The 126,680-nt window shown below is 44.4% G+C and overlaps 1 protein-coding gene across 1 annotated transcript; it reads right to left on the reverse strand.

Moving 5' to 3' along the window:
* Window positions 1–16,726: 16,726 nt before the first annotated feature.
* On the reverse strand, window positions 16,727–103,618 carry ERCC4 (ERCC excision repair 4, endonuclease catalytic subunit). Its single transcript, XM_089679050.1, has 12 exons — window positions 101,638–103,618; window positions 92,937–93,119; window positions 89,932–90,112; window positions 64,496–64,691; window positions 55,784–55,991; window positions 54,573–54,753; window positions 47,117–47,236; window positions 41,439–41,549; window positions 28,742–29,330; window positions 26,807–26,899; window positions 24,212–24,324; window positions 16,727–21,611 (listed from the first exon to the last, which is right to left on the reverse strand). The coding sequence occupies exons 2-12, from the start codon at window positions 93,108–93,110 to the stop codon at window positions 20,881–20,883; spliced, it is 2,697 nt and encodes an 898-aa protein (XP_089535176.1). The 5' UTR covers window positions 93,111–93,119; window positions 101,638–103,618; the 3' UTR covers window positions 16,727–20,880.
* Between the last annotated feature and the right edge of the window lie 23,062 nt (window positions 103,619–126,680).

Consider the following 126,680-nt stretch of genomic DNA (forward strand, 5'->3'; position numbering starts at 1 on the left):
GAGGGCAGGGATGAATGTGAAAGTAATATATGTGTAAATTCACAGTGCTATATACGTACCTATAATAATATACTGTGAACAATCCACAAATATACAGTATATGCACAATGAAATAATAACACGCCAATCCAGGTGAGTGCACAAGGTGTGCTTACTCGCTTAAATTACACACAGTGAAGTGCAGCCCGATCACCAGTGTCACTCCAACCTGCTCACCTTTACAATATGACCTCTACAAGGAAATGACACGTTTGTATCCCCACAGGGATGACATATGGACATAGGTCTTTCAGAGCAAACATTCCTCTGCATAATTATTATTATACAGGATTTAGTTTCTACAATACTTTTCAACATGAGGGCAGACAGTAGAGTTATAATACAATTCAATACAGGAGGAATCAGAGGGCCCTGCTCTTGGCAAAAACACATCAAAAACCCACGTGATAAAGCACACTGCAAAAAGCACTGCAGAAATGGATCAAATGCAAACTGCATAGGTGTGAACCTAGCCTTAAAGTAGACAGAGTAAGAGACAGTCTGACAGACTGGGGTAGGGAATTCCATAGATAAGAACTAAAAAAAAAAAACATGCTAGGGCTCTATTGGATGATAGAGAACATACCAGCTAGCACAATACCATAATACATAGTATAATAAACATCACAAAACAATAGTGCAGCTCTAATCATAAACCAGTAGTGCATAGGAAATTCCATAGAATGAGAGAGATTTGGGAACAGTCCTGGAGACAAGCATGGGAGGAAGTGCTAAGTGAGCTAGAGAGCAGGAAGTCTTGGGAGGACCTAAGAGAGAGAATTGGTTGGTACTATGAGGCTAAGTTAGTGATGTAGCTGGGTGCAGACTTGTGGATGGGTTTGTATGTTGTTAGTATTTTGAATTTAATTAGTTAGGTGAACTGAAGCCAGTGGAGGGATTGGCAGAGAGGGGTGACAGACACTGAACAGTTGGTAAGGTGGATGAGTCTGGCAGCAGCATTCATGATGGACTGGAGGGGGGATAGCCTGCGATGAGGTAGGCCAGTGTGGAGAGAGTTACAGTAGTTGAGGCGAGAGATGACCAGAGAATTCATTTGAAGCTTTGTGGCATCATTGGTTAAGAAGGGGCATATTTTGAAGATGTTGCATAGATTGAGATAGCACGCTTGGGTAGTGAAAAGATGTGGGGCCAAAAGGATAGTTCAGAGTCCAGGATTAAACCTAGCACCTTGGCATGCAGGGGCATGTTGATAGTTGTGTCATTGATCTTGACAGAAAAGTCAGGGGAAAGGGCATGCGGGAGCAGAAACATTAGGAGGAAATAGATTTGGGTGTCACCACATACTATGCATGTATATGAAAGAGGAAAAAACTCTAATAGTGGTCTCTGAATGCTTTATTCAACAAGAATGATTAAAAACACTCACAAGCACTCTGCTACCTCCACTCTTAACCAGACAAACGCATTGACTCCTGCTGTTCTTCTCTGGACAAACGCATTGACTCCTGCTGTTCTTCTCTGGGTAACTGCATTTATCTGCTACCTCCACTCTTAACCAGACAAACGCATTGACTCCTGCTGTTCTTCTCTGGACAAACGCATTGACTCCTGTTAAATTCTCAACAAATGTTGTAATTATATCTGTGTATCTGTTGACTTGTCCTCACCTCTAGGTGCACTCAGGTTTATGACTGTGGCCTGGTTCCTAAGAAACATCCCCCCCATTCATGTGAGCCTTATCAGCTTCTAATTGGGGCGGAGTTGAATGCTCATTTGAGCATCTCCCTATAAATTTAGTTCAGCTCATGGGGGAGATCTCTGATGGGGGGCACAGTCTCTGATGGGGGTGCTGCTTATGATGGAGTGCGGCTTTGAATGAGTGCAGAGCAGTTAAACACAGCAGTTGAACTTAAGCAGGAGAACTTAAGCAGCAGGAAGACACAACAACAGCAAGAAACTCTACTGCATGCTGGACAGACTGCAAGGAAACACACTGGGAAATATCTTTTACATACCTGAGTCCCACTCCGATTACCTTTTTATATAATACACCCCTCTTCTCCTCTTCATATTACTATCCTCTGTTCCCAAATCTCATTTCTTTACCCCTCTGCTCCACCCCAAAACTTGTACATCTACCCCTCATTGCTATCATCTCCCTACTATTGCTTTCATCAACTCCCCAAAATGCCTCTTCCACTCCTCCTTCTCATTTTCCTCTCATCTGTTCCCAAAATCCATTCACTATATCCCTCTGCTCCTCCCAAACATTTATATATTGTGCCCTCACTGCTTCCCTCACCCCTCTATGGCACCTACCACCTCCCTCCTATTACTCCACTCTCCCACTGACCCGAACACCTCCACTAGTAGTTTCTCACGCTCCTGCACATCCCGCTCCCATGCTACCTTTCTCACCCTTCTCCTCCTCATAACCACGGGAGACATCTCCCCGAATCCTGGCCCTCCACTACCTCCCTCACCCGCCCAAAACCCTCCCGCCTCCACATCCTGCCGCAACCCCCGCAACTTAGTATCTGTCCCCCTGCTCCCTAAAATCTCCCCCCCGTTTTCATGTGCACTCCTGAACGCCCGATCGGTGTGCAACAAGCTTACCGCCATCCACGACCTCTTTGTTTCCCGCTCCCTCAACCTCCTGGCGATTACGGAAACCTGGATCCAGCCCACTGACTCTACCTCCCCTGCTGCACTCTCCTACGGCGGTCTCACCTGGACCCACTCACCCAGGCCCAACGGTCGTAAAGGTGGTGGGGTTGGCCTGCTCCTGTCACCGCTGAGCACCTTCCGAGTCCTCCCAAACCCCCCCTCCCTATCCTTCTCCTCCTTCGAGGCCCACTGCGTCCGACTATTCTCCCCAACCCCCCTGAAGATTGCTGTGATATACCGGCCTCCTGGATCCATACCCCGCTTCCTGGAAGACTTCTCCTCCTGGCTACCCTTCTTCCTCTCCTCTGAGCTACCCACTATCATCCTTGGGGATTTCAACATCCCTGTCAACCTCGACAACCCGGACACAGCCCGTCTCCTCCACTTAACCTCCTCCTTTGCACTTGCACAGTGCATACAATCCACCACCCACTCCGACGGTAATATCCTTGATCTTGTCTTCTCCAACCGCTGCGCTCCCCACAACCTCACTAACACCCCCTTCCCTCTCTCTGACCACAACCTGATTACCTTCTCTATCTCCTCATCCTCCAACGCCTACCCCTCCAAATGTCACACTACTACCAGCCGTAACCTCCGCAACCTTAAACCTGCCTCTCTCCACTCCGCAGTTGATCAACTCCATGACCGCATCCTCCCCCTGTCCTGCCCCGACTTGGCTATGACCGCCTACAACAATGCGCTGTCAACAGCCCTTGACTCACTAGCGCCTTTAACCACACGCAACATCAGACCCCGACCACTCCAGCCCTGGCAGACTGATCACACCAAAACCCTCAAACGACACAGTCGTGCCCTGGAGCGACTATGGCGCAAAACCAAATCCCAACAAGCCTTCACCCGATACAAATCTGCCTTCCACACCTACACCTCCTCCCTCCATACTGCCAAACAAGCCTACTTCCTGACCCTCATCAAGGCCCTCTCCTCCAATCCTCGCCGACTCTTCTCCACCTTCAACTCTCTACTCTCGCCACCCCCACCTCCACCCAGCACCTCACTCACTGCCCTTGAGATTGCCAATCACTTCAAAAACAAGATTGACACAATTCGCAAGGACATTGCCGCAACTCGCACGCCTTCTCAACCCGTCCCCTCTCACACAGCTACCCCCTCATCCCCCCTCCCCCTCGACATAACCCACAGGGACTTCGTCGCTGCTCAAACTCCCTCCAACCCCCTTCCCCCTTACTCAGCTACCCCCTCTACACCCCTCTCCCACGGCCCCACCACTGCTCTGACCTCCTCTCCCACCCCACCCTACATTCCTCATACTGAAGCTCCCCCAACACTCCGCACCTTTGACCTTACTACCATCGAAGAAGTCTCCAAGATCCTCTCTGATGCCCGCCTCACCACCTGCCCCCTTGACCCTATCCCCTCACAACTCCTACAACCTCCCTCCCCCTCCATCCTACGCTCCCTCACCCACATCTTCAATCTCTCCCTCTCCTCCGGCACTTTCCCTTCCCCTCTGAAACATGCACACATCACCCCCATACTTAAAAAGCCCTCCCTGGACCCCAATGACCCGAACAACCTCAGACCCATCTCCCTGCTCCCATTTACATCTAAACTCCTCGAGCGCCTAATCTACGCCCGCCTATGCTCTCACCTCAACGACAACAACCTCCTCGATCCCCTACAGTCCGGCTTCCGTCCCCTACACTCCACCGAAACTGCCTTACTCAAACTCTCCAACGACCTGCTAACCACCAAAGCTAATGGCCACTATTCAGTGCTCCTACTCCTTGACCTCTCTGCGGCCTTTGACACAGTCGACCACCCCCTCCTCCTCAAAAAACTACACTCCCTCGGCCTCAGAGATTCTGCTCTCTCCTGGCTCTCATCCTACCTGTCACAACGCTCTTTCAGCGTTACCTATAATGCCACCACCTCCCTCTCACTCCCCCTCTCTGTTGGGGTCCCTCAAGGCTCTGTCCTCGGGCCCCTTCTCTTCTCCATCTACACCTCCTCCCTTGGCCAACTCATACACTCTCACGGCTTCAACTACCACCTCTATGCCGACGACACACAAATCTATCTCTCAACCCCCCACCTCACCCCCTCGGTCTCCGCCCGAATCACACACCTGTTGAGCGACATATCAGACTGGATGTCGCTCCACTTCCTTAAACTGAACCTCTCCAAAACCGAGTTTCTTGTCTTCCCTCCAGCCCGGACACCACCCCCCATTGACTTCTCCATCATGTCCAACAACACCACCATCAAACCCGCCCCGCAGGCCAGAGTACTTGGTGTCATTTTGGACTCCAACCTATCCTTCCAGCCCCAAGTCCACTCTTTAACAAACTCGTGCAGACTCCACCTCCGCAACATCGCCAAAATCCGCACGTTCCTAACTCCAGAAACCACTAAACAGCTCATCCACTCCCTCATCATATCACGACTCGACTACTGCAACTCCCTCATCACTGGCCTGCCTCGCCGCTGGCTATCCCCGCTTCAGTCCATCCTGAATACGGCTGCCAGACTCATTCACCTTTCCAACCGCTCCGTTTCCGCCACCCCCCTCTGCCAATCCCTCCACTGGCTTCCGATTGCGCAACGGATCAAATTCAAAATCCTAACGCTGACGTACAAAGCTGTCCACCATACTGCCCCGAACTACATCACTGACCTAATATCCAAGTACCGCCCAGCACGCACACTCCGCTCCTCACAAGACCTCCTTCTCTCTAGTTCCCTGGTCTCCTCCTCCCATGCCCGCCTCCAGGACTTCTCCAGGGTGTCACCCATCCTCTGGAACTCCCTGCCCCAACCCATCAGATTATCACCTACTCTCCTCTCCTTTAGGCGCACCCTGAAAACCCATCTCTTCAGGGAAGCCTACCCCGCCCCCTGCTAACTTGCCGACCTCCTCCACTCTTCCTACCACTCCATCCCCCACAGCTATCTCCTCCTGTGCCACCATACCCTCCCTCCTAGATTGTAAGCTTGAAAGAGCAGGGCCCTCGATCCCCTCATGTTTTGCATTGTATTGGTATTGTTCTGTCACATGTTCTGTCCCCCTTTATAATGTACAGCGCTGAGCGAACTATTGGCGCTTTATAAATACTGTATAATAATAATAATAATAATAATAACAAGCAGGATAGTAAAAGCACGTTACACCGATCCATTATATAGTGAAATGGATGGCACCAATTACACAGCTCACAAGGACAGGGAGTAGGGGAAAAATGGGATCACAGACAAAAATAAAAACAGAGAATCTAACTCTTCCCCACGCTATCAAAAATTTAAATAATTGGCTAGTGCACAATAATTTGCACCTTTTTGAAAGGTGTTAGGATTTAAAGACAATGTTTAGTTCCCTTGTGCTGCAGTTAAAGCTGGACTTCATGCAAACAGCTAAACACACAGAAACAGTTGTACATGGAAGCTCTTTTACCTGGTAACATGATTTGTATAAAATACTATAATCACTATGTTGCTGCTTGACCATACAGAGATAAGTGAAGGTCAGTCAGTAAACAGTTAAATTTTTTGTGGAAGACGGTTTCTGCTTCCCTGAAAAGACAAGTCTTGAGTTCATGTAGTGCACATATAAAAGCAAGCAAAAGAAGGCACCACCATCTACGCATAAGCTGTTTATTAAAATGAGAAGGAAATAAAATGATGCACTCACTGCATTAAGCCCCAGAGTTGGTTTGACAAAGGGGTGTGCCTTGGGCGCATAGCCATGCCCCCCCCCCATGTAGTGACATCATCCTCAGGCAATCTCAGAGTGGAGCTGATCCTATCCTGGCTGGCAAATACTACTCAGAAGCCACTGAGCCAATATAGAGCTTGCATTCCACTCTGTAGCCTTGACAGCAGGACTTCTCATGTCACCAGCAGGACTTCTCATCTCACCAGCTGCCGATCTTGCCGATTGGTCACAGCAATCACATGGTACCAGAGCCATCCCAGTACAATGATCTGGACACAAAGGGAGACAAATCACGCTGCTATGCAGCCCCTAGGGCACGTACCTGGTTTTGTCTTTTTCTTAAGCACGTAATTTAGCTGAAAAAAAAAAAATCTCTATAGTTTTAATGAGCTAACTTTCCTGTAATGAAGTATGGCCATACATTGCGCAGGCAACTGGATCCTGGAAAAATATTCTGTGCAGGGTTCTCTGTTCATGTCCTGTTATTAAACTTCCAGCTGTAGGGGTTAATAGATTCAGGTCTTCTGTGAAGCTGCTGTGAAAAATTTCCCAACATAGACCCATCCCCTCCATTAAAGCGGAGTTCCAGTCACACTGCGAAAAATAAAAGTCAGCTGGTACAAAAACTTTAGCTGCTGACTTTTAAAATACAGTCACTCACCTGTCCCTTGATCCCATGGTGTAACCCCCCCCTTAGCCTGGTTCATCAGCCGCCCAGTGTTCCCGGTATCTTCACTGTGGGCAGCCGGCTGTGACAGCTCGTGGCTTCATAGCCAGGTGCTCACTGTGCATGCGCAAGTAGCGCTGCACTTTCTGAATGATTCCGTAGTCTTCTGGGACTTGTCACGTGTCCCAGAAGACTACGGGGAGGGTGGGGGGAGGACAACTTCTGCTTCCGATCGCCTAGGTGATCGCAGTGGACATGGGAGCAGGTACCTGTCAATTTTGGGTACCCACTCCCCCCCCCCACTACCCAAAGGTGCCAATCCTTAATGGGGTGCGGGTGACCAGTCTTTAAAGGGGAACTTCCACTTTTGGGTGGAGTTCCGGTTTAAGAAACATTCTTTCATTTCTTTCTGTGAATGGGGGAGAGTCTGTGTCACAGGATACTCTCCCCCATACTTTCAGGCCTGGTTCACACCTATGCAGGTTGCGGTTGATGCTTTTTCCCAGTGCATTTTTTTTCACAAGCATTTTTTACATGTTTTTAATGGGTTTTTTTTATGCTTTTTGCAATTTTGGAGGCAGCTGTTGGCTTGCAGGAGAAAACAAGTAAAATGCTGCACAAACACAGCAAAAATGCAAGCACTCTTCTGCCCCCTTCACAGCCTAGCAGTCCAGCAAGTGCTGGAGGGACAGAGAGGAGAGCCATTGATTGACAGTCACCGCTCTCTGCAGACTGAAGGCTGAGAACTGAGCGAATGGCAGTCTTTGATTGCTCAGTTCTTGGTCTTAGAGGCAGCAGGGGACAAGTGCTGCATCCACCTAGGTAAATATGACTTTTTAAATCCATATTTCTCTTTTAAGTCTATTAAGAGATGGCATTATATATATATATATATGCACATACACACACACAGTATATATATACAGTCAGGTCCATAAATATTGGGACATCGACACAATTCTAACATTTTTGGCTCTATGCACCACCACAATGGATTTGAAATAAAACGAGCAAGATGAGCTTTAACTGCAGACTGTCAGCTTTAATTTGAGGGTATTTACATCCAAATCAGGTGAACGGTGTAGGAATTACAACAGTTTGCATATGTGCCTCCCACTTGTTAAGGGACCAAAAGTAATGGGACAATTGGCTTCTCAGCTGTTCCATGGCCAGGTGTGTGTTAATCCCTCATTATCCCAATTACAATGAGCAGATAAAAGGTCCAGAGTTCATTTCAAGTGTGCTATTTGCATTTGGAATCTGTTGCTGTCAACTCTCAAGATGAGATCCAAAGAGCTGTCACTATCAGTGAAGCAAGCCATCATTAGGCTGAAAAAAAAACAAAACAAACCCATCAGAGAGATAGCAAAAACATTAGGCGTGGCCAAAACAACTGTTTGGAACATTCTTAAAAAGAAGGAACGCATCGGTGAGCTCAGCAACACCAAAAGACCCGGAAGACCACGGAAAACAACTGTGGTGGATGACCGAAGAATTCTTTCCCTGGTGAAGAAAACACCCTTCACAACAGTTGGCCAGATCAAGAACACTCTCCAGGAGGTAGGTGTATGAGTGTCAAAGTCAACAATCAAGAGAAGACTTCACCAGAGTGAATACAGAAGGTTCACCACAAGATGTAAACCATTGGTGAGCCTCAAAAACAGGAAGGCCAGATTAGAGTTTGCCAAACGACATCTAAAAAAGCCTTCACAGTTCTGCAGAGCATCACCAGGGATGAAACCCAGCGTCTGGTGATGTCTATGCGTTCCAGACTTCAGGCTGTAATTGACTGCAAAGGATTTGCAACCAAGTATTAAAAGTGAAAATTTGATTTATGATTATTATTCTGTCCCATTACTTTTGGTCCCTTAACAAGTGGGAGGCCTATATGCAAACTGTTGTAATTCCTACACCGTTCACCTGAGTTGGATGTAAATACCCTCAAAGTAAAGCTGACAGTCTGCAGTTAAAGCACATCTTGTTTGTTTCATTTCAAATCCATTGTGGTGGTGTATAGAGCCAAAAATGTTAGAATTGTGTCGATGTCCCAATATTTATGGACCTGACTGTATATATATATATATATATATATATATGTGTGTGTGTGTGTTCATTTATTTTTTACCACAGTTCCACTTTAAGTTCCAACGAAAATATTCTGATTTATTTTTGGTTCTGTGTTGATTGCAGTAGAGCTGGAATTTCATTGCTACACACAACGTCGTTTGATTTCAGTTGATAAGAAAATGTTTCCTTGTAAACTATATAAATGACATACTTTATCATTCATTTACTCACCATTTGCTTTCAATCTACTTTCTGGCATATGCAGATCCAAATGTATTATTTAACTATTATACAATTTGCTTTCCTTGTGGCAGTGTCAGCCGTCTTATCTTACAACACTAAATAAAAGCAGACAAATGCTTTATGGATTCACTGAATGTTGCCCCTGGCAGTGTAAGTGAATCTGCTTTAAATTAGTAACTGGGCAACCCACAACCACTTCTGTTCAAAACATTTTGTCTATTATTCAAAGAGAACCAGTCACGACTGGGATTATGCAATGCAAGCATTTTTGTTTTAAAAACCGTTATAACTGTGCAGATTTACATAATAGATACATGCCATCTTAATTATCTTTACTTTTCTGAGCTTGACATTTTAGGCGGATCTGTAGACATTTTTTTTTTTAATTTTAGTTTCTAGTTTTGGATACACTGGGAAGGGCTGGATACCACTGCCAGGTGTAGCAGTGGCTTGCACATTCCCTTTGCAAGATTAATGGTAAAGCTGGCAGTAGACAGATCGAAATTTGTCCGCATCAGCAGGGACTGAATTTCAATCAGTGTGTGGCTGTCCCTGCTCCAGTCAATTGTTTGATGCCGAAAAAATGTTGTCAGTCAGTGACTGAAGCCACTGACCAGTGTATTCTGAGGAATCCGCCACTATGGCCAGCTTTACAGTTTTTCAATGGTTACTATTTATCTGCTAGGACAGTTAAGTTGGTCATACACACAGCAAACCTGTTCATATCAGCTGAATCAACCAGTATTTGCTATGTGAGCAGCACTGTTGGAAACATTTGGATCGACAAAAGATGATCTTTCAATTGACTTTTGTTGAAGGAGCCGGTTTGAAATTTTTGACCGACTGCATCCAATCAGTTGCAGGCACTGTTAAGGTATTCTATATAAAATGGCCTGCAGCAGGAGATTCATCCATTTGTGCTGTTAGTGTGGATATAGTAGTCTGTTATATGTGCAAGCTGAACAAAATGGCCAGTTTAACATTTTACATCAAACTCAAGAAAATTTCCAATTAAATTTGTCTCCAGTTTGAGAGATTTCTATTCACTTTCTGTTGTGCAATTGGGATCAGAAATTAGAGCAAATCTCTCCAACACAGACAACAATAAAAACCTAACAAAGGATGAAACAATTGCCACATACATTGAGGGAAATTCACTAAAACTGGAGCATCTGTGGACACCAACCAGTCCCTAATGTAGGTCCAGCAGTTACCCTATGCCAGAGCTATGGCCCACACTGGTTTCCTTACAAATACCCTATACAGCCAAGCTGTTAAAGCCAGCAACTGAGAAGCAGGATGGTACAGGGCATCTGGGGCCAGTAAGTTTGGGCCCAAGGCTCATCTGTCAGAAGTCTGAGTATGTCTGTGTACCACATTCTTCTGGGCCAATTGGGTAAAATGAGAATCACTGAAATCTTTTCTTTTATCTCAAACCGCATCAGAAGAAGGGTCATCTTGAAAGGGAGGGAAGGCATAAACCAGTTTGAATGAGTTCATGGAATCACCAGGGCATGTACTGAGAAAGCTAGATGATCCCTGGCCTTGGCCAGGATGTCCACATCTGGTTTCCCTACCTTTTGACAGAAAGTTTGAAAGATCCTAGAGTGCAAAGATCACCTTCTTCCCTCCCCAGGTCCAGGCTTTGGTGGCTTAGGAAGTCCACCTGCAAATTGTCCACTCTAGGGATGTGGATGGCCAAGATAGCTGGAATATAGGTTTCCCCCCAGCAGAGTTAACCTGTTGACACATGACCATGAATGGAGTAGGTATAGAGTTCTCACATCCCCAGATAACTGATAGCAAAGTGCTTTTAGGTTGCATCTGGCCTGGAAAACTAAACAAGAACCTCAATGAGAAACACCAATCCCTATCTGCATTGCAGAATTTAAACTAGATGTATACCCAATCACTACAGTGTCATATAATGTTCATTATGTTATTGTATGTTTAAAAAAAAATATTTCCAATCCTTTTTAAAGTGTATCTAAAATTAAAAACAAAAATGTAATATATTGCAGCTTACGAGTCCTTACATGTAGTGTCTGCATTTGTTTTCTTTTTTTTCTGGCTTCTTCCCTTTATTTTTATGTAGTAATTCTCCACATAGCATACTTCATGTGTATACAGATTTCTCTACTGTATCTATAAAGAGACCTATAGTTGTCACACAGTCTGGACACCAAACATGTCTGCCATTACATGGTGGATTTCTGAAACTAGTAGTTTTTGCAAAAAAGAAAAGGATTTTGGTGTTCCTCTTCAGCTTACTGGAAGTGTCAAGAGCACTGCATTTCTGGCAAGTATGTTCTATACTTGCTGAAAAATTTAAACAAATGCATATTTCACATTTAAGGACTGATAAACTATCAGATTAATTTTTGTTAGGTTTGGATTTGCTTATAATTTGCAGTTTTCATAAGAAATTACTTATGTGATTTTGTTATGAAGTATCTTGTTCAGGCACGTCCTGTTATGGACATTGCTCTTCTGCACGGTTACCCTGTCAGGCACACTTACATGATACACAATATGCTGTATAGCAGGGGTAGGCAACCTTCGAGAGGTGGAGATCTACCTGAAAAACATAAAACAGAACAAAGATAACGTTTTTTTTTAAAGAAATTAACTAGCAAGGTCTAACTAAATAGTAAGGGTGAAACTTAGAAAAAAAATATAACACTAATGTCACTGTAAAAATATAAACTTAACTTACCTTAAAAGTCAAAGTCAGTGAGCAACTTACTTTCATTCACAATTTTTTCATATTTAGAGAGCAATTGGTCACGTCCATTCACCAGCACTACACAAGAATTGGCATCTGCTCTGTGTCACTGAGCTCACATTGGCTCACAACTGCCACCTGTGGCTGCTTCCATGTGCACTCCTTGTGTGTGCTGTCTGTACTGGATCTTCTCTGTTTATCTGTGACCTGTCATCTTTGTGGAAACAAGCTGGGACTAGGAAGACCTTCTTTACAAATTGGGGCTGTGTGTTTGCAAGTGAAGGGAGTGGGCTATTTGTGTATGGGGGGGTGGAGCTATGTCTGTGGGGGGCTGAGTGTGTACAAGTGTGAGGGGGGGGCCGAGTGGATACAGGTGTGGGGGGAGGCTTAGTGCATACAAGTATGAAAGGGCTGCCTGCAGGACTGCTCAGTGCTCACTGTGTGCTGATCTGGAGACAAGTTGCTAGACATCACAAGGGTAAATTGATTGAAAATGTTGCTGGATGTGGGCCTGTGCTGTGACTGTCTGTTTCCTGGATTAGGCTGTCTCTTTGCTGGATTGGGATGACTCTGCTGAATATATGAGGATGTCGCTACTGGATTGGGATGTCTCTTTGTTGAATATAGGGATGTCTCTTTGCTGGAATGGGCCATCTGTTTGCTGAATTGCGAAGTATCTTCGCTGAATATATGGGGATGTCTATGTTGGATCGGGCCATCTCTTTGCTGGATTGGACTGTCTGTTTGCTGGATTTGACTGTCTTTTTGCTATATGGGGATGTCTCTGTGCTGAATAAATTGGGATGTTTCTTTGCTGGACTGGGATGTCTTTTTGCTGAATATATGGGGCTGTCTCTTTGATGGATAGGGATGTCGCTTTGCTGGATAAATGGGGATGTCTGTGCTAAATTAGGATGTTCCTTTGATTATATGGGGATGTCTCTGCTGAATACATGGAGGCTGTCTCTTTGCTGAATATATAGGGCTGACACTTTGCTGAATATATTTGATCTTTTGTTTTGGAGCTTTTTTGTTTTCTTAGATCTGCTAGGGGAGAATAGATTGGAATACACTTTTCATTTTCATATATTAAATTGTAAGTAGGGCTGCAACTAACGACTACTTTCCCAATTGATTAGTTGGCTGATTATTGTTTCAATTAATCAATTAAAACTTCAAAAAAAAGTTGGATGTATAATTTAGTTAATATGTAAAGTTAAAAAAGGACAATTTATTCTTGAATATCTATATGTAGTGGTAAACATAAATAACCAGATACAGTGGGGCAAAAAAGTATTTAGTCAGCCACCAATTGTGCAAGTTCTCCCACTTAAAAAGATGAGAGAGGCCTGTAATTGGCATCATAGGTAGACCTCAACTATGAGAGACAAAATGAGAAAAAAAAAACAGGCAATCACATTGGCTGATTTGGAAAGAATTTATTTGCAAATTATGGTGGAAAATAAGTATTTGGTCACCTACAAACAAGCAAGTTTTCTGGCTCTCACAGACCTGTACCTTCTTCTTTAAGAGGCTCCTCTGTCCTGCACTCATTACCTGTATCAATGGCACCGTTTGAACTTGTTATCAGTATAAAAGACACCTGTCCACAACCTCAAACAGTCACACGCCAAACTCCACTATGGTGAAGAATAAAGAGCTGTCGAAGGACACCAGAAACAAAATTGTAGACCTGCACCAGGCTGGGAAGACTGAATCTGCAATAGGCAAGCAGCTTGGTGTGAACAAATCAACTGTGGGAGCAATAATTAGAAAATGGAAGACATACAAGACCACTGATAATATCCCTCGATCTGGGGCTCCACGCAATATCTCAGCCCGTGGGGTCAAAATGATCACAAGAAAGGTGAGCAAAAATCCCAGGACCACACAGGGGGACCAATGAATGACCTGCAGAGAGCTGGGACCAACGTAACAAAGGCTACCATCAGTAACACACTACGCCGCCAGGGACTCAGATCCTGCAGTGCCAGACGTGTCCCCCTGCTTAAGCCAGTGCATGTCCGGGCCCGTCTGAAGTTTGCTAGAGAGCATTTGGATGATCCAGAAGAGGATTGGGAGAATGTCATATGGTCAGATGAAATCAAAATAGAACTGTTTGGTAGAAACACAACTCGTCGTGTTTGGAGGAGAGAGAATGCTGAGTTGCATCCAAAGAACACTATACCTACTGTGAAGCATGGGGGTGGCAACATCATGCTTTGGGGCTCTTTCTCCGCAAAAGGACCAGGGCGACTGATCCATGTACAGGAGAGAATGAATGGGGCCATGTATCGTGAGATTTTGAATGCAAACCTCCTTCCATCAGCAAGGGCATTAAAGATGAAACGTGGCTGGGTCTTCCAACATGACAATGATCCCAAACATACCGCCCGGGCAACGAATGAGTGGCTTCGTAAGAAGCATTTCAAGGTCCTGGAATGGCCTAGCCAGTCTCCAGATCTCAACCTCATAGAAAACCTTTGGAGGGAGTTGAAAGTCCATGTTGCCCAGCGACAGCCCCAAAACATCACTGCTCTAGAGGAGATCTGCATGGAGGAATGGGCCAACATACCAGCAACAGTGTGTGCCAACCTTGTGAAGACTTATAGGAAACGTTTGACCTCTGTCATTGCCAACAAAGGATATATAACAAAGTATTCAGATGAACTTTTGATATTGACCAAATACTTATTTTCCACCATAATTTGCAAATAAATTCTTTCCAAATCAGCCAATGTGATTGTCTGGATTTTTTTTCTCATTTTGTCTCTCATAGTTGAGGTCTACCTATGATGCCAATTACAGGCCTCTCTCATCTTTTTAAGTGGGAGAACTTGCACAATTGGTGGCTGACTAAATACTTTTTTGCCCACTGTATATGGTAAGGGAACAAACTATCTGATCCACTCTGAGAATAACAGACAGATTGGAAGCGAAAGTTTTCACCCCCCATCTCCCTCCCTGTAGTCTTCTGGGGCACGTGACAGGTTCCAGAAGACTATGGGACCATGCAGAAAGTGCAGCATTACTCGTACACATGCACAGTGGGCACCCAGCTGTGAAGATGCAAGCTGTCACAGCCGGGTTCCCACACTGAAGATGTCAGCACCGGGAGCAAAGGACGGCCGGTGAAACGAGCTGTGGGGAGGACACCGCAGGATCGAGGGACAGGTGAGTGGCTGTTTTTTACAAGTCGGCAGCTACAGTTTTCGTAGATGCTGATATTTTTTTACAGTAGGACTAGAACACCGCTTTAACTTGGAGTCAGGCATGAAGGTATATGAAGGGTAGAGGGGGGATATAAATCTTTTATGTTAAAGTAGTACCAAAGGCTGTGACTTTTTCATGGATATAATCATTTCTAAATATAATGCACAATACAGGTAAACTTTTTACTTTATCTGTAATTGTATTGCCTTATAATATCTCCAGTCTATCAGCCACCAGCTTCCCTGGGCTCAGATGCTGATCTTCCCCGCATAGAGCTCTTAAAGTGATTGTAAACATTGGATTTTTTTTTTTTTTTTAACTACAAACCTGTCATACTTACCTACTCTGTGCAATGGTTTTACACAGAGCAGCCCTGATTTTCCTGTTCTGGGGTCCCCCAGTGGCACTTCTGGCTCCTCCTGCCTTACAGTGCCCCTATAGCAAGCCACAAAGTATAGTATGGAGCGACCCTATAGCAAGGTAAAACATGTTTTTAGAATCACTTTAAATCACTTCCTTCTCCTGTCCTGGACTACATGTCCCATAAGCCATTGCTCCTCACACATTCACAAGTTCTCAGGCACTTACTGACATGTATAAAGAGAGTGTACTGAGCTATATGTGTGCTGAACTGTGTATACTGACATTTATGAACGGTGTACTGAGCTGTATGTGTGCTGAACTGTGTATACTGACATGTATGGATGGCATACTGAGCTATGTGTGTGCTGCACTATGTACAGGCTACCCTACCCATGACATGCACGTGCAGTGCGCATACACAGATCTAAATCAAGCCTCATATCACAATCTTGTTCTTATATCAGCATTCTCAGTCTCCCTTTCACATCAAAATCCCCCCTCACATTACTGTCCCCAGCATCCCCCACCTTGCATTACATTGTCCTCAGCCCCCTCTCACATTACTGTCCCCAGCCCCCCCTCCAGATTACAGTCTTCAATGGTCCTATTCATGTCCTAAGCCCCTCCCCCCATTACTGTCCTCAATGACCTTTTTATTGTCCTCAGCTCCTCATAGCTGTCCTGAGCCCGCCCCATTAATGTCCTCAACCCACCTTCACACCCCACCCCCTTCCTGTCCTACCTTACACAGGCAGGGAGGAGGGTGGGAGGCACAGCAGGTTTAGACAGAGGGTGGGAGCCACAAGCTGGTGATTGCTTGCTAGGACTGCCTTGCATTCTAACAACCAATCATCTGCTTGTTAACTCAAGCAGCCCTCACCCTCTATTCAGCTGTCCAGCTTCCCAATGTTGGCTCTGTGAGAATGAGAATAACAGCGGCGGTGATGATGGCTCTGGGTAGAATGGCACCTAAATGGCAGACTGCAGTCTGCCATTTAGTGATGCTTAATCTAGAGTATTGTCTATCACAATAATCACAGAATTTAAAAAACAAAAGAAAACAGAAAAAAAAAAAACCCTGACAAACACAAAATTGCTTATTTTATTATCAAGTCACCATAACACATCAAAGTACCTAAATGTTTATAGAAAACAAGTCAGAAATTTGATTTCAGAATAATTATACTTCACCAATATTTAATAAGTTAGGAAACTTCATAAATAGTATTTGTGCCAGTACATGCCTTAAAACAAATCATATGACCATTTCCTTGCACCCTACAGTTCAGCCAGTCAACAACTGTCCAGCTGATCAGGATGGAGATATGCATTCTAGTATAGTAAGAGCCTACACAAATAGGTCTATGAAACAAACAATGTCAAGGTAGCAGTGGCTGCCCCAACTGCCTTTTTCAGTAGACCTTTCACTGAAAAACTAAAACAAAAAACAAACAAAAACACCTTCAATATGAATATCACCTCATACAAGGCAAAGATGTTAGCTAAAATGTCTATTTAGTCAACAGTACACACAATCCTTGCTATACCCACTAACAATTTTAGCGATCACCTTCAAATCCAAAACCTGTATTAAAAAGTACTTGGCCAATTTATTTCTACCTTTGTAGTCAGCTGATTGAGGTATGAAAATTTTGCTAATAGGAAATGTAAATAATTTTCAATAGCAACCAATCTGCTTCCTAGATTTATATATAATCCTGGATGTAAAAAAGGCAACAATTCTTACCTTTGACTATAACTGATTATTAAACTTCAGATCCAATGTATATAAAAAGGCAACATAGTTTAATTGTAATTTTGTATAGTGCTTAGGACATATGTAAGCTGCCCCTCCACCCCCCAAAAAAAATAATTATTAAATATTCAGCTGAAGGCATTTTGCTACCTCTGTTTGATAAAGTAAAAAACAAGTGTGTGCGTGTGCGTGTGCGTGTGCGTGTGCGTGTGTGTAGATATATCTATTGTCATAAACCAAGTAACTTAACCCCCCTATCCCCACCTGTTCTAGGGTGATTCACCATTGATGTAATTGTAGAACAGGATGTGTATTTGAACGATCACGAAGAGAAAATAAAGGAAAAGAACAGAAATCAAATCCAGTCATCACATTTACCTACTGATGAACTGCTATCTACTGTATATAAAACATTTTTATTCATGGGTTTAGATGCGCTTTAAAGCCCAAGAACTGCTTTCCTATCACTGTAAATAATTTTTTTGGGCCAAGCTGGCCCATACAAACTATTGCTATACAAAGTGAAGTTTTATCAACAAGTACAAGGCTTCCTCTGATCGGCGGAGGTGGAGCTTGCAACACTAAAGGCTCACCCCTTCATCTCAGCCAATCAGAGGAAGCCTTGTATTCATTGATAAAAATACAAGGCTTCCTCCTTCTGAATGTCTGAGAAGCCTGACTTGATTTTGTTTGATGGGACGTTTCCCATATTGCTGCTGGATTACAGCGGTGCATACTGTATGTAGCAGATGACAACACTGACAGGAGCTGCATCACTTAAAGGCCAACTTGGCCGAAACTATTTGAAGTGATGGGAAAGCTGGACTTAGAATATGTAAACCCAACATTTCATATGCCTGATATGTGCCTGCTGTACCATGTACTGGTATGAAAAATATCTGTTCTCTTTGTATTGCTGTGTGAAATCCCTGGTGTTTCTGCCAGTCTCTCTGCTTTCCTATTAAACATGGACCAGACTAGGCATGTAAGCACAGCATGGTCAGGTTTCTGGTTGAATTGGGAGTTAATAAAATGATGAGGCTTGTGCTGACGTGCTCGCCCCTCCCTGCACAGCCATTCACTGGGAAGACCAGCATTCTGCTGTTTATCCTCCCCCCCGCTCCTTATGCAGCTGAGAACAGAGGTTATCTGATCACTTATAAAAAATTATAAATACCTTTTATATCTATACACACATTTTTTGCCTTTCATTTCAATTTTAAACTGAATGGGTTCGTTTTCCCAGGGTGAGGGTTCACATATACTTTAAGTTTGTGTATTTTACATTAAATTGCAGACAGAAAATAGTTAATGTTCTGTACTTCTTAAAAATATGTAATTTGCAAATTATTTATCCATAAAAATAAAGAAAGAGCACCCACTTTTGGCTTACAAGCATCACCAATCTCAGAGAACAAAAACAATCAACTTCAAAAAGTGCATCAGCAAAGTGTATGTATAGTGCAGATCGTACCTAGTTTTAAGTGCAAGTCCATTCAAGAAATAATTACAAAAATATAACCAGTACATGTCATGTTTATGTAACATATTCACCAAAACCTCTTATAATGGTATTATTTAAATATAAACTACCATAGATAAGCGTTCAATGTTTTATTCCCCTCCGTTTCTGAAGGTATATAATGGTTAGGGGTTATCTCCATTCTGTACCCTGGACAATTCATGGATGTTTGTTTTATTTTGTGATTATACCAATGAATATAGACAAGTGTTGAACGCCATTAAACTAATGACATGGAAACGAATTATGCCAAGAGTTATTTTTTGTAGGAAAGGAATATCACATTTTCCGTACTGTGGCACACAGCCAATCAGCAGTACAATGGGGCTGACAATGGAAGAAGAAAGGCAGCTATGATGGCCTTAACCTGCAAAATGATCTTTTATTACATTTTCTAACCAACAGAAGAAATGTAACAATTGGAATCTGAATGATGGCTATGAGCAGTGCTCTTTTCTCCAATTTAATAACCTGACCCTCAACTTCTAGATTCAGAGCTCATACTGACAAACACCACACATAATGGGGTTGCAAAACCAAAAACTGACATACGGCCTTCAGGTGCAATTTTTTTCCAGTCCTGCAGTCAGAACATATAAAATGTTTTAGGCTGTTAGAACCAAGAATGCATAATCAGCTCTATCATTTTTCAGGGTTTAAATGTATGCCAGTTGTCTCAGATCAAATGTATGCCAGTTGCCAGAAAAAGCACAATAAGCTGACAGTACATACCAAAGCTGCATCAAGGAACATCTAGGAACCTCCTGAATATGATAGCACTTTCCTACATCAAGACAACACAGTCTTTTTATGTTGACAGACTCGTGACAATTCTGAAAGCAATTCTGCAGTGGATTTGACAAGTAAAGGCACCTGAATGGTACACATGTCTGCTACAGAACATCTAACCATTTTAAATATGTTGCAGTAACAATGTTCTTTCTTATACTAACATCAACCCCTATAGCTTTAATTTCCATTCAGACTTGCTTAAAGAGCAGCTTCCGTCCTTACCCGGGCCGGTTCATTACTGGTCTTTGGGTCCCCGACATGGTAACTGTGGCAGCCAGCTGACTCTTTGCAGCTTCACAGTCAACTTTCTGACATGCTGTGTTTTCTGAATGGTCCTGCAGCCTTCTGGGACCTGTGATGCATCCCAGAAGGTTACGGGCAAGAAAGCGGGAGGAGAACTTCCAGTGGATCTGCCATGGCGATCCACCCCGGAAGTGGCAGTGGGTACCTGTCATAACCAGGTATCTGCTTCCCCAACCCCTAAAAAATGTATTCCAAATGTAGCAGAGGAGGAGAGTAGGAAGAGTAAGAATGGAACTTTCCCTTTCTGGGTTAAGTTTCACTTTAAATTAATTATACGTGATAATATAAAAGACAAGAAAGAGAACAAAATTAGATAACTCAGAATTGCACCATTTACCTCATGCCCTATGTGGATAAAGACAATGCCTACTTTACGGCACAGAAGCATCCCCCTTTAAGCTAGTCATAGATAGATGGAAATTGATCAAATTTTGATCCGTGAGTGGCAGTCCCTGTTTGGCATAAGTCGACTGCAAACACTGATCAGTGTATTCCGATAGCCGAGAGTCCCACTGTCATAATACCATGTCTCAGCGGGAAGAATCCTTCATCCACTTCACTTGTGTGGATGGAAGAATCCATTAGTTTTGTTTTTACATTCAGTTCACTGGCTGATTAAATAAAGTGACCCATCTATGGCTAACTTTAGGATTAAAATATAAGATGGGGCACACAGACAGAACAGAAATAGAAAAGCTGTTACATGTATCAAGTGCTGATTACAATGGCTGGATAAGATTTACTTTGTTTTGAGTTCTTTTTGCACGTAGGCCTGAAAAAAATCATTTCTTCAAAAAAATAGAAATTTCACACAATAATGTAAAATTCAAATATTTCTTAAATATATAAATGATAAGCTATTTGATTAACGTTTAGCTTTCCCGTGAGAAATGGCTTCTGTGTAGGATGCGTGAATGAAGTCATGAAGCTGTTTTGCACTGTTTGAGTTGCCAAGGATTTCAGTTAGTTTCTCTAAAGACAGTGTTGTCAGTTCAGCTATGTTCTTTACATGATTCATTATGGCTCTACAGTTCTTGGCATTGACCCCTGGCATTTTCAGTAGGAAGTCCTGAGGGCCTGGATTGTACTTCTCAGATTCTGGGATAGTTTCAGAGTCGGCAGTTATACCCATTGCTGTTGCAGCATCAGGCTGTTCTCGGTTCTGCTTCAACTCTTCAAAGAGTTCTGCGGTGGCGTATGGTGAAGGACACCAAAGGATGCGCAGTCTTGGAAAGTGGAGAGTGAGGAGGGTGAGTTTTGATGTGATGTCATTCACAGAAATCTCCTGGTGGATTGAACTTCTTGATGTGAGAGAAAACGGCTTGTTAGGGTCAAATTCAATTAAGAGAATAGGCCGCTTGTAGTAACGACACATAGAAACACACTGTGTATAGAGACGTCCATTATTGAGAGATCCAATCAGATCACTCACACTTTTTCTCTCTACACATATATCTGGGGTGAGAATGTAATCCCCCACTTCTAATGTGACAGGTTCTATATCAATGCCGCGTCTATGGATCAGAGATGGCAGTTCGCTCCGAAATTCCCGCATGTCAACAATGATGGTTTTCTGCAAGGTTTTCTGCTGACCTCCTAAAAAAAAGAGCCATAAAAAGGCCATGGTTAGAGTAGAATTTGTGGGAAATGTATGTAAATCAGCCAATGTCTTAAATTAATTTGTTGCTTAGTGAGGTCCACCACATCAAATAATACGTAGAAGTCATTTTCCAGAGAGCAGTTCCATATAATGTTACTATATACCTTTTGGCAGATACAGAAAAAATGTGCCCATGTCCTGGTAAATAAACTTCAGAATGTCAACAATTGTATGCAATGTTCTTTAAATGTCAGGAGTATTTACATCCACGCCTATAAAAACCCAATTCCCAGGAATATAGTGATAGATAAACACAACTCATGCCCCAATGTTAGGGGTAAATATAGTGTACCATTCCTAATGATTAGTGTTTGGCAGCTATGCACATTAAAATTGTTAATTATGAAAAAGTTGTGTATGGCAATAGGAACTGTCCCCTAAAATTCCATAACTTTTGGGACCTATGGTGTAATTCTACTCTCACATTAAGTTCAGGGTGACCAATTTTATATTTACAACTATCCCACTCAGTATGGATTACTCAGACTGTCACTGGTCCAGTTTGTACATTTGTATTCCTATGCTTTTATGCAATTACTGTAATTGTTAACATAAATGCACTTTTATACTTACAGTCAGGTCCATAAATATTGGGACATCGGCACAATTCTAACATTTTTGGCTCTATACACCACCACAATGGATTTGAAATGAAATGAACAAGATGTGCTTTAACTGCAGACTGTCAGCTTTAATTTGAGGGTATTTACATCCAAATCAGGTGAACGGTGTAGGAATTACAACAGTTTGCATATGTGCCTCCCACTTGTTAAGGGACCAAAGTAATGGGACAGAATAAAAATCATAAATCAAACTTTCACTTTTTAATACTTGGTTGCAAATCCTTTGCAGTCAATTACAGCCTGAAGTCTGGAACGCATAGATATCACCAGACGCTGGGTTTCATCCCTGGTGATGCTCTGCCAGGCCTCTACTGCAACTGTCTTCAGTTCCTGCTTGTTCTTGGGGCATTTTCCCTTCAGTTTTGTCTTCAGCAAGTGAAATGCATGCTCAATCAGATTCAGGTCAGGTGATTGACTTGGCCATTGCATAACATTCCACTTCTTTCCCTTAAAAAAACTCTTTGGTTGCTTTTGCAGCATGCTTTGGGTTATTGTCCATCTGCACTGTGAAGCGGCGTCCAATGAGTTGTGAAGCATTTGGCTGAATATGAGCAGATAATATTGCCCGAAACACTTCAGAATTCATCCTGCTGCTTTTGTCAGCAGTCACATCATCAATAAATACAAGAGAACCAGTTCCATTGGCAGCCATACATGCCCACGCCATGACACTACCACCACCATGCTTCACTGATGAGGTGGTATGCTTAGGATCATGAGCAGTTCCTTTCCTTCTCCATACTCTTCTCTTCCCATCACTCTGGCACAAGTTGATCTTGGTCTCATCTGTCCATAGGATGTTGTTCCAGAACTGTGAAGGCTTTTTTAGATGTCGTTTGGCAAACTCTAATCTGGCCTTCCTGTTTTTGAGGCTCACCAATGGTTTACATCTTGTGGTGAACCTTCTGTATTCACTCTGGTGAAGTCTTCTCTTGATTGTTGACTTTGACACACATACACCTACCTCCTGGAGAGTGTTCTTGATCTGGCCAACTGTTGTGAAGGGTGTTTTCTTCACCAGGGAAAGAATCCTTCGGTCATCCACCACAGTTGTTTTCCGTGGTCTTCCAGGTTTTTTGGTGTTGCTGAGCTCACCGGTGAGGTCCTTCTTTTTAAGAATGTTCCAAACAGTTGTTTTGGCCACGCCTCATGTTTTTGCTATCTCTCTGATGGGTTTGTTTTGTTTTTTCAGCCTAATGATGGCTTGCTTCACTGATAGCGACGGCTCTTTGGATCTCATCTTGAGAGTTGACAGCAACAGATTCCAAATGCAAATAGCACACTTGAAATTAACTCTGGACCTTTTATCTGCTCATTGTAATTTGGATAAGGAAGGAATAACACACACCTGGCCATGAAACAGCTGAGAAGCCAATTGTCCCATTACTTTTGGTCCCTTAACAAGTGGGGGGCACATATGCAAACTGTTGTAATTCCTACACCGTTCACCTGATTTGGATGTAAATACCCTCAAATTAAAGCTGACAGTCTGCAGTTAAAGCACGTCTTGTTTCTTTCATTTCAAATCCATTGTGGTGGTGTATAGAGCCAAAAATGTTGGAATTGTGTTGATGTCCCAATATTTATGGACCTGACTGTATGTACAGCTGTTTGACTTCAATAAACAAAGTTAAAAAAAAAAAAAAAAATTTAAAGTGGAAGTAAACCCATCAATTTAATGGTTTCAAAAAGACAGTTACATTCCCAGCATGCCGGGATGCTAACTGTTACATTTGCTTGTGCTCTCAGTCAAACCATCAAATGGCTGGTGCCATATCTGATCACGTGCAGCACAATGGCAGTTGCGGATAAAACAGAAGCTAAGATGGCAGCTTCCTTGGCTGAAAAGGAGAGGAGGGTTTAGTTCCGCTTTAATGACTGAAAAAATATTTTTAAAAATGCACTGTACTGACCAGCTTTGCGTGTGTCAGTAGCAGCTGAGGCTGGAGTCGCATCTCTCTGCAGATCCAGGTTTGTGTCATCTCGTCCTTCCCTTTCCTCTGGGATAACCATGCTGGCCTTTTCTCTGCAAGCAAACATAATAGAGAAGTTAATATCTGAATCAAGTGTATGTACCAAGGTCTACGCTGTATATCTAGTTTTAGGTTATTTTTATTCTTAGAACAGCTAGATAGATATGCACAAACAATACACGGATTCATTAAAGTAGAACTCCAGGCTGACTCTAACTATGCTTAAAGATTTCTCTTCCCCTCTCCTGTTACCTATCCTGCCTAACCTGTGTTAAAAAGATGTGTATACTTTTCCATCCTTAGTCCACTCCACTCTGGTCATGTTGGTATCAACGTGTATCAGTGAGCGGCGGCTGCAGAAGGTAGAGCTCAACAATGGCTTGGAATTCTCAGAGCTGTGATGTGACTCATAAGCTCCCATGTCCCAGCCGTTGTCGGTGCTCTCTCCTCTCCCCTGCAGCCACTGCTCACCTGCACACTGACACAGGGGAGCTGAAGCTGCGGGTCATGTGACTGGACCAGAATAAAAAAAGAACAGGAAAGTATACACATCTTTTTTTTTTTTTTTTTTTTCACAGGTTAGGCAGGATAAATAGTGGATTATAAATGATCCGTGGAGTAATTTCCACCCCTCATTGTTGTGCTTACACAAAGTAAGAAATAATGCCATATTGGCCTTTCCTTAACCTGGGTGTTTATTGCATCCAGTATGCTGGACCTCTCTTTTACATTCCCTTGCTGAATATTGGTGATTTTGTTTGATCTCCATCCTTAGGTAATCATTCCAGACAAGAATTCCACTAAAAAAAAAATCCTAATTATAAAAAGTGCACTACTTAATTGGAAGGCCCATAATCCTCCATCAACCTCTATTTAGATATATCAGCTAACCCCCCCCCCCCCCCCAAAAAAAAGATGATTCCTTTATCCAGAACACGAGGGTGGATCAAAGAATTCCCTCTTCCTCTAGACCAGCCAAATTTTGATCAGTGTATAACCAGCATCTACAAGTTACAGCGGAACTACAATCTATCGGAGAACCACAAAAAAAATTGCTATTTAGCTAATTTTTAATATTCAAAGCAAATGCACCAATCCATCCATGTCTCTATGCTTTAGGTTGTTGAGAAATCACTTTGAAAAACACCCACTAGCATTTCTGACTGTGGCTATCTTGAGTAAGGGCAGATGATTCATGTAGAAATTACTTCCTGGAATCCATCTGCCCTTAGCTCAGGCATACAGGCAGCAATGTGTGCTTAGCTGACAAAATCACACTTTCCCTCCTGAAGACTCCTGAGGTGTATGACATCATTTGCCTAGGCATGGAAATTAGGAATCAACTAAAGAAATGTACAAAAAAAAAAACAGTATAAAACAAGTAAATATGATATACTTTCCTATCTATTTACTAATGCTACCAGCATAAGGATTCAGAATAGTTAATGTTGATTGAGAGAGTGGAGTTCCACTTTAACAAATGAAAGAGGCTACTGGGCTCTTTTTTATAATATTTAGTAATTGTGGACCTACTCACAGTATTGCTAGCTCTCTTTTGTAACTGGTCTCATTGTAACCTGATTTAGTGTACCTTTGTCTCTCTTCTTCAAAAAATAACTGTACCCCAATAAGATCCCCTCTATGCCAGGAATGCTGTACATGTTACAATTTCAACCCTATGCTACTTGTATGGCTACTCCATGTCCTAATGTATTTTAATGTCTGTGTCTACCTTTCCCTCTACTGTTGTTAGGGCCTCTTGTTATGTTCTGTACTTTCCTCATGAAAAGCTCAATAACAAGCGTCTTAAAATGAAAAAAAAAATGAACTTGGCTAACAAATTATAGGACCGATGAAGTGTTTTTTTCTCCGTTTTATTATCAGTATACCTAAAATTACCATTTTACATTTAGTTGGAATCTGGAGGCCTGGGTCAGCCCGATTTTTAAACGTCTTGCATACTCCATTAGTGAGATCTTCCTGTCATAATTCCAAACCTGTTACGGTTTTACGTGTTCCCACACACAACTGCATGATCCAGCTCATCAGTTGCAGTCTCCATAGTATAGAATTAATATAAAAAAATGCAACAGGGTTAACCCCTCATAAAAGGTATAGCAGGTGTGCAGACTCAAAAATCAAGATGCAGATATTTTACCAACATCTACCAAAAGAAGAAATATAGGTAATGGTGGACTGTCCCATTAACATACACCTCTCATGAGCAGCATATGGGGGGCCACCATTACTAAATATATGGTTTACCTCTCTGTTTGTCTTCAATGTTTTGAGCCACATATCCTAAACAAGCATGCTGTTAATAAATGTCAAAAATGCATCAGCTCCTTATCTTTATACCCAATCATGAGAGCCTGATTTGTCAAGTAATGTCCAAATAAATTCATAACCTGTGTAAATCTAACCTGGCTCAGTGGGTAAGCAATACCAAATGGATTTTGTGTCTCTCAAGCAAACAAAGTTATGATTTCTCGTATCTTGATTATTTTATACGATTTGTAGAGAAGTATGTTTTACCTGATAAGTTGCTCAAATGCTTCTTTTTCCTTCCTGAGGGACGTGAGATACCTCTGTTCTTCTGTAGAACCCCCATAGATGAGGAAATAAACCCTAAAGTGTTCAAGATTATTTGTGAATTGGGAAGAAAAAAAATCAAGAAATTATCCTAAGAAAGGACAATATTTAATAATATGACATTTGCTACAGGAAAGTCATCACATTTTGCACAGCAAGTACACAATTAAGCTGGCCATAGATGGACTGAAGTTCGGCCAGTTCAGCAGTGACTGGCCGAATTTTGATCAATCTATGGTCATTCCCATTCCAATGAGTGACTTCTCACGAATGGGCTTGTTGAAAAATGTTCTTTCGAACAGCTCTGCAGCCAATCAGATGCCGCGCTGATCAGTGTATTCTGACAGCAGAGGAGTCCCAAAATACAATAACGCAGTGGGGAGGATTCCTCCCTATCCACCCATCAATTGCTTAGCAACTCCCTAGCACTAGTGTGCATACAATGTTCTGCCAGTAGGTGGCAAAAGAGAAGCGGTCACAGGGCTGAGCCCAGAAGTATTCGCTGGTTGCTAGGAAGGCATACTTGGCAAGTGCCCTGGATTCTGTGGAAAAGTCATACAGTTTTGCACACTGGAAACATTGCTACTTATCTGCATTAAATTCTCCATGCTCCTGCAGTGGCCTTTGAATCTGACACTTTGTATCTGCCACTTTGCTCCTCCTCCACCATTTCCCCTTTTTCTTGCATGCACGTATATAGGGGGAAAGTGTACTGTTCTGCAGCGAGTCTGTCTGTGACTGTAAAGCAAGAATGGAGCTTTCTGAGGTCCTGTGCCTTCAAAAAGCTGCAGGTTGCTGTAGTCCTGTGGCACTTTCATATTGCTACATTTCCCCCTGCCCTGTAAAGCTACCATAGGGTCACAGCTTCACATTCCCCACCCTTGCAACCTGCCTGGGAAGCTGTGGGGCTGAGTCTATGGTACAGAGGCAGCTTCATGATATAAGTGGGTTTTATTTTGTTCCAATGACACCAATCATGATGCTTATCTTATCTCAAGAACAGCAGGCATGGGGCTTATTTTAACCTGCAGCCTGCTGGGGAAGCTGGGGGGGAGGGGGGTCTATGGTACAGCGCCAGCTTTATGACATAAGTGAGTCTTATCCAGGGGCAGACTGACAACTCATGGGGCCCCCGGGCAAAAGGGGATCATGGGGCCCCTGTGTCCTTGCCCAAACTCAAAAAAGCCTATGAAAAAGGTACCAGGGGCATCTCATGGGGCCCCCTACTGACCCTGGGCCCCCGGGCTGTGCCCAAATTTCCAAATGGTCAGTCCGCCCCTGGTCTTATCCTATTCCACTGACAGCAATGATATGGCTTATATTAGCCCAATAACAGCGGGCATGGGGCTTATTTAAATCTGCAACCTGCTGGGGATGCTGGGTTGGGTCTATGGCGCAGCAGCAGCTTCATGACTTAAGTGGGTCTTATCCTATTCCACTGACACCAATGATAAGGCTTATTTTATCCCAAAAGCAGCAGGCATGGGGCTTATTTTAACTTGCAACCTGATGGGGAAGCTGGGGGGGGCGATTGTACAGCGGCAGCTTCTTGACATAAGTGGATCTTATCCTATTCCACTGACACCAACGATGAGGCTTATTTTATCCCAATAACACAGTACAATATATACAGTACACACCACAATTACATGCAGTAACGATGCACTGCTCACATTGAACCTGACATTTCAGTAAAGTGGACCTTGCATCAGATATATTTTGCAGGTTAAGTGCAGGAAGAAGCAGTGGAGCGGTTTGAGGGATGCAAGAAAGGCAGCCTGGGTAAGGAGGGCAAGAGTACCCGATCTTTTTTTCTGACAAAATAGTCTTGTAATCCTGTATTTATATTTATAATATGCATGCAGGGATCTGACGTACCTTAATGTTTTCTGCTTGCTAGCTCTGTAAATTTCAAGCTGACGAACAAAGCTGAGCTCTGCATCATACAGGACGACATATCTTGGCTCTATTTCATGCAATAACCTCATAAGCGCATAGGGGTCAGTACAGCCTTGTAAAGGATGGATGACAGTCAGGGGTTCCTTTAAGATGCCATAATAAGAGTCTGAAGGTAAATTCAACTGGAGATCTTCATATTTCGGCTCTTCCAAGCTACTTTCCATGCTAATGCTTTCATCTTTGAATATGCCTTCTTCTTGCTCTTTTGTCATACCATCATCTTCCACTTTTCCTATCATTTGTGTTAAAGTTAATTCTGTTTTCTTGCAGTTTCTCTTCTGCATGCTTGTGCAATCTTTTACTTTCTTACTCTGCATGTTCTTCCCACCTGTAACCAATTCCTTTTTCTTGACTGCTTTTCTGTTTTTCAGCCATACTTCTGCTGCCTTTTCATCCTTCCCAAAGGTCTTGTTGTACAGCCTCATTAAAAGTGCCTCTGCCCCCACGGTAATGTACTCTCTCAGCTGAGCACATGTCCTATCGTCACTGGCACAGATCAACACACGGCCTGACAAGTAAACACAAACATCTTTTAAATGTCTGGAAACTTGAAATACCTCTATATTGTATATGCAAACCCATGTTGTAACAAATGGGAGAATGTTCATTTTAAATGCTAAACTCATTTTGGATGGCTGATTCTTATTTGATTTAATATAGTGACTTTGTAGTTTTTATATGATCTCACATAATAGTTTTCCATTTTATGACTTCTACAATAGCAGTATGAGAGAGTACAGTTAAAGCAGAACTTTCGGCAAGTAAAAAAACAAATAATAATGCCATTAGCCCTGGTTCACACCAATGCGACCCCAAAGTTGTGCAACTTTGACGTCTGACTATGCTGTGCGACTTCACTGCGACTTGCTGCCACTCAGTGCAACTTCAATAACACAGGTTATTTAGAACAGGGCCACTGAAAGACATAGGATACGATTTGTCATACAACTTTGAAGCCACAAGTCGCGTTGGTGTGAACCGGGGATAAATGTATGTACTTGTTAGAAAAAAGGTTTATATATTTAGCTAGTGTAAACACTTGGTTCAGTCAAATTTGCTTAATATATTCTTCCACACAGTGGGACTAGAAGAAAAATGGTAAGCGAAAAAATACAAACAAATAAAAAAACATTATGTGATCCAGTTGTATGTTCATTTTTTTACAAATATTAGTAAAATACTTTTCGATTAACTAACTGAAATATGTTTTTTTTAAAGTCTTTTATTAACTTCTTCCCGGGACTTATTTTAAGGGAGGAAGGCCATGCTTCTTTGAAGATATAAAGGGAGAAGATTTCAGGATTGCCCCAAAGAGAGAGGGTAGGAGATAGATGAACAAATTGGGGTAAGGTGTTTCAGAGGATTGGAGACGCTCTAGAGAAGTCCTGGAGGCGGGCATGGAAGGAGGTGACAAGAGAGCATGAGAACAGGAGGTTTAAATTGTTTTTGTATACACATACATATACTCTATAGGTAAGCCCTATCATGCTCATTATCTCGATCCAGCATATTATACCTATAACTTCTGTGGAATCTAACAATCCCATAGTGCTTGGCTCTAAAGACTGTAAAGCTATTTTTTGAAGTGCCTCTGTTATTGTATACTGTATACAAAGTATATAAATAAACCCAAAACAGGTATAGTGGCACTCATGGGTCTTGCAGCAGAGACGGATCAAAGCAACAGTTTTATCTATCTCTTCTGTAAGGCCCCGTTCACAGGCTGAGATTCTGCTGTGATCTCAAAATACAATACAAAAGTGACAAAAATGCACCACACACGTTAAGGTGCAATTTATTTTTAATGGCACCTAAACACGGTGTGGTGCTGCTGTGATTGTCGCACGATATATCGTGCTGCAAAAGCTGCAAACTGCATTGCGCAAAGTTTGCTGCCCAAAAAGGAGCAGGAGCTTCTTTTGGGCGACAAGCTTCACGTGATGCAGTTTAGTGTGATTGCAGCATGATTTATTGCACAGCAATCATGGCAGAACCGCACCTCGTTTAGGTGCCATTCAAAAATGAATGGCACCTAAACATGAGTGGTGCGTTTTGCCACTGCTGCAGTGTGTTTTGAGATTGTAGGCAGAATCGCAGCTATTCTTCCTGAGATCCAAAACTGCCAGATGTGAACAGGGCCCAAGACCCATGAGTGCCTCTATAATGGTGTTGGATATGTATGGAATATTTTGTGGGTAAGCACCCTGGCATTTACCCTCCACAGAGTGCAATGGCTACCCTTGGTGACAAATTTCAAAGTGGAAAATGCATTAAAACTATAAATGCTTGATCCATGTAAGTATATACCTAGCAAAATATACAGAACTGTGAGCCTAAACATAAATACTAAATGGCTCTTTTTACCATAATTATATAAAATATGTATCCATCTCAATCTGTTTTAATGGGATTGAGCTTGATTACAGATATTTAAATAAATAACACAATGCTGCTCAAGAAAGCATGCCAGATGAAGCTGGGAATCTGCTCTAGTACGTCTTAAAATTGGCAAGACTAAGCTAAGGCTACATTGTATAAACAGGCTTTGGTGCCAGATGTTGTGAACAGAGAAAGTTTATTTAAGAAAAAACATGCTCTAAAAAAGGATACAAAGCTGTTTTAGACAAATAGCTTGTAGTTACCATAACAAAGACAAAAGTTAATGCCCAAAGATTAAAAGCTAGAAAAACGCTAATACAACACAAAAACGAATAAGGCAGTAAAAAAAAAAAATTTAGTAACATTGAACTAAAAGGATTCAACAAAAAACTAACAGCGGATAAAGTGTACTAATGCACATACAACATTTTTTACTTTTTGGAACCCATCAAATAGAACTTAAAAAAAAAAAAAAAATCTGGCATTTTAGAGTTGAATGCCGCCGGGACACGGCAGAAGCTGTGTCAGAAGTTTAGGATTTTCAGGATTAATCTTGGTAGAAGTCAAGGACCCATTTAGAAGTCTGGGGCCTGGAGGCTTTACAGAGATTGATTTGAAGGATAAAATAAGTACCTGAATGAACCACGAGGTGCCTGCACTTCAGTGCTGTTTTGTACTGTTTTTAAGGCCACCAGGTCACTTCAACAACTGTATGTACCCCCTTTAGCTTTATTGACAGCAACAGAATGCTTCTTATTATTCAATACTGGTCTTTCATATTACAGTGCTTGTCATACAATGATAGGTGTACCTCTCACCTCCTGCATTCTCTATGGGCAGCCGAAACACAACAGCAGATTGGTAGATCTCTTATCACAAAGCTTTTTTGGTGAGGGCCCTACCTGTCCCCATGGCAGTTTTCTCCCATTTGCAATTAATGTATTTGGCTTGATAACAGTGAAAACTTTCCCCTTTTCACACGCAAACATTTATAGTGTAAAAATAGTTGTGCAGAGATTTCACTTAATAACTGCATGTGATTAAAGCACTCTCATCTCCTATTATTGTGTTTAATTTCATTTCCACATAGCCTCACTCATTATAACCACCGCTCAAATAATTTTACTTCAATTGCTGAAACCTGTCAGGACAAAAATAAAATATGCTACCACTGCTGACTTGCCATTGAATTTGCTATAACTGGGGCTGCCATCCAGGACCATTCTTCTCTACTTGGAGTATCACTACCCTGGAACAAACATTTACATACTGTATATCAGACATCTCATAGGCACATGCCTCTTCCAGGTTAGTGAGACACCAAGTAGTGAAGAATGGATAAGAATGGCTGTCCTAAAGGCTGCACTTCCCAAAAAAAGTCAGCAATTAATATTATTATATGGGATTTATATAGCGCCAACGGTTTGTTCAGCGCTTTACATTATAGTGGGAGACAATACAGTAACAATACAGTTCAATACAAGAGGGATTTGAGGGCCCTGCTCCTTGGAGCTTACAATCTAGGAGGGAGGGGTGAATGGTACAATAGGTAATAATTGTGGGGGATGGAGTGGTTGGAAGAGTAGAGGATTCCAGTATTAGCAGAGGGCGGGATAGGCTTCCCTGAAGAGATAGATTTTCAGTGATCGCCTAAAAGTAAGTAGAGTAGGCAATAGTCTGATAGATTGGGGTAGGGAGTTCCAGAGGATGGGTGACGCCCTGGAGAAGTCTTGGAGACGAGCATGGGAGGAGGGGATAAGGGAGCTAGAGAGAAGGAGGTCTTGCGAGGAGCGGAGAGTACGGTTTGGGTGATATTTAGAGACAAGATCGGTTATGTAAATTGGGGCAGTGTTGTGGACGGCTTTATATGTCATTGTTAGTGTTTTGAATTTTATCCGTTGGGCAACTGGGAGCCAGTGGAGGGATTGGCAGAGAGGGGTGGCAGATACAGAACGGTTAGTAAGGTGGATGAGTCTGGCAGCAGCGTTCATGATAGACTGGAGTGGGGACAGCCTGCGAAGAGGTAGGCCAATGAGGAGGGAGTTATAATAGTCGAGGCGTGATATGACAAGGGAGTGAATAAGTTGCTTAGTGGTTTCTGGGGTTAGGAACAGTCGTATCTTGGAGATGTTGCGGAGGTGAAGTCTACATGATTTTGTCAGCGATTGGATCTGAGGCTGGAAGGACAGATGGGAGTCTAGGATTACACCTAGTACCCTGGCATGAGGGGAGGGACTGATGATTGTGTTATCGATATTTATGGTGAAGTCAGTGGAGGTGGCACGGGCTGGGGGGAATACTAAGAGCACAGTTTTGGAAAGGTTGAGTTTAAGGGAGTGGAGTGACATCCATGCCGATATGTCACTTAGTAGGCTAGCAATGCGAGTGGAGACTGAAGGGGTGAGGTGAGGGGTAGACAGATAGATTTGCGTGTCATCAGCATAGAGATGGTAATTGAAGCCGTGGGAGTTTATCAAGTGACCTTGAGGGACCCCTACAGAGAGAGGGAGTGAAGAGGAGGTGGAAGCATTATAGGTAACACTGAAGGAGCGCTGCGATAGATAGGAGGAGAACCAGGAGAGAGCGGAGTCTCTGAGGCCAAGAGAGTGTAGTTTTTTGAGGAGGTGGGGATGGTCAACCGTATCAAAAGCCGCAGAGAGGTCAAGTATTAGGAGTATTGAATAGTGGCCGTTGGTTTTAGCAGTTAGTAGATCATTAGAGAGTTTTAGTAGGGCAGTTTCAGTGGAGTGTAGAGGGCGAAAGCCAGACTGTATAGGGTCGAGAAGGTTGTTGTCGGTGAGGTGGGAGCTCAGACAATTGTAGACTAAGCATTCTAGGAGTTTAGAGGTAAATGGCAGCAGGGAGATGGGTCTTAGGTTGTTCATGTTGGTGGGGTCCAGGGAGGGTTTTTTAAGTATGGGAGTGATATGCGCGTGCTTTAGGGGGAGGGGAAGGCACCTGTAGAGAGGGAAAGATTGAAGATGTGAGTGAGGGAGCATAGGATGGAAGAGGACGGTGACCGAAGGAGTTGTGAGTGGACAGGGTCCAGGGGGCAGGTGGTGAGGCAAACTTCTGAGAAGACCTTAGTGATCTCTTCAGTGGTAGCGAGGTCAAAAACGGAAAGTGTTGAGGGAGGTTTGGTATGAGGAATGCCAAGTGGGGTGGGTGTCTGTGTAGTGGCGATGTCCCTATGAATTGCGTCAATCTTGTTTTTGAAGTGGTTTGCAATCTCGTGGGCAGTGAGTGAGGCGCTAGGTGGCGGTGGAGGCGGAGAAATTAGAGAGTTAAAAGTAGAGAAGAGCTGACGAGGACTGGAAGAGAAGGTATTAATGAGAGTGACAAAGTAGGCTTGTTTAGCAGTGTTAAGGGAGGAAGTGTATGTTAAGAAGGCAGATTTATTTATTTATTTCAGGTACTTATATAGCGCCATCAATTTACGCAGTGCTTTACAAACATATATTGTACATTCACATCAGTCCCTAACCCTCAAGGAGTGTACAATCTAAAGTTATAACGGGTGAACGCTTGGTGGGATTTGGTTTTACGGCATAATCGCTCCAGCGCACGACTGTGTCGTTTGAGATTTCAGGTGTGGTCAGTCTGCCAAGGTTGTAGCGGTCAGGGCCTGATGCTTCGTGTTGTTAGGGGAGCAAGCAAGTCTAGAGCGGATGAAAGCGAGTTGTTGTAGACAGCAGTGGCCAGGGCAGGACAGGACAGGGGATTCAGTTGCAGAGTGGAAGGGAGCCGCGTTCAAGTTTCGTAGATTTCTGCTGGTAATTGTTTGCTGTTTGGTGGGATAGGTGCTAGAGGATGAGGAGACTGTGAAGGTGATGAGATTGTGATCAGAGAGGGGAAAGGGGGTGTTTGTGAGGTTATAGGGAGTACAATGCTGAGAGAAGACAAGGTCTAATGTATTCCCATCAGAGTGAGTGGAGGACTGTATACACCAGGGGTGGGCAAACTTTTTGACTTGAGGGCCGCAATGGGTTCATATACTGGACCCGGGGGCCGGACCAAGAGTAGATGAATGATGTGTATGGGTCATCCATAGTAATTAATCCCCCATATAGTAATTCATCCCCCATATAGTAATTCATCCCCCATAGTAATTCATCCCCCATAGTAATTCACCCCCCATAGTAATTCATCCCCCATAGTAATTCACCCCCCATAGTAATTCATCCCCCCTATAGTAATTCATCCCCCCTATAGTAATTCACCCCCCCTATAGTAATTCACCCCCCCTATAGTAATTCATCCCCCCTATAGTAATTCATCCCCCATATTAATTCATCCCCCATATTAATTCATCCCCCATATTAAGTCCCCAAGTCCCCCCTGTGTCAATTCACTTACCTTTGCTCCGCGCGTTCCTCTCGCCGTGTTCCCGCGCCGTTCCGGTGTAGCATGAAAATCTGTCTCCTATGAGGATCTGTCCCCCTCAACGTATCTGCGCATGTGCCAGTTTCAGGCATTAGCAGCCGATCGGCGATCTCCGGCACATGCGCAGATACGTCGAGGGGGACAGATCCTCATAGGAGACAGATTTTCATGCTACACCGGTCTTCAGGGTAGACTGTGAGAGGAGCCTAGCTCCGCGGGCCGGATTAAAAGGTCCGCCGGGCCGTAGTTTGCCCATTGCTGGTATACACTGTGCTAGTTCAAAAGAAGAGGTTATGTGGAAGAGTTGGGATGTAGCCGGGTTATCGACATTAATAGGGATGTTGAAGTCTCCGAGGATGATATTGGGTAGCTCAGAGGAAAGAAAGTAGGGTAGCCAGGTGGCGAAGTCATCGAGAAAGCGGGACATGGGTCCAGGAGGCCCATTGATCACTGCAATCCTCAGAGAGATCGGAGAGAACAGCCGGATGCAGTGGGTCTTGAAAGAAGAGAAGGACAGAGAGGGAGGGTTAGGGAGGACTTGAAAGGTGCTCAGTGGTGACAGAAGTAAACCAACCCCGCCTCCTTTCCGACCACTGGGTCTGGGTGAGTGGGTCAAGATGAGGCCTCCATAGGAGAGTGCTGCGGGGGAGACAGAATCTGCTGCTTGGAGCCAGGTTTCGGTGAGTGCTAGAAGGTTAAGGGAGCAGGAGACAAAGAGGTCATGGATAGAGGTGAGCTTATTGCAGACCGAGCAGGCGTTCCAGAGTGCACATGAAAATAGGAGGGTAATTTTGGGGAGCAAGGGGACAGATATTAGATTGAGGGGATTGCGGTAAATCCCGGAAGAAAGAGGATGTCTTGTGTGTGGGGGAAGTAGTGGAGGAGCAGGGTTCGGGGAGATATCCCCAGAGGTTAGGAGGAGAAGAAGGGTGAGGAAGGTGGCATGTGAGCGGGATGTATACGAGCGCGTATGCCTTCCAGTCCTGGTGTTAGGGTCAGTAGGAAAGTGAAGTATCAGCAGGAGGTGATGAGAGCAGTAGTAGGGAGATGAAAGCACTGAGGGTGAGATGTACAAGTTTTTGGGTGGAACAGAGGGACAGAGAAGTGAGGTTTTAATAACAACTACCTTAATTGTATCCTTCAAGACTTGTACAGAAAAAATTGTAAATATAATTGGCTGCTTACAAAAATAACAAAATGTAATAAATTATGAAAGCTATGAAGTACAACACATGAAAACCGGTGTATGCAATCCAAAATACTGTATCTTAACAATTTGAGTTCCAGACAACCACGTATAGTCACCCATGAATATACTATATAAACCATCCTTTCTCAACAGGGGTGCCACGGAATCCTGGTTGAAAAAGGCTGTCAGATCCGACCGAACTCCCGCTCTGCTGAACATCAGCACAGCATGAGCTCTGTTGGTACAGTGCAGTGAAGAGCAGTGGCAGGGGAAGGAGGCTTTCTGAATCCTGTGCTCTCCACCTCCCCCCAGAAGACAATACCGCCAAGCACCGCCCACAGCCGTGTGGATTGTAATAGAAGAACGGTCCTGTCCTGAGGCTCTGGTGGGAGGAAAGCATGGTGCAGAGATCAAAAGGGAGGGTGGGAGTTGGCTTGCAGAGGTTAGCAGAGAATAAGGGGTACAGAGGTGATCAGAGAGGGGGCTTTGGTGTACCAAGGTGATCAAAGAGGGGCTTTAGGGTACAGACGTGAGCAGAGATGGGGTGTGGAAGTGTGTAGAGAGGGGGTTTGGAGTACAGATGTGAGCAAACAGAGGGATTTGGGGTACAGATGTGAGCAGAGGGGGGTTTAGGGTGAAGAGCTGAGAAAAGAGGGGGTTTGGGGTTCATAGGTGAGCAGAGGGGGGGTTTGGAGTGTGGAGGTGAGTTTGGGGTAAAGAAGAGATCAGAGAGGGGGGTTGCGGTGTAGAGGTGAGCAAAAGGGTTTGGGGAGGCAGAGATTAGCAGGGGTATTGGGGTCCAAAGGTGAGCAGAGTGGGATTGGGGTGCAGAGATTAGCAGAGAGGGGAACATGCAGTGTGATTTTGCAGTCTATTCATTTGAATGGGCTGCAAAAAGCACTGGAATGCAGAAAAAGTAGTACATGCACTACTTTTAAAATATGCACCACACCAGACTGTATGGTACTGTGGTACCATGCAATTTGGTTCCTTCAAACACACACTGCACATTGCTCTACAAAATGCACTGTGTTTGCTAATGCATGGAGGTACCATTAAAAATTAAGGACACCCTTGTGCGTCTGATATATATATATATATATATACACACATACACACACACACACATACACACACATATACCATAGTCTGTAGACTTTATAACTTTCACACAGACTAAATAATATACACCGATATGGGTTATTTTTACCAAAGAAATGTAGTAAAATACATTTTGGCCTAAATTTATGAAAGAAAATTATTTGTAAAATTTTAAAACAATTTTATTTTTTTTAAATGGTATTTTTTCATTTATATAGCATGATAAAAATTTAATTTGGGTACAGTGTTTCATGGCTGAGCAAATGCCAGTTAGGGCTCGTTCACACTAGGCTGTTTTGCCAACGCTTGCCAAACGCCCCTATAGCGTTTGGCAAGCGTTGGTCCGGTGTTTGCGGAGCATTTTTAACGCTCGGCAAACGCTCCGCAAACGCCGCATGCGCGGTTTAGCGGCAGTTGCTAGGCGTTTGCCGAGCGTTAATAACGCCCCACAAACGCCTATAATGCATTTGAGTGGTGTTACCGCTCCGCAAACGCCCCGCAACCGCAGCGGCACCATAGACGAGAATAGGAGGCTTCAAAGCCTCCTGACTCGACCAGAGGCGTCCGTTTTGCCGCGACGCAACGCGACGCGACGCAAACGCTCCTGTTAGAACAGCACCATGTGCTGTAATGTGCAGAATTGGCAGAGGCGTTTGGGAAGCGGTAAAAACGCTTCCCAAACACCTCTCTGCCGCCTGCACACAAGGCTAGTGTAAACGTAGCCTTAAAGCAGAACAGTGCTGAATAGTAAAAGTGCCCTGGTAATGAAGGGGGTAAAACCTTGTGGAGCTCCAGTGATTAATAAAAGACAATTGACAACTTGTGACCATGTAAGTTGCCAACTGTCTTTTATTAATAAAGTACATGAATGCTGCACTTAGGTGGTGTCCCCTTGTGCTTTTATTACAGAAAGCTCCCTGTCTCCTTGTGGAGCAGCCTCCCATGCAGCAAAGTTTTTGATGGACTTTCTTGATTTATCAGAATTGAATTTTATGGTCTATTTATTTTATATCATTGCCCTGGGAACTTTGGGTTTACTGGTGTCCTGTTTTGTGCCATATTCTGCTTTATTTGTTCAATGATGATGGAAGCAAGACTGGGTTATTCCTGGATGCTCCAATATAAAGGAAACCCATCCATGTATGCATGAATGATCTCAAGAAATACAATTAACATAGAAGATAGTTGAAATCAAATCAGTATATTGTACCCCCTGATTGCCAAGCAACACAATTGTAAAACTATAGGATTTTTTATTGCATCATGCAGGAAAATAAGTGGATGCTGAATATAGAGCAAGTCTCAAATATATTAAACACCACAACTTGCCAGGGTCTAGCACAACTTATCACTGCTAAGAAAATATCTACAACTAAAGTGGTCTAAAATGCCAACAAGAAAAAAATGCAAAGGCTACAAGCTCAAAGAAATCCATTTTACCAGCTCAACTGCTAAGCTAGCCATAGAAGACAGCTGGATAATAAAGACACAGGCTAATAGACTAATTGAGGTCAATTGTTGAATCAGATTATTCTTAAGCATTAATAGACCTTTTTGTGTTGAAATAAAAGCCTGAGACAGAAATATCCTGTAAAACACAGTACTATGCTTCCTTTAAATACCATCTCCACTAAAAACGTATATCTGGACTTTCAGTAGATAGCAGTAAACTGAAAAAAAATCTGGTGCATCTTCTGCATAAAACCAATCAACTTCCAGTTTTTTTGTCAAAGCCTAACTGAACAATCTGAAGTTAGAAGCCAATTAGCTACCATGCTCAGCTGCACTAGAATTTGAACTCTCCAGTTTTAGTAAATCAACCCCCTTGAGCTCCCACCAGTGAAATTTCCCAGGAGTAATTAATTAGTTTCCACCCCACTCCACAAGGGTACAACAGCAGCATTTACTAAGCTGTAAACTAAGTGAATAGGAATGCACAACAAAATGTTTTCACTGTTTTAATAAAAGGAACTGTTTTGATTTTACGGAAAGTGCTATGGTCTCTGTCTGTATTCTGTTTTGGAGCTGAAGTCCACCGGAAGCCTAGATTTACTGAGTGATAGGTCTCTGCAATATTAATCCTGTTGGGGGCAAAAAGCTACAGATCTTATTTGTTCTTCATCCCATGCGACAGTGCAAAAAAAAAAAAAAAAAATAATTAAAAGCACCCCTATCCCCCCATGTTCACACGCAAATGCGAATGCGCAATTAGGTCTTGCATGCACATGTAAACAGTGATTGCACCACACATGTGAGGCATTGCTATGAATGTCAGAGTGAGAGCAATAGTTCTAGCTCTACCTAAACTCTAAACTATTAACCTGTAAATGCTATTAATGCATTGCCTATAGATAATTTAATGTACCGTAGTTTGTTGCCGTTCCATGGGCACAGGCAATTTAAAACTGTGATCCGTTCAGTAACTATTTACTGGATGTAAACATCATCTTTTATATTTAACAAAAAAATGGGTATTATATTGTGTTTAGTGCACTAAAATTCATTGTGTATTTTTTTCCCCAAAAAATTGCATTTATTAAACTGCGCAAACATCATGTGACATAAAAAATTGCAACAACTACCATTTTATTCTCCAGGGCCTTGGATTAAAAATATATAACATTTGAGGGTTCTAAGTCATTTTCTAGAAACAAAATGCTGTTTTTTGTACGTGTGTGAGAAATGTCAGAATTGGCCAGGTTTTGAAGTGGTTAAAATCCATATCAGACCTAAAGGGCCTGGTATGAATTTTAGGGGAAACCTACCCAGCTGATAGCTGAATGTGTTCATAAGGTGAGTCACTGGTTGTTACAGCAGATACTGGCTCTGTAACAACCAGGAGGAAGCTGCCACATTTGGGTTTCCCTACATGCAGTAAATGAACCAAATAACATTTTGTGGGGCGCTGAGCTTTGTGCATCCTGTGATCATCTTTGAGGTCCCATTAACAAAAAACAGCACTACAAGCACAATGTGCATTTTTCACGTGTTCCATGAAAAAAATGTGCTTTTGCACATTCACGGAATGCTTAGATGTGAATGGAGTTTTTGGAGTTGAAAAACATTTTTTTGTTGACTGGCATAGGTTATTTATTTTTGGAATCAGTACATATAGTAGGGGTTATTTACTAAAATTGGAGAGTGCTAAATCTGTTACAGCTCTGCATAAAAACCAATCAGCTAACAGGTTTTATTGCCAAAACTTAATTGAACAAGCTGAAGTTAGAAGCCGACTGGCTACCATGCACAGCTGCACTAGATCCTGAGTGTGCCAGTTTTAGCAAATTCTCCCCCATGTGTAACAATAATCCCACACCTTTCATTTTGGATCCATGTTACTTGTTATAATTTAAAACACACGCACACACACATATATTTACCTTCCAACTGCTGCACCAACCAAATTAATAAAAACTGCAGATCACAAATGTAAAAACTACAATTACGTCTTTGCAGCACAGATGCCTGAATGGCTTTAGTAGGCAGTCAAGCATGATGAGACATGATTATTTAGCACCGCACGGAGCTTAGTGCCTGAATTAATTCTTATTAAAACAAGCTGACCTGGTCCTCCCAGGGCTTCACTGTTCTTGTTCTCTGTTTCAATCTCTTTCAGGACTTCACTGAGCGCTGCCCATTTAGGATTACTCTCTAAAACCAGCTCATTCTTTCCATCTGTAAATATAGAGAAAATATATATTAAAAAAAAAAAAAAAGAGCAACTACCAGTGTTTAAAGGGTAACTGGAGTTTCCAAACAAAACCACATATATCACACCTTTTTCCTCTTCTTCAAGTCTGTAAATGCAATAACAGACCTCAAACGCAGACAAATATTTATTCTCCTTCTCTTGCAAAGCATTCCTTCCTTGGGTATAGACAATAAGGTAATTTTCAGGGTCAGTACAAGAATTAAGATGGTTAATGGCTGGGGCACAGTGACCAAAACTTTAGAAGCAATATTTAGCTTCTGGCTTCCTAGTTCTCTCTTTTGCCTCCCCGCCTCAGCAGAATTGGTATTTGGAATGTTGTGCAGAAAATGCAAGGTAAATGCTGTCTAATGGCTACGTTTTGGGATAGGTTTTGTGTGTCAGGCTCAGGCTAATGCCTGGTACACACCATCAGTTTGTCTGGTTTTTTTTTGTTCAACCCAGAAGGCTGAATGCAAAAAAACTGAAGGGCTTGGGAGGAGCTTGCTGTAATAACTATCCGATGTTAGTACAGCAATCTCCCCGTTGAGCTAGTGTGTTCTGACACGGAGACTGCCCCCCACCAGAACACACCAGTCAGCTCACTGGATGCTGGCTTTCCAGCATGCCCCTTCAACAGAACCTGCCCGCTTGACTGGCTTGTGTCGGACAGGCTGGTGTACACACGGGCCGACTGTTGGCCAGTTTCTGTTGAACCAACCGATGTTTGGCCCGTGTTTGGGGCCTTAGGGTTTTTGTTGACACTAAATAAATTTGCCAAAGGCACACATAAAAACTAATATATCTTTTGGCTTCCATTCTGGAGACATAACAAGTACACTTTTCTACTGCAGAACCGATTATTTTTCAGCATGAGTCTGCAAGGTATATCAGTGCTTGTTTAAACAATATGGCAAAGCAGCTACTATCAATAGAATGAGAACTTATCTGCTTACCGCAGGCATCAGATAGATTTCAGTGAACCTGAAATGTTTTTTTTAAAGTAGCTATTCAGTCAACTGGAAATCTACCTTAAAGTGACACTAAACAATATACTTATTGTCCAAAAATAATCCATACCCATTCACTGCTTATTGACCCTGTAATCTATTTTTATGACATTATTTCTTACGGTGTTTTTCTGCCTCCTTCTAACATGATCGGTGAGCTTCGGTCTTGTGCACTGCTTTATGCATACTGCAAATCCCATAGTCCCCAGTCCATTTCAGGAACGAGCAAGAGAGGGTGGCTACATTTCCACTAACACACTAGATAAAAAAAAAACTTAAACAAAAATATATTCTCTGCGGCTGAGCTCATGGACTTCTGGAGTATGGAGCACTGCAAGATGGGAAAAAGAACTGGTTTGAGATCTGTAACTGCAAACACAAATTTTATCAGGAGCGTACATGACATGGTTTTCTTCTACACCATATATTGAATTTAACAGATGATACACAAGATCCATTGTTGAAATGTATGCTTCCCTTATACCTGCATAGTCTGCTTAAGCATGTAGAACATACTGGAAGAATAAAGCAAAAATCTGTCTTATGTGTTCTATGTTTTTAACCACTTGCCTACAGGGCACTTTTACCCCATTCCTGCCCAGGCCAATTTTCAGCTTTCAGCGCTGTCGCACACTGAATGACAATTGCGCGGTCATGCAACACTTTATCCATATGACATTTTTAGCATTTTTTGGAGACAGATCAAGCTTTCTTTTGGTGGTATTTAATCACCTCTGGGTTTTTTTATTTTTTGCTAAACCAAAAACAGAAAATTAAAAAAAACGTTTTTTTCCCTTAGTTTCTGTTATAAAATGTTGTAAATAAGTGATTTTTCCCCTTCACTGATGTGCGCTAATGCACACAGCTGATCACATGACAGAACCGATGTCTTTGGCTCTTTCCGTTGATCAGTGATCTGCTGACGTTCTCCAAGAACGAGAGGACTGCCTTGCTCTTTATATGGAGGGCTAAATAGGTTTATATAGTATGAGTTTACCATCATCAGTTTATTTACTTTTGCTTTCATAAGTGAAGGTGGAACTAAACCCTCCTATCCTTTTTAGCTAATGAAGCTGCCATCTTAGCCTCTGTTTGATCTGTAACTGCCATGGTGCTGCACATATGACATCATTTGATGGCTTGACAGTTTGGTTCAGAACACAAGCAAATGTGACAGTTAGGATTCCCGACATGCTGGGAATGTAACTTTTATTAAACAGTTAAATCAATGGGTTTAGTTCCGCTTTAAAGTGGAACTTTATTTGAAAAGGGGGGAACAGGCAGGAATTATAATGCAGAAGAGACATGCTTTGTCTGCATTAAAGTTACCTACTTGCCTGTTCGCTCCTGTACAGTGAGCCGTGCAGGCGCAGCTGACGTCACCAACTGCTGCTCCCCAGAATATCAGTGCACATTTAGGAGATATTCATTTAACCTACAGGTACGCTTTATTATAAGCTTACCTATAAGTTAAAATAAAAATTCAGAATTGAACACACCTTTAAAGTGGTATTAAACATGAAAGCAAACTTTTATTATATTTTCACCTGGTGATCCTGTCAGCAAGTCAGCTATTTTTCATACATCTTCTGTATCAGTTATGGGGATGAGGCAAACCAATTACCACTGACAGGGGTGCTTACATTTTTTATTTATTCGTGTAAAACCTTTATCCCAAAAGAAAAAAAAAATCTGTTTGCTGCAACTGCTTGTGTAACTGCAGCATGATCTGGAGTTTGGCTTCAGTTTTTTAGTATTTCTTAACCTGCTAGTCCATCCTCTCCCCCCAGACTGACAATGCTGCTATCTGCTGTGCCCCTGTGTTCATCCATCCAGAGTGGGGGTACTCAAATACAAGAGGTGTGTTACTGGCTGGGTGACCAGGTGAAAACAGAGGGGGGAAAAAAAAGAAAAAAACTAATGCAGCCACCACATCTAATGATTGGTAAGCTGCAATATATTGCATTTTGTGGTTTGAGGATTAATCCTGCTTTAAGACACTATCTTACAATATCTTACAATGTCTCTCTGTAATAAAACAGGTAAATGTGTTGCTGTTAACATTGCAGTTAACTATTTTAATGGTGTAACAAACTAATATTACATGTATGCAGGGGTGGACTGACAACTCATGGGGCCCCCGGGCAATAGGGGATCATGGGGCCCGTGTCCTCACCCACACTCAAACCACACCCAAAAAAGCCTATGAAAGGTACCAGGGGCATCTCATGGGGCCTCCTACTGACCCTGGGCCCTCGAGCAGTGCCCGAGTTCTCGAATGGTCAGTCCACCCTGTGACGGTCACGGCGTCATACTCCCAGCCCTTCTCACCAACTCGTGACCGAAGGACTAGCCAATCTAAAACCGCGCTGTCACGTGCGTAACAATACCATGCTCAGCTGCACCCTGCACAAAGATTTTCCAGCTAATGGACCACAATCTATGTACCGCAGCCTGAGAGCGATTGTTACTTGGTCAGGTTAATTACGCAATTAACCCTTCACACTGCCACCACCGCCTTTTTGTACAGAGAGGGAGGAAATTTGCCAATATTAGCAATAACACTATGATGTTTGAATAATTGTCTGTATACACACTGTCAACGCAGGCAGATGTATATAGAGGTTTAAAACACACAGTAGCGCTCTTCAGAGACAGGGGTTCTTAGTTTGCATTAAAGAGCTTTAGAAACAGTTTTCAGAAAATAGAATTTATTACTAAAAAGGGTCAAAATGGTGCAATACAAATATTTACAGAAAAGATGTAGCCAACATATATATATATATATATATATATATATATATACACACACACACACACACACACACACACACACACAGAGAGCAATACCACAACAGGGAGATAACAGAAAGAAATTTAGAGAGGTAGAATACTTGCCGTCAGCCTTGGTTTAAGCAGCTTCAAGGGTCCTGAGCAAAAGGGTACCTTTTCTCCCAAAGTTGGTTCATGGTGTTAAAAGGGAGATCTCTTCGTCTTACTGCTCCAAGCATAACAACCTCTTTTTTAGTAACTCAGCAGGGTGTCTCCTTAAAGCAGAGAACCAATTGCCTCATTTGGGGAGGGGTGTTTTAGGCGGGGAACTCAGGCTATGACCAAATCCCTCCCAAGTTAAACCATGGTTAATAACCTTCCCTAGATACATGTAGCAGCCTAGCCACTAGTAGATTAATATGCAGAATGATATTCTGAACGTCCAGACATCAAATATGCCATACCTTACTATTTCAGCTAGAACTATATGGCTTTCTGCTCTCCTGTAGACTTTAACTGGGGGTGTAAGATATCAGATGACTTCCATTAAACTCAGCTATCCGAATATATGCTTTGTTTCATTGTAATTATTTCCTATCTTAAGATATGAAATTATATGGAAAAGTGGGTTTTAAATGTGATGTCTGTTTTACAGCTATCTCGGAATGTCTCATGTTCAGTGAAGGACTGGTTTATAGCTTTACGATCACCATCCAAGCAAGAGTCTAACAGATATACTGGGCCCAGGCTAATTGGAGTTTATAATCATGAAGCTACTCTCTAGTTCCCTGGTCTCCTCCTCCCATGCCCATCTCCAGGACTTCTCCAGGGCTTCACCCATCCTCTGGAACTCCCTACCCCAATCCATCAGACTATCAGCTACCCTCCTCTCCTTTAGATGCACCCTGAAGACCCATTTCTTCAGGGAAGCCTACCCCGCCCTCAGCTAATTGCCGATCTCCTCCACTTTTCCTACCACTCCATCCCCCACAGCTATCTCCTCCTGTACCACTATCCCCTCTCTCCTAGATTGTAAGCTCCAAGGAGCAGGGCCCTCAAACCCCTCGTGTATCGAATTGTATTGTTACTGTACTGTCTCCCATTGTAGTGTACAGTGCTGAGCAAACCGTTGGCACTATTTAAATACTGTATAATAATAATAATAATGAAGCTATCCCACTGTGCCTGATGCCTGTGATCTCAGCATACATACCGACCACATTCCTGAGGGAGGGGGATTGGAGGGAGAGAGAATGATACAAGATGGAGGATCTGTAGCAAGATGGATGACCGCGTCCATCTCTGTACGTACAATTGCTACACGCCCCTGCAAGTATGTTACACTGCACATGTATGTAGTTACATTCTGTGAGTGAATGAGAGGCAGAGATTACCAGAGATTGTGCCATTGGTTTAATAAGAAAAAAAAATAGAGTGAGTAAACCTCACAATTTCAAGTATTGATTGTGATACGAAATCTCCCTGCAAGCGTGGCAGTTCATTTTTTATTTTAAGGAGAGAAGTAAAGGATCCAAAATATGGCAGATGTTCCACTCTCTTCCAGCAAGTTCTTACAAGGACAACCAAATATCTTCCAGCACATCTTCAAGGAGGATACGCACCAGTATTTGACCAGAATATATTTATATTGGATATAAGGTATTCTATTACAAATATGGGCTTCAAATGCAGGTTCTGACAGCTTGAGTGATTAGTAAATAAAATCAAATATCAAATTCAGAAAGTAATTGGCGAGTTTTCTGCTTGCTTACCTTGCTTATGATTTGATTCGGCAGTCTTTTGCTTTTTAATGGCTTTTGAATCAGTGACTTTATAGACCCTGGCACGAGCATGAACAAACATTGATGTGCTGGAGTCGAGGAAGAGCCAACCTTTAACAGAACATTTGAAAGAACCATTAGTATGGAGGGAACAATATCTACGTACGCCATCTTCAATAGATAAACCTTCATATTCAATCATTTAACATAAAACTGACCATTAAAATAAGATTCTTATACTTACTGTAAAAATCTTTTTCTTGAAAAACATTGAGAGACACAGCAGACTGTGAGAGTTAGCTGTTTTAAGCGTTTGAGGTGCATTTTTAATACTCTTCAAATGCCTATTCAAATGATACTATGGACAGCACACAGTGCTGTTCACATTATCAAAACATGAAGAGTTAGCCTCGCATTGCGATTGAAGCCTCATGTCGAGTCTAAAGGAATTAGAAGCCTTTCAACACCTCCCATTCCAGTCTATAGTAACACTCCACAAACTTGCTGGCAGCCGTTTGCAGTGTGGCCACAGTACGGTTTCTGTGCGTTAATAACATTACAGTTATATATATATAGGCGTTTTTGGTGCGGTTTTAGCACGTCAAACGCACATAGGTTGTTTAGGAGGCATTTTTAACATGTGTTAAATGCTAGTCAAATGCACCTATTAACGCACATTAACGATAGATATGCGTTTGTTAAAGAGTTAGCACTTTGAGTCAAGTATGAACAAGACCTTCATCTAGGGGACGTTAAAACCACTTTTACTTACCCAATCCTCCTCTCCCCAGGCAAACAGCGCTCCCCTCTAATGCAGCAGTTGACCATACCTGAGCATGTTACATAGGGCTAGGGGCTCTGCATTAGTCTTGATGAAATCAGACAACCTTAGACCTCAGGAGTATAGGGGTGAAAAGTCTGCCAGGACCAGTCCAGCAGCATGGAGGAGACTGTGGAGGATCAAGAAAGTAAAAGTGCTTTTTACAGTCCCTTAGGCACCAAATAGTAGAACTGTAAAAATCAAGTAAGCTACCTGGAGAGGAGTAGCATTATCCGTGTAGCGAGGAGTAGAAATCCTAATACTACTAATAGGATCTTTTGTCTGAATGAGGACAGGAGAAAGGAAGGAATTTAAGGACTGCCTCAGAAGACTGCAGCTCGGCTGCAGAAGAACATATCTGCTATTGATCAAGTTCCACAAAGGCCCCTGGATTTATACTATCCCTCATGGGGGAAAACTGCAGTAGGGTCCAAGTAAGTCTGGTCTGCCAACTATCCAAGGGGTACAAAACACTCCAGTGATGGATACTGCCCTCTAAGCTGCAAAAGAGGTGCACTCATGTGCTGAACAATCACCCTTCAATGTAAAGGTCTTTAGTTGAGAAGATCCTTGGCTCTAGGAATAGACAATGCAGTCACAAAATTATACACTGCTCTGTCTAGTACAGAAAGCAGATTATCTGAGCTAGGAATGTATGCACATAACAGAAGTCCTTCTAGAGCAGGGTAATGAAGCCATCCTTTTTCTCCACAGGAAATGGCCAATAATATCTGAACCTTTCTGGTCCAAAGAAATGATCTTGGTATCTTGTCCAGAGACCAGATTCCCCAACACAGAGGAAAAATCTGAAGGAAACGGAGAGAACATACTAGAAGGGGATTCCTCAATAATCCCATGACCCCCCAAATGGGGGTAAATTGAATAAAGCCTGCTACCCCTAGGAAAGAGAGTGAGGGTCCACAGAGAGTAGACTCCCTTAGTCAAGATTTGAGCTGAACAGCTCACCTCGATGGTGATCTACATCAATCTAAGATACCTAGCAATCTGTACTTAAAGCCTTTTGACATCATGCATGTACACACACATATTACTTTAACACATGGAAATGCACATGAAGTACAGTGGTGGAATGCAGTGCCATTCTTTTTAACAGCTGACAGATGTGTGTTGCAGCGCAGTGCACATCAATGCAGTAATGTGCACTGCAGTACACTATTAAAAAAAAAAAATAGTGCATGAATGTTAAATGGCACTACATTACACCCACACACATAAAGTGCTTTGTAGTAAAGCAGACAGTACCATAAATACATGGTGTGAACTGACCTTTACATTTGGAACGTAGGAAAATTACCCTCTTTAAAGAAGGTATCCTGAGTGATCCACAAAGTGGACACCAGGAAACAGCACTAGAGTGGACATAAGGACCAGTGGTATGAGCATCGTCTGGGAGCATCTTCTGGAAGTGTCATAGGACACTGAAGAGTAAGGTCCATACCAGGAAAAGGAGTAGGAACCGATCCCTGTGGACCTTGTAGGTCAACAGTTCCCTCAGGAGGGGGAAAAGGCACAAACAGCATAGGAGATGTAACCCCACCTGGGGGTAAAAAATTCCCTTGTGGAGATGAGTGTAAGTCTGAGTAGGACATCATTCTCAAGGGTACGCTCCTACTAAAGGTAGGAATCAGAGGTCTCTTGATGTGCAAAAAAACCCAGACAAGGGTGGGAAGAATGTAGTGCAATAAAAGCAGAAGGGTAAAGAGGTACAACTGAAATACATGCCTGATTCAATTATATAAGCTGAAGGCCACAAGGGGTGACTTGAGCACCCAAATGCTGGAGAGGTAAACTACCTTGGGACTCTTCGGGATGAACAAAAGCTCCCTAATTGCGGAAGGCATGTAGTCAAAGTGCCCTAAGCATGTGAACGGACATGAACACTATGCAAGAAACAAGTTTATATGCTTGCAGTAAGCCATAGTGAAAAGCTCTAGACCTTTTCCCCAATCTTTCTGTGAAACAAGGGAAGGAGCTGGGTCTCCTTGAAGAGATTTAACACCAAGTAACACAGTTTCACAAACCAAAGAAACCACTAACACAGAGTGGAGAGCCATTCTAGTGAATTTAAACTGGGGGCAGGGGGTCCAACAGTCTCTGAGTGAAATTGTGACAGATAAGCATATCTTCAACCCATTTGGTAGAACGCCTGCTAAGGTGGATTACTCAAGGGCAATTTACCACAAGGCAAACTAGGCATTTGCCTTGGGTGGTATTTTTCAGGGGAAGGAGGGAGGCTCCCCCAGGCTGTTTCAGATGCTGTGCAAAGTGCTCCTTCTCCTCTCCAGGTCCTCCAGTACTGGCCCTCAAATTCAGCAGTGGGGGGATGGAGGCAGAGAGGGCCCCTGGGCACTTTGTGGCAATAGAAAGAAAAACTTTCCTGAGCCAAGTGGACTTTTTAATCACTTTAGGGTGCAGTCGAAGTAATGTCCTGTACTACATTTCCCAACAATTAAAATAAAGTCCCAGGCTGGACAGCGGATTGATGTAGAAGAGGCAATGAATTAGTTGTTGGAAATGCGGCACAGGACATTACTCCACCTGCACCTGGAAGTGATTAAATAGTCCGCTTTTTGCCTGGTTAGTTGTCACAACCATCCAATCGCAAACGATAATGGTACAAGAGTAATTTCTTCCAAAAAGTAAGATGTGTGTAGCAGCCTTATTTTCTGGCACCAGGAGGAAGGTAGGACATGCCGTTCATATTCTGCAACCTGGGATCTCTCTCTCTCTCTATATGTCTTTCTCACTTTCCCTAGCTCCCTCTCTCTCTGTCTCTCTCTCCCTCTCTTCAAAAAACTATTTTATTTTTATGGACAGGAGATACAGGACAGGTATTGTCATTCTAATATATAGTCACTCACTGACTGAAACAAGTTGGGAGTTTAGACTTTGCAATCCCTGGTAACTGCCCTTTTAAGTTCTTTGTTTTATTTGATTTATTTTTACTTTAAAGTCTCATGAACACTGACGTTTTTAGCTTAAAAGTCCTCTGCACTTTCCCACGCTCAGGGAGCTGCAAACGTCACTTCTGCATCAGTGTGTCTCGTGCATTCGCATATGGAGTTTTCCCCAAATGTGCAATATTTATGTTGGGGAACATATGACGTGTGCTTGGGTAAGTGCCGTTGCAGAAGTGATTGGCATTTACAAGCCCATTCACATGTGCTGGCAGGTGTATGCAGCACCTGGAGCTCCCCAGGTGCATGAAAGCGCCAGGGATTGTTTTCTAATAAACATGTGAGTGCATGAGGCCCAAGGTTTCTTCAAAGTACATATAAACTCCCTCTCTCTCTCATCTCTTTTTTTTTTTTAAATTGTGGGGGAGCGGGGCACCCGATTATTGTATTGCCTAGGGCAGCAGAAAAACAAAATACACCAATGGGTTTATTGGATCATCAATGGTGGTAAGAGACCACCTGGGTGCTCCCAGTCCGCATGGGAGAAATGACTTAAAGCAAAGTTAAATGAAATTAATGCAACCAGCATTTGCCCTAATGTACAAGTATGCACAGAATACTTGCACAATGTGACACACTAAGCTCTGGGTGTGCTCTCCTCCAGTACTGTGAGATCTGAGCTCCTTGCATCCACTCTGTCAATGGCTGATGCCACATCTTTTCCTCTTGTTCTTCCTCTTGTTCTGAGCTAGCAGTCGTCTCTGCCCATTGGGAAAGCACTGATGATGTAACACTTGCACATACACACACACACCTGGCTGAGTTGAAGGCCCAAAGGGGTCAGTGCTAGACTGTGCTGGAGCACACTCAAACTCTGTGAGCAGATTGCTCTAGTTATTGGGCACAAACAGACAAAAGTTCAAATTTGACACAGAGGTGGTCCTGGCCTCCTTTGATGGAAATGAAGAAACACAATGAGCACATACGAAGTAAATAGCCCTAGAACCAGTAGAATGGTATGCGCTGAGGTCACCTGTTGATGCAGGACTGTCATCTGAACGTCTTTTGGAGATAAAGTTGTTCCGTGTACTGGAAAACAACTAGGCCCGAAGGGCCTTGCATACTCACAAGCCCAAGCAGGTGTTAAAGAGGGTTGTGGATGCTTGAAGGTGACCAAATCACTGTAAGCAGGGAAATGAAAGGATCCATGTGGTACTTTCAAAGTAGCAGCGGGATGGTGCTTTTTCGGTGCTGAATGACAGGGGAAATAGCATGGAGTGTGCACGCAAAACACTCTACTTAGCAGATGATGTCAGTGCTCGCAGGAAATTTGAAAACGTGCGCAACAGAACTAAATTTGAGGTACAGGAGTTAGACAAAAAAACTATGTAAACACTACATGATATTCAGGTGTGAAAGTGACATGTTTTGTGTTGAAAGTAGAAGTGATGTAGCAATTTTTTGCTTTCGCTGTGTGATGCGACACAGGTGGGAAGCCTCACTTTCGTCATTCACTGTGCTGCTAGTAGTAATGAGTCATGTCAGAGCTTACTGAGCTTCAAAAAGGTCAAATTGTTGGTGCCAGCTTAGCTGGTGCCTCTGTGACTGAAGTTTCCAATTTATTAGCCGTGTCGCAAGGTACAGTATCAAAGGTTATGACAGAATATACAATCGTCTGATAAGCATAAGAGCGATTGACACAGTCAACTGACGGAAAGAGGCAAAAGGACATGCTCAGGATTGTGACCTGGAATAAGAAAACTGCTGCAAAAGTGGCTGCAGAGCTCAATCTCAGTCTCAGTGAAGATTGAGTACAAAAACTGGCCACTGCCCCAGTCTATAACTGGCTTTCACAGCAAGGAGCACATAGAAGGGATGAGGGAAAGATGAATGGAACAAAGTACATAGATATCCTCAATGAAAACCAGTTACACAGTTCTCAGAACCTCAGACTGTGCAGAAGGTTTACCTTCTAACATCACAACAATCCTAAGCACACAGTTAAGACAACACAGGAATGGCTTAGGGCGAACTCTGTCAATGTCCTAGAGTGGCCCAGCCAGAGCCCTGACTTGAACACTATTGAACATCACCGGAGAGACCTAAAAATGGCTATGAACCGATGGTCACCATCCAACCTGACTGAGCTTGAGAGGGTTTGCAAAGGAGACTAGCAGAAAATCCCCCAATTCAGGTGTGCAAAGCTTGTCATGCCATACCCAAAAAGAAGCTGTAATTGCTACCAACGGTGCATCAGTACTGAGTAAAGGGTCTGAATACTTAGGTATATGTGATATTTCAGTTTTTTTCTTTTTATTAAATTCAGACAGACATTTCTAAAATTCTTTTTTCCTTTGACATTATGGGGTACAGAGTGTAGATTAATGAGAAAAAATAACAGCTAGGGGAGTCAATGGTTGAGAAGTATCTGATTGTTTTTGTAGATCATATGCTTAATAATAGCATGCAATGCAAAGCTACAGTTTCTAATGCAAGCAAAATAAAAGAGGTATAGAAGAGAGAGGGAGGGGAGAGGGAGAGAGGAAGAGGGAGAGAGAGAGAGGGGGAGAGAGAGACAGACAGACAGAGGAGTGATTACTAAACAGAGTGTGCACTTTGCAAGTGCAGTTGCACTTTCCCCAGAGCATTGTGAATGCAGTGGAGTTTCACTTTGTAAATTATAACCAATCTGGTACAAGAAAAAAACAAACAAAAACACAGCATTTTTGCTTGCACCACATTCACTAGGCTCTGGGGAAAGTAAGTGAAAGTAGTGCACTTGCAAAGTGCACAGACTATTTGCCTTTAGTAAATCAACCCCATAGTTCTTCCCCTGCACAAATCATTAGCAAGACCTTATCTAGAATATACACAGTTCAGTTCTGGGCACCAATTCACAAAAATGATATTGGAGAACTGGAGGAAGTGCAAAGAAGGGCACCCAAACTGATAAGATGCATGGGAAAATTCAGCTATGAGGAAAGGATTAGCAGAACTAAATTTATTGAGAAGAGATGAATATTGGGGGGGGGGGGGGGGATTTGATCACAATGTATAAATACATAAGTGCTCCATACAGTGAACTTAGTGTTGAGTTATTCACTTTCACGTCTTTACAGAGGGCAAGGGGACACTCTGCTTCTGAAGGTAGAGAGATTTTACCTCCACATTCGGAATTGCTACTTCTCAGTAACAGTTGTGAAAATTGTGTAATAGAGGTCTCAAAAAATAGTTCTGGCCAGGTAATAACACTAGGGGTAGCAGAGAATATCCAACTGCCTCCAAGAGGGGATTAGGAAGGAATTGTTCCCCCACCGGAGCAAATTGGATCATGCTTTATTGGAGTTTTTTGCCTTCCTCTAAGTTAACCAATTTTCTTTTTTTTTTCAGCTCTATTGGTTGAACCAGATGGAATTGTGTCTTTTTTCAACCTATGTAACTTCATCTTGACTTCAGTCTTTCATATGACTCAAATACTGCATATTGTCCTCATTACAAGCAATGAGCAAATTCCAAACCAGGCACTCCTCCTTTCTTTCCCCTTCGTTTTACACTGTCCTTTCCTGTCCCTTCCTTCATTCCCCACTTACTTGAAGTGACAGAGAGTCAGCTCTTCACTCTCACCATTAACTGTGTGTCTGTACTTATGTTCAAATACTCAAGAAACTCAATTACAAACTTTATACACAATTTAATAAGCAAAATGTACCTGAATTCTGCCCAAATGCTTTTTCACTTGCTCTCAGGGATTCTAGCAGATTCAGGAATGTCACACAGTCATACTGGGCCAGATATTGTAGCAGAGTACGGAGAATTTTTAAGTCTTGAACTAATGACTTGGTTTTTGCCCCAAGCTGATGCCATAGTGGATCCAGAAAATGTCGAATTGTCTACAAAAGGAAACAGTTCTTAAAAATTTCTACAAAAGACAAAATGTGATCTACAAATAACATGATATTATGTGAATGTACAATATATATGTAAAGTTCTGTGTAAGTTGACAGTGCTACATAAGTACCTGTAATAAATAAATACCATTATTTGATTAAAAAAAAGTGGGAATGTGTAAAAATTTGTATAGAAACACAGAAACACTATGTTGTTGCCCCCTGCTTTCTCTGTGCCACTTCCCTGAACTTCCATTCTTCACAGGATCTCGTTAACAGCGGGCAGTGCAGTCTTGCACCAGTCTTAATTTGGGAGTGAGCAGGGAGAAGCAGGGAAGTGCCTACCATCTTAGGCTACGGGGCTGTGTTTTTTTTTACTCTAGTTCCTGTATGCAAGGTTGGCTTCACAGGGCGCTGCAAGAGAAAGAAGCCACCCTGAAACAAGAAACCTGGGTCAGATGTCATGACACCAACTTTAGCTGAAACATAGGTTGAACTGGATGGATTTTTGTCTTTTTTCTGCCGGACTAACTATGTAACTATATAGGCAAGAATAAAAGGTAACCTGCATATTAAGTAAGTGATTAAAATAGCTGCTGAAAGTGCTTTAAAAACCTGAGAGTTTAATATCACTCTAATGTGAAAATAAATGTATTTCTATGAAGATGCATGTGGTTGCAGACTATTAGAAGCATGAGTACTCCACATAAAAAGTTTTTTAATATAGTTGGAATTTTTCTTCCTGAAACTATATAGGGTTTTATTATGTGACCAGGTTAAATGCAAATAAACCTGAGAAAGTTTTTTTTTTAGCATTCTGTTTAACAGGTTCTTTAGCTACAACAATAACTAACACGCATGCACGCACGCACACTGCTGGACAGTGCTTTCTACATATAGATCAGATATTTCTATCAAATACCTGAAGCAGGCTCTTTATGATTTGTGAGGCCATAATATTAACTTAATGCAAAACAAAAACCATGATTGTATCCATAAAGATGACAGACTCTTGCATAGCTAACATGAGTACCTTGTCAAAGGCCCTTCCAATTGCATTTTCTAAACTCAGATCTTCTACCTCTAGAGCAGGGTTGTAGCGTTTCAGTTCCATCAAGCAAGCATTCATTATATCTAGTATAGAGGCTTGAATAGCAAGCATTGCAGGTGTCATAGAGATGTGCAGCTCTACCACTTCAGGTTTGTGTTTCTCCAGGAATGAATTCACTGAAACATGAAACCTATGGAAAAAAAGGATTTTTACATAAAAAAAAAAAACATATCCTTGAAAAAGGAATTCTAATATTTTAAATCCATCGAACAATCCTTAGAATTCTGCATGACCAACTTCCTACATCAAGGCGAATGCTCTACTAAACTATACCTATGGAGAGGGATGGAGAAAGCACACATGAACAGCTCAACTTATCATGAAATAATGATAGTGCCAAAATACTTTTTTCTTTTTCAATAATTTTCCATATAGTGTAGGGAAGGATTAGAACAGTGGTGCCCAACACCTGGCCTGCCATTGCTCAGTGTATGGCCCACTATTTACCAAACCTCACTTCAAAACTGGAGCATAGCAGGCCTCAACACTGCTGTGCTCCACACTTTTAAATTAAAATGGGTGTTGGTGGGTCTGGCAGGTCCCAGCAGAGTTTAATGCTTCCGGGATTGCAGTTCAGATAAAATAAAAAAATATATATACATAAAAAAAGTAAAAATAAAATGAAGGGGTTTTAAAGAAGATGTGCGTGTCAAATGAATTACATGGCTAAAGCACATTGAATTATTATCAATTTCCAATTTCCTGCTTCATAAAATGTGTGTTTTCACTTTTCTTCCTCGTTTTTTGCATCTCTGTGCTGCCGATTTCCTGCAATCACTTCCTTCCAACGATGGCTGAATGCCATTACTTAGAGTGTGTTTCCCAATAGTGATGACAGTGCAATGAGTGCTGAAAAAAACACTTAGTCTCCACTGGAAGATCATGTGATAGGGTAACAACACAAAAGATTATTTGTTAAACGGGTGACAAAATATTGTCCACTTAGAACAGAAAGTGCCTGAGAAAATATCTTCATAGCATTATCACCAGGTATTATGTATTATTTTAATGAAAAGTAAAAATATTGAAAATGATGTGAAAATAATATTAAAACGCTAAAGCTTATGAGATTTTAGTAATTGAGTTACAGATATTTTAACCCATCACAATTCAAACACATTTTGGCTTCATATACACATTAATGACATTATGAATATTTAAAAAGTAATACTTTGCTCGTGAAGGACAGCAAACAAGTTTATACTATACATATTTTCTTCCATTTGAGAGACATCATGTGACCAAATGCCTAGGCTTTTTATGCATGTGAATAATGCAGACAGATCTCGATTTGGAATATTTTGTAAGAAATTACCTTTCAACTCTTCATACTTTATTTAACCCAGAAAGACTACCGCTGCCACTACTCTTTACATATACCTATACATTTCATATTCATGGTAAAATTCTCCTCCTCCTCCTCCACTGCATAGAAAGTGCTATGAAATCAGAAAAATTATTTTAATCGCAAACCTCTCATGCTAGAAACATGAAGGCTGCCAGTCTTCTCTTTCAATAATTTTTATTATAATTATTAAGAATGAACAAAAGTCACAGTAGTCACGTCATCCATGTACTGGTCAATCATGAAATATAAATCTGGTTACAGGCAAGGTTCAATAAAACAAAGTAGTAAACCATGTTACTTGGTCAGGTAACATGATGGTGACCAATTAAAAAGAGTCATACGTATTTAATACAACTATAACTGGGTCTCCAATAATGGAATGTCATAATGATTTGGTGATAATTCAGTTGATACAGTTCAGTTGACTACCGCCCGTTTGATTCTTTGAACTCCTGTCGAGAAATCGGAGACTCGCATAAGGGAGAAGACCCACATGATCAACAATGCAAGAGAGTCAGACCAATATACGGTCAAGAAAGGACGAAAAAGGAAAAAGAAGCTGGGGAGACTATACGTGTACCCTCTGATTACTACATATAAAGACCCTCCATCCAGTTCAGGAGGATCCTGAGAGGTATTTGAGGCTGCCAGTCTTCAAAAAAGGTTTAGTAGAAACTTGATGAAAGAGATATATAGGCTGGTACTGCTGATCCCACCTTATGGAAATGCAAGTTTGTCTGTCATACTGACCTTCCTTCTACATATTCAGAGTAACTGACCAGGCCCAGATATTTAATGAACTGTTCTGACTTTTTTTCGCTCCATGCTTATTCAGAGTTGATGATTCAAAAAAATTTATGTCAGAGACAATTAGGCAACTAGCATGTTTAGAGTAACAGCAATAGTAGCAAGCATGTTTTTCACATGCACAGCTCCCATAAAAGGTTCCACAAAATCTACTCTGGATTTTATAGAAGTTTTTCAGTTCAGTCTGTATTGAAAATCTTTCAGATGTAGAAAAGTTACAAAAGTACAATACAGAGCTTAACATAGAAGTATCACTATTTTTTAAAATCTTTATTAAATTAGCAAGGGGACCAAGTGATTGCAGTACATTCTGGACCTTAGCCATTTTGTGCATTAAAAGCTCGATGTAATGCCACCCAAAGGATAAAACCCAATTTAGGGGTATTATATGAGGCAGGGGTCTCCAAACTGTAGCCTGAGGGCCAGATGTGGCCCTTTGCTTGCCTTTATACAGCCCTTTAGGCACTGTTACTTCCATTGACACCAGAGAGGTGGAACTAATTCTCCCACTGACACCAAATTATGGGGCACTAGTCCTCCCACTGACATCAATTATGGGGCACTAGTCCTCCCACTAATACCAATTATGGGGCACTATTCCTTCCACTGACACCAATGATGGGGCACTATTCCTGCCACTAATACCAATGATGGGATACCATTCCTCCCACTAATACCAATGATAGGGCACTATTCCTCCCACTGACACCGACGATGGGGCATTATTCCTCCCACTGACACCAATGATGGGACACTATTCCTCCCACTGACACCAATGATGGGATACTATTCCTCCCACTGACACCAATGATGGGGCACTATTCTTCCCTGTGACACCAATGATGGGGCATTATTTCTCCTACTAATACCAATGAAGGGACCTACCCCTTTCACTGATACCAATGATATAATTTTTTCTCTCTAATTGGCCACCAAGCCTAGGGCATTTTCTACTCTCACTAACCACAGTCTGACCCCACTAAAGTTTGAAGGGCAGTAAACTGGTCCTTTGTTTTGAAAGTCTGGAGACCCCTGCTTTAAGGGAGCTACAGCCAGCACTGTAGTCACCACCCCCATTCTGATTCTCACTGTGAACAGCCCCTCTGGGCTGAGAGTTCATCCATAAATTCAATCGTAAACTATCAGTCAGTGCTGCAGGGCTGTGTGATAGATCTGCCAGCACAGTGAATGTTTACTAGCAGCTTCAGATGTACCACACAGCACAGCAGAGCTGACAAATTGTTTACTATCAAATGTAGGAATGAAGAGTCAGTGCTGGTGGGGCTGAGTGAAAGATCTGCCAGGGCGGTGGAGGTTTACATGCACAACCCTGGAGGATATAACACACAGCCCCACAGTGCTGGCTTAAACAGAAAGAGAACATAATCTCCATAGTGTATTACTGTTTAATGGCATATAAAGGAAATAGAAGTCCATGAAGTAGAGTCCAACATATATCAAGCTAGAATCCAATGAGCACAGTATACAGCTTGTATCAAGGTAGAATCCAATATGCAAGCTGTACTGCATGAAGAAAAAGCGCTGATAGGTGTACAAAAATGGCGCCACTCTGGAAGTGCGTCACACGTAAGTGCCGTCGACGCGTTGCGTCACGTGACCTCTGACTTTATCAGGACATGTCCTGATGGCACCATTTTTGTACACCTATCAGCGCTTTTTCTTCACGCAGTACACCTTGCATATTGGATTCTACCTTGATACAAGCTGTATACTGTGCTCATTAAATTCTACCTTGATATATGTTGGACTCTACTTCATGCAAGCTACATTTATGTGAGTGCACTTCTGGCTTATTCATTATATCCCCATGTGGATTGGGGTCACTCTTGTTGTGTGATCACTGATAGGTCTGATTCTTAGACCTTTTATATTTTATCTGTTTTATACACTTTATCACCCATGATTGTTTATTTTTCTACAATAGCGCTGCATCATTATATGTATATGTGATTTAGACCTTATGGTATAGGATAGGATGTTAGCTACTTCTTAATTATCTATATATATTTATATTTATACTCGTTTACATAAAAGCTCAGGAGGATCTTTACTCTTTTGTTCATGATTTATTTTCCCTAATTCCATCACCATTCATTATTTGCTTATACATACTTTTGTAAGCCCCATCTACTTCCTTACTCCGTCTTGGAGTGCGCCAAATATCCTACTTGCCTTTTATATCTATACTAGTTAGTAGTCATACTCATCTTCAACTGGTCATTGGTGCTCTAAGGAAGAGAAAAAAATTGCCATCAGGAAGAATCAAACCTCAGCCAAAATGTTCAAAATGAGCCAAAAAAAAAACAGAACTGGAATGAAGCCATTTCTGTTCAACATGTATGGGGAGTACACATGCTGGAACACTATGAACGCAAGAGTATTGAGTGATCAAAAGACTTTTCTCATTAGCCTTGACTTTGTCTTACAGTTAAATAGGATTCATTGTACCAGTTAGAATATAAAGTGACTAATCCTTGTTTCAATTTATTTCTTAATCCATTCTCATTCTTGACAGCACCCATGCTCTTCCTCATAAAAATACATATTTTACTTGGTTGACCTGCGTCAAGAAAGTTTCACCATTATTTGATTTTTATCATTTATTATCATTCATTTCTCTAGAGCCTTTTGTTTACTGCTTTGAAATAGGCTGATTGCAGATGACATAATTCTCTAAGTGGAAAATGTATGTACTACAGATGGGCACAGCATCGGACTGAGATTGGGCTCAGGTAAGTATGGGGGGGGGGGGGGGGGCGCGGTGTGAGGGGGTAATACACGTCTTTAAAAATTTTTTACCCTAATGCAGGGAATGCATTAAGGTAAATAATGTTTAGGGTTTTACAACCACTTTAAAGTAACAAAACTTGGAGTTAAGCATTAAGGCTTTTCCTGATAGACATATGCCATTAATGACATCTCATTTTGAAAATGTTATTTGCCTGCATGTCATGCTGACTCCATAGATTTAATTTTTTTAGTCACTGGCCTGTAAAAATACACATACTGCAATGCAAGCATGCAAATAATGTAAGATTCCCATGACATAATCACATTAAACTGAATTCTGATTGGTTGCTATGGCTACCCTTTGCACATTGCTTTTAGCATTACTACAATAGCCTCAAAGATTACATTGGCATTTCTTTGGCAATGGTACTTCTTCTTTCAAACTTCTTGCTGTGCAGAATTCAATAGCAATTATAAGGTTTCAGAACAGGAATACACACCCAAAACAATTCAACTGAACAATGCTTTTACTGCATGTTTACAGCACGCTAGCAAGGTGAAGTTTTTAACTCTTTACATCATTTACCAGCTTAATAACTAAGTGAAACACATTCACACATACTGCATGTCTTCCACCTAGCAGCAAAATGTCCAGCTGCTGACTGGATTGTGTATTTAAACGCTTAAAAAAAATAAATCACAATCAGAAATCCTGGTCATCTGGGTTACTACAGACATGGTAGCTATAACCAAGTAAAAAATCCCAGTCTAATGTTCCTGTGTTAGCAAAGTCTAAAACTGATTTAGCTTTTAGTACTGCCATATAATAACAGTCCCACCTTTAGAGACTTTATTCTCTCAGAGAATTTATTCTCTCTTGAGAAGAGGAGATTAAGGGGGGATATGATCAACATGTATAAATACATCAGTGGTTCATATAGTGAACTCGGTGTAGAGTTATTCATCTTCAGGGCATCACAGAGGACAAGGGGGCACTCTTTAGGTCTGGAGGAAAAGAAATGTAATCTCCAAACACAGAAAGGTTTCTTCACAGTGAGAGCTGTGAAAATGTGGAATAGACTCCCTCAAGAGTTGGTTCTGGCCAGCTTAGTGGATTGCTTTAAAAAAGGCCTGGATTCTTTCCTAGATACACAGAATATAACTGGATACTAACATATATAGGTAACATTGATCCAAGGAATATACAATTGCCTCTCAGGAGATCAGGAAGGATTTTTTTTCCCTGCAAGAGCAAATTGGATCATGCTTTGCTGGGTTTTTTTGCCTTCCTCTGGATCAACTGTGGGTATAGGATTATAACTTTTTTTTTTAATGGTTGAACTGGATGGACTTTTGTCTTTTTTCTGCCAGACTAACTATGTAACCTTATAATCTAACAGTGCCCATCTCTCAGCACTGAAAACAAATGAGAAAGGAAAAACATATTGCCTTTAGAAACTGCATTCTACCCCTAAGCTTCTAACGCAGATGAAAATTTAGAGTGGATAAAATCGGAGTTTATCTGGTAATTTAATTTTCAAGAATTTAATGGCACACTGTAAAGATTAAAAAGCCTACTATTAAAGTGGTTGTAAAGGCTGAAGGTTTTTTTTTTACCTTCATGCATTCTATGCATGAAGGTAAAAAAACCTTCTGTGTGCAGCAGGCAAATGTTGCTTTTAACATTTGATTTTGGTAAGAATAGACTTCAGCTCAAGAAATCCACATACATATTAAAAATATGCTGCTCCTTCAAATTTTCTCATTGCTGCTGTCGAAAATGAGAATGTCAATTTTACCCTAATTAATGTCTAGAAAACCAAGCTGACATTTTTAAATCAAACATTCTCATTAGAAAATTTCCTAATGTATACTCAGCTTTAGCCAATAGTACTCCCTTAAGCTGGGTATACACAATGGGTTGAACAAAAAAAACTGATATATCCCTACATCAACACAACAAAGTGTGACGCAGGGATCTCTCCTGCTGTGCAGGATCTCCCCCCTCCCCCAACCCAGAATAAATTACAGATCAGCAGCAAGCAATTATTTAGACCAGACCAGCTTCTGTTGACCAGAGAACAGCACACAAGTACTAAAAGTTGGTTGGTTCAGCAGCAAATGTGTACTCAGCTTAAGAAAATCCTGATGGACAGGGGTGGGCCATGTTTGCCTGGACAGGCGATTCATGCAGGCAGTCCTATTAATGTCAATTGGGACACAGTGGCTGCACAGACACAGCTGCTGCTCCCAATCTCACATCTGTGTGGGTGCAGGTCCCAGAACTCAGACTGTGTTGTTCGGGACCCGCACAAATGTCAAATTGGGAGCAGCGGCTGTGTATGTGCAGCCACTGCATCCCAGTTCACACAAATGGAACTGCCTGTACGGGAATGCACAGAATACATGTGCATCCCTGTGTGGGAAAACATAGCTCTTACATGAGCGTATCACCCATTCAGGATTCACGTTTTCCTTTTTGAGTTTACCATATAAATATTCTTTTTACATCAGTTTATTTTTCCTTCATCGCCGTTAGTCTTGCAGATGCCAGTGGTGATGGTTTTTTCTTTTTAGACCCCAGAATAATGGCTCCTTAATTGTGGTCTACTTGTACTACATAATGGAAATGTCCCATTTGTGAGCTACAGGAAAATGGTCCCGGCCAATCTGTTCTGCACCTTGCAGGCTATTTAAATGAAGTCTGTCCTTGACGTCGGCAATGGGTGTACCCCTGAGGATGTGCATGCACATGAAACGCGTTGGTTGGAGCCTACGTGCTGACGTCACGCTACTACGTCCGTGACCAGGAGCAACAGCCATCTTGGTATGTCAAAGACATCTGTTTGTTTTACTTTTCCATGTGGAATGTTTTATATCCTATTTAAATAAAGTACTACACTATATACAGATTTTTGGGCTCCTGTGGTGAGCTGTCCCCTAGGAGAAGTCCTTTTGGTCAAAGATTCAAAGTCTTCATTTGAAAGTATACACAGTGCTGCTATACCAGTAACTTTCTGGAGAAGTCCTTTTGGTCAAAGATTTCAAGTCTCCATTTGAAAGTATATACATTGCTGCTATACCAGTAGCTTTCTGGTGAATGCATAGCGGTGGTGGATTGTCTCACTGGATTTCAAAGCACCTGCTTGGAATTGAACACTGCTGTGTCTTGTAATGCCACGGACACATTTCTTCATTTACCCACACGGACTGATTTCACTTTGACTTTTTACTGGATGTATTTTGTTTATTTTATCATTCAGTTATAGTTTGATCATATTTTGCACTTAGTTTTTATTGTGTGATTTATAATATTCAATTTGCACTGTGATATATTTTACCTTTATTTAATACTCAGCAATGCACTTTAAATGCGTATGCTTAAGTACGCATATGCAAACCAGGCCTGTGTTTAGATGAATGGAAATGCAAGTACATTTAAACAGAAGAAAAACTGATCTGGTAAGTATGATCAAAAGGTATGCTTCCCAGTGTTCTCCTGTGTTTAATAGTGCAATCGCAGGAGGCTAATGTGAATGAGAGCTTATGGTCCTTTCCTGTCTGTTAGGAGGTTCCATTTCTGATCCTGAACGATGACAAATGTGGAAGCTTGACAACACATTTTCTTTTTAATAGACAAACGCAATAATGCATGTGAATTTACAGAACTATACATATTAGACGTTTATGACTGACAAGATAAAAAAGAAACATCTTTATATACACACCTTGGCCATAGGTAGAGCTTTTTCAAGAACAGATTTCTCATAACTCGCTCCACCTGACAGAATCCTGTGTGGAAAGCTACTGGATTGTCTGTGAAGGCTTTAATGAACCCCTGCTTGTTCTTCTGCCGGTATAAACGCAGTATAAAAGCTTCCTGGCAAGACTGAATGATCTTATGAGCTTTATACACAAGAATACCTGAATGGGACACAAGATTGACAATCCATATCTGTAGTATCAATTTACTTTGAGTGATCACAATACTTATTTTATGTCAATGTTTTCAGGGTTTTGTAAAGCTGTTTATTAGCTTTTAATACATTTTTCAATGTTTGAATATGATCAGAAACTCAGATTGGTGAATCAGTCAAGTTACATATAACAGTGAAAACATCCACAACCAACTCACTTACTATATGTTATTATACGAATCTCCAATAATTATTTGGTGCAGTAGGGAACCTTCCCTGTAGAGAGTGTACTGAGAGAGATGGTGAACATGACATCAACCCCACAAAGCTTATGCAGAGTTTAGTAGAATTTCTCACAAAATAAAATATATAGGTTTATATACATTGTATTTAGGTAATATTTTGTATTTTGCTGTGCATAACCCCACAATTTGATTTAAAAGCACAGGTATCCTTTAAGGGCTCATGTACACGGGGTGTCTGAACGATGGAAACTGACTGCTGGAAAACAGGTTAAAAAAAGTCAGTTTAGCTGCGTTTGCATACCGCTTTTATGTTCATTTCCGTTTAGAAGCGTTTTTAAAAGATAACCTCAGGAGACCTTCCCAAATGCCCAGAATGCACTGAAAAGTAATAAAAATAACTATTTCAGACATTTTGAGAGGAATAGAGAGAGCAGAAGCAGAGAGAGCAGTATGTGTTGAGATGATCTTTCTTTTCTGGTTGTATTCACTTCAGATTCCATCATGAGCATAATGCGGCACGTTCTTCCATTTTTTCCTTCAAGCAAAACCTGGAACTGACTGCGCTGGTGTACTAGGTCCATTTGAATACATGGAAAATGCTTTGCATGCATTTCTGATGATGAAAAAAGGCAGCATTTGGATATGGAACAGTTAAAAAAACGCTTCTAAACGCAAACGCTTATAAATGCGGTTAGCCACATTTACAAGCGTTTGGGGTTTGAAACGCTGATAAAATCTACTCCTGAATGCAAGTTTGGTGCACTCAAAAAAACGACTGTAAACTCAACTGCCTGTAAACGACTGTAAACGACATAGTGTACATGGACACATAGGAAAACATAAGGGAGAGTTCAGGGGCTGCTGAAAAAAACGCAGAAAAGCTCCTGAACGTGAGTTTATCAGCTGCAGTGTACATGAGCCCTTAATGTTCCACTACGGACTTGGGCGCAAGGGCATTCATTGTTCTGCATCTGTGAAGCACTGGGATCTAAAACACATTTTTGTAACTTTGAAATGGATGATATGGATCAGTGTTCAGGTGAATTTATTGCCAAGTTTACTTTGGTAAATCCAGATGGTGGAATTTAATAAAGCCTTAATGACACTTTTCTGATAGTAGATTATATTATCTGCACCTAATTCAGACAAGCATTTGCACCAGTTTTGGTAACATTACTGACGCAGGAAACAAAATTCAGGTATGATAACAAAAAGCAAAAAGGGTGCACCAGCTTAGTGTATTACCAATGGCACCATTTATTATATTAAATGCGGTAAACAATTATACTCACAAACACTGATGAGCCTTAGGCTCATAGCATAAAACAGAAAGAAATTTCAATCATAGCTTCAGCCTGTAGCCATGGATAGGCACAGATGACACCCAATGATATGTACCGGACTCTGACACATTTCGAGGGTATACCATTTTCCTCAGCAAAAGCTTATAAATGGTGCCAATGGCAATGCACTAGTCTGCTGTGCCCTTCTTGCTATTTGTTTTAAGTGTTTTGGATTCCCCTATAAGAAGAGGACTGCAAGGCCTAGGGAGCATCTGGTGATCTGTGGAGAACCCAATCTGATTGGAGTGCCATCAGTGGGAACTATATATTTTCACTTCTATCCACCACATCTGAACACAGAAGGTAGTTCTTCCTACTGCCACTTTCAGAATCTGTCAATATGGCAGAAAAGATTCTCAAAAAATGACCACCAGTTCACAGGTTAGGAAACTGGCAGTAATTAAGCTGTATTAAACAAAAGAAACAAAAAAAGATTTATTAAATTGCAGCTCACCAATTCATAGATGTGATGGATCTATTAGTTTTCTTTTTTGGGGCTTTTTTCCTTTATATTCACCTGGGGATCTGGTCAGTGTGTTATTTTTCAACCTATTTTACCATTAATATGACAGTTTCCCATACAGTTCTCTAACCCCATCTCCATTCAGCAGTTGGTTGGTAGATTCCCCAGCCAAAAGTTAAACGCTAAAGAAAGGGGCGGGGGATAGTGGTGAAGAAACTATTCAAATATGGCAATGCCCATATTTGACAGGTACAACGGTCGCAAGCACCGACAATTTTGGTGCAGCCATCTACAGAGTTCTAAAGGGTATCCAAGACACCGTAATGAATTCCCCCCCAGAATTTTCCTTTTTACATCTGTGTACGCTAATCCTAAAGCAGTAAGGGAATGAAAGCGGAGGCAATCAAATTCCAGTTGCGTCCCATAGACTTAATATGCAAAGTCACGTCACATAGACTTAAAAAGCAAAGTCATGTCTCATAGACTTTAATACAAAGTCACGTCCCATAAACTGCAATGAAAAAGCGCCTCTAGTGACTTCAATGCAAAAGCGAGTCCCATACACTTCAGTGCAAAATCACGTCCCATTGACTTCAGTGCAACAACGCCCTTTAGTAACTTCAATGCAAAACCGCAAGCCACATTTAAATACATTTTTTTAATTACATTCATTAAATCCTGTTGGTTTCGGTTTTCGGACAAGTGTATCATGAATTTTTGGTTTCAGCACCAGAATTTTCATTTCGGTGCACCACTATTTCTAATGCAAGAATCAAACTACAGACTACAAATACATGACTGTTTTTTTATGCAGAATACTTCAGATATTACACATGAAGGACATGTGGCTCAATTATACAAACTGCATAGAAGAAAGTAGTGAGTCATCATCCATAGCAACAAGTACTTGCTTTCATTTCCTAGAAACTCGATTGTTATAAAAACAGTCTCAGATCAAGCACAGCAACAAACCTGAATATCATATGATGCAAACTACAGAAAACTGACATCTAGCAGTGACAACACAAATAGCTTCAAGATGTACTCTGCCTTCTTGAAAAAAGAAAGCATTTTTTCCTTGCCAGTCGATTTTTAGGACTTGTGGTCCCTTCAAAATGTTATTCTGTTTTCCAGGGAAAACACAAAAACAAAACAGAATCCTGTGCCTCTTCTTTTCATTTAGGCTGTATTTACATGGTTCCATGTCCATGCACCTCACACGGTAACATACATGTAGGTGTGCATGGGCCCCCATTGAATTTCTCTTTGTCATTCCCACTACACTGCAGCACATTGTTGTGAACCAGCCACACAGTAAAGAATGGGATTACCAGTTACATGTATTTCATGCAGCAAAACGGAGTGTAAACAGACACCATGTCATCAGATCCTACCCTACAAACCAAATCAATGTAAGCAAGCTACTAACTACAAGTGTTCTCACCAGAGTGTTTCAAAAAAATAACAAAAAGAGCTGCTGTCTTTAATATGTGTTATCACATCACAAACAAAAAAAGTATTAAAAACTATGGTGAAGCACTCTACTTAATCAACAAAAAACAATGCATTGGGCACACGTTTTTGCATAAAATGTGACTTCAATAAATCAATATGTTTTTTTTTAAATAACTCTGCCCACTATCCTGAAATAAGGAATAATCACCTTATTTTTGGGATATGTGAAGCAATAAGACTGTTGAGACCATCTGTCATAGAAAAAAAGCTCTACTGAGCTGAAGACATCTACAGCAATCCAACCTGTCAAGCAGAAATCCTTCCTGTCATCCAGGCCTGCTGAAGATATCGGATGGTAATCACGTTCTCTAAATGGTAATCATGTTCTCTATAGAAGCATTGAAAGAAAATGAAAAAATGGCATCTAGTGATGCAAACTCGTATCTGCCCTTTAGCTACTGCACAAGAGTTACGTATATTGGAATCATAGCCTAGACCACAGCTATGCTCAACTCTGAGTGCCTAGGCTGTAAGTTAACAGGGAAGAGTTCCAATCCATTCTTGAAGATACCAACCCTACAGACATGACATGGTGATGCTAGAGGATTAATATAATAACAATAGTCACAATTAGAGATGAGCGAAGTATTCAAAAATTCGATTCGACTGATTCGGCGAATTCGTAGAAAAATTTTGATTCGAGTCGAATATATTCGCTGTGAATTTAACTTAAAAAAGGGTGTTTCTAGGCTTCAGAGAGACTTAATATTAGTGCTGAACACTGTACCTTTAATTTAAATGCCCTTGGAGTCTGCTGGGGAAGAGAAATAATACTGTCAGGCAGTATGACATGCAGATGAGTGCCGTCGATCTTAGAATCACCGCACACTTCACTCATTTGGCCAGTCACGGGGCCAAAACCAGAGTGTGGAGCCACAGTGTGGCGGTGGAGGCAGCAGCAATGGGAGGCCATACAGCACCCTATGACAAAAATGGAAACCACCAGCAGTGTGAGGAGACCTGAAAGTGGCACATGGCAGAGTGTGGCGATAGAGACAGCAGCAATGGGAGGCCGTACAGGGACCCATGACACACTCTGGACCTGGCAGCAGCATGAGGAGGCGGTACAGGGGCCCATGGCAGATTACGGGCCTGGCAGCAGCATGAGGAGTCGGTACGGGGGCCCATGGCAGATTACAGGCCTGGCAGCAGCAATGGGAGGCCGTACAGGGACCCATGACACAATCTGGACGTGGCAGCAGCATGGGGAGGCGGTACAGGGGCCCATGACAGATTACGGGCCTGGCAGCAGCATTTGGAGTCGGTACGGGGGCCCATGACACACTCTGGACCTGGCAGCAGCATGAGGAGGCGGTACAGGGGCGCATGACAGATTACGAGCCTGGCAGCAGCAACTTGGACAGGAGGACGTTCAGTTTCTGCACCGTCTGGTGCGTGCTCGCAAACTGTTGTCTCTTGGAAACGGATTCCAAGAAAGACTGCTGACGGAATCCGTGAAGAGGAGTAGCAGGAGAAGGAGCATCTGAACGAGCGGAATATGCCAACAAGCGACAACAGGGGCCCATGGCAGATTAGGGGCCTGGCAGCAGCTATGGGAGGCCCGTAATCTGCCAGCACCCTATGACAAAAAATGGAACCCACCAGCAGTGTGAGGAGACCTGAAAGTGGCACATGGCAGAGTGTGGCGATGGAGACAGCAGCAATGGGAGGCCGTACAGGGACCCATGACACACTCTGGACCTGGCAGCAGCATGAGGAGGCGGTATATAGGGGCCTATGGCAGATTAGGGGCCTGGCAGCAGCTATGGGAGGCCCGTAATCTGCCAGCACCCTATGTCAAAAAATTCTACACACCAGCAGTGTGTGAGACCTGAAAGTGGCACATGGCAGAGTGTGGCGATGGAGACAGCAGCAATGGGAGGCCGTACAGGGACCCATGAGAGACTCTGGACTTGGCAGCAGCATGAGGAGGCGGTATAGGGGCCCATGGCAGATTAGGGGCCTGGCAGCAGCTATGGGAGGCCCATAATCTGCCAGCACCCTATGACAAAAAATGGAACACACCAGCAGTGTGAGGAGACCTGAAAGTGGCACATGTTTGGGGCATGATTCATGGCGGATTTAGTCAGTTGTGTCAGGAACTGGTGGTTTGAAATCCAGACTAATCCACGCCTGATTCATTTTCACAAACGTCAGTCTCTCCACACTTTGGGTGGACAGTCGTGTCCTCCGCGGAGTTGCAATACCTCCTGCCGCACTAAACACGCTCTCCGATGCCACGCTACTGGCCGGGCATGACAGCCTTTCAAGGGCAAATTCAGCTAGTTGGGGCCAAAGGTCAAGTTTCGTTGCTCAGTAGTCAAGGGGATTGTCTACCTCGGTTGGCAGGGTGCTGTCCAAGTAGGCCTAAGCCTGTTGTTTGAGGTCCTGCTCCAGGTCCACCTGATGCTGCTGCTGCTGCTGCGGCTGGTTAGTAGTTTCCTCACTGCGCTGGTGAAGGAAGCTACTCATCATCGACTGCAGACTGAGGCAGCCGCTGCTGGTGGAGCTGCCACTGCTCCTACCACCCCACCCCTCCCCTGCTGCCATGGCAGCGGAACGCGAGCGCGCAGGGCCCACAGTGTCTGAGGATGGACGTTGGCGCAGACAGGCAGAGACCAGCTGACTACATAGGTGGTTTTTATAGTACGTTATTTTGGCCTCCCTCTCAGCAGGTGTGAAAAAGGCCACCATTTTTGAACGGTAGCGAGGGTCCAACAAGGTGGACAGCCAAAAGTCATCCCTCTGTCTGATGGTTATTATTCGGCTGTCGCTACGCAAGCAAGCGAGCATGCTATGGGCCATTTGTGCCAAGGAATGCGAGGGACTCCCTGCCTCCATCTCCACAGCATACTGCCACGGTGCGTCTGGGTCCTCTGTCTCCTCTTCCTCCTCCTCTACCAGATGCTCCTGCTCCTCCACTCCTGTCCGCTGAGTGGAAAAACCACCCATTTAACTCAATAATTCCTGAGCACCAATGTCCTAATCTACCTCCTCCTCTTCTTCCTGTCCTGCCCCCACAGAGGTCATGTGGCGTTGAGATCTGTGCGCCACGTCTACCGCACCCTGACCAGCCATTGTTAACAGCATTTGTTCCAGGACGTGCAACAGAGGAATGACGTCGTTCATCCCATAGTCCTGCCGACTCACGAATAGCGTGGCCTCCTCAAAGGACCTGAGCAAGCGCAGGTGTCACGCATGAGCTGCCAATGGCTGACATCTAAGTTACACAGGGAGTACCTTTATCCGCTTTTAACATCAGGAAATCGGTGATGGCCTTTCGCTGTTCGTAAAGGCGGTCTAACATATGTAGGGTTGAATTCCACCTTGTTGCAACGTCACAGCATGAGGAGTCGGTACGGGGGCCCATGGCAGATTACGTGCCTGGCAGCAGCAATGGGAGGCCCGTAATCTGCCAGCACCCTATGTCAAAAAATTCAACACACCAGCAGTGTGAGGAGACCTGAAAGTGGCACATGGCAGAGTGTGGCTATGGAGACAGCAGCAATAGGAGGCCGTACAGGGACCCATGACACACTCTGGACTTGGCAGCAGCATGAGGAGGCGGTATAGGGGCCCATGGCAGATTAGGGGCCTGGCAGCAGCAATGGGAGGCCCGTAATCTGCCAGCACCCTATGTCAAAAAATTCTACACACCAGCAGTGTGAGGAGACCTGAAAGTGGCACATGGCAGAGTGTGGCGATGGAGACAGCAGCAATGGGAGGCCGTACAGGGACCCATGACAGACTCTGGACCTGGCAGCAGCATGAGGAGGCGGTATATAGGGGCCTATGGCAGATTAGGGGCCTGGCAGCAGCTATGGGAGGCCCATAATCTGCCAGCACCCTATGTCAAAAAATTCTACACACCAGCAGTGTGTGAGGAGACCTGAAAGTGGCACATGGCAGAGTGTGGCGATGGAGACAGCAGCAATGGGAGGCCGTACAGGGACCCATGAGAGACTCTGGACCTGGCAGCAGCATGAGGAAGCGGTATATAGGGGCCTATGGCAGATTAGGGGCCTGGCAGCAGCTATGGGAGGCCCATAATCTGCCAGCACCCTATGTCAAAAAATTCAACACACCAGCAGTGTGAGGAGACCTGAAAGTGGCACATGGCATGAGACACTGTGGACCTGGCAGCAGCATGAGGAGGCGGTATATAGGGGCCCATGGCAGATTAGGGGCCTGGCAGCAGCTATGGGAGGCCCATAATCTGCCAGCACCCTATGTCAAAAAATTCTACACACCAGCAGTGTGTGAGGAGACCTGAAAGTGGCACATGGCAGAGTGTGGCGATGGAGACAGCAGCAATGGGAGGCCGTACAGGGACCCATGAGAGACTCTGGACCTGGCAGCAGCATGAGGAAGCGGTATATAGGGGCCTATGGCAGATTAGGGGCCTGGCAGCAGCTATAGGAGGCCCATAATCTGCCAGCACCCTATGTCAAAAAATTCTACACACCAGCAGTGTGTGAGGAGACCTGAAAGTGGCACATGGCAGAGTGTGGCGATGGAGACAGCAGCAATGGGAGGCCGTACAGGGACCCATGAGAGACTCTGGACCTGGCAGCAGCATGAGGAAGCGGTATATAGGGGCCTATGGCAGATTAGGGGCCTGGCAGCAGCTATGGGAGGCCCATAATCTGCCAGCACCCTATGTCAAAAAATTCAACACACCAGCAGTGTGAGGAGACCTGAAAGTGGCACATGGCATGAGACACTGTGGACCTGGCAGCAGCATGAGGAGGCGGTATATAGGGGCCCATGGCAGATTAGGGGCCTGGCAGCAGCTATGGGAGGCCCATAATCTGCCAGCACCCTATGTCAAAAAATTCTACACACCAGCAGTGTGTGAGGAGACCTGAAAGTGGCACATGGCAGAGTGTGGCGATGGAGACAGCAGCAATGGGAGGCCGTACAGGGACCCATGAGAGACTCTGGACCTGGCAGCAGCATGAGGAAGCGGTATATAGGGGCCTATGGCAGATTAGGGGCCTGGCAGCAGCAATGGGAGGCCCGTAATCTGCCAACACCCTATGTCAAAAAATTCTACACACCAGCAGTGTGTGAGGAGACCTGAAAGTGGCACATGGCAGAGTGTGGCTATGGAGACAGCAGCAATAGGAGGCCGTACAGGGACCCATGACACACTCTGGACTTGGCAGCAGCATGAGGAGGCGGTATATAGGGGCCCATGGCAGATTAGGGGCCTGGCAGCAGCAATGGGAGGCCCGTAATCTGCCAGCACCCTATGTCAAAAAATTCTACACACCAGCAGTGTGAGGAGACCTGAAAGTGGCACATGGCAGAGTGTGGCGATGGAGACAGCAGCAATGGGAGGCCGTACAGGGACCCATGACAGACTCTGGACCTGGCAGCAGCATGAGGAGGCGGTATATAGGGGCCTATGGCAGATTAGGGGCCTGGCAGCAGCTATGGGAGGCCCATAATCTGCCAGCACCCTATGTCAAAAAATTCTACACACCAGCAGTGTGTGAGGAGACCTGAAAGTGGCACATGGCAGAGTGTGGCGATGGAGACAGCAGCAATGGGAGGCCGTACAGGGACCCATGAGAGACTCTGGACCTGGCAGCAGCATGAGGAAGCGGTATATAGGGGCCTATGGCAGATTAGGGGCCTGGCAGCAGCTATGGGAGGCCCGTAATCTGCCAGCACCCTATGTCAAAAAATTCAACACACCAGCAGTGTGTGAGGAGACCTGAAAGTGGCACATGGCAGAGTGTGGCGATGGAGACAGCAGCAATGGGAGGCCGTACAGGGACCCATGACAGACTCTGGACCTGGCAGCAGCATGAGGAAGCGGTATATAGGGGCCTATGGCAGATTAGGGGCCTGGCAGCAGCTATAGGAGGCCCATAATCTGCCAGCACCCTATGTCAAAAAATTCTACACACCAGCAGTGTGTGAGGAGACCTGAAAGTGGCACATGGCAGAGTGTGGCGATGGAGACAGCAGCAATGGGAGGCCGTACAGGGACCCATGAGAGACTCTGGACCTGGCAGCAGCATGAGGAAGCGGTATATAGGGGCCTATGGCAGATTAGGGGCCTGGCAGCAGCTATAGGAGGCCCATAATCTGCCAGCTCCCTATGTCAAAAAATTCTACACACCAGCAGTGTGTGAGGAGACCTGAAAGTGGCACATGGCAGAGTGTGGCGATGGAGACAGCAGCAATGGGAGGCCGTACAGGGACCCATGACAGACTCTGGACCTGGCAGCAGCATGAGGAAGCGGTATATAGGGGCCTATGGCAGATTAGGGGCCTGGCAGCAGCTATGGGAGGCCCATAATCTGCCAGCACCCTATGTCAAAAAATTCAACACACCAGCAGTGTGAGGAGACCTGAAAGTGGCACATGGCATGAGACACTGTGGACCTGGCAGCAGCATGAGGAGGCGGTATATAGGGGCCCATGGCAGATTAGGGGCCTGGCAGCAGCTATGGGAGGCCCATAATCTGCCAGCACCCTATGTCAAAAAATTCTACACACCAGCAGTGTGTGAGGAGACCTGAAAGTGGCACATGGCAGAGTGTGGCGATGGAGACAGCAGCAATGGGAGGCCGTACAGGGACCCATGAGAGACTCTGGACCTGGCAGCAGCATGAGGAAGCGGTATATAGGGGCCTATGGCAGATTAGGGGCCTGGCAGCAGCAATGGGAGGCCCGTAATCTGCCAACACCCTATGTCAAAAAATTCTACACACCAGCAGTGTGTGAGGAGACCTGAAAGTGGCACATGGCAGAGTGTGGCTATGGAGACAGCAGCAATAGGAGGCCGTACAGGGACCCATGACACACTCTGGACTTGGCAGCAGCATGAGGAGGCGGTATAGGGGCCCATGGCAGATTAGGGGCCTGGCAGCAGCAATGGGAGGCCCGTAATCTGCCAGCACCCTATGTCAAAAAATTCTACACACCAGCAGTGTGAGGAGACCTGAAAGTGGCACATGGCAGAGTGTGGCGATGGAGACAGCAGCAATGGGAGGCCGTACAGGGACCCATGACAGACTCTGGACCTGGCAGCAGCATGAGGAGGCGGTATATAGGGGCCTATGGCAGATTAGGGGCCTGGCAGCAGCTATGGGAGGCCCATAATCTGCCAGCACCCTATGTCAAAAAATTCTACACACCAGCAGTGTGTGAGGAGACCTGAAAGTGGCACATGGCAGAGTGTGGCGATGGAGACAGCAGCATTGGGAGGCCGTACAGGGACCCATGAGAGACTCTGGACCTGGCAGCAGCATGAGGAAGCGGTATATAGGGGCCTATGGCAGATTAGGGGCCTGGCAGCAGCTATGGGAGGCCCGTAATCTGCCAGCACCCTATGTCAAAAAATTCAACACACCAGCAGTGTGTGAGGAGACCTGAAAGTGGCACATGGCAGAGTGTGGCGATGGAGACAGCAGCAATGGGAGGCCGTACAGGGACCCATGACAGACTCTGGACCTGGCAGCAGCATGAGGAAGCGGTATATAGGGGCCTATGGCAGATTAGGGGCCTGGCAGCAGCTATAGGAGGCCCATAATCTGCCAGCACCCTATGTCAAAAAATTCTACACACCAGCAGTGTGTGAGGAGACCTGAAAGTGGCACATGGCAGAGTGTGGCGATGGAGACAGCAGCAATGGGAGGCCGTACAGGGACCCATGAGAGACTCTGGACCTGGCAGCAGCATGAGGAAGCGGTATATAGGGGCCTATGGCAGATTAGGGGCCTGGCAGCAGCTATGGGAGGCCCATAATCTGCCAGCACCCTATGTCAAAAAATTCAACACACCAGCAGTGTGAGGAGACCTGAAAGTGGCACATGGCATGAGACACTGTGGACCTGGCAGCAGCATGAGGAGGCGGTATATAGGGGCCCATGGCAGATTAGGGGCCTGGCAGCAGCTATAGGAGGCCCATAATCTGCCAGCACCCTATGTCAAAAAATTCTACACACCAGCAGTGTGTGAGGAGACCTGAAAGTGGCACATGGCAGAGTGTGGCGATGGAGACAGCAGCAATGGGAGGCCGTACAGGGACCCATGAGAGACTCTGGACCTGGCAGCAGCATGAGGAAGCGGTATATAGGGGCCTATGGCAGATTAGGGGCCTGGCAGCAGCAATGGGAGGCCCGTAATCTGCCAGCACCCTATGTCAAAAAATTCTACACACCAGCAGTGTGTGAGGAGACCTGAAAGTGGCACATGGCAGAGTGTGGCTATGGAGACAGCAGCAATGGGAGGCCGTACAGGGACCCATGACAGACTCTGGACCTGGCAGCAGCATGAGGAAGCGGTATATAGGGGCCTATGGCAGATTAGGGGCCTGGCAGCAGCTATAGGAGGCCCATAATCTGCCAGCACCCTATGTCAAAAAATTCAACACACCAGCAGTGTGAGGAGACCTGAAAGTGGCACATGGCAGAGTGTGGCTATGGAGACAGCAGCAATAGGAGGCCGTACAGGGACCCATGACACACTCTGGACTTGGCAGCAGCATGAGGAGGCGGTATAGGGGCCCATGGCAGATTAGGGGTCTGGCAGCAGCAATGGGAGGCCCGTAATCTGCCAGCACCCTATGTCAAAAAATTCTACACACCAGCAGTGTGAGGAGACCTGAAAGTGGCACATGGCAGAGTGTGGCGATGGAGACAGCAGCAATGGGAGGCCGTACAGGGACCCATGAGAGACTCTGGACCTGGCAGCAGCATGAGGAAGCGGTATATAGGGGCCTATGGCAGATTAGGGGCCTGGCAGCAGCTATAGGAGGCCCATAATCTGCCAGCACCCTATGTCAAAAAATTCTACACACCAGCAGTGTGTGAGGAGACCTGAAAGTGGCACATGGCAGAGTGTGGCGATGGAGACAGCAGCAATGGGAGGCCGTACAGGGACCCATGACAGACTCTGGACCTGGCAGCAGCATGAGGAAGCGGTATATAGGGGCCTATGGCAGATTAGGGGCCTGGCAGCAGCTATAGGAGGCCCGTAATCTGCCAGCACCCTATGTCAAAAAATTCAACACACCAGCAGTGTGAGGAGACCTGAAAGTGGCACATGGCATGAGACACTGTGGACCTGGCAGCAGCATGAGGAGGCGGTATATAGGGGCCCATGGCAGATTAGGGGCCTGGCAGCAGCTATGGGAGGCCCATAATCTGCCAGCACCCTATGTCAAAAAATTCTACACACCAGCAGTGTGTGAGGAGACCTGAAAGTGGCACATGGCAGAGTGTGGCGATGGAGACAGCAGCAATGGGAGGCCGTACAGGGACCCATGACAGACTCTGGACCTGGCAGCAGCATGAGGAAGCGGTATATAGGGGCCTATGGCAGATTAGGGGCCTGGCAGCAGCTATGGGAGGCCCATAATCTGCCAGCACCCTATGTCAAAAAATTCAACACACCAGCAGTGTGAGGAGACCTGAAAGTGGCACATGGCATGAGACACTGTGGACCTGGCAGCAGCATGAGGAGGCGGTATATAGGGGCCCATGGCAGATTAGGGGCCTGGCAGCAGCTATGGGAGGCCCATAATCTGCCAGCACCCTATGTCAAAAAATTCTACACACCAGCAGTGTGTGAGGAGACCTGAAAGTGGCACATGGCAGAGTGTGGCGATGGAGACAGCAGCAATGGGAGGCCGTACAGGGACCCATGAGAGACTCTGGACCTGGCAGCAGCATGAGGAAGCGGTATATAGGGGCCTATGGCAGATTAGGGGCCTGGCAGCAGCAATGGGAGGCCCGTAATCTGCCAACACCCTATGTCAAAAAATTCTACACACCAGCAGTGTGTGAGGAGACCTGAAAGTGGCACATGGCAGAGTGTGGCTATGGAGACAGCAGCAATGGGAGGCCGTACAGGGACCCATGACAGACTCTGGACCTGGCAGCAGCATGAGGAAGCGGTATATAGGGGCCTATGGCAGATTAGGGGCCTGGCAGCAGCTATAGGAGGCCCATAATCTGCCAGCACCCTATGTCAAAAAATTCAACACACCAGCAGTGTGAGGAGACCTGAAAGTGGCACATGGCAGAGTGTGGCTATGGAGACAGCAGCAATAGGAGGCCGTACAGGGACCCATGACACACTCTGGACTTGGCAGCAGCATGAGGAGGCGGTATAGGGGCCCATGGCAGATTAGGGGCCTGGCAGCAGCAATGGGAGGCCCGTAATCTGCCAGCACCCTATGTCAAAAAATTCTACACACCAGCAGTGTGAGGAGACCTGAAAGTGGCACATGGCAGAGTGTGGCGATGGAGACAGCAGCAATGGGAGGCCGTACAGGGACCCATGAGAGACTCTGGACCTGGCAGCAGCATGAGGAAGCGGTATATAGGGGCCTATGGCAGATTAGGGGCCTGGCAGCAGCTATAGGAGGCCCATAATCTGCCAGCACCCTATGTCAAAAAATTCTACACACCAGCAGTGTGTGAGGAGACCTGAAAGTGGCACATGGCAGAGTGTGGCGATGGAGACAGCAGCAATGGGAGGCCGTACAGGGACCCATGACAGACTCTGGACCTGGCAGCAGCATGAGGAAGCGGTATATAGGGGCCTATGGCAGATTAGGGGCCTGGCAGCAGCTATAGGAGGCCCGTAATCTGCCAGCACCCTATGTCAAAAAATTCAACACACCAGCAGTGTGAGGAGACCTGAAAGTGGCACATGGCATGAGACACTGTGGACCTGGCAGCAGCATGAGGAGGCGGTATATAGGGGCCCATGGCAGATTAGGGGCCTGGCAGCAGCTATGGGAGGCCCATAATCTGCCAGCACCCTATGTCAAAAAATTCTACACACCAGCAGTGTGTGAGGAGACCTGAAAGTGGCACATGGCAGAGTGTGGCGATGGAGACAGCAGCAATGGGAGGCCGTACAGGGACCCATGACAGACTCTGGACCTGGCAGCAGCATGAGGAAGCGGTATATAGGGGCCTATGGCAGATTAGGGGCCTGGCAGCAGCTATGGGAGGCCCATAATCTGCCAGCACCCTATGTCAAAAAATTCAACACACCAGCAGTGTGAGGAGACCTGAAAGTGGCACATGGCATGAGACACTGTGGACCTGGCAGCAGCATGAGGAGGCGGTATATAGGGGCCCATGGCAGATTAGGGGCCTGGCAGCAGCTATGGGAGGCCCATAATCTGCCAGCACCCTATGTCAAAAAATTCTACACACCAGCAGTGTGTGAGGAGACCTGAAAGTGGCACATGGCAGAGTGTGGCGATGGAGACAGCAGCAATGGGAGGCCGTACAGGGACCCATGAGAGACTCTGGACCTGGCAGCAGCATGAGGAAGCGGTATATAGGGGCCTATGGCAGATTAGGGGCCTGGCAGCAGCAATGGGAGGCCCGTAATCTGCCAACACCCTATGTCAAAAAATTCTACACACCAGCAGTGTGTGAGGAGACCTGAAAGTGGCACATGGCAGAGTGTGGCTATGGAGACAGCAGCAATGGGAGGCCGTACAGGGACTCATGACAGACTCTGGACCTGGCAGCAGCATGAGGAAGCGGTATATAGGGGCCTATGGCAGATTAGGGGCCTGGCAGCAGCTATAGGAGGCCCATAATCTGCCAGCACCCTATGTCAAAAAATTCAACACACCAGCAGTGTGAGGAGACCTGAAAGTGGCACATGGCAGAGTGTGGCTATGGAGACAGCAGCAATAGGAGGCCGTACAGGGACCCATGACACACTCTGGACTTGGCAGCAGCATGAGGAGGCGGTATAGGGGCCCATGGCAGATTAGGGGCCTGGCAGCAGCAATGGGAGGCCCGTAATCTGCCAGCACCCTATGTCAAAAAATTCTACACACCAGCAGTGTGAGGAGACCTGAAAGTGGCACATGGCAGAGTGTGGCGATGGAGACAGCAGCAATGGGAGGCCGTACAGGGACCCATGAGAGACTCTGGACCTGGCAGCAGCATGAGGAAGCGGTATATAGGGGCCTATGGCAGATTAGGGGCCTGGCAGCAGCTATAGGAGGCCCATAATCTGCCAGCACCCTATGTCAAAAAATTCTACACACCAGCAGTGTGTGAGGAGACCTCAAAGTGGCACATGTTTGAGGCATGATTCATGGCGGATTTAGTCAGTTGTGTCAGGAACTGGTGGTTTGAAATCCAGACTAATCCACGCCTGATTCATTTTCACAAACGTGGGTCTCTCCACACTTTGGGTGGACAGTCGTGTCCTCCGCGGAGTTACAATACCTCCTGCCGCACTAAACACGCGCTCCGATGCCACGCTACTGGCTGGGCATGACAGCCTTTCAAGGGCAAATTCAGCTAGTTGGGGCCAAAGGTCAAGTTTCGTTGCCCAGTAGTCAAGGGGATTGTCTACCTCGGTTGGCAGGGTGCTGTCCAAGTAGGCCCAAGCCTGTTGTTTGAGGTCCTGCTCCAGGTCCACCTGATGCTGCTGCTGCGGCTGGTTGGTAGTTTCCTCACTGCGCTGGTGAAGAAAGCTACTCATCATCGACTGCAGACTGAGGCAGCTGCTGCTGGTGGAGCTGCCACTGCTCCTACCACCCCACCCCTCCCCTGCTGCCATGGCAGCGGAACGCGAGCGCACAGGGCCCACAGTGTCTGAGGATGGACGTTGGCGCACAAAGGCAGAGACCAACTGACTACATAGGTGGTTTTTATAGTACGTTATTTTGGCCTCCCTCTCAGCAGGTGTGAAAAAGGCCACCATTTTGGAACGGTAGCGAGGGTCCAACAAGGTGGACAGCCAAAAGTCATCCCTCTGTCTGATGGTTATTATTCGGCTGTCGCTACGCAAGCAACCGAGCATGCTATGGGCCATTTGTGCCAAGGAATGCGAGGGACTCCCTGCCTCCATCTCCACAGCATACTGCCACGGTGCGTCTGGGTCCTCTGTCTCCTCCTCCTCCTCCTCTACCAGATGCTCCTGCTCCTCCACTCCTGTCCGCTGAGTGGAAAAACCACCCATTTAACTCAATAATTCCTGAGCACAAATGTCCTCCTCTACCTCCTCCTCTTCTTCCTGTCCTGCCCCCACAGGGGTCATGTGGCGTTGAGATCTGTGCGCCACGTCTACCGCACCCTGACCAGCCATTGTTAACAGCATTTGTTCAAGGACGTGCAACAGAGGAATGACGTCGTTCATCCCATAGTCCTGCCGACTCACGAATAGCGTGGCCTCCTCAAAGGGCCTGAGCAAGCGGCAGGTGTCACGCATGAGCTGCCAATGGCTGACATCTAAGTTACACAGGGGAGTACCTTTATCCGCTTGTAACATCAGGAAATCGGTGATGGCCTTTCGCTGTTCGTAAAGGCGGTCTAACATGTGTAGGGTTGAATTCCACCTTGTTGCAACGTCGCAGATCAGGCGATGCTGTGGAATTCCGTTCTGCCGCTGCAGCTCAAGGAGGGTGTGCTTTGCGGTGTAGGAATGGCTGAAATGCATGCAAAGTTTACGTGACATTTTAAGGATGTCTTGCAGTGGGATGGTGGATTTTAAGAACCGCTTGACAACCAGATTGAACACGTGAGCCATGCATGGCGCATGGCACAACCTTCCTTGACGCAGAGCAGACACCATGTTCTTTCCGTTGTCGGTCAACATGGTTCCGATTTTCAGTTTGCGCGGAGACAGCCATCTGTCGATTTCTCTGTTCATTACACTCAGAAGTTCCTCCCCTGTGTGACTACGTTCGCCAAGGCATACCAGGTGCAGAACAGCGTGACACCGTTGCGCCCTGCACATGTGATATGCCGGTCGGGTAATGGGACTTGGCACGGGGGTGGCGGCTGAGGACACGGCGGAAGAAGAGGTGGTAGAGGCGGACATCTTTGCCGGACCAAGGACGTGCAAACGTGGAGGCAAAAGCGGCGTGACCTGTCCAAGTTGCTGGTGCGGCTGTGACGGCACCACGTTCACCCAGTGGGCCGTAAATGACATGTACTGTCCCTGACCATAGTTACAGCTCCACACGTCGGCGCTGCCGTGCACTTTGGCAGAGACCGACATGCTCAAAGACTGGCCCACCATGTCTTCTACATGTGAATGCAGGGCTGGCACTGCCTTTTTGGCGAAGAAATGACGGCTTGGCACTCTCCACCGCGGCGCGGCACAAGCCATCATTTCTCGGAAAGGTGCTGAGTCCACCACTTGGAAAGGGAGGGACTGCAGCACCAGCAACTTGGACAGGAGGACGTTCAGCTTTTGCACCGTCGGGTGCGTGCTCGCAAACTGTTGTCTCTTGGAAACGGATTCCAAGAAAGACTGCTGACGGAATCCGTGAAGAGGAGTAGCAGGAGAAGGAGCATCTGAACGAGCGGAAGATGCCAACGAGCGACAACTCCCCTCAGCAGAGGTGTTGGAGCCTTGACTGGCTGATGGAGGGCGATTGACGTCGGGTGACGGAGCAAGTAACGGAGCGGGTGATGGAGCGGGGGCTGGGGCGGGCAGAACCGCCGTATCTTTATCACGGTTTTCCCAGGCCACCAAATGGCGACGCTGCATATGCTGCCACAACGCTGTAGTCCCAACATGGGCCCCCTGGCCACGCTTGACTTTCTGGCCACATAGTCGACATACGGCTACGTTTACTTCCTCGGGCGGCTTGACGAAAAATTGCCACACCGCCGAGTAGGAAACTTTGCCCCCGATACTCCTCACTGGCTGACTGCTGCTTCCTCCGTGCACACCGGCACCACTACTGGCCGTGGTGGTAGGCTGCAGTGGAGCTGGTGCTCTACTCCGTGGACGTTTGGCTCCACTGACACTGCTGCGACCCTGCTGCTGTCTCCTGGGCAACCCACCGACTGTTTTGCTCGCTGCCAAGCTGCCACCCTCTTCTCCTGATGATGCGGAAGAAATTGCCTGATGACGACGAGGCTGCCAAGTGCGATCAACCTCCTCATCATCAAGTAGGGTCTCCGCCTCACTACTAGCCCCCTCGGCTGCGTCTGGGTCAGGAGACAGACCTGTCTCTAGACCGGCTACCGAGCCACTCTCCTCGCCACTACTTCTTCGCCTGGCTGCTGAAAAGGCGGATGTCTCCCCCCGTTCCTGACCGCCCTCTGTTAGCTCTTCCTCACTGTACAGTGGGGCTGAGCCCACAGCATGCGATACTTCGCTTGGTGAGGGAACACCAAAGGACAGGGGCAGGTAGAGGACTTGGTCCCGGGCCATGCCAACTAACGGTTGTGTCTGACGTACCCACCGACCGTTGGCTGTAGGTGTCAGAGGTGACCTGGGAAGAGGAAGACGACCGAGCCAACCAATCGACGACGGCAGGGTTGTCGGTGGAGACACGACCGCTGGATGACACCGGGAGCACTGGCCTCTGGCTGCGAATAGTGCTGCCTCGACCCCTTCCTCTGCTGCCACGTCTGCTCGCTCCTAAAACATTGCCTCCTCTGCCACTCCTCTGCATGTTGTCTGACATACTCTTTAATTAAACGATTATGTGTCCCTGAGTAACAATTCTGTGTCCCTGAGTAACAATTCTGTGTATGTGCGAGTAACAATTCTGTGGCCCTAAGTAACAGTTCTGTGGCCCTCAGTAACAATTCTGTGTCCCTGATTAACGTTTCTGTGGCCCCAAGTAACAGTTCTGTGGCCCTCAGTAACAATTCTGTGTCTGTGCGAGTAACAATTCTGTGTCTGTGCGAGTAACAATTCTGTGGCCCTAAGTAAAGTTTCTGTGGCCCTAAGTAACAATTCTCTGGCACTCAGTAACAATTCTGTCTGTCCCTGAGTAACAATTCTCTGGCACTCAGTAACAATTCTGTCTGTCCCTGAGTAAAAATTCTGTGGCCCTAAGTAAAGTTTCTGGGGCCCTGAGTAACAATTATCTGGCACTCAGTAACAATTCTGTCTGTCCCTGAGTAACAATTCTGTGGCCCTAAGTAAAGTTTCTGTGGCCCTGAGTAACAATTCTCTGGCACTCCGTAACAATTCTGTCTGTCCCTGAGTAACAATTCTCTGGCACTCAGTAAAAATTCTGTCTGTCCCTGAGTAAAAATTCTGTGGCCCTAATTAAAGTTTCTGTGGCCCTAAGTAACAATTCTCTGGCACTCAGTAACAATTCTGTCTGTCCCTGAGTAACAATTCTCTGGCACTCGGTAACAATTCTGTCTGTCCCTGAGTAACAATTCTCTGGCACTCAGTAACAATTCTGTCTGTCCCTGAGTAAAAATTCTGTGGCCCTAATTAAAGTTTCTGTGGCCCTAAGTAACAATTCTCTGGCACTCAGTAACAATTCTGTCTGTCCCTGAGTAACAATTCTCTGGCACTCCGTAACAATTCTGTCTGTCCCTGAGTAACAATTCTCTGGCACTCAGTAACAATTCTGTCTGTCCCTGAGTAAAAATTCTGTGGCCCTAATTAAAGTTTCTGTGGCCCTCAGTAACAATTCTGTGTCCCTGATTAACGTTTCTGTGGCCCCAAGTAACAGTTCTGTGGCCCTCAGTAACAATTCTGTGTCTGTGCGAGTAACAATTCTGTGTCTGTGCGAGTAACAATTCTGTGGCCCTAAGTAAAGTTTCTGTGGCCCTAAGTAACAATTCTCTGGCACTCAGTAACAATTCTGTCTGTCCCTGAGTAACAATTCTCTGGCACTCAGTAACAATTCTGTCTGTCCCTGAGTAAAAATTCTGTGGCCCTAAGTAAAGTTTCTGGGGCCCTGAGTAACAATTATCTGGCACTCAGTAACGATTCTGTCTGTCCCTGAGTAACAATTCTCTGGCACTCAGTAACAATTCTGTCTGTCCCTGAGTAAAAATTCTGTGGCCCTAAGTAAAGTTTCTGTGGCCCTGAGTAACAATTCTCTGGCACTCCGTAACAATTCTGTCTGTCCCTGAGTAACAATTCTCTGGCACTCAGTAACAATTCTGTCTGTCCCTGAGTAAAAATTCTGTGGCCCTAATTAAAGTTTCTGTGGCCCTAAGTAACAATTCTCTGGCACTCAGTAACAATTCTGTCTGTCCCTGAGTAACAATTCTCTGGCACTCGGTAACAATTCTGTCTGTCCCTGAGTAACAATTCTCTGGCACTCAGTAACAATTCTGTCTGTCCCTGAGTAACAATTCTCTGGCACTCAGTAACAATTCTGTCTGTCCCTGAGTAAAAATTCTGTGGCCCTAATTAAAGTTTCTGTGGCCCTAAGTAACAATTCTCTGGCACTCAGTAACAATTCTGTCTGTCCCTGAGTAACAATTCTCTGGCACTCCGTAACAATTCTGTCTGTCCCTGAGTAACAATTCTCTGGCACTCAGTAACAATTCTGTCTGTCCCTGAGTAAAAATTCTGTGGCCCTAATTAAAGTTTCTGTGGCCCTCAGTAACAATTTTGTGTCCCTGATTAACGTTTCTGTGGCCCCAAGTAACAGTTCTGTGGCCCTCAGTAACAATTCTGTGTCTGTGCGAGTAACAATTCTGTGTCTGTGCGAGTAACAATTCTGTGGCCCTAAGTAAAGTTTCTGTGGCCCTAAGTAACAATTCTCTGGCACTCAGTAACAATTCTGTCTGTCCCTGAGTAACAATTCTCTGGCCCTAAGTAAAGTTTCTGTGGCCCTGAGTAACAATTCTCTGGCACTCCGTAACAATTCTGTCTGTCCCTGAGTAACAATTCTCTGGCACTCAGTAACAATTCTGTCTGTCCCTGAGTAAAAATTCTGTGGCCCTAATTAAAGTTTCTGTGGCCCTAAGTAACAATTCTCTGGCACTCAGTAACAATTCTGTCTGTCCCTGAGTAACAATTCTCTGGCACTCGGTAACAATTCTGTCTGTCCCTGAGTAACAATTCTCTGGCACTCAGTAACAATTCTGTCTGTCCCTGAGTAAAAATTCTGTGGCCCTAATTAAAGTTTCTGTGGCCCTAAGTAACAATTCTCTGGCACTCAGTAACAATTCTGTCTGTCCCTGAGTAACAATTCTCTGGCACTCCGTAACAATTCTGTCTGTCCCTGAGTAACAATTCTCTGGCACTCAGTAACAATTCTGTCTGTCCCTGAGTAAAAATTCTGTGGCCCTAATTAAAGTTTCTGTGGCCCTAAGTAACAATTCTCTGGCACTCAGTAACAATTCTGTCTGTCCCTGAGTAACAATTCTCTGGCACTCGGTAACAATTCTGTCTGTCCCTGAGTAACAATTCTCTGGCACTCAGTAACAATTCTGTCTGTCCCTGAGTAAAAATTCTGTGGCCCTAATTAAAGTTTCTGTGGCCCTAAGTAACAATTCTCTGGCACTCAGTAACAATTCTGTCTGTCCCTGAGTAACAATTCTCTGGCACTCCGTAACAATTCTGTCTGTCCCTGAGTAACAATTCTCTGGCACTCAGTAACAATTCTGTCTGTCCCTGAGTAAAAATTCTGTGGCCCTAAGTAAAGTTTCTGGGGCCCTGAGTAACAATTATCTGGCACTCAGTAACAATTCTGTCTGTCCCTGAGTAACAATTCTCTGGCACTCAGTAACAATTCTGTCTGTCCCTGAGTAAAAGTTCTGTGGCCCTAATTAAAGTTTCTGTGGCCCTAAGTAACAATTCTCTGGCACTCAGTAACAATTCTGTCTGTCCCTGAGTAACAATTCTCTGGCACTCGGTAACAATTCTGTCTGTCCCTGAGTAACAATTCTCTGGCACTCAGTAACAATTCTGTCTGTCCCTGAGTAAAAATTCTGTGGCCCTAATTAAAGTTTCTGTGGCCCTAAGTAACAATTCTCTGGCACTCAGTAACAATTCTGTCTGTCCCTGAGTAACAATTCTCTGGCACTCCGTAACAATTCTGTCTGTCCCTGAGTAACAATTCTCTGGCACTCAGTAACAATTCTGTCTGTCCCTGAGTAAAAATTCTGTGGCCCTAAGTAAAGTTTCTGTGGCCCTGAGTAACAATTCTCTGGCACTCCGTAACAATTCTGTCTGTCCCTGAGTATGAATTCCGTGGCCCTAACTAGCGTTTCTTTGTCCCTAAGTAAAGTTTCTGTGGCCCTCAGTAACAGTTCTGTGTCTGTGCGAGTAACAATTCTGTGTCTGTGCGAGTAACAATTCTGTGGCCCTAAGTAAAGTTTCTGTGGCCCTAAGTAACAATTCTCTGGCACTCCGTAACAATTCTGTCTGTCCCTGAGTAACAATTCTCTGGCACTCAGTAACAATTCTGTCTGTCCCTGAGTAAAAATTCTGTGGCCCTAAGTAAAGTTTCTGTGGCCCTGAGTAACAATTCTCTGGCACTCCGTAACAATTCTGTCTGTCCCTGAGTAACAATTCTCTGGCACTCAGTAACAATTCTGTCTGTCCCTGAGTAAAAATTCTGTGGCCCTAAGTAAAGTTTCTGTGGCCCAGAGTAACAATTCTCTGGCACTCCGTAACAATTCTGTCTGTCCCTGAGTATGAATTCTGTGGTCCTAACTAGCGTTTCTTTGTCCCTAAGTAACAGTTCTGTGGCCCTGAGTAACAATTCTGTGTCTGTGCGAGTAACAATTCTGTGGCCCTAAGTAACAGTTCTGTGGCCCTCAGTAACAGTTCTGTGTCTGTGCGAGTAACAATTCTGTGTCTGTGCGAGTAACAATTCTGTGGCCCTAAGTAACAGTTCTGTGGCCTTCAGTAACAATTCTGTGTCTGTGCGAGTAACAATTCTGTGTCTGTGCGAGTAACAATTCTGTGGCCCTAAGTAAAGTTTCTGTGGCCCTAAGTAACAATTCTCTGGCACTCAGTAACAATTCTGTCTGTCCCTGAGTAACAATTCTCTGGCACTGAGTAACAATTCTGTCTGTCCCTGAGTAAAAATTCTGTGGCCCTAAGTAAAGTTTCTGTGGCCCTAAGTAACAATTCTCTAGCACTCAGTAACAATTCTGTCTGTCCCTGAGTAACAATTCTCTGGCACTCAGTAACAATTCTGTCTGTCCCTGAGTAACAATTCTGTGGCCCTAATAACGTTTCTGTGGCCCTAAGTAACAATTCTCTGGCACTGAGTAACAATTCTGTCTGTCCCTGATTATGAATTCTGTGGCCCTAACTAGCGTTTCTTTGTCCCTAAATAACGATTCTGTGGCCCTCATTAACAAGTCTGTGTCCCTGAGTAATGGTTCTCTGTCCCTAAGTAACTTTTCTCTGTCCCCAATTATCGTTTCTGTGGCCCTAACTCTGTCCCTGTCCCTAGTACAGAGCGGTCTGCCTCTGTTCAATAACTGCAGGCAAATGAAGAATTCCAAAATGGCCGCTATTTATAGCTCGACCATTACACAGTGCTGGCTGGCTGGCTGCTGATAGGCTGATGCGATCACATGTAGTTGAGGAATGCATTATGGGTCAGCGCGCCTTGTCTGCGCGCCTTCCCAGACATCCCCGCTCCGTCGCCGCACGTCAGCCGCCATTTTCAGAAAAATTTCGATTCGCGCGTCCGAATTAGGCTATTTTTCGGATTCGGCACGAATCGAAATTTTTCCGATATTCGACTCGAATTCCACTTCGGATACTTCGATTCGCTCATCTCTAGTCACAATATAAATGTCACACCTCTATTAGTGCAATCAGGTGACTAAATCATGTGACCTTATTAAGAAATAGGTCTCGATATACTATACGTTGCCCCTGACCCACTCACTGATGTGAAAAGTGAGTATTAAATGAGTATCATAGGTGAAAAAAAGTTGATAACACTACAAGGTGGTGCTCAGCTCCAAACTACATGTTGCGTCACCGTCGCGTGACTTCGTCAGGATATCCTGACGAAGTCACGTGACGGTGACGCAACACGTAGATACGCGGTGACGCAATATCCGGTTTGCGGTGACGTACTTCCGGTACGGCCGCCATCTTAGAACACACTGATTGTAACCAGAAAACCCATGCAGTACACCCATACATCCTTATGGAGCTGTGGATTGTAACTTCAGCATGTGAGTTGACATCTGACTTATTTTAATAAAAGCACTTATTTTGTGGCATATTACGCTATGAGAGATTCTTCCTATATTTATGTCATCCGGATGAGAGGTATATCGTGCTGAGACCAGGAGCCAGTATATCCTGATTCCTTACCTTACCGGATGAGAGGTCCATGGGAGACTTGCTGGTGATATCTGCCAATGTTGGATCAAGATCCTGAGTGATCTTAAAGGCGTACAGGCCCTTTTGGCCGCAAAGTGGAGGTGAGGGGGCAATTTAGCCACAGGAGGAGAGGCACGCACCATCACTTGAAGTTTGCTGTGTGATCACTTGCATTGCATTATACCGTTTGGAGCTCAGCACCACCTTGTAGTGTTATGAACTTTTTTCACCTATGATACTCATTTAATACTCACTTTTCACATCGGTGAGTGGGTCAGGGGTCACGTATAGTATATCGAGACCCATTTCTTAATAATGGTCACATGATTTAGTCACCTGATTGCACTAATAGAGGTGTGACATTTATATTGTGACTATTGTTATTATATAAAATTTTTATATGTTTCTTACATTATGTTGATATATGTGTAGCGCTGCACTAACCTATTGTATAGTATTGATCTTTTGCTGTTGGGTACCAGTCTGAATGCTAGCGGCTTTGATTTCCTAGGGACTCCATTGAGCGCAGAAGGATTATATATTTATAGTGATGCTAGAGGATTATCACCTAGGCTCAGTGTGGTAACAGGTTTATAAACCAACATTAATATGAACCTTATTCTTATTATAGAAAATACAGTAATTACTCACCAGTTACAAGGTTGGCAGGAATCCTGTCAGTAAGAAAATCCACAACAAGGATACGACTAGTAACAAATAACACACCACCCTGTGTGTACACATCATATCGCTCATTACTGCCTACTTCATTGTTGATGATTCGAGGCAAATGACTGACTCCTTCTGCCCTGAGTTGTTCAAGAAAATATTCCTAATAAAGTAAAAGAAATGTATATCATTATAAAATTCACAACATGAAAAAAACTCTGAACTATGAAGCATTTGATGAGCATTTACCCCTGGTTCACATATCCGCATTCCAGCGGTCTGCGTTTTGCGCGGACACGAAAGCCCATTCATTTGAATGGACTCCCGTGCCCCAGGACACGCAGGGAAGAAGTCCCTGCACTTCTGAAAATGCAGCCCGCACGGGAACCTCAGTTCCCAGTACGGTTGCGATTTCCAGTGCAGGCGGCATGCCATTAAAATTAATGGCACCCACCCACGGGTAAGCATTCCTCTGTGCGGGTGGTGCGGATCCGCAGCGGCACCACTCGCACATATGTGAACCTACCCTTACACTGTGTAGTACACTACTGCTACGTGTTGCACAAAAAGGTCTGAACTAGGAGCGTTTCTGTAACAGTACTTACAAAATGATGGTGAGGGTACATCCATCTTACACTGATCAATATGCAACAATGTTGGGATACACTTTCTTTTTAAGGGCCATGCACACTGGACTTAAAAAAAATGCTGCTTCTACAAGTGTTTTGCACTGTAGAAACAACTCAATGTTATCCTATTTGTCCATGCACATTAGGACGTTTAGAGGCATATTTTAAAGGATATATTCAGGGTGTAACATGTAACATTTTACAAAAGGACCGGCCAATGCTCCCCTCCACTCAGCCCCCACACTCCCCCGGTCTCCCATTTTGAAAGCTAGCATGGGATCTTCTCTGTGAATGGACTACACCTACCAACAGCCTTTGCAGCTGTCAGCTTGTAGCTTTCAATGAACTACCACGGTGCTGTGAGTGCCATGGTAGTTCATTTATTCTTCCTGTCAGTAAGTATCTGCTTGCTCATACGAGGTATGAGCACATAGATACACGGAGAGATCTGCAGGAGTCCTGCATGGCATCAGCGATCAACAAAACAACAAAGAACAAAAAATAGTAAATGCACATTTTCCTACCTGCAAAAAAAAATGTTCATTTGTTATTTTTTAGCAAAAGGTGAATTTATCCTTTAAGCTCAGGGTTTAAAGGCAAAAAAAACCCATCTGGTTTGTGTTTTTGAGAGCAGTTTTCTAGCAGAAAAAAAGGAAAACGCTCCTAAAAGCCTGTACAAAAATGTTCTATATGAGCATTTTTTTTCTGCCAAAAAAACCAACGTTACCATGTCCCTTGATGTTAAGGCATTCCTCTACAGTAGAATGTTATATGAAAACAATTAACTATGATTGCAAATGTGGTGATTGGACGTGGACAACCAATTTTCTAAGATCCACCATCTTGTATCATACTCTGCAAATATAATTTTCTCCCTCCAGCCCCCTCCCCTTGCAAGGAATGTGGTCTGTGTGTGTGCTAAGTTCAGGAGTGCACAGGGCACAGCTGGATACGCTTCATGGTTGTAAACCCAATTAGCTGGTTCCATGATGTCTGTCAGACTCTTGCCTTGGCCTGGCCGTAAAACTATAAATCAGTCCGTCACTGGACATGAAAAGCATTCCAGAATGGCAATAAAACATACATCCCACTTGAAACCACTTTTTCATACAAATTGATAAATCCCGACAGGAGCAAGGTACAATAAAACAAAGCATATATTCAGATAGGTCAGTTTAATACAAGTCACCTGGCACCTACACGAGAGTAGAAAGCAATATGTCTTTATCTGGAACGGTAAGATATGTCATATTTGATGCCTGGACGTTCAGGATATCATTCTGCATATTAATTTGCCAGTGACTAGGATGCTACATGTACCTATAGAAGGTTATTGACCATGGTATAAACGTGAGAGGGATTTGGTCATAGCCCTGCCTAAACACCCCTCCCCAAATGAGGCGATTGGTTCTCTGCTTTAAGGAGACACCCTGCTGGGTTCCTAGAAAAATGGCTGTAATGCCTGGAGAGAATGATGGAGAGATTCTCCCTTTTAACATCAGGAACCAACTTCGGGAGAAAAGGTACCCTTTTGTTCAGGATACTTGAACTCTGCTTAAACCAAGGACTTCTGCAGGTATCCTACCTTCTCCAATTTCTTACTTTTATCTCTCTGTTGTATTAATGCTTTCTCTATTTATATATATTGGTTACATCTTTTCGGTAAATATTTTTATTGCACCATTTTGACCTTTTTAGTAATAAATCCTATTTTCTGAAAAGTGTTGAACTGTTTCTAAAGCTCTTTAGTGCAGACTAAGAATCCCTGTCTCTGAAGAGTGCTACTGTGTGTTTTAAAACCTCTGGATACATCTGTCTGCGGTGACAGTGTGTATACAGACGCTTATTCAAACATTATAGTGTTACTGCTAAGATTTGTGAGTTTCCTCCTCTGTAAAAAAGGTGGTGGTGGCAGTGTGAAGGGTTAATTGCGTAATTAACCTGACCCAGTAACAATTGCTCTCAGGCTGCTGGCACCTAGATTAGGATCCAGTGAGCTGGAAAATCTTTGTGCAGGGTGCAGCTGAGAGTGGTATTTTTACGCAAGTGGCAGCGCGGTTTTAGATTGGCTAGTCCTTCGGTCACAAGCTGGTGAGAAGGGCTGGGGTCTGACGCCGTGCCCGTCACAGCAAACACTGAAGAAAGTCAAGTGAACTCTGTGAGATCTCCATTACACCCCCCCCCCCCCCCATTGTGAGGATGCAAGGAAAATAATTGTATATGTTTGTAATTTGTTCAATGCATTTGGGAAATTCTTTGTTTCTCAGCTGTACATACATGATTTAGTGCTGTGCTGATCATCAGCTAGAATATTAAATGTCAATACTGAGCATTTTTTATAAAAGTGGCAAATAATACCTCCTCTGCTGTATTAGTATTCAACACTAATACAAGGTTTCCTGGATCACAGTAAAGTTTCAAGAAGTTCTGCAAGATTCTGTCAATACCGAGTCCCCGAGCAGTGATGACAAGACCATCTTCATGGAATAGATCCAGAAAGATTTGATTTTCATGCTCCAGGAGAGGTGCCATTTGCTGTCTCTGATGAGGAAAACAACTAGTGTTAAACTCAAAGCTCATACAAACACCATGAATATAGAAAAATGCTGCAGGGATGATATACTAATACTGGAGAGTGCATAATCTGGTGCGGCTGTGCACAGAAACCAATCAACTTCCATTTCTTGTTGTTGTCAAAGCCTTATAGATCAAGCTGAGAGTTAGGGCTCGTTCACACTTAACTCATTTCTAACTCTTGCCAAACGCCCCTATAGCGTTTGACAGGCATTTGGGAAGCATTTTTAACGCTCCTCAAATGCTCCCTAAACGCCCTTTGCGCGTTTTTGAAGTGTTTGATAGGCGTTTGCCAAGCGTTAAAACCGCACCACAAACGCCTATAATGAAGTTTAATGGTATTAATGCTCTGCAACTGTCTCGCAACCTTCCAGGCATTTGAGGAGCGTCACCATATACTTGAATGGGAGGCTTCAACTCCTCCCTGACTCGACATGAGGCGTCAGTTTTGCTGCAACACAACTTGACGCTAACGCTTCAGTGTGAACAGCACTGTGTTCTGCCATGTGCAGAATTTTCAGAGGTGTTTGAGAACTTTTACCCCCTTCCTGTCCAGGGCAATTTTCAGCTTTCAGCGCTATCACACTTTGAATGACAATTGCGCAGTCATGCAACACTGTACCCATATGAATTTTTTACAATTTTTATTGAGACAGGTAAAGCTTTATTTTGGTGGTATTTATTCACCGCTGGGATTTTTATTTTTTTTGCTATATAGATGAAAAAGTCAAAAAATTTTGAAAAAAACGTTTTTCTTATAAAATTTTGCAAATAAATAATATTTCATCATAAATCTTGGCCAAAATTTATTCCGTTATCTTTTTAGTAAAAAAAAAAAAATACGCCAAATTAGTTTATAACCAAAAATTATAAATTTTTAAACATTTTTTTTACATTTTTATATTATTATTTATGGGGTTTTTTTTTTGCTTGTTTTTTACATACCGTCACCCTAGCAGTACAGTGTCACCATGGTGACACTGTACTACTTGTAGGGGGTGATGAAGATTTTTTGTTTTTTAACAGCGATTGCTTTTACACCCATATAGGATATAAAAGCAATCATTTCTCTTTCTCTCTGTCTGCATTCTTGCAGCCATTGAAAAATACTGTGTGAGCTGTGATTGGTCAGAGCTTGTCACATGGTACAAGGCCGTTGTGAGTAGCCTTGTACCATGTGACCTCTGATCATTCACAGATTTCACACGTTGTAAGCAATGATGTCACAAGTGACATCTTGCTTACTACTTTGCATGTGATCACTGATTGGCCAATCAGTGATCACATGATTGGGACCTCGTACAGAGGTCCCGTCCGACGATCGGTGTTGCACTGTGTCCGGAGGACACAGAGGGCACCGGATTGCGGTGCTGCGCGCTCCAAGGGAGCGCGCACAACTAGAAATAGCGGGTGCCGTTTATGAACGGCAACCCGCCCCTGGAGTGCCACCGCCCTGCCATTTAAAAACAGTAGGCGCACGGCAAGTGGTTAAAGCTGAACTCTGGTGGACAAGTAAATTAGCTCTATGAATTCTATTACAAGGGTGCATAAGAAAGCAGATAACATTTTCTACCAAATCTTCACTGTTTAGGACAGGGGTGCTCAACCTTCTGAAGAGTGAGGGCCACTTAAGCAATTTGGTAACCAGTCATGGGCAACAATGAAATGAAAGGGAAAAGAATTTAATTTTTTTTTTTTTTTCAATAGCATAATGAACATTTCCTCTTGGCAGGAAGAATGTTGGCAGGAGGAAAAGGAGGAGAAGCCGGCTTTCAGCAGTTACAGGAGGACCCTCCTGTCCAAGTGTAAAACAGAATGTGACAGGAAGGCCGCATGGGCCACCTGGAGTATAGGTCAGGTTTGCCATTGCGACCCCTGACACTACACCAGTGGTTGGGGGGGTTTTGGTAAAAACACATCTCAACTATGGGATTTTACTGGCCCCCCAAACCGTCCTTACTGTTCAAAGCCCTCTATAAAGCTGCTTTCACACTGCTGCAGCACAGTGCACCTGCAGGTTAGCTGCGTTTTGATTTCTATTACATCTTGAAGTAGTGCATGTTTGAAAAATGCACCAAAACTCCTGCATTCAGTTTGAGGTGGAGGGCCACATCAGAGGGTTCCGTGGGCCACAGCTTGAGCACCCCTGGTTTAGTAGAAAAATACCTTTGTACACGCAGTGATGTCATAGCTTCCATTAAAAGGATACAGCTATGGCTGGGCACCCAGAGGAGGTATAAAGCAAGCAACACTGTCATTTCAAACCACTGTGCGGCACCCATTGGACATGTAATGGGAATTGTAGTTGTGAATGGGGGTTGAAGGTAGACAGGATTGGGGGTGGGTGGTTGATGCTATCATTGCACTCTGTACAGTAAATGATGCCATGATAGAGGACAGGTCAGTCCATGTGAATGAGACTCCCAGATCCTCTCACCACAGACAGCAATGACATCTCCATTCAGAGACACCAATATTACATGGGGTGTTACCAGACTAGAGGCTGGGGGGATAGTCGGCATAGAGGCCAACCATCTTACTAAATGACTGGCTGCTTCCAGAGGGGATTTCTAGTGGGAGAACATCCATTTGAAAACATGGAGATATTACTGAAAGATCAATTACATCAATAAGTATGCAAAAAAAAATCTGCCCAGAGTTCAGCTTTATCATGTAACCAGAGAGACGTACTAAACTGCATATTGGGATGATGGGATTATTGGCTGCAATGCTCAACACTCTCATTAGGTGTCAGTATATATTTACACACACAGATGGTAATGACTCTTGTTTTTACTCAAAATATGTTTTCTTTTCTGCACTGCTTGATTCTATGTTGCAAGAAGTAGTGGCCAACGTTTACCTCTTCACTTGCTGATCTATATGCAGCTGTATAATGGAACTATAGTAAATTATACTGAAATAATAGAAATATGGGTATAGTTATTTTTTCACATGGGGATTATCGGTGGATTATTGTAGATACACATGCCAAGGACCATATTTGACCTATTTCTGAAAGGATTATGGTTATAGTTATTTTTCTACATAGTGATTAAGGCTGGAATATCATAGTTAAATATGCCTAGGAACACATTTGACCAGTTTCTGATAAGGATATGCGAATAGTTTTTCTACATGGGGGTCATGGGTGGATTATTGTGGATACACATGCCAAGGACCGTATTTTACCTGCTTCTGATAAGTATATGGATATAGTTCTTTTTTCACATGCGGATCATGGGTGGATTATTGTGGATACACACGCCAAGGACCGTATTTGACTAGTTTCTGAAAGTTTTTTCTACATAGGGATTATGGGTGGAATATCACAGTTAACCACTTGCCAACCGCACTACAGCGTGGTTGTCCAGTTCTGGGAGGGCATCCCTCGGCGATCTCCGTGATCACTGTGTCCAACAGACACAGCTAATCACGTGATGTGGTAAAAGGCCAATCACAGCAGCCTATTACCACGTGATCAGCTGTGTCCAAAGACACAGCAGATCACCAGGTAAATGCAGTTGTCACAGCATGGGGAAAGTACTGCCGATAACCGGCAATTGTCAGAGGATGGATCGGCACCGATCATCAGTGCCCTGATGATCAGTGCCACCCACCAGTGCCGCCCACAAGTGCCACCCACCTGGGCCCAGAAGTGCCACCCACCAGTGCCCAGTGCCACCCACAAGTGTCCAGCAGTGCTGCCCACAAGTGCCCAGCAGTGCCTAGTAGTGTAACCCACCTGGGCCCATCATTGTTGCATATCAGCGCAGCATCATCAGTGCCGCCTCATCAATGCACATCAGTGGAGAAAAATTACCTGTTTGTAAAATTTTATAACAGAAACAAAGAAAAACTTTTTTTTTTTTGTTTATAGTGCATAAAATAAAACACCCAGCGGCAAGTAAATACCACCAAAAGAAATCTCTATTTGTGTGAAAAAAATTATAAAAATGTCATATGGGTACATAGCTGCATGACTGTGCAATTGTCATTCAAAGTGCGATAGTGCTGAAAGCTGAAAATTGGCCTGGGCAGGAAGGGGGTATTAGTGACCTGTAGGCAAGTGGTTAAACATGCTTAGGAACCCATTTGATTTATTTCTGATTAGAATATGTGAATAGGTATTTTTCTACATGGGGATCATTGTTGGATTATTGTGGATACACATGCCAAGGACTTTATTTGACCTGTTTCTGATAATAATATGCAAATAGTTATTTTCTACATGGGGATTATGGGTGGAATATTGTGGATACACATGTAAAAGGACCACATTTGACTTGTTTCTGAAAAGAATGTGAGAATAGGTATTTTTCTACAGGGGTATTATGGGTGTATTATTGTGGATACACTTTGCAAGGACCATATATGACCTGTTTCTGATAAGAATATGAAAATAGTTATTTTTCTACATGGAGATTATGGGTGGAATATCATGGTTAAACATGTTTAGGAACACATTTGACCTGTCTCTGATAACAATATGAGAATAGATTTTTCCTACATGGGGATTAAGGGTTATTGTGGATACGCATTCCAAAAACCCCATTTGACCTGTTTTTGATAAGAATATGGGTATAGTTATTTTTTTTTACATGGGGACTTTGGATAGAATGTCATGGTTACACTTAACAAGTTACTTTTAACCTCTGATAAGAATATGCACATAATTATTTTTCTTTGTGGGATTATGGATCGATTATCATTGTTACACATCCCATGTAATGCATTTGACTTGTTTCCAATAAAAATGAGAATATCTATTTTTTTACAAAAAAGATTATGGTTTATTATTTTGGTTAAACCATGCCTAGGAATGCATTTGACTTGTTTCTAAGAATATGGGTATAGTTTTTTTTCTACTTGGGGATTATGGGTGGAATATCGTGGTTAAACATGTTTAGGAACACATATGACTTGTTTCTGATAAGAATATGAGAATATTTTTTTTCTACTTGGAGATTATGGGTGGATTATTGTGGAGACACATGACAAGAACCATATTTGACCTTTTTCTGATAAGAATATGTGTATAGTTTTTTTTCTGTGTGGGGATCATGGGGGGAAAATCTTCATTACATATCCTACGCAAAGTATTTTACCTGTTACTGATAGGAATATGGGTATAATTATGGGGATTATGAATTGAATATCATGGTTTCACTTAACAGGGAACCTATTATCATTATTAATATTTACCTATTTCTGATAAGAATATGCATATAATGATTTTTCCAGATGGGGATTATGGGTGGAATATTATGGTTATACATTCCAAGGAACATATGTAATCTACTTCTGAAAAGAATTTGGGTATAATTATTTTTTTATATGGGTATAATGGGGGGAACATCATGGTTACACCTGACAAGAAAGATATTTAACCTGCTTCTGAAAAGATTATGGGTTTAATTCGTTTTTTTACGGGGGATTATGGGTGGAATGTTTTGGCTAAACATGCCTAGGAACACATTTGACTTGTTTCTGATAACAACTTGGGTATCATTATTTTCTACATGGGGATTATTGATGGAATGTCATGGATACACATCCTATGTAATGCATTTGACCTGTTTCTGAAAGGAATATTGGTATAATTATTGTTCTTCATAGGATTATGGATTGAATATTATGTTTACACTTAACAAGGAACATACTGTGTATTAAACCTATTTTTATGGGACAAATTTAACCTTTTTCTGATAATAATACAGGCAAACTTATTTTTCAACAAGGGGATTATGGGGGAATATAATAATTACACATTCCAAAAAATGCACTTGACCGGATTCTGATAAAAATATGGGTAAAGTTAAATTTATATACAGGAGTTATTGGGGGAAATCTCATGCTTACATTTCACAGGGAACATATTTAAAAAGTGTTATTAAACCCACAACAGTAAAATAAGTCTGTATATGCAGTAAAGCATGCTGGTTATACTCACTGTGGAACCTAAGGGGTTAATCAATACTTGATCTGTGTCTGATAAGAATGTGGGTATAATTATTTTTCTTCAATGAGATTTGTGGGGATATCATCATTATACATTTTACATAATGTATTTGACCTGTTTATGATAGGAATACGGGGTAATTGTTTTTCCACATGGGTATTATAGATAGAATATCATGGTTACTATAGAAAAATAATTATACTTATTTCTGATAAGAACATGCATATAAATATTTTTCTTCATGGGGAATATGGGTGGAATACCAAGGTTACACATGCTGGACCATATTTGATTTGTGCCTGATAAGAATATGGGTGTAATTATTTTTCTTCAAGGGCATTGCGGGGGGGGGGGGGGGGTTAAGGAGGGGCGTGTTGGTAATATTTTTGTCTTAAATCCTATGAAAATGTATTTCACCTGTTTCTGATAGGAATAAAAATTTCTTTACCTGTGGATTTTGGATGGAATATTATGGTTAGACTTAACAAGGAGCATATTTAACCTGTTTTTGAAAAGCTTATGATTATAATTATATTTCTATATGGGGACTGTGGGTGGATTACCATGGTTACACAATGCGAGGACCATAGTTGACCTGTTTCTGATAAGAATATGGATATAATAATATCAGAAACCAATTAGATATGTTCCTTTGATATAAAGGTTCTTTTTTTTAAAATAACAAACATTTTTTACTTACCTGCTCTGTGCAGTTATTTGGAAAAGAGCACCACAATCCTCCTCTTCCCGGGTCCCCTGCCGAAGCTCCTGGCCTCTCCCCCCCTGACCAGTGCACCCAAATAGCAAGCTGCTTACTGCTGTGTGCTTGCTCCTGAGCCCTGCTCTATGCATCCATAAGACATACAGAGCAATGGCTCGGACCCACCCCCAAATCACTCCTCACTGGCTGGAGGCCAGTGGTTCCCACTGCTGTGTCTCAGCCAATGAGGAGAGAGAAATATGGGACAACCAAGGCTCCCATGCACATCGCTGGATTGAGAGAGGACTCAGATAAGTATTAGGGAGACTGTGGGGGTAGCAGCACACAGAAGGTTTTTTTACCTTCATGCATAGAAAGCAAAAAGGTAAAAAATATGGTCCTTGGCATGGTTCAACCACAAAAATCCACCCATAATTCCCATGTAGAAAAATAACTATTTCATATTCTTATCAGAAACAGATCAAATTTGGTCCTTGGCATGGTTTAACCATAGTAATCTACCCATAATCCCCATGTAAAAAAAAACTGTTCTCATTTCCTTATCAGAAACATGTCCAATGTGTTCCTAGGCATGTTTAAGCATAATATTTCACCCATTATCCCCACGTAGAAAAATAACTATACCCATATTCTTATCAGAAACAGGTTGAATATGGTCCTTGGCATGTGTATCCACAATATTCCACCAATAATCCCTATGTAGAAAAATATATATTCTCATCAGAAACAGGTCAAATGTGTTCCTAGGCATATTTAAACATGATATTTCACCCATAATCCCCATGTAGAAAAATAACTATGCCCACATTCTTATCAGAAAAATGTCAAATATGTTCTTTGGCATGTGTATACACAATAATCCACCCATAATCCCCATGTAGAAAAATAGCAATTATCATATTCTTATCAGAAACATGTCAAATATGGTCCTTGACATGGTTCAACCACAAAAATCCACATATAATTCCCATGTAGGAAAATAACTATTTTCATATTCTTAGCAGAAACAGGTGAAATATGGTTCTTGGCATGTGTATACACAATATTCCACCCATAATCCCTATGTAGAAAAATGCCTATTCTCATATGCTTATCAGAAATAGGTCAAATGTGTCCCTAGACATGTTTAACCATGATATTTCACCCATAATCCCCAGATAGAAAAATAACATATTTTTATCAGAAACAGGTCAAATATGGTCCTTGCCATGTTTATCCAAAATAATCCATCCACAATCCCCATTTGGAAAAATAATTATATGCATTTGCTTATCCGAAATAGGTCAAATATTGTTAAGTGTAACCATGATGTTCTCCCCATATTCTTATCTAAAAAGGTGAAATGTATTATGTGGGATGTGTAACCATTATATTTCATCCATAATCCCCATACATATATTGAGTAATGTTTCCATTATTTCTGTATAATTTACTATGATTCCATTGTACAGCTTCATATATATGTCAGCAAGTGAAGAGTCATTACCATCTATGTGTAAATATATACTGACACCTAATGAGAGTGTTGAGCATTGCAGCCAATAATGCAATCATCCCAATATGCAGTTTAGTAAATCCCTAACCAGATAACCATCCACTTCCTCAGTTCAAACTTGGTGGCTGAACATTCATGAACTGAGCGGCCATTATTCTGATACTGAGCACCTACCAACCATGAGCAGCCCCAATACTGATAACACTGTGTAGGTGAGGGAGGTCTGTGGGCTCTGTACTGGGCTGAATCTCCAACCTGTTCATACTAGTAAGTACCAGGGAATGGGGATCAGGATCAGAGTTATTACCTGTGTGTCACAGCTCTATCCCTGGCTTCCTCTGACCACGGCTCTATCCCTGGCTTCCTCTGACCGCGGCTCTGTGCCCGGCTTCCTCTGACCGCGGCTCTGTGCCCGGCTTCCTCTGACCGCGGCTCTGTGCCCGGCTTCCTCTGACCGCGGCTCTGTGCCCGGCTTCCTCTGACCGCGGCTCTGTGCCCGGCTTCCTCTGACCGGCTTCCTCTGACCCCGGCTCTGTGCCCGGCGTCCTATGATCAAGGCTCTGTGCCCGGCGTCCTATGATCAAGGCTCTGTGCCCGGTGTCCTATGATCAAGGCTCTGTGCCCGGTGTCCTATGATCAAGGCTCTGTGCCTGGCTCCCTCTGATCACGGCTCTGTGCCTGGCTCCCTCTGATCACGGCTCTGTGCCTGGCTCCCTCTGATCACGGCTCTGTGCCTTGTTTCCTCTGATCACGGCTCTGTGCCTTGTTTCCTCTGATCACGGCTCTGTGCCTTGTTTCCTCTGATCACGGCTATGTGCCCGGCTCCCTATGATCACGGCTATGTGCCCGGCTCCCTATGATCACGGCTATGTGCCCGGCTCCCTATGATCACGGCTATGTGCCCGGTTCCCTCTGATCACGGCTCTGTGCCCGGTTCCCTCTGATCACGGCTCTGTGCCCGGTTCCCTCTGATCACCGCTCTGTGCCCGGTTCCCTCTGATCACGGCTCTGTGCCCGGTTCCCTCTGATCACGGCTCTGTGCCTGGCCTCCTCTGATCACGGTTCTGTGCCTGGCCTCCTCTGATCACGGTTCTGTGCCTGGCCTCCTCTGATCACAGCTTTTTGCCTTGCTATCTCTTATCAGAGCTCTGTGCCTGGCTTCCTCTGTTTTCTGATCACAGCTCTGTGCCTGGCTTCCTCTGTTTTCTGATCACAACTCTGTGCCTGGCTTCCTCTGTTTTCTGATCACAGCTCTTTGCCTAGCTTCCTGTTTTCTGATCACAGCTCTGTGCCTGGCTCCCTCTGATCAAAGCTCTGTGCCTGGCTCCCTCTGATCACAGCTCTGTGCCTGGCTCCCTCTGATCACAGCTCTGTGCCTGGCTCCCTCTGATCACAGCTCTGTGCCTGGCTCCCTCTGATCACAGCTCTGTGCCTGGCTCCCTCTGATCACAGCTCTGAGCCTGGCCTCCTCTGATCACAGCTCTGTGCCTGGCTCCCTCTGATCACAGCTCTGAGCCTGGCTTCCTCTGTTTTCTGATCAGAGCTCTGAGCCTGGCTTCCTCTGTTTTCTGATCAGAGCTCTGAGCCTGGCTTCCTCTGTTTTCTGATCACAGCTCTGAGCCTGGCCTCCTCTGTTTTCTGATCACAACTCTGTGCCTGGCTTCCTCTGTTTTCTGATCACAGCTCTTTGCCTAGCTTCCTGTTTTCTGATCACAGCTCTGTGCCTGGCTCCCTCTGATCAAAGCTCTGTGCCTGGCTCCCTCTGATCACAGCTCTGTGCCTGGCTCCCTCTGATCACAGCTCTGTGCCTGGCTCCCTGATCACAGCTCTGTGCCTGGCTCCCTCTGATCACAGCTCTGTGCCTGGCTCCCTCTGATCACAGCTCTGTGCCTGGCTCCCTCTGATCACAGCTCTGTGCCTGGCTCCCTCTGATCACAGCTCTGAGCCTGGCCTCCTCTGATCACAGCTCTGTGCCTGGCTCCCTCTGATCAGAGCTCTGAGCCTGGCTTCCTCTGTTTTCTGATCAGAGCTCTGAGCCTGGCCTCCTCTGTTTTCTGATCACAGCTCTGTGCCTGGCTTCCTCTGTTTTCTGATCACAGCTCTGAGCCTGGCTTCCTCTGTTTTCTGATCACAGCTTTGAGCCTGGCTTCCTCTGTTTTCTGATCACAGCTCTGTGCCTGGCTTCCTCTGTTTTCTGATCACAGCTCTGTGCCTGGCTCTCCTCGTTCTCCAGTCTCTTTGCTGTGCCTGGCTTCCTCTGGTCCCATCTTGCCATGCGCACAACTCAGCCTCTGCCTCACACGTTGGACAAAAACAAGTAACCCGGAGTGAGAGGAGAGGAGTGGCTGTCTGTATGCCGGGGGAGGGGCGGGCTCCTCACATGACAGGCCGCTGGTTGTCCTGCAGTGAGAAGTGACATGAGAGCTGAGCTAGTGCTGATGCTGTGTGAGGAGGCTGAACAATACCACGGACGTCCTCCTTCTGTTACAACATAATTAGATAAAGATACAAAGAAGCGACCCTTCTGAGGTCTGCACCTTCAGAATACCCCTGGTCTGGTGGGAGAATGTGTCATTAAATAAAGCTGTGTATACAAAACTCACACTAGAGTCACGTGTTATTAGAACATACTGAAAGGAATGACAGAATGGAATGCTAATAGACTTTGGAATCGGAAAACAAAATATAAACTCATTTGTAGGCATGAAATGTAACCTTTCCCTCATGTGTTCCCCAAGTTGAGTAGCGGATCGTAACATTGAAATCATTTGGGATTGTAGCTGTATTCTATGGAATGACAACAGGGAATGCCCATGCAGCAGGGGGCCAAACTCCATCTTATCGTGGGCTGTATCGGCATTATGGTTGCCCTCAAAGGGCCGATTGTATCTAAGACTAGATGTCCCCCCCCATAACATCAGATGTAATAATAATAATGTCAAGAATCACACACCCTCCCTAACATCACTGTGAACCCCCTTTGGGGGCAGATACGGAAAGAAGAAAGTGCAGGGTCTGGAGGAGGACCAGAGGAGGAGTGAAGTCAGTTACCAGAGTCTGCTGAATGCTGAGACCAGGGGAGGCAGAGATGAGGGGGTGTGGGGATGAGGATTTGGCAGAGGAGTTCTATTCTCTCTGCTGCCGACTGCTGAGACAAGGTGGGGGCAGAAACATGGGGGTACCTGCAGGAGAGGTGCAAGGGCCACATAAAATTGCCTGGAGGGCCAGATTCGGCCCGTGGGCCTTGCGTTTGACATAGAGAATAATGGGAAGCAAAACGTGACCTGGAGTCAGAACCATTCAACGTGCCAAATAAATCCTAAGGAAACATACTCCCCACGTTCAGTGGTGACGTTTCAAATTGAGATGAAGCGGGATTATCATTGCTTTCTATGGAATGACAAGGGTGAATGACAGAAGGGAATGTCCATAGAATGGGTAGCAAAATATGAATTTATTTGCAGAAATATCTGTCAAGTTGCAAACTAACCTTTCCCACAGGGGTTCCCCCAAGTAGAGTAGCAGATTGTAAGATTGAAATCATTTGGGATTACAGCTGTTTTCTATGGAATTACAGGAATGGGATTACAGCTGTTTTCTATGGAATAACATAGGTGAATGGCAAAAGGGAATGCCCATAGAGTATAATGGGAAGTAAAATGTGACAAGATCAGAAGCAATAGACATATCAAATAAATCCTTAGCAGACATAGGGGTCAATTCACTAAAGGTTACCGCATGCAATAACACTGTCACGTGACTCAGTTGCATAAATTATTGCATGCTGTAACAAAATGTCCAATTCAAACAAAAAAATAAGGATTCTGTGGTATTTAATGCAAAATTATAAATGTGTCGGTAAATACTGCAAAAAAAAAAAACATAGAGTAAGCTGTTAAGTCCAATTCACAAACACAACAGAAAGTAAAAAAATATGCGATTTTTATCACCAGGAATTTGCTGGCGGTAACACATTTGTTCAGATGCAGCAACCCCTAGGGATCTGGTATGGATATTAAAGGGAACCCCGCGCCAAATTTATTTTAAAAATGGCGTGGGATCCCTCCCACATCCATACCATACCCAAAATCCCTTAGGATTGTGAGGGGACCCGTACGCCATTTGTTTTCTTTATTTTGGTGTGGGATTCCCCCAAAATCCATACCAGACCTAAAGGCCGTTTTTTGGGGTAATTTTCCTTAAAATCTATGCCAGGCCCTTTGACCCAAAGGGTCTGGTATGGATGTGGGGGGGCACCAGGGGCGGATTGACCATTTGGAAACTCGGGCACTGCCCGAGGGCCCGGGGTCAGTAGGGGGCCCCATGAGATGCCCCTGGTACCTTTTTCATAGGCTTTTTTGAGTTTGGGCAAGGACACAGGGGCCCCATGATCCCCATGAGTTGTCAATCCGCCCCTGGGGGGCACACTTTTTTTCATCATTTGTAATTGCTTGCATGTTTTGTTTTCATTCAGCTGTCAGTGGGACACCCGCTTACAGCTGATGAGGTATCCGTTGTTAACCACTTGCCCTCCAGAAGATTTACCCCCCTTCATGACCAGGCCATTTTTTGCTGTTCAGCACTGCACTGTTTCAACTGGTAATTGTGCGGTCGTGCAATGCTACACCCAAACGAAGTGTATGTCCTTTTTTCCACACAAATAGAGCTTTCTTTTGGTGGTATTTGATCACCTCTGTGGTTTTTGGTTTTTACTTTTTGAGCTATAAATTTTAGGCTAAAATGTATTCTGCTACATGTCTTTGGTAAAACAAAATTCCAATACATGTATATTAATACATGTATATTTCCTGAGGTGCTAAAATACCAGTATTTTTTTAAATGTGGCTTTTGCTACATGCAGGCAGCCTATGTTATGCTATGGTGATGCAGCAGCTGTATAAGCAGAGTCTCAGGTGTGAATGCAGGTGTATGGACCCTGAACACTGACAGTGTGCATCTCGGGGCCACTCACTCACACTTTTTTTTCTTTAAATAATTTTTTGCAATTTAATTTTTTTTTGTACAATTTGTTACTTTTTTCAGTTGTTAATTTTTTTTTAATTATTTTTTACACTTCAAAAACATTTTTCACAATTGTTAAAAAATATTTTGTAAATTTTTTAAAAAATATTTTTTACATTTTTAAATCATTTGTTTTTACTGGGGGGCTTTGATGAGATATCAGAGGTCTAAACAAGTGTTTAGATGCTTTTAAAGGGATCAAGCGCTTGGGCGTTATTTCATTCTTCTGGCCAGAATAATAATTTATTCTGGCCATTGAAATAAATTAACGCTCAAGCGCTAAACACACCTAGCATTAACACACGTTTAGGCAAGTTGACACACGTCAAGTGTTTTTTTCTGCCAAAACAAGACGCACTGGCCCTGGGTTTTCAGGATGTTGGCATGGTTTATGACGGTGATCAGGACGCTGGTATAGGGTATAGCGTTGATCAGGATGCTGGTGTAGGGTATAGCATTGATCAGGATCCTGGTGTGGGGTATAGCGTTGATCAGGATGCTGGTGTGGGGTATAGCGTTGATCAGGATGCTGGTGTGGGGTATAGCGTTGATCAGGATGCTGGTGTGGGGTATAGCGTTGATCAGGATGCTGGTGTGGGGTATAGCGTTGATCAGGATGCTGGTGTGGGATATAGCGTTGATCAGGATGCTGGTGTGGGGTATAGCGTTGATCAGGATGCTGGTGTGGGATATAGCATTGATCAGGATGCTGGTATAGGGTATAGCGTTGATCAGGATGCTGGTATAGGGTATAGCGTTGATCAGGATGCTGGTATAGGGTATAGCGTTGATCAGGATGCTGGTATAGGGTATAGCGTTGATCAGGATGCTGGTGTGGGGTATAGCTTTGATCAGGATGCTGGTGTGGGGTATAGCGTTGATCAGGATGCTGGTGTGGGGTATAGCTTTGATCAGGATGCTGGTGTGGGGTATAGCGTTGATCAGGATGCTGGTGTGGGGTATAGCGTTGATCAGGATGCCGGTGTGGGGTATAGCGTTGATCAGGATGCCGGTGTGGGGTATAGCATTGATCAGGATGCTGGTGTGGGGTATACCGTTGATCATGATGCTGGCATGGGGTATGGTAGTGATCAGGATGCTGGCATGGTATATGGCGGTGATCACTGTGCTGGTATGGCATATTGGAGTGATCTTGGCGCTGGTATTAGTATGGTGGTGATCAAGATGCTGGTATGGCAATGATGAGGACATTGGTATGGTGTATGACAGTGTTTTTGTGAGCACTGGGACAGTTAACAGGTGCTGGCTGCATTGTTTATCAGGACTTCCCTAGGGCAGTGATCAGGGACTCTGGGGCGGTGATCAGGGACACTGGGATGGCTGGCAATGCAGTATGAGATTGTACAAGCAGCCTGACAGGCTGCCATACACCCACAGACTGCAGCATCGCTTCTCTCTGCTCTCTCAGTGAGAGCAGAGAGAACCAATGCTTGCTTTCAATCTCTATTTTTTACTATGTGATTGCTGTGATTAGACACAGCAATCACATGATAAAACGCCATGTAATCACCCAAACACAGCAGTAATGTGATCCACTGTGTCCAGGTGGCACTGGCAGTCTGCTGGAGATCTGGACTGCTGCGTTGTGTTAAGGCCGCCGTTAAGACAGTACTACTAGTACTCGCAGTTCAAGAGGGGGTCAGCAGAAGGAAGAGAACCTGGACAGAAGGGAGTGATCAGTATGGCAGGGGCAGAATTTACTGCAACTGTTCCCCTGTAGTTTCTCCCTGCAACAGCTGAAAGCCAGCTTTTCCTCCTCTCCCTTTCAGCTGCTGATTGCTGGAACTACAGAGTTAGTGTACAGTATAAGGCAAGGATACAGAATATGGGAGGCTTACAACCTATTAAATTTTATAAAAAAATTACAAATGGTAGAATACTTACAGCCAATTAAGGTATAAGAGTTGAAAACATTTGTTTGTTATTTCCTAATGTCATTAGGAAACGTTAACAGGGAATGCATATGGATGGCTGTTTATGAGCAGGACCACAAAGCTGTTAATTTGACTTTTTTGATTTTAATACAACTTTGCACTGACTTGCTATAAAGGTATACTAACAGTGGGATGAAGAGATATTTGCAAGGATAAAAATCAGTCTATACAATGTGTTCACTTTCCACCTACCACCTATTGTAAAACAAATGTTATATGTGGGAGTTTGGTTACCAGGCTGAATAGAAGAGTGAGTCATTTCTGAAACCTTTATTCTATGGTCTATAATAACAGCTGTAATGTCTTACTCATTGCAGGGAATATATTATAGATCGCTTGAGTTTACCAATCAACAGTCATGTTTGATATAGAAAAGGGACATGGACAGACAAGATAAAACAATGTGGTTTAGTGGACATCTTCTAGAACTTGCTACGCAAAGCAGATTATCTAAAGCACAGGTGTCAAACACAAGGTCCCCGGGCCAAATCCGGCCCTCCAGGCCATTTCATGTGGCCCTTGCACTTCTCCTGCAGGTACCCCCCTGTCTCCGCCCCCACTTTATCTCAGCATTCGGCAGCAGAGAGAAGAATAGAACTCCTCTGCCAAATCCTGCACCTCTCAGTGCAGCTGCAGCACCCCCTCATCTCTGCCTCCCCTGGTCTCAGCATTAAGCAGAGTATATCTGCTAAGGATATATTTGGCATGTTGAATGGTTCTGACTCCAGGTCACATTTTGTTTCCCATGATACTCTATGGCACAGGTGTCAAATGCAAGGCCCACGGGCCGAATCTGGCCCTCCAGGCAATTTCATATGGCCCTTGCACCTCTCCTGCAAGTACCCCCTTGTTTCTGCCCCCACCTTGTCTCAGCAGTGTGCAGCAAAGAGGAGAATAGAACTCATCTGCCAAATCCTTATCCCCGCACCCCCTCATCTCTGCCTCCCCTGGTCTCAGCATTCAGCAGACTCTGGTAACTGACTCCACTCCTCCTCTGGTCCTCTTCCAGACCCTGCACTTTCTTCTTTCCATATCTGCCCCCAAAGGGAATTCACAGTGATGTTAGGGAGGGTGTGGGATTTTTGACATCTGATGTTATGGGGGGGGGTGGGGTGCTCTGGACATCTAGTCTTACAGATACAATCGGCCCTTTGAGGGCAACTTTAATGCTGATACGGCCCGCAATGAAATGGAGTTTGACATCCCTGCTCAAAAGCAAAGAGAGGAAAATTGGCAGTCTGTCATAGGGCTACATTTAGACATGCAGCTTCCTCACTGCCTGCTTTAACCCTGTAAATGCTGTACCACCACTCCCACATCTGTTGGCATTACACGTGGTTGCAGGGTGGTTTCTGCGTGGCCCCATTCACTTGAATGAGTTGCATTTGGAAGCAGCCTGCCAAAAGTGACAGGCAGTATATTTTTTGCCTCAAAGCAAAGTATAGCAGCCATGGCATGTGTACATCCCTCTCCAGCTGCCTTTCCAGCTTAAGGGATGGCGGTTGTGGGAAGGGGGAGGAGTAAGATTTAGTAAATACACAGCTCAACCACCTGTGTTTACTGCCCGCAACCGTAAGTGTAAATGAGCCCTAACCTGAAATATTTTGCAGGCATAGTGGAACATTATATATTCTTTCAAACACCCTTGCAAGAATCAAACAATCAGGCAGAAGCAATTTGCAAAATTATCCAAAGAGTGATTTCACTGCAAAGGGAAAAAAATGTTCATAATAAACTACCCTTCAATGCTCTTCATTTGCTGCCATGGCAGTTGTCAGTGTGTCATGTGATATAAATATTAATGAATGCAACCATCACCAGCCGCTTCTGGAATATTGTAAAGGCTCTCTTAATCAGGCGGCTGAGGAAGGGGGGGTTAGTAATAACAAGCAGCTGAGGTGCAGTTTTATCATACCCCCCACCTGAACTGTGACAGTACAGCCAGATTGGGATGTACACATACTGTGGCCATGATGCTTTGCTTTGCACATTTTTAACTCAGGCTGCAGAGTTTGATGGGCGGCACCAACTGTCAGATTACCCTATTGAATTCAATGGGGCTGCACTGCATCCCCAAGAGGGTCCCTCAATGTATAAAATGCAGTTTGGCAAAAAAAAAAAACTAATTAAAAAACCCCAAAAAACAGGCATTCAGAAGGCCAATCTAGGACTAAATGTGTTATTCACAGGACTACAAGTTGAAAATAAAGGAAAAAGCATGAAAAAGGGAAAGGTATGGAGTCATCATCAAGGACTGGTAAGCTGTCATTAGGGACAGTGCTACTTACTGGGCAAACTAGGCAACCGCCTAGGGCACACTGCCTCCTAGGGCACAGCCACGGCCAGAGCCGCTGACAGGGCAGTACAGCTGGCCCTGCTGGAACATTAATTATATTTTCCCTGGACCCCATCAGTTCACCAGAGGGGCCAATACGCAAGGAGCAGAGAGGGGGCTCTTTTTTTAGCAGGTGGCTAAAGCTGTGCTGCATTTTACATTACTGATCAATGGTGACCGGCCACAGCTGCTCACAGCCTTTCACTGGCGGAGTGATTTTTTTCACTGGCTGACTGAAAGTATCCCTTCATCCACTGAGGAGGGCAGAAGGTGAGGCCGTAGCCAAGCGCCGGGAGGTGATTCAATACAGAGTTGGCCAACGGCACAGGCAGCAATGGGGACCTGGTGCACAGGCAAGCTCACAATTTCTGTTTTCAGAGGCACAGACAGAGATACGAGCCATACGCTGTATACAGACTGACATACACCTTCTGTACTGTTTGACCATCAACAAGACAATGATGATCACACAAGCACAGTGAGATGCTTCCTGTTAGTTCCTATTTAGAGCTGATTCACATGTGCGGTGTGGATTGATGCTCAGGTTTCACAGTAAATTGATACAGAAGTTGTTCACCGGTTCATGTCAGGTTTACATTAGGTTCAGGACAGGATTAGATCAGGGTTTTATCCAGTTCACACATGCTGTTTAGAAACGTTCCCAAATAAGTCAATTGCCTGTAATAAGCACCTGAACCTAAAGGCACTTCTCAGAAATCGTACAGGACTCTTTTTCAAACTGCACTGAATCCACACTGCCAGTGCATAGGACATATGTGAACAGGCATCATATGAAGCAATGTTTTTTCACGTCATGCGCATCCAGTCTGCATATATGTGACTTACAATTGTGTTTGAGGGACATTAAAAATGTGCGGCTGAGCCACACTTTTGCCATCCGCCAACCATCCCCCATTATGCTGCAACGGCACTGCCACCAAAGTATGGCAATAGAGGTGGATTGTTGTGTTAAGTCCCCCTGCTGACGTTAAATGTTAGGGTTAGGATTAAAGTGATTGTAAAGGATCATGCATTCTATGCACAAAGGTAAAGAACCTTCTTTGTGCAGCAGTGCCCCTAGCCCAGCAATGGGCAAACTACGGCCCGCGGGCCATATACGGCCCGGCGGACCTTTTAATCCGGCCCGCGGAGCTAGGCTCCCGCTAGGCTCCTCTCAAAGTCCGCCCTGAAGACCGGTGTAGCATGAAAATCTGTCTCCTATGAGGATCTGTCCCCCTCGACGTATCTGCGCATGTGCCGGAGATCGCCGATCGGCTGCTAATGCCTGAAACTGGCACATGCGCAGATACGTCGAGGGGGACAGATCCTCATAGGAGACAGATTTTCATGCTACACCAGAACGGCGCGGGAAGGCGGCGAGAGGAACGCGCGGAGCAAAGGTAAGTGAATTGACACAGGGGGGACTTGGGGACTTAATATGGGGGATGAATTACTATAGGGGGGATGAATTACAATGGGGGATGAATTACTATATGGGGGATGAATTACTATATGGGGGATGAATTACTATGGGGGATGAATTACTATATGGGGGATGAATTACTATGGGAGATGAATTACTATATGGGGGATGAATTACTATGGGGGATGAATTACTATGGGGGATGAATTACTATATGGGGGATGAATTACTATGGGGGATGAATTACTATGGGGGATGAATTACTATAGGGGGGATGAATTACTATGGGGGATGAATTACTATAGGGGGGATGAATTACTATGGGGGATGAATTACTATATGGGGGATGAATTACTAAGGGGGATGAATTACTATATGGGGGATGAATTACTATGGGGGATGAATTACTATATGGGGGATGAATTACTATGGGGGATGAATTACTATGGGGGATGAATTACTATATGGGGGATTAATTACTATGCTTACTATGGGGGAATATTACTATACTTACTATGGATGACACATACACATCATTCATCTACTCTTGGTCCGGCCCTCGGGTCCAATATATAAACCCATTGCGGCCCTCAAGTCAAAAAGTTTGCCCACCCCTGCCCTAGCCCCCTCAATACTTACATGAGCCTCATCACCGATCCAGCGATGCAAATGACAGCCTCAGCTGTCCCATGTCTCTGCCTCCTGATTGGCTGAGACAGCAAGCAGGAGCCATTGGCTCCCGCTGCTGTCAATTATAGCCAGTCAGCCAATGAAGAGAGGGGGGGTGGGTCAAGCCACGGCTCCATGTGTGAATGGACACACAGAGCAACGGGTGCCCCTATAGCAAGCTGCTTGCTGTGGGGGCACCGGACAGGAGGGAGTAGCCAGGAGAGCCTGCCGGGGACCTGAGAAGAGGAGGATTCAGGCTGCTTTGTGCAAAACCACTGCAAACAGCAAGTAAGTATAGACATGTTTGTTATTTTAACCACATGCCTACAGGGCACTTATACCCCCTTCCTGCCCAGACCAGTTTTCAACTTTCAGTGCTGTCACACTTTGAATGACAATTGCGCGGTCATGCAACACTGTACCCATATGAAATTTTTGTAATTATTTTAGACAGATATAGCTTTCTTTGGTATTTAATCCCCTCTGTGTTTTTTATTTTTTGCTAAACAAACAAACCAAAAACAACTGAAAATTTTGTTAAAAAAAACGTTTTTTTCTTAGTTTTTGTTATAAAATTTTGTAAATAAGTGATTTTTCTCTTTCACTGATGTGCGCTAATGAGGCTGCAGTGATGGGCACTGATAGGCTGTACTGATGGGCACTGATAGGTGGCACTGATGAGGAGGCACTAGTAGGTGGCACTGATGGGCATTGACAGGCATCACTGATGGGCACTGTTAGGCGGCACTGACTGGCACTGTTAGGGGGCACTGACAGGTAGCATTGACTGGCACTGATAGGCTGCACTGGCACTGATAGGTGACATTGAAAGGCAGCTCAGATGTGCACTGGTAAGCACCGATATGTGGCATTGATGTGGCACTGGCAGGTGGCATTGATGAGCACGGACAGCTGGCATTGATGGGTGTGCTGTTCTCCTCATATTTGTTATATAACTGTGCATTGTATTACCAATTCTTATTTCACCATGTCGTTTCTATGCATTGATCTGTTTGCTGCCATCTGCTGGCCAGAATTTGCATGCTGCACGCCTCTGCTCTTGTTAGTAAAGTTTTTCCTCTGCTGGGTGTGGTTTTAGGCAGCCTTGGTTCTGGTCACTTCCTGCAGCCATTTTATGTGCTTCATAGCTGTGTAACAGGACATTCAATACCCTGGGCTTGTGAAGGCATCAGTTTTTGACCAGCAATTAGCCTCAGGAAAGATATCACAGGACAGAATCAATACCTCTACTATATTACAGTATTGTATCACCGTTTGTCGCTGTATTTGGATCAAATAAACCCACGCTGATTTCATTCCCGTGTATACATTTGGATCCATCTAACCTGAGCATCTGCCGGTCCGGTCTGCTCCACTGCTTGGATACGAAGGTAGGAAGTCACGCAGCCATTATCTGTTATACCTTCATTCACCTTCATGTGGGGACAGAACAATGGGCACTGACAGGTGGCACTGCTGGGGCTACATCAGTACCCTGATGATCAGTGTACGTCCCCTCTGAGGGATGCCGATTACAGGCTCTCCTCTTGAGCTGTCAGCGTGACAGCTTGTGAGGAGAGAAATGCCGATAACCGGCATTTCCCTATTTACATGCGATCAGCTGTGATTGGACACAGCTGATCACATGACCGAGCCGACATCTTCGGCTCTTTCCATTGATCGGTGATCCGCTGTGTCTGAGGGACACCACAGATCGACGCACTGCGCACTCCCGGAGCCGCGCACGCGTTGTAAGAGTGGGAGGACATCATATGACGTCCTCCCAGAACGAGAGAACCGCCTTGCGCCTGTCATTACCTTATATGGCGGGCAAGAGGCGGTTAAAAAGAAAAAAAACAGAACCTTTAAAATCACTTTAAGGGCTAAGGTCAGGGTTAAATGTTAGGGCTCGGGTTAATGGTAGCCCTTAACCCTAACCCTTTCCCAAACATTTAACCCTAACCCTAGCCCAAACATTTAATCCTAGCCCTAACATTTAACCCTAACCCCTAACATTTAACCTTAACCCTAGCATTTAATCCTAACATTTAACCCTAGCCCTTAACCCTAACATTTAATCCTAACCCTAACATTTAAAGCTAGCCCTAACATTATTATACAGGATTTATATAGCGCCAACAGTTTGCTCAGCGCTTTACAATATGGTGGGAGACAATACAGTAACAATACGATTCAATACACGAGGGGTTTGAGGGGCCTGCTCCTTGGAGCTTACAATCTAGGAGGGAGGGGATAGTGGTAAAGGAGGAAATAGCTGTGGGGGATAGAGTGGTAGGAGGAGTGGAGGAGTTCAGTAATTAACTGAGGGCGGGGTAGGCTTCCCCGAAGAGATAGGTTTTCAGAGTGCGCCTAAAGGTGAGCAGAGTAGGTGATAGTCTGATGGATTGGGGTAGGAAGTTACAGAGGATGGGGAACCCCTGGTGAAGTCCTGAAGATGAGCATGGGAGGAGGAGACCAAGGAGCTAGAAAGCAGGAGGTCTTGTGAGGAGCGGAGAGTACGTTTTGGGTGGTATTTGGAGACAAGATCGGTGATGTAGTTTGGGGTAGTATTATAGAGATGAGCGAATTATTCAAAAATTCGGTTCGGCTGATTCGCCGAATTCGCCGATTAAATTCGCTTCGTGCCGAATATATTCGCTGCGAATTTAACTTATAAAAAGGGTGTTTCTAGGCTTCAGAGAGCCTTTATATTAGTGCAGAACACTGTACCTTTAATTTAAATGCCCTTGGAGTCTGCTGGGGAAGAGAAATAATACTGTCAGTCAGTATGACATGCAGATGAGTGCCGTCGATCTTAGAATCACCGCACACTTCACTCATTTGGGCAGTCACGGGGCCAAAACCAGAGTGTGGAGCCACTCCACACAGGGGCCCATGGCAGAGTGGCGGAGCGTAAGCAGCTAAAATTGAAGGCCATACAGAGGCCTATGTTAAAAAGTCCCCCCAGCAGCAGCGTGGGGAGACGACTATCAAGAGTCCAATGGCAGAGTGGCGGAGCAGAAGCAGCTTCAATTGAAGGCCATACACAGGCCTAGGTTAAAAAGCGGAAGCCGTCAGCAGCGTGAGCAGACGACAGAGACACATGGCGCAGGGTGGCGGTGGATGCAGCAGTATTCGGAAGCCAAACACAGGCCTCGGTTAAAAAGCAGAAGCCGTCAGCAGCGTGAGCAGACGACAGAGGCACATGGCGCAGGGTGGCGGTGGAGGCAGTAGCAATGGAAGGCCATACAGCACCCTATCACAAAATGGAACCCACCAACAGTGTAAGGAGACCTGAAAGTGGCACATGGCGCAGGGTGGCGGTGGAGGCAGCAGTATTCGAAAGACATACACAGGACTAGTTTAAAAAGCGGAAGCCGTCAGCAGCGTGAGCAGACGAAAGAGGCACATGGCGCAGGGTGGCGGTGGAGGCAGCAGTATTCGGAAGCCATACACAGGCCTAGGTTAAAAAGCGGAAGCCATCAGCAGCGTGAGCAGACGACAGAGACACATGGCGCAGGGTGGCGGTGGATGCAGCAGCAATGGAAGGCCATACAGCACCCTATCACAAAATGGAACCCACCAACAGTGTAAGGAGACCTGAAAGTGGCACATGGCGCAGGGTGGCGGTGGAGGCAGCAGTATTCGGAAGACATACACAGGACTAGTTTAAAAAGCGGAAGCCGTCAGCAGCGTGAGCAGACGATAGAGGCACATGGCGCAGGGTGGCGGTGGAGGCAGCAGTATTCGGAAGCCATACACAGGCCTAGGTTAAAAAGCGGAAGCCGTCAGCAGTGTGAGCAGACAACAGAGGCACATGGCGCAGGGTGGCGGTAGAGGCAGCAGTATTCGGAAGCCATACACAGGCCTAGGTTTAAAACTGGAACCCAGCAGCGTGAGCAGATGACAAAGACGCACATGGCAGAGGATGGATCTGGCAGCAGTATGAGAAGGCGGTACAGGGGCCCGTGGCACAGCGTGGTGATGGGGGCTACAGAAACTGGATGCCAGAAAGTGGCCGATAGGGCTATATACTGCATGACTACATAGGTGGTTTTTATAGTACTTTATTTTGGCCTCCCTCTCAGCAGGTGTGAAAAAGGCCACCATTTTTGAACGGTAGCGAGGGTCCAACAAGGTGGACAGCCAAAAGTCATCCCTCTGTCTGATGGTTATTATTCGGCTGTCGCTACGCAAGCAACCGAGCATGCTATGGGCCATTTGTGCCAAGGAATGCGAGGGACTCCCTGCCTCCATCTCCACAGCATACTGCCACGGTGCGTCTGGGTCCTCTGTCTCCTCCTCCTCCTCTACCAGATGCTCCTGCTCCTCCACTACTGTCCGCTGAGTGGAAAAACCACCCATTTCACTCAATAATTCCTGAGCACCAATGTCCTCCTCTACCTCCTCCTCTTCTTCCTGTCCTGCCCCCACAGGGGTCATGTGGCGTTGAGATCTGTGCGCCACGTCTACCGCATCCTGACCAGCCATTGTTAAAAGCATTTGTTCCAGGACGTGCAACAGAGGAATGACGTCGTTCATCCCATAGTCCTGCCGACTCACGAATAGCGTGGCCTCCTCAAAGGGCCTGAGCAAGCGGCAGGTGTCACGCATGAGCTGCCAATGGCTGACATCGAAGTTACACAGGGGAGTACCTTTATCCGCTTGTAACATCAGGAAATCGGTGATGGCCTTTCGCTGTTCGTAAAGGCGGTCTAACATATGTAGGGTTGAATTCCACCTTGTTGCAACGTCGCAGATCAGGCGATGCTGTGGAATTCCGTTCTGCCGCTGCAGCTCAAGGAGGGTGTGCTTTGCGGTGTAGGAATGGCTGAAATGCATGCAAAGTTTACGTGACATTTTAAGGATGTCTTGCAGTGGGATGGTGGATTTTAGGAACCGCTTGACAACCAGATTGAACACGTGAGCCATGCATGGCGCATGGCACAACCTTCCTTGACGCAGAGCAGACACCATGTTCTTTCCGTTGTCGGTCAACATGGTTCCGATTTTCAGTTTGCGCGGAGACAGCCATCTGTCGATTTCTCTGTTCATTACACTCAGAAGTTCCTCCCCTGTGTGACTACGTTCGCCAAGGCATACCAGGTGCAGCACAGTGTGACACCGTTGCGCCCTGCACATGTGATATGCCGGTCGGGTAATGGGACTTGGCACGGGGGTGGCGGCTGAGGACACGGTGGAAGAAGAGGTGGTAGAGGCGGACATCTTTGCTGGACCAAGGACGTGCAAACGTGGAGGCAAAAGCGGCGTGACCTGTCCAAGTTGCTGGTGCGGCTGTGCCGGCACCACGTTCACCCAGTGGGCCGTAAATGACATGTACTGTCCCTGACCGTAGTTACAGCTCCACACGTCGGCGCTGCCGTGCACTTTGGCAGAGACCGACATGCTCAAAGACTGGCCCACCATCTCTTCTACATGTGAATGCAGGGCTGGCACTGCCTTTTTGGCGAAGAAATGCCGGCTTGGCACTCTCCACCGCGGCTCGGCACAAGCCATCATTTCTCGGAAAGGTGCTGAGTCCACCACTTGGAAAGGGAGGGACTGCAGCACCAGCAACTTGGACAGGAGGACGTTCAGCTTCTGCACCGTCGGGTGCGTGCTCGCAAACTGTTGTCTCTTGGAAACGGATTCCAAGAAAGACTGCTGATGGAATCCATGAAGAGGAGTAGAAGGAGAAGGAGCATCTGAACGAGCGGAAGATGCCAACGAGCGACAACTCCCCTCAGCAGAGGTGTTGGAGCCTTGACTGGCTGATAGAGGGCGATTGACGTCGGGTGACGGAGCAAGTAACGGAGCGGGTGATGGAGCGGGGGCTGGGGCAGGCAGAACCGCCGTATCTTTATCACGGTTTTCCCAGGCCACCGAATGGCAACGCTGCATATGCTGACGCAACGCTGTAGTCCCAACATTGGCCCCCTGGCCACGCTTGACTTTCTGGCCACATAGTCGACATACGGCTACGTTTACTTCCTCGGGCGGCGTGACGAAAAATTGCCACACCGCCGAGTAGGAAACTTTGCCCCCGCTACTCCTCACTGGCTGACTGCTACTTCCTCCGTGCACACCGGCACCACTACTGGCCGTGGTGGTAGGCTGCAGTGGAGCTGGTGCTCTACTCCGTGGCCGTTTGGCTCCACTGACACTGCTGCGACCCTGCTGCCTCCTGGGCAACCCACCGACTGTTTTGCTCGCTGGCAAGCTGGCACCCTCTTCTCCTGATGATGCGGAAGCAATAGCCTGATGACGACGAGGCTGCCAAGTGCGATCAGCCTCATCATCATCAATTAGGGTCTCCGCGTCACTACTAGCCCCCTCGGCTGCGTGTGGGTCAGGAGACAGACCTGTCTCTAGACCGGCTACCGAGCCACTCTCCTCGCCAGTACTTCTTCGCCTGGCTGCTGAAGAGGCGGATGTCTCCCCCCGTTCCTGACCGCCCTCTGTTAGCTCTTCCTCACTGTACAGTGGGGCTGAGCCCACAGCATGCGATACTTCGCTTGGTGAGGGAACACCAAAGGACAGGGGCAGGTCGAGGACACGTGATTTCAGTGGGCTTGCTCCCGGGCCATGCCAACTAACGGTTGTGTCTGACGTACCCACCGACTGTTGGCTGTAGGTGTCAGAGGTGACCTGGAAAGAGGAAGACGACCGAGTCAACCAATCGATGACGGCAGGGTTGTCGGTGGAGATACGACCGCTGGATGACACCGGGAGCACTGGCCTCTGGCTGCGACTAGTGCTGCCTCGACCCCTTCCTCTGCTGCCACGTCTGCTCGCTCCAGAAACATTGCCTCCTCTGCCACTCCTCTGCGTGTTGTCTGACATACTCTTTAATTCAATAAGCACCCCAAAAATAAAACCGGATTTAACTCTTTGAACGTACAATAGTGGTTGTGAAGCAGAAAGTCAGTTTATTTAGCACAATCGGTCAATTGCAGCTTGCCGTTGGCTGGAAACTGTACGTTTATGTCACTGGAATGCACTAATCACCCAAAAAATATTACCGCCACCCGGCGTGTAAATGGATCTAACTCTTTGAACGTACAATAGTGGTTGTGAAGCAGAAAGTCAGTTTATTGTACACAATCGGTCAATTGCAGCTTGCCGTTGGCTGGAAACTGTAAGTTTCTGTCACTGGAATGCACTAATCACCCAAAAAATATTACCGCCAGCCGGCGTGTAAATGGATTTAACTCTTTGAATGTACAATAGTGGTTGTGAAGCAGAAAGTCAGTTTATTTAGCACAATCGGTCAATTGCAGCTTGCCGTTGGCTGGAAACTGTACGTTTATGTCACTGGAATGCACTAATCACCCAAAAAATATTACCGCCACCCGGCGTGTAAATGGATCTAACTCTTTGAACGTACAATGGTGGTTGTGAAGCAGAAAGTCAGTTTATTGTACACAATCGGTCAATTGCAGCTTGCCGTTGGCTGGAAACTGTACGTTTCTGTCACTGGAATGCACTAATCACCCAAAAAATATTACCGCCAGCCGGCGTGTAAATGGATTTAACTCTTTGAACGTACAATAGTGGTTGTGAAGCAGAAAGTCAGTTTATTTAGCACAATCGGTCAATTGCAGCTTGCCGTTGGCTGGAAACTGTACGTTTATGTCACTGGAATGCACTAATCACCCAAAAAATATTACCGCCACCCGGCGTGTAAATGGATCTAACTCTTTGAACGTACAATAGTGGTTGTGAAGCAGAAAGTCAGTTTATTGTACACAAATCGGTCAATTGCAGCTTGCCATTGGCTGGAAACTGTACGTTTGTGTCACTGGAATGCACTAATCACCCAAAAAATATTACCGCCAGCCGGCGTGTAAATGGATTTAACTCTTTGAACGTACAATAGTGGTTGTGAAGCAGAAAGTCAGTTTATTTTGCACAATCGGCAAACTGCAGCACCAACTGTGCACGACAGCCACCAAAAAAAAAAAGGGTGTATGTCACTTTAAATTTTCGATTCTTTGATAGCTGTGGCCCTGAGTAACGATTCTGTGTCCCTGAGTAACGATTCTGTGGCCCTAAAGTCTCTGTGGCCCTAACTCTGTCCCTTAATACAGACAGGTCTGTCTCTCTTGAATGACCGGAGGCTAATGGAGAATTCTAAGATGGCCGCGATTTATAGCTCCACCATTACACAGTGCTGGCTGGCTGTTGATTGGCTAATGCGATCACATGTCATGATTCATGACTCATGAATGCATTATGGGTCAGCGCGCCTTGTCTGCGCGCCTTCCCAGAGATCCCCGCCCCATCTTCTCTGTCCATTTTCTCCTGTCGCCACACATGTCGCCGCCATTTTTGGGAAAATTCGATTCGTGCATCCGAAGTTTGCTAATCTTCGGATTCGTCGCGAATTGAATTTTTCCAAATCTTCGGAACGAATTCCACTTCGTCATGTTCGATTCGCTCATCTCTAATTATGAACAGCTTTATACGTCAGTGTTAGCATTTTAAATTGTATCTGTTGGGCAATCGGGAGCCAGTGGAGGGATTGGCAGAGGGGGGTGGCAGACACGGAGCGGTATTTAACCCTAACCCTAGTATTTAATCCTAACATTTAACCCTAGCCCTAACATTTCATCCTAATCCTAGCATTTAACCCTAACATTTAAAGCTAGCCCTAACATTTAACCCTGTAACATTTTATCCTAACCCTAGCATTTAACCCTAGCCCTAACTTTTAAAGCTAGCCCTAACATTTAACCCTAGCCTTAACATTTTATCCTAACCCTAACATTTAATCCTAACACTAACATTTAACCCTAGCATTTAATCCTAACCCTTACATTTAACCCTAGCCCTAACATGTAACCCTAACCCTTGCCATAACATTTAACCCTAGCATTTAACCTTAGCCCTGACATTTAACCCTAACCCCTAACATGCGACTTTGGACACATAAAGTTTCCCGCACTACTGTGATGTGACTTTTAATGCTGCTTGAGTGCCAGTGTAAATTTGCATCAAGTGGCACTACATGAACAGAACTGTCATACGTTCCTATTAGCAAAGAAAAAAAAAGAAACAAAATGCACCAAAAGAGCAACACTTGTGTATTTGTCCCTGGACATCTTACAGGCATTCTTACCATGCTGCGCTTTCATGGCCACTGTCCAACTACTGATGATCCCTGAGCAGGAGCTGTAAGAGAGGTCCTCCTTTTCATGTCAGGCTCTACAACCAGGTATGTGACACAAACTGAGAATGTCCATGGAAAGCTTGTGGAGCAGCTTGCAGTTCCTGCATCAGAAAAGATAGTGGTGCCATTCACATCCAGCAGGTTTATTGTGCTCCAGGAAGATAATTTACAGAGCTCCCAGGCTGCTGAACTTCTATGCCCTCCCCTCCCGCCTATTCACAGAAGCCATTGTATAAAACTACAAAGGCTTCTGTGAATGGGAAGCAGAGGGGAAGGGCATAGCTGCTCTGTGTGCATCTCTCCTCTCACAGCTGTATGAGTCCTCTGGGAGTGCACATATAAGTAAAAGAGAAGGCCAGGAGGTGACATGCATCCAATTGGACTTAACTCATAGTGTGCCTGCTGTTTTTGCAAAGTTCCTGGAATTTAGGTTCCATGCATGCTAGCATTTTTTATAAGCCCAAAAACACTAGAAAAAAAGTTGGATAAAAAAACGCTGATAATAACATTTTTGTGCTGGCTTGTAGCAGCATTGTAGTAGCATTTAGGAGTGTTGAGTTTTGTTAGTGTTTTTATAGCACTTGTAGGAAAATAAAAACTAGCAAAAAGCTGTTAGGAGCATTTTAATAGTATACTGGGCCTTTCAGGGTTTTTTTCTGCCAGAAAAACTCTACAAAAACAATTTTCCTTTCTGCTCCTAAACGCTGATGCTTGAAAAGTGCTACTAGCCTAAAGCAGTGTGCATGGGCACAGGATAACACTATTTAGCTTCTAGGAGCAGAAAAAAATTGATGTTACAAATTGCTGTTGCTTTTACAACAGTAACATCAGGCTGTATATGCAGTAAAGCATGCACATTCTACTCACTATGGAACCTAAGGTGTTAATCCTCCACATTGTGGAAAAAGGCTGTTTGATCCTGTCTTCTCTGATCCTCCCCTTCTTCTACAGTCTACCTGCTGATAGTACAGAACTCTAGGGGTCACTCTGCACATGCTCAGTTTGGTGTCTATTACTAGTTTTTTCTTTGGGAGGGTGCATGTGATCAGTACAGGGCCAACCAGCACTGTCCAGAGGGTCAGGGGTTAGGCAGCCTCATAGGACAGTCAAAGGAGAATGAAAACTCCTCCTACAAGATTAACCAGTGCTCAGCTGGACACTGAAAGGAGTAACAAGACTGCTCTAACTGCTGATGAGAAAAGGTATTTAGCAGTTTATATTTATTAAAATAATTGCATTTCCATGTTGTGTGTACTGTGGGAGAGCAGATATAGTGAATGCAGGGTCCTGGGTTTAGTAACTTTAAAAAAAACCGCCAGTGTGCATGGAGCCTAAATGGTGGGTTTGGGTTAAAGTTTTTACTCCGTGAAATGTGTTCTTTTATTATATAAACTCAAAAGTCCCGGTTTGACATGAATGCCACTCGTACTTACCTGCCTTTAGAAGCACTTTAACCCTTTGACGCTGATCGTACGAAAATTAGTGGCCTCACAGAACTGGGCTTTTATCTGTGGTGCTGCTAGATTTGTGTACCTTTGTGTTGGGAGCACACCGCACTGCGTGCTCCCAACACAAAGTCCGGGGTGTCAGTAAGAGCCCCAGGTCCCATTCTAGCAATCAGGACCTGGAACTCTCGATTCTGGGTCACATGATCGCTGTGATAGCCTCTGATTGGTTATCACAGTGATCAGTCACTGTGAAGCTCGTCCCCCCTTTGTTTTCTCTCCCTGAATGGAGGAGAGATACATCGTATCTCTCTCTGTCCTTTTCAGAGAAAAAAAAGTGTGTTAAAAAATAAATAAAAAAAATAATAATAACAAACACATATATATATATATATATATATATATATAAAAATAAATACCTAGATCAAGGCTTGATCTAGGTCAGTGCCAGGGTTAGTGTTTGGGTCAAGGTCAGTATTTTATTTTTTTGGTCAGGATTTTTTTTTAAATGTTTAAATTTGTATCAGGATAAAAAAAAAAAAAGCAAAATGCACACTATTGTTTCGGGGCCGTACTACAGGTACAAACAACAACTAACATACACACATGTGGTATCGCTGCGATCATCAGGAGCAGGATAAATTATTTTGGGTTGTTCTTTGCGCAGTGGTTATGGTAGTAGCAAGAAATATACAGCAAAATTAAAAAAAAAAATGTTTTTTAACTATTTTGAGTCAGTTTTCCTTTGTTAACCACTTGAGCACCTGAGGATTTACCCCCCTTAATGACCAGGCCTTTTTTTGCTGTTTGGCGCTGCACTAATTCAAATGATAATTGTGCGGTCATGCAATGCTGTACCCAAACGAAATTTACGTCCTTTTTTTCACACAAATAGAGCTTTCTTTTGGTGGTATTTGATTACCTGTACGCTTTTTATTTTTTGCGCTATAAACAAAAAAACCACGAAAATTTTGAAAAAACCCAATATTTTCTACTTTCAGCTATAAAAAATATATCGTAAACTCAAAGTTAGTCATAAATTTAAGCCAAAATGTATTCTGCTACATGTTTTTGGTAAAAAAAAATCCCAATAAGTGTATATTGATTGCTTTGTGTGAAAGTTATAGCGTCTACAAACTATGGTATAGGTACTGTAATTTATGGCTTTTTTTGTTATACAGTGCTGCACTAATTCAAATGATAATTGCGCGGTCATGCAATGTTGTACCCAAACGAAATTTACGTCCTTTTTTCACACAAATAGAGCTTTTTTTTGGTGGTATTTGATCACCTGTGCACTTTTTATTTTTTGCGCTATAATAAAAAAAAACACGAAAATTTTGAAAAAAACAATATTTTCTACTTTCAGCTATAAAAAATATATCGTAAACTCAAAGTTAGTCAGAAATTTAAGCCAAAATGTATTCTGCTACATGTTTTTGGTAAAAATCTGTTTTTGGTAAAAATCTGTTCACTGTAATCAATGACACTGGTGAAAGGGCAGTGAAGGGGTTAACTGGGGGGGGGAGGGGGCGATCAAGGGGTTAAATGGGATTTCTGGTGCACTAGCGGGCAAACTGGCGCTATCTGGGAGGGGCGCTAACACTATCGGAAGTCGCCAGCGACACTGATACAGTGATCTGTAAAAATCGGTTCACTGATCAGTGACACTGGTGACAGGGCAGTGAAGGGGTTAACTGGGGGGGGGGAGATTAAGGGGTAAATGGGATTACTGGTGTAATAGCAGGCAATCTGGTGCTATCTGGGAGGGGCGCTAACACTATCGGAAGTCGCCGGCGACACTGATACAGTGACCAGTAAAAATCGGTTCACTGATCAGTGACACTGGTGACAGGGCAGTGAAGGGGTTAACGGGGGGGGGGGGGAGATTAAGGGGTTAAACGGGATTACTGGTGTACTGGCGGGCAATCTGGCGCTATCTGGGAGGGGCGCTAACACTATCGGAAGTCGCCGGAGACACTGATACAGTGATCAGTAAAAATTGGTTCACTGATCAGTGACACTGGTGACAGGGCAGTGAATGGGTCAACTCAGGGGGGGGGGGGCCATCAAGGGGTTAGACGAGACTACTGGTGTATTAGCGGGCAATCTGGCACTATCTGGGAGGGGCGCTAACACTATCGGAAGTCGCCAGCGACACTGATACAGTGATCAGTAAAAATCGCTTCACTGATCAGTGACACTGGTGACAGGGCAGTGAAGGGGTTAACGGGGGGGGGGGTAATTAAGAGGTTAAATGTGTCCTCTAGAGTGTTCTGTCAGTGTGTAGTGTTTTACTCACGTTTAAATGTTTCTTCTTCTCTGTCTGGAATGTGTCCAGGCAGAGAAGAATTACATCATATCCTGCCCTGTGTAAATGTCAACACAGGACAGGATAGGACAGGGACCGATCATCCGATTTCAGCCAGAAATCACTGGTTGAAATCTAATGATTGATCCCTCCTGGATCGAATGGTGCCAACCGCGGGTCGGCGGGAGCGCGCGCGCGCCCCCTACCCGAGAAAGTGTCGGGAGCGCGCAGCCCGTTTTAAAACATGCTTTTGCGCTCCACTGCCGCCCTGCACACGTATATATGCAGTGGCAGGGCGGCAAGTGGTTAATAAAAAAAAAAAAGTCTGGAGATATTCATTACCATTTACCATCAAATAAAAGCCGAATTTGTCGTGAAAAAAAAACAAGGTATAATCCAGCTGGATGCACAAAGTAGTTGTGATGATATGTACGGTTTTACTAACACATGTCAAAGTTGTAAAATTATACTTAGGCGTTAAGATTTGTTTTACCCTTAGGCGTGAAGGGGTTAAGGAAGCTCTGCGGTTTTGGCGCACTTTCTGAAAGCGCACCATAATTGTGGGACATAATAGAAGCCTAAAGAAGGGTACACACTATAAGAAAATCGGACGAGCAATCATTCAGTTTTCGACTGTTCACATCATGTTGTACCCGAGGTTGGTAAGAATTGTACGAAAATTCTTGAACGACGTAGAATTGTTTGATGTAGAAACGTAATACGTAGATTATTATTGTTTATTGTTTCTGATCATGCGCAGTCTTTCCTCTTCTATTTCTCTAGTACAAGAACAGTACACGTTAAATGAAAATCGTTAGTTCAGATCACGTACAAGAAACACTTTGGGGTTTGTCCTTTCAGAAATTTTCCTTTGGAAGGTCTTGATTGGCTGTTGAAAGTTGTGTACGTGCTATACGAAAATTACGATCGTTCCTTGTAGGGAAACTATCGCCTGACTTTCTTATAGCGTGTAGCGCAAAAACTGCAAGATTAGCTGCGTTTTGCCCAAAGTGCAGCG

This window comes from Staurois parvus, unplaced genomic scaffold (assembly GCF_062004578.1).
Source record: "Staurois parvus isolate SC_StPar_1 unplaced genomic scaffold, SC_StPar_1.0 ptg000217l, whole genome shotgun sequence".
Taxonomy (NCBI): domain Eukaryota; kingdom Metazoa; phylum Chordata; class Amphibia; order Anura; family Ranidae; genus Staurois; species Staurois parvus.

Bases quoted from the DNA above. Each gene is read 5' to 3' on its own strand.
- ERCC4 (XM_089679050.1), bottom strand. From the start codon at position 93,110: ATGGCACCTCTCCTGGAGCATGAAAATCAAATCTTTCTGGATCTATTC. The intron at 90,113-92,936 runs GTATTATTTGCC...TTACTTTATTAG, and splicing joins ATACTAATACAGCAGAGGAG to GAATATTTTCTTGAACAACT. The intron at 26,900-28,741 runs GTACGTCAGATC...TGAACACTTTAG, and splicing joins AGCAAGCAGAAAACATTAAG to GGTTTATTTCCTCATCTATG.